Source organism: Ovis canadensis, chromosome 17 (genome assembly GCF_042477335.2).
Source record: "Ovis canadensis isolate MfBH-ARS-UI-01 breed Bighorn chromosome 17, ARS-UI_OviCan_v2, whole genome shotgun sequence".
NCBI lineage: Eukaryota > Metazoa > Chordata > Mammalia > Artiodactyla > Bovidae > Ovis > Ovis canadensis.
The window spans coordinates 14300514-14422409 of record NC_091261.1 but is presented as its reverse complement, the minus strand read 5'-3'; the positions used below and the strand labels follow the sequence as shown (position 1 = coordinate 14422409).

General features: G+C 43.4%; 2 protein-coding genes across 6 annotated transcripts; one reads left to right on the top strand and one right to left on the bottom strand.

Moving 5' to 3' along the window:
• Positions 1-2243: 2243 nt before the first annotated feature.
• Positions 2244-14721, top strand: TLR2 (toll like receptor 2). Of its 2 annotated transcripts, none has more exons than XM_069556653.1 (2): positions 2244-2871; positions 10903-14721. In XM_069556653.1, exon 2 carries the CDS (start codon positions 10919-10921, stop codon positions 13271-13273), a length of 2355 nt encoding a protein of 784 aa, XP_069412754.1. In that variant the 5' UTR covers positions 2244-2871; positions 10903-10918; the 3' UTR covers positions 13274-14721. The 2 variants fall into 2 exon arrangements, with proteins under 2 accessions (XP_069412754.1, XP_069412753.1); XM_069556652.1 differs by having other exon boundaries at positions 2870-3392.
• A 1967-nt stretch (positions 14722-16688) lies between these two features.
• On the bottom strand, positions 16689-81961 carry RNF175 (ring finger protein 175). 4 transcript variants are annotated; one of them, XR_011249758.1, is made up of 10 exons: positions 81416-81670; positions 72420-72457; positions 69136-69277; positions 46055-46209; positions 32579-32686; positions 29044-29164; positions 23899-24394; positions 21922-22131; positions 20468-20649; positions 17771-18267 (listed from the first exon to the last, which is right to left on the bottom strand). XR_011249758.1 is itself a non-coding variant. In XM_069556651.1 (9 exons), exons 3-9 carry the CDS (start codon positions 69250-69252, stop codon positions 18147-18149), a joined length of 858 nt encoding a protein of 285 aa, XP_069412752.1. In that variant the 5' UTR covers positions 69253-69277; positions 72420-72457; positions 81740-81961; the 3' UTR covers positions 16689-18146. The 4 variants fall into 4 exon arrangements, 3 of the variants coding, with proteins under 3 accessions (XP_069412752.1, XP_069412750.1, XP_069412751.1); XM_069556651.1 differs by lacking the exons at positions 21922-22131; positions 81416-81670 and adding an exon at positions 81740-81961 and having other exon boundaries at positions 16689-18267; positions 20468-20569; positions 24261-24394; XM_069556649.1 differs by lacking the exon at positions 21922-22131 and having other exon boundaries at positions 16689-18267; positions 20468-20569; positions 24261-24394; positions 81416-81711.
• Positions 81962-121896: the final 39935 nt, after the last annotated feature.

The window sequence follows — 121896 nt, the reverse complement described above, 5'->3', positions numbered from 1 at the left end:
TTTCTGTCCTTTTTGTGCCTATCTTTGCATGAAATGTTCCCTTGGTATCTCTAATTTTCTTAAAGAGATCTCTAGTCTTTCTCATTCTGTTGTTTTCCTCTATTTCTTTGCATTGTTCACTTAGGAAGGCTTTCTTATCTCTCCTTGCTATTCTTTGGAACTCTGCATTCAGTTGGATATAACTTTCCTTTTTTCCCCTTGCCTTTCCCTTCCCTTCTTTTCTCAGCTATCTGTAAGGCCTCGTCAGAGAATCATTTTGCCTTTTTGCATTTCTTTTTCTTGGGGATGGTTTTAATCACCGCCTCCTGTACAATGTCAGGAACCTCAATCCATAGCTCTTCAGGCACTCTGTTTATTAGATCTAATCCCTTAAATCTGCTTGTCACTTCCACTGTATACTCATAAGGGATTTTTAAGTCGTTCCCTGGTAGCTCAGTGGGTAAAGAAGCTGCCTGTAGTCAGGAGAACCAGGTTCGATCCCTGGGTCTGGAAGATCTCGTGGAGGAGGAATGGCTCCCCGCTCCAGCATTCTTGCCTGGAGAATCCCATGGACAGAGGAGCCTGCCGGCCGCGGTCTGTCGGGTTGCACAAGCCGGAGTGACTGATCCACTAGGACACATACCCGAATCGCCTAGTGGTTTTCCCTGCCTTCTTCAATTTGAGTCTGAATCCACAGTCAGCTCCCGGTCTTGTTTTTGCTGACTGTATAGAGCTTCTCCATCTTTAGCTGCAAAGAATGTAACCAATCTGAATATATTCATTTTACATAGGGACTATTAAATTCTATTCTTCAAAAATTACAGATGTTATTGACATTGTTCAATAGAAAAATTTTGAAGAATGATTGTTTGTGTACAAAGATCTGTATATTAATTAGTGCAAGGATTACAGCAGATTTTCATTAAGCAACTTTTGATGGATGTTATTTTTTTATTATTTTCTTTAACTAGTACAAAATAGTTTATGTGAATAAGACACAGACTGTGTTTTTTGATAACTTTGTTTTAGAATTTCAGTCAGATTCTCAAAAAATATGGATACCATGAAAGTTATATTTAAGTGAATACATTTTCATATTGTGTTCATTTTCTTTTTTAAAAAAATAAGTTTTGTGGTTAAATAAGTTTTGAGTTAGGGAAGGTCTGATATCCTACCAAAAAGAAGCTAAGGTATTTTGGACTCTAACCTGGGTTTTGCCACTTGGCTGTGAGCCATATGACTTGAGTCAAATTCTTTAATCACTTGAACTGAAAAGTGTTATAATATCAAAACTATTTATTTCACCTGCTATTGGGAGACTCAAGTGAAAAGATTCATATGAAAATGCTTTGAAAACGTGAAGAGCTGAACACGTATAAAGGTGTGCCAGAGTAGAAGGTGCGGAGTTTTGAGGAGACTGTAGGAGAAATCTTGCAAGGAGATGACACTGAAAATACGTTGTGGGTAAATACATGATTTTAACCTAATTTTGTCAGAATATTCTAATCGACTTTGGAATTACAAAGCAATAACATCAGTCAATCTAGGCAGCTCTACTAGAAAAGATTCACAGAGAAAGAACAGAGGTTTAATTTTAGGGCAAAAAAATTGGAAAGAAGTTTTCCCAAAGATCCACTTGAGAAATCATGAGGAAGGGGAGGTGGCCAGGGGCGCGGTGATTTTGAAGTAATAAGAAGGAAGCCTTTCCAACAACTGGAGAGCCAGGATGGTCAGGAATGCAGAGAAAAGTCCACAGGCAATCAGTAAACTGTACAGAAAACCAGATTCCACCCTCTCATGTTCACGTCCCTGCCTGTAGATTAAGTTAGCCTGAGATTGGAGCCTTTAAGGAGGTTGAGGCATATAGAATAGGGTAACAGAAAGAAACCTTGGTTTCGGGTAAAATTCTGGTTTCAAATCTCATTTCTGCCACTTAGAATTTGCATGGCATTTCCTCCTGTGTCAAAGAGGAACAAGAATGCTTCTTCAGCCTCTGATCTCAATTTAGGAAGGGCAAATGTAATTATGAAAATAAAATGTAGTTTATGACTATTAAGGCAGTTCGTTTCCCTTATAGACACGCTTTACTAGTTTCTGTGGCAAAGAAGAAAGCCAAACTAGGCTGTTTGTTTTGGGAATTACCCACTTTGAGAAACAAGGATGGAAATGCTTAGGTTCAAAATCGCAAACGCAAGTGGGAGTCCACATCTTTTCACAACAAGAGCAGGGGTGGCAGGTGGCAGGCGGCTGCGGACAGTCAGCGCGCCACAAAGGGACCATCGCAGGATGGAAATGTTTAAACCCTGTGTCGTCCTTATCTGCTCTTCAGGCAACATCTTGTTGCGCTGGTTTGGATAGTGATTGATGAGTTATTCTAATGCAGGAGAGCGTAAACTTGCGAGTGGAGATGTAGATATGCTGACGGGGAAATAGTGTTGAAAAGGGCCTAGGGGCAGGGGTGAGCCTGAATTTGGGCATCCAAGGGTGCAGAAGAATGGAGAGGTCGAGCTTAAAGACCGAGTGTTTCAGGGTGAGAAGAGGCTTTGTGTGCTTGAGGCTTCAGGAAAATACTGGTTGGGTAATAAGCCTTCTCGTTGGTTTCGAAATCTAAGTGTGTGGTGGGGGAATCCCACACGGAGGCTTGAAGCATCTCCCCGCAACCCGGGCCCCAGCGCCCTCCTCCGACCCGGGCAGCACCCGGCAGCTGTGCGGGCAGCACCTGGGTCACGGTCCCCGCTCGAGCCCGCGGGGAAGCGCGGCGGCGCGCTGGGCCGCAGGGGTCCCGCACCCGCGAGGAGGGGGCGCCGGCGGCGCGCACCGCCCCGCGCGCTCTTCCCGGGCCGCTCCCGGCCGGAGGCCGTGGAAGGCGCTGCAAGGCCGCGCAAGTCCCAGGTACGTCGGGCGGGAATTAGGATCCGCGGGCATCTCCGCTCCGCAGCCGTCTCCGGACCGGGCGGGTGGCCCGGCAGGCAGGGCCCAGGGTGGCATAGCACGGACGCGGGCGCTGGGCATCCCCGCTTCCCGGTCGGCGGCACCCGGGACCCCCGTCGGGCCGCGCGGGGCCCGGGGAGAGTGGGGCACTGCGCCCCGAGGCCGCGACGCTGCCGCCACCCCGCCCGCGCAGTCCCGGGGAGGAGCGGGGGCCGCCCGGAAAGGGACGGGGGCGCGGCCGGGGTTCGCCCAGCCCTCGGCGTCCGGGTGTCCGCGGGCCGCGGCGGAGCGCAGCGCCCTCCAGCCGCCTAGCGGGGCTCCGCGCTGCGGGCGGCCGCGTTCCCGGAGGCGAGGGGCGGGTGGCTACGGTGCCCCGAAGGGCCGCTCTCTCGCCGGCCGCTGCGCCTGCCCCGGCCGCTCCCGCCTCCTTCACTTGGAGCGGCTGTGGCGGGGCTCAGATGGAAGCTTTCCAGGGTGCACAGGTACGTCTGCGCTCACGGCTTACCGCAGGGACCCAGCTTCCACGGCTGGTATTTCCCACCAGGGCTCAGGAGTGGGACAGGGTCAGGACTTGGATCTGCCCAGGACTCTCGCTCCCCGCACCCCGAGCCTGGCCTCTGTCCCCGGGGCAGGCGTCACGCCCTTTCAACTTCTGTAAATGAGAACTTGTGTTTAGAACTTCGATGCCAGGCAGGAAAATATTTTTCCTGTTTGGCGGGGAAAAATCTGGGAGAAGAGAGAGAAATTGTTCCGGGTGTGAGCAGTTCAGGTGGGTGAGATGCGTGTCGTCTTGTAGAAGGTCTCGTCTGCACTGCCTGCAGTGTTGCTAACTCAGATCTTTGGCAAAAAGCGAGTAGGATGACCTGACTTGAAAGTACGAACCAAAAAAAAAAAAAAAGGCAAATTTCCTTATTCACCAGTATTTTGTTTCTTCTTGTTCTCAGCAGAAAACATTTGTATCTTTAAACTTTTTTGTAGTGCACGCATTTTACAAACATTGCCTAAAGTTGACAACTTGTTTTGGAAGTTTCTAAGCCGTCAGTTAATTTTTTTTTTTCATTGTGTTACTTAAGAATTTGACTTGATTGGCTAAATATCTTGTTTTGATTTTGGTGATTGAGCATAATTAATTATATGTGGCATCTTGGTGTAACCTCTTCATAAATATCTTTAAGTAAATTGCTTGTCAAAAAAATTTTTTTATCTCCACAATATCATTTAAAATTTACATCACTGTGTCCTCATACAGCAGAGACATGTCTGAGTTTCTGAGTGCCGTCTTCTTCCTTATCTATCGTTATGTTAAAAAAAATCCAGTTGTTGCTTCTTGTTGCCTATTACCAGGTTTATTTTCCATGTTGCTAAAGAACGTATGTATTTGGGTACTTCTTTCAACAACGGTCTATGCATAAAATTCTCTTTTAGGTCTTTAATGTCTGGAAATGTCTTAGTTTTACTCGGATGATTATTTAAATGGATATAAATGTCTAGACTAACACGTATGTTTTCTCACCCCTTTGGGGCTATTATTCCATTGTTTTGAGGTTAGATGAGAAATTTCTATTCTTTTTTTTGCTTGGGATTTAATATACATTTTTGATTTGTGAACTTATGTTTTTCTTTAGTTCTGAAAAATTCTTAGTTATTTGAAAAGACCCTGATGCTGGGAAAGATTGAAGGCAGGAGGAAAAGGGGACGACAGAGGATGAGATAGTTGGATGGCATCACCAACGCAATGGACAAAAGTTTGAGTAAACTCTGGGAGTTGGCGATGGACAGGGAGGCCTAGTGTGCTGCAGCCCATGGGGTCGCAAAGCGTCAGACACGACTGAGCGACTGAACTGAACTGATATCTTTTAATATTTGGATCCATACCAGCATTTGTGGCAGACCTTATGGGAGATTTCTAGGAGGCTAGCTTCTAGCCAGGTGGAGACCGAGGGTCAGAGGGCAGAGGTTTGTGAGGGCCCTGTTCACAGAAGGTGTAGCCTCTTCTCTGCGCCTGGCTTTATGGAGAGCCCGCTTGCACTTCTCTGGCCACGAGCCTGTCCCTCTCCAGTCTGGCTTCACCTCTGCATCCCAGCCCTTGCCCTGGAGCAGAAGTCGGGTCCTGCTTTCACTCTGAGCCACAGGGCTTCAGCTTCCTCTCAGCTAGGTTGCCTCTAACGCCAGGCTTACTCCTCAGACTCCTATCCTACCCTAAGTCTGGGACCAGTGATTCCTCACCACTCCGGCAACTTTCTGAATTCTTTAAGCACATGATTTTATACTTTGTGCTGATCCACAGCCTTCATTAGATGTGACTCCACTCCATCTAACTTGAGCATCCCTTCCCTTTCCTGGTGTCTTACACTGAAGAGTTCTCTGCCCACTGCTATAATGTCCTAAGGAAATGTGAGGAGAGACAAGTAATTCTGACCTTAAGTATTGAGTTGTTAACCATAGTTTTAGCATCATCAATAATTATTATTTGTTGAAAACCGGTCATGCAATTATGAAATAGCCCACGATCTCTACTCATATACATTTCACCTTTTAAAGAGAAAGAGCGGCTAGGAAAAATTTTAAAATGGGCGTATTTGACTTTAAATCTTAATATAATAATAAAAAAAATTGGTATAGATTCCTTAAGATTTGTGCACTGTCTTACAAAGCAGACAAAAATCAAGTAAATTTTGGTTGTTCAAATTATACCTAAAATTATACTAAGAGAATTTTTCTTCCAACAACTGATTAAGCAGGAAGACAATGGGATAGACATAGGCGCAAACAGTAATAGTCATCTCATCTTAACTCTGTTAGTTTTAGAGGTGGGGACGAGGCTGGATCCGTGGCCTCTGTGGGTTCGTGTCTGTTGTCTGCTGTTTCTGCTCTTCTTGTGCTTATTACCTTGCTTCCGTTAGTGCCTGGTTGTTTTCTGTTTTATACTGGACATTGTATCTGAAAAATTGTTTCAGATTTTCAGAACGACATCTGAGGCCTAGGATGAAGCTGTCTTCTTCTGAAGCAAATTTTCCTTCGCTACCTAGTGCTAGGTACCCATGAGCACTAGCATTCCAGAAATGATCTTGGTCCTTATTCAGAGACTGAGGCTGCCTGAGCCATCCGGATGAATCAGAGCTGTGATGGAACCTCTGTGAGGACTTATCTTGCTCTAATTTGGCCTTTTCTATCCAATCCATGACTGCCCCAGACCTTAACACTTAATTCTCTGTCTTCTAAGGCTGTCAAAAGTGCTCTGCAGCTTGTCAGACTGTGATACTGTGTTCAAAGTGATAAAAATCAAGGCTGAAAATTTTGGAAGAGAATTTGAAACTATGACAATGACATAGCAGATGTGAAAAGGAACCAAATAGAACTTATATAGCTTAAAACTGTAATAACAAAAAAAAAATTTAAAATCAGTGGATAGATTTAACAGTAAATTAAACATAGTTGAAGAAAGAAAAAATAAACTAGAAAATAGATCAGAAGAAAATGTTTAGACTGAAGCTTGAAGAGACCAAAGTATGGAAAGAACAGAGTGGAGAGAGACATGGCTGATACAGCTACGCTAGTGCCCAGAGGAAAATCTATGTTCTGAAGTGGGTATGTCAGCAGTGAAGAATGGCTGAAAATGAATGAGGAAACATCTGTCCAAGGAAACTCAAATGAGGACATTAAAATAAATCCAGAGAAAGCAGAAAGAGGAAATAGTAATATAAGAATAGAAATTAATGAAGTAGAAAATTGAGACTCTGTCAACTGAAAAGTTGGTTTTTTGAAAATGCTAGTAAAGATGATAAACCTCTGGCAAGACAATCGAGAGAGAAAGCAGGCATGAATAACTCATCTAAGGAATAGAATAGAGGTCCTGTAGACATTAAAATGGAGAAGGCAGTGGCAACCCACTCCAGTACTCTTGCCTGGAAAATCCCATGGATGGAGGAGCCTGGTAGGCTGCGGTCCATGGGGTCACTAAGAGTCGGACACGACTAAGCGACTTCACTTTCTTTTTTCACTTTCATGCACTGGAGAAGGCAATGGCGACCCACTCCAGTACTCTTGCCTGGAGAATCCCAGGGACGGCAGAGCCTGGTGGGCTGCCGTCTATGAGTTCGCACAGAGTCAGACACGACTGAAGTGACTTAGCAGCAGTAGCAGCAGACATTAAAATAATAAGAGGATGTAAGTAACTATGTCAGTAAGCTTGACAAATTAGGAGAAAATTTGATAAATTCCTTGAAAAACATAACTGACAAAAGAATAAAAAGAAAATCTGAATCATTTTGTAACTGGTAAATTAATGTATTTAATGTATTTAACAACACCAACAGCATTAGGAGGAAGGAAATTTAAAGGGCAATTTTATTTCTGAGTATAGACTCAGAAATTCTAAACAAAATATTATAAACAAAATCCAGCAATATATAAAAAGGATAATCAGTTCAGTTCGGTTGCTCAGTCATGTCCGACTCTGTGACCCCATGAACTCCAGCACGCCAGGCCTCCCTGTCCATCACCAACTCCCAGAGTTCACTCAGACTCACATCCATTGAGTCGATGATGACATCCAGCCATCTCATCCTCTGTTGTCCCCTTCTCCTCCTGCCCCCAATCCCTCCCAGCATCAGAGTCTTTTCCAATGAGTCAACTCTTTGCATGAGGTGGCCAAAGTACTGGAGTTTCAGCTTTAGCTTCATTCCTTCCAAAGAACACCCAGGACTGATCTCCTTTAGAATGGACTGGTTGGATCTCCTTGCAGTCCAAGGGACTCTCAAGAGTCTTCTCCAACACCACAGTTCAAAAGCATCAATTCTTTGGTGCTCAGCTTTCTTCACAGTCCAACTCTCACATCCATACATGACTACTGGAAAAACCATAGCCTGGGCTAGACGGACCTTAGTCGGCAAAGTAATGTCTCTGCTTTTGAATATGCTATCTAGGTTGGTCATAACTTTCCTTCCAAGGAGTAAGCGTCTTTTAATTTCATGGCTGCAGTCACCATCTGCAGTGATCTTGGAGCCCCCAAAATTAAGTCTGATACTGTTTCCACTGTTTCCCCATCTCTTTCCCATGAAGTGATGGGACTGGATGCCATGATCTTCGTTTTCTAATGTTGAGCTTTAAGCCAACTTTTTCACTCTCCTCTTTCACTTTCATCAAGAGGCTTTTTAGTTCCTCTTCACTTCTGCCATAAGGATGGTGTCATCTGCATGTCTGAGGTTATTGATGTTTCTCCTGGCAATCTTGATTCCAGCTTGTGCTTCATCCAGCCCAGCATTTCTCATGATGTTCTCTGCATACAAGTTAAATAAGCAGGGTGACAATATACAGCCTTGACGTACTCCTTTTCCTATTTGGAACCAGTCTGTTGTTCCATGTCCAGTTCTAACTGTTGCTTCCTGATCTGCATATAGGTTTCTCAAGAGGCAGGTCAAGTGGTCTGATATTCCCATCTCTTTCAGAATTTTCCACAGTTTATTGTGATCCACAGAGTCAAAGGCTTTGGCATAGTCAATAAAGCAGAAGTAGATGTTTTTCTGGAACTCTCTTGCTTTTTCCATGATCCAGCGGATGTTGGCAATTTGATCTCTGGTTCCTCTGTCTTTTCTAAAACTAGCTTGAACATCTGGAAGTTCATGGTTCACGTCCTGCTGAAGCCTGGCTTGGAGAATTTTGGGCATTACTTTACTAGTGTGTGAGATGAGTGCAATTGTGCGGTAGTTTGAGCATTCTTAAGGATAATACATCCATAGAAATGTGGGTTTATTTAAAAAATGCGAGGTTGTCTTACCACTAAAGTTTATCCGTGTAGTCACCAATATTTATTAACAAAGTAAAGAAGGAAATGTTATTATCTCAATAGTTATAGGAAGAAAAAAAGAATTTGATAAAATTCAGCGTTTACTAATAAACAGAATAAAGTATAAGGATTGAAAAAAGGAAATCAAATGATCATTATACCTGGATGATATGACTGTGTATGCAGCAAATAAACAGGAATTTATAAACTGTGTAGATTGCTGAATTAGTTTTGCAAGGTTGCTCAATGCATGGTAAATATGTAAAATTTAATTGAATTTCTCTATATATATCTATAGGCATATGCCACATGTAAGGAACACTATTTTCAAAACTTCAAAAGTATCAAATGCCTAGGAATGAATATCACAAAAATATGCTCACGACCTCCGTATGGAAAATCATAAGGTATTATTGCGATTAAGAAGACCAAAATAAATAGAAATATATCATGCTCATGAACTGAGAACTTCAATATTGTAACGATGTCAGTAATTCCCAAATTATCTATAGATTCATGGCATTGCCAATTAAAAATCAATGGATTTTGTTTTTGAAACTGCTAAGCTAATTCTGTAGTTTATAAGAATATACAGAGGGCCAAGACTAACCAAGGCTCACTTAAAGAAGAACAAGGAGGAAGGCCTTGCTCTTCTGGATGTGAAGATGCGTCATATATTTAATGTTACCAGAACAAAGACAGATGCGTAGACATCGTATCCCAAGAGAGAGCCCTGAGGAGGCCCACTCACCCTTAGATGGATGTGTGAGTATTGGCAATGGTAGTATTGTTGTTTCCCCAAAATGATCTTTTGAAAAAGGTACTGAGTCAAACAGCTTCCTCAGTGATTCAGCAGGTAAAGAATCCTCCCGCAGTGCAGGAGACATAGGAGACATGGGTTTGATCCCTGGGTCAGAAAGATCCCCTGGAGGAGGAAATGCCAACTCACTCCAGTATTCTTGCCTGGAGAATTTCGTGGACAGAGGAGCCTGGTGAACTACAGTCCATGGAGTTGCAAAGAGTCAGACATGACTGAACCACTGAGCGTGCGCTTGCACACACACACACACACACACACACGTGCAAAACAGATTGACAAGCAAGGAACCTTTCTCTTTTGGTTAAAGAGCACACTCTTCCTGGAGCTGCTTCTAGTGAAAGGTGGTCAGAGAGAGCTGTGGTTTGGCTTTGTGAGACCTCTAACTCTTGGGGGCATTAGGTCAGACAAGAGGTGTGTTCTAGTGGAAGATCTGAAGGGTACAAATAGGAGGTTGTAAATCCACTTGGTTAAGCTTAGCCCTTTTCTTAAACTGCTTGCTTTTTCATCCTCTATAATTCATTTACTCATTTTTCAATTCATGATTGGTCTTGCTCCATATTCCCAGGTGGTACTGTGCTTTTTATGTCATTGCTCATTGGTGGTCTATCTGTGTTAGTGTAGTTGGAGGTGTTAGGAAGTTCATTTTTTGTCCTATTCATACATTCCATTTCCCTCTTAGTTATTTGTTGGTATATGTGTGTGTGTGTGAAAAATTGATGCTTTTGAATGGTGGTGTTGGAGAAGACTCTTGAAAGTCCCTTGGACAGCAAGGAGATCCAACCAGTCCATCCTGAAGTAAATCAGTCCTGAATATTCCTTGGAGGACTGATGCTGAAGCTGAAACTCCAATACTTTGGCCACCTGATGCGAAGAACTGACTCGCTTGAAAAGACCCTGGTGCTGGGAAAGACTGACGGCAGGAGGAGAAGGGGACGACAGAGGATGAGATGGTTGGAATGCATCACTGACTCAGTGGACATGAGTTTGAGTAAACTCTGGGAGTTGGTGATGGACAGGGAGGCCTGGCGTGTTCCAGTCCATGGGGTCACAAAGAGTCGGACACGACTGAGCGACTGAACTGAGCTGATGTGTGTGCTACGTCGCATTCATTTACGGCTGGCTCGGTCTTTGTTGCTGCGTGCGGGCTTCTCATTGAGGTGGCTTCTCTTGTTGTGGAGCAAGATTCTAGGTGCATGGGCTTCAGTACTTGCAGCCCACGGGCTCAGTAGCTGTGCTGCAGCTGAGTCCCCTACGTTGGCAGGTGGCTTCTTAACCCCTGGACCTCAGGGAAGTCCCATGTTTTATATCTTACAGAACGTTTCTCAAGAACTGGAATTAAGCCATGATGTCAAACACAGTCATTCATTTGAACCTCTTTTCTTTGTAGGTCAAATCACTGGACAATGCCACGTGCTTTGTGGACAGCGTGGGTCTGGGCTGTAATCAGCGTGTTCACGGAAGGAGCCTCTGATCAGGCTTCTTCTCTGTCTTGTGACCCAACTGGTGTCTGCGATGGCCATTCCAGATCTTTAAACTCCATCCCCTCTGGTCTCACGGCAAGTGTGAAAAGCCTTGACCTGTCCGACAACGAGATCACCTATGTCGGCAACAGAGACCTGCAGAGGTGTGTGAACCTGAAGACTCTGAGGCTGGGGGCCAATGAAATTCACACGGTGGAGGAAGATTCTTTTTTTCACCTGAGGAATCTTGAATATTTGGACTTATCCTATAATCGCTTATCTAACTTATCATCTTCCTGGTTCAGGTCCCTTTATGTCTTGAAATTCTTAAACTTACTGGGAAATTTATACAAAACACTTGGGGAAACATCTCTTTTTTCTCATCTCCCAAATCTGCGGACCCTGAAAGTAGGAAATAGTAACAGCTTCACTCAGATTCATGAAAAGGATTTCACTGGACTGACTTTTCTTGAGGAGCTTGAGATCAGTGCTCAAAATCTGCAGTTATATGTGCCAAAGAGTTTAAAGTCGATCCAGAACATTAGCCATCTGATTCTTCATCTGAGGCAGCCTGTTTTACTCCTGGACATTCTTATAGATATTGTAAGTTCCTTAGCTTATTTAGAACTGAGAGATACTAATTTGCACACTTTCTATTTTTCAGAAGCATCCATCAGTGAAATTAATACATCAGTTAAAAAGCTTACATTTAGAAATGTGCAATTCACCGATGACAGTTTTGTTGAAGTTGTCAAACTGTTTAACTATGTTTCTGGGATCTTAGAAGTAGAGTTTGATGACTGTACCCATGATGGAATTGGCGATTTTACAGCACTGACTTTGAACAGAATTAGATACCTAGGTAACGTGGAGACGTTAACAATACGGAAGTTGCATATCCCACAGTTTTTCTTATTTTATGATCTGAGTAGTATATATCCACTCACAGGCAAAGTTAAAAGAGTCACAATAGAGAACAGTAAGGTTTTCCTGGTTCCTTGTTTACTTTCACAACATTTAAAATCGCTAGAATATTTGGATCTCAGTGAAAACTTAATGTCTGAAGAAACCTTGAAAAACTCAGCCTGTGAGCATGCCTGGCCCTTCCTTCAAACCCTGGTTTTAAGGCAGAATCGTTTGAAATCACTAGAAAAAACTGGAGAACTTTTGCTTACTCTGAAAAATCTGAATAACCTTGATATCAGTAAGAATAATTTTCTTTCAATGCCTGAAACTTGTCAGTGGCCAGGAAAAATGAAACAGTTGAACTTATCCAGCACGAGGATACACAGTTTAACCCAGTGCCTTCCCCAGACCCTGGAAATTTTAGATGTTAGCAATAATAATCTCGATTCATTTTCTTTGATTTTGCCGCAACTCAAAGAACTGTATATTTCCAGAAATAAGTTGAAGACTCTACCAGATGCCTCCTTCTTACCCGTGTTATCAGTTATGAGAATTAGCGGAAATATAATAAATACTTTCTCGAAGGAACAACTTGATTCTTTTCCACAACTGAAGGCTTTGGAGGCTGGTGGCAACAACTTCATTTGCTCCTGTGACTTCCTGTCCTTCGCACAGGGACAGCAGGCACTGGCCCGTGTCCTGGTCGATTGGCCAGATGGCTACCGCTGTGACGCTCCCTCGCACGTGCGGGGCCAGCGGGTGCAGGACGCCCGGCTCTCCCTTTCGGAATGCCACCGGGCGGCCGTGGTGTCCGCCGTGTGCTGTGCCCTCTTCCTGTTGCTCCTGCTCACGGGGGTGCTGTGTCACCGTTTCCACGGGCTGTGGTACATGAAGATGATGTGGGCCTGGCTCCAGGCCAAGAGGAAGCCCAGGAAGGCTCCCCGCAGGGACCTCTGCTACGACGCCTTTGTGTCCTACAGCGAGCAGGATTCCTACTGGGTGGAGAACCTCATGGTCCAGGAGCTGGAGCACTTCAACCCTCCCTTTAAGCTGTGTCTTCATAAGCGAGACTTCGTCCCTGGCAAATGGATTATCGACAACATCATCGACTCCATTGAAAAGAGCCGCAAAACCATCTTTGTGCTTTCGGAGAGCTTTGTGAGGAGCGAGTGGTGCAAGTATGAGCTGGACTTCTCCCACTTCCGTCTCTTTGATGAGAACAACGATGCTGCCATTCTGATTCTGCTGGAGCCCATTGACAAGAAGGCCGTTCCCCAGCGCTTCTGTAAGCTGCGGAAGATCATGAACACCAGGACCTACCTGGAGTGGCCCACGGATGAGACTCAGCAGGAAGCATTCTGGTTGAATTTGAGAGCTGCAATAAGGTCCTAGGATCCTTCATTAAGGGTCAGTCTTGGTCTGGTGGTGGTCCTTCTAGCACTAGTTGTAACTGAGTCCATTCTGACTCAGTTCCATCCAGTGAATATTCATCGGAAGAACTGATGCTGAAGCTGAAGCTCCAATACTTTGGCCACCTGGTGCGAAGAACTGACTCATTGGAAAAGACCCTGATGCTGGGAAAGATTGAGGGCAGGAGGAGAAGGGGATGACAGAGGATGAGATGGTTGGATGGCATCACTGACTCAGTGGACATGAATTTGAGCAAACTCCAGGAAACAGTGAAGGACAGGGAAGCCTAGTGTGCTGCAGTCCATGAGGTTGCAAAGAGTTAGACGGAATTTAGTGACAGAACAGCAACGACATATAAACTATATGAATGAGGACCTGCTTACTAAAATGACTAACACTGTTCAAATTTTGTCTAGAGTGCTGTTTTATAAAAACTGCTACCAAATTGGAAAAGCATGGTTCTAGGCTTTTATTTATCCTCTGAGACAGTCATGATCATAGGATAGATAAATGTGAATTATCTGTAGCAATTGGCTTAGGAAGCAGCAGAAATGAATAGATTTTAAGTGACTTTCCATCAGCTTTCTGCCAGGGGACTCATCCATGTCTGGAGAGGGTGTTCTTTGTCCCCCAGCTGTCCCTTCTGTGTGTGACTGCCCTCAGGAGCAACAAGACAAATGTTAAAGTCCTTCAGCCAAATATATTGTTCTCAGGAAAAAAAAAAGTGCTGTTTTGCGTCCCCCATTAAGCTTTACAGGATACTAAAATACCTAGAGGGTGTATTTTAAAATGAACTGTGTGTGTCTTTCTCAGTATTTGATAAGTTTCTCCAGCCATAGTTACTCGAGAGAGGGTATATAACCCAAGATGCAGTAAGTTATGTATTTCTATGGAAATGAAACTAATGAAATAAATACTCAGTTTTGAAGAATTTTAAAGCAGTCTCCTATATCCCTGATGCTGATCTTCAGCCTTTAGTTATGTGTGAAGTTCTCATTGCTGCTGCTGCTAAGTCGCTTCAGTCGTGTCCAACTCTATGCGACCCCATAGATGGCAGCCACCCGTCCCTGGGATTCTCCAGGCAAGAACACTGGAGGGGGTTGCCATTTCTTTCTCCAATGCATGAAAGTGAAAAGTGAACGTGAAGTCGCTCAGTCGTGTAGACTCTTAGCGACCCCATAGACTGCAGCCCACCAGGCTCCTCCACCCATGGGATTTTCCAGGCAAGAATACTGGAGTGGGGTGCCATTGCCTTCTCTGAAGTTCTTGTTAGTTCTCATTAGTGTCTGGTTACGCTGCTCCCTGAGTCATATTGCTTTTTCCTTCTTTTTAAGAGTCTTGTTTCTAATTCTAAAAAGGGCTCTCTTTTTCTCTTTCTGAAATGTTATAGAAGTATGTGTGAGCTAAATAAAATTTTAAGCAAGCATCAACCTAGAGGTTCCTCACAATGACTCAAAAATATTTGATATACAATGATTTAAAAGAAAGATACTACTTTCATATGATAATTTTTAGAATCTAGATAATAAGGCATTACATGAATGCATTAAATTTAAAAGCAAGGAGCTGTTTATGGATTCTGTGCAACTCTCTTGGTAAGCTGGGAACCATGTGTGAAGGAAGTGACCTTGCTTCGTCTTCAGCCAGAACTGGGTCGCTGTGGTTTACTGGGGTCTGAAGTCAGAAAGCCCTGGGTTAGGACAAGTGCATCTTTGGGTAAGTCAGTCTGACTGCAGCTATTTCCCTGTCACAAAGACAGGGTAGTAATGAATCCATCAGAGGGTCCTGTGTCGAGACGGATGTGCAGCAGAGTCAGCAAAGCAGTGGGTGTGTACCCCGGGGTGCTGTTCAGGCTGAGAAGGCAAGAGGACCACGCCCGCAAGAGTGGAGACCCGGATGCCCACACAGGCCGACAGGTGCCTGTGGCAGATGTTAGCGATTATTATTTTCCAAGGAGTGATTCATCTTGTTATATACTATGGTTTGTAAATGAACATTTTGGTGTTATGGGTCCTAGCAGGGATCTCGGGTATATTTTCTGTTGTTTGCAGAAAGTTATACCGAAGAAATAAGTTCATAAACTGCATAATAGGTTTTAGTCCTTGGGAAACCCACAGGGTGGGTTCTTCTCTCTTACAAACTCCTGGGAGCATGAAACGGAGGAGACAGTAGCCAGCCTAATAAAAAACAGACAAGTTCAGGAAGAGGAAACTAGAGATGCCACAGAAACCAAACACAAAATGGACTTTTTGCTTTACTTCTCTATTTCCTACCTAAGTATAACGTTGTCATGAGAACCAGACAAATTTAACATGGACATGATCTGTAGATTTAATTTCAATAATTTAAACAGCAACAGAAACAGCTTCATAGTTAATTGATAGATTTAAAATAATTTTTTGAAAAGAATCTTTACTTTTCTCATTACAAATGTTAAACTGTAGAAATTTAGGAAAAGAAACTACAGCATAAAAAAGAAAGAGTCAAAAAAAAAAAAAAAAGAAAGAGTCAGCTCTTATCCCTTCACCTTGAGCTAACCGCTGGTAACTGGATAGGTTAGTGCTCTCCATAATTTTTTCAATGTGTATATACATATTACTTCATAAAACTGAGATTAGATTTTACATGCTTAAACTGTATAAAGAAAATAGCACCTTTTTTTTTTTCTTGATATTGTTTGGTAATTATCTAACATTTCTAAGCTCTGAAGTTCAGTCACAATTCCATGCAGACATCTATTGGTTTGCTTGCTCAGAGTTCTAAAGGGTCATCATGCAGCGCTCCATAAAAAATAAGTGGCCAATACCCCAGAGGTCGAATACATCAGAGGTCAAATACAACAGAGGTCATTTAAGGACTCTTGTACAGAAGAGAAACTAAGTTTTCATTGGTGTTTATCCAACTGCAAGGTGGTTTGTCAATACCCAGTTCAAGAATCTTGTTTTATCTCTTTAACCTTGCACATGGCTGGTATGTAATATATATGGAATTGTTGAAATGTCTGCTGAGTAGGGAGATAAACTAGAGTTAAATCTTCTAATGATCTGGAAGATGAGCCGGTTGTGATACTGAAGCATTGAGTAGTTTCAAGAAGGAAAATTACCAACAGGTAGAAATCTTAATCTGCTAATCCCAGACTCCCAATCCAGCAGTTACCTGGTCCCCCTCCCCACTGGGAGGGGGGCTCCTGTGGTGTAGAATCCACCTTCCAACGCAAGGGATGTAGGTTTGATTCCTGGTGGGGGAATTAAAATCCCATATGCCTTGGAGCAACTAAGCTTCTGCCCTGCAACTAGAGAAAGCCTATGCATTGCAATGAAGACCTGGCACAGCCAAAAAACCATCTTAATGTGAGATCTCATCATTATAACTATGAAGGAATTTTGTATAAAGCACATTGCCAAAATTGTTTAAAATTTTATTAAGTATAATTGATTTACAGTGTTAATTTCTGCTGCACAGCAAAGTAATTCAGTTACACATATATGTATCTTTTTCATATTCTTTTCCATTATGGTTTATCACAGAATATTGAATATAGTTCCCTGTGCTATACAGTAGGACCTTGCTGTTTATCCTTTCTATATATAATAGTCTGCATCTGCTAATCCCAAACTCCCAATCCAACAGGTACCTGGCCCCCCTCCCCACTGGCAACTCCAAGTCTGTTCTCTGTGTCTGCGAGTCTGTTTCACAGATCAGTTCACTTGTGTCGTATTTTAGATTCCACATATCAGTGACATCATAGGATATTTGTCTTTCTGATTTCCTTCACTCAGTAGGATAACTCGGTCACCTATGTTGCAGCAATGTGTTGCCAGTGTTTTGGCAATAGCTGTGTTTCCTTTTTACTTCATTCTCGTGTAATATCTTCAACTGTTGCAGATGTCTGGTGTGACGTATAGTGGTGACTCTTTAGTAAATGACCAGTAATTTAAAATGAATTAATTTGACGGAGTTCAACATGGTAGTGCCGTTCTTAGGTTAGTTTGTTCTGACTTGTCTTCTCAGTTCTGTTAATTTTTTCTTTCTTGTTGGATTGGTTCATTTGTTCAGCAGGTATTTATTGGTGCCTCTTACGTGTCCGGTGCTGCCCAAGCACTGCAAAGATAGTAGGGAGCAAACATACAGTCCTCTGTCTTCATGGAGAGGAAGACAGACAGTAGACAAATGAGTCTAGGATGTGACTTCAGGTGTTGAAAAGGGCTAGGACGGAAACGGAAACAGCATGGCCATGGAAAGAGTGTGTGTGTGTGTAAGTGTGAACAGAGCGGCCCAGAAGGAGAGAGGGATGCGCTCCCCAGTCACCCGTGGGTGGGCTGAGTGCGCGGCAGCCCCAGGGGCCCCCGCGCGGCTCTGGCCCATCGTGTGGACAGCAGCAGCCGGCGCTAGAGGTTTTGAGAGTGATCGCTAATGGAAGGGCTCTGTGGTACCAAAGCTGCCGCGGGATAACGAGCACAGAGAACAGAAAAGACCGTGTCCTTAAACCATAGATTTAATGAGTCTACTTCTTTGAAGATGTTGAACTGATAAGACGGCATTTGTTATAACTCAGTAAAATTGTATGTGAGAAGCACTCTGCAGACCTCTGAAACCCATCCCAGGTGAGACCACTGTAAGCCAGACTCGGGATGGGATGTCCACGGTGAGTGGTACCAAATGTGCCACAAGCACGGATGAGAAAATGGTTGTAATCAGAAAGAGGCATTGCTCAGCTTCTGTTTAAATTCTTTCCACACAGACCCAGGGCCAGTTTTTATTCAGTTCTCTAAATTCTTGGGATCTCTAAAAATTAAAAGAGTATTAGAAAATATTTCAACATGCAGTACATTGCTTCTGGGGTAGGCGTGCCATGCTATTCCAGCCCTAGTGAATAGTTAATGCCTTGGACGATTCCGATTACCACAGGTTGCCAGGCCACCAGATAACGAAGCCAGTCCAGGATCTGTCCGTATAAAAAGTGTGTGCGCTCCCAGCTGAATCTCAGTTAAGGAGGTTGCTTTATATCTAGCCACGTAGCAGAAATAGTCATTGTTATTTATACCACATCTAATTTCTAAAAGTAAAATGGTCTGCAATAAAATCCCCAAATATAATCCCAAACAAGAATAAAAGGTAAGGGTCACATCCTGAAAGAAAGGAAGCGGAATGACGAACTTGGAAAACCAAGGACGATGAAAACTACCGCTAAGTTAAGCAAGCAAAAACAGCTCTGGGCTATTCTGCCGTAGTTCATCAGAGGGAACTCATTGCATGTTAAAAAGGAAGACATTAGTTCACTGATAATACATATCCTATCCTGGTCGCTCGGCTAGACTGTGCTGAGGGAACTTCATACGTAGTATCTCTATCAGCCGTGTTATACACGGAAAGGCAGGCCTTCATACGTATTGTTTATCTTACACTGAATCTCAGTGAGGAGCGCCTGTGTTTCTTTAGCTGCCTTAGAAGAATGATGCTTGTTGCTAGGATGTTCCATTCAGAAACACAGTGCTGTATTTCACAGAAAAAAAAAGTACATGTAATATTCAAAAGTTTACTCTCTCAAGACCATTTCGTTCTCTCAAAGAAACCAATTGTCTTTTATTATTTAAATGATCATTAAGGTGACATTTACGATCACATTATCACCCATTTTATAACAAAGACGCATATACTGAGGTTTCACAAGAGAGCTATTAAGCAAAAGCTGTTCCGGCCTCAGCCTAGTGAGGAGAGAAGGTGCATGACAGCCTTCTGCCGTGGCTATTCTTGGCTGGCTCCGGAGAGAAAGGCCAGCTGGGAGGGGAGCTGGCGGCCGGAGCGGGTTCTCTGTGCTGGGGTGTGGCTCTGAGACCCAGGGCCCACCTGCGCTGCCGCCCCTGCGGCTCTACTGGCAAGTCTTCCCTTGACTTGCAGTTCTCAGCCACGGGGGCGTTTCTGCAGATAGCCATTGGTGAACCTGCACAGTTAGGGTTGGTGAAGAGTCAAGGGGGCAGGGATGGGAGGATCTCCTTTAGCACTGTGAAATTCAGGTGACTGGAACTCAGAAGGAATACAGTAAGTCCCCTACGTATGAGTGAGTTCTGTTCAGAGAGGGCTTTCATAAGTCCAACAAAGTTATCTAGGTACCCAACTAACATCATTGTCTACATACTGTACTTTTCACGCAAATAACATAAAAATCAGGCAAACAAAACAATGACATGTTTTTAATCTTATAGTACAGTACCATGAAAAGTCTGTAGCACAGCACGGTAGCTGAACAGACACACGAGCTAACTTACATGACCGGACATGCGGATGCGTGTTCCCATCTCTGGAAGGTCACGACCTGGAGGTTCTTACGTAGGGGACTGACTGTAGGACGGCGGCTGCTGAGGAGCTAAGAGGGAGTTCCGGCAGACTGTGGCCATCCCCTCAGGGTCCTTCCACTTAAGGGGGATGTGTTTTAGATCTGTTTACCCCCCTGGGTGGGTTGGGTAGAGGGCCAAGGCTTGCAGTCAGCGCTGGAGGGGGACACTCCCTTCCTGTGACCTTAATGAGATGTGAGTTTATTTGGTCGGGGGTCCCTGCTGTCTATAAAAATCCTGTTGTTGCCATTCACTGACCAAATCTGTAATAGGTCTTCACTCCTTTCAATATTATTATTACTTCAGTTAGCCTAAGAAAAGATGAGATATAGCAAGGAATTAAAGAAGCCCAAATTCAGGGAGAAAAACCCTACTCATTTCTGGAAATAATAGTTTGGTACACCTTAAAAATACTTTTCTATATTCTAGTTCACAGTTGGGGCTTTTAAGTTTTCTATTCTATTTTCCTCCCCATCCACTCATCTTATCCACCTGTTATTTATCATCTGTCTGTCTGCCTATCTATCATCCATCTATCTGCCTACCTACTTATCTTATCCTTCCATATATTCACATTATCCATATTTGCAATGTCCCATCACATTTTCACTAAAGCCCTTATAGTGGAATAAGTAGAATACAAAGAGTAGAATGTATCTTTTTTGGCATTTAACTTAGCTAGAATAGTAACGTAGACATGGGCAAGGAAAGCGACAAGTCACTTTGAAATAGGTAGTTAGGGAAAACAGTGTTTTCTGCAGTACCTGTAGTGAGGATAAAGAAAGTTTAGATTAAAGAATGTATCGTCAGAAAATAATATTTCACAACTTCATAAAAAGGATACGGGTTATTGATCATCCTCTTCAAATCGACCTTCTCTTTGCAGTAAGGGCACGTCTGCTTTTTACCAACAATACACCAACCTCGGATGCAGAATTCATGAAAGCTTCGGGATCTTGTTAGGGAAGCTTCTGGATATTGAAGGGCAAGGTCTACTTCATGACGATGTGATGGAAGTGACCCCACCTGTTGGGTGGAGTGGTGGAGGCAGAAATGGCTCTCAGTCATGACTTGGGTGTGCCCATTGCTTTCCTAGAGCCTCTGCAGGACAATGGAGCCTCCAAGGACCGTGAGCTTGAAGTCAAAGCTTATGACCCTGAGGAGTTTACTGATCTTCTTAGCCTTACATGTTCTGACCTCAGATTCTGTGATTAAATTAGACAAAGAATGTGGATGTGCTTTTTTTACAGGATGTCTTATGTAAAATATCCTCACTTTTTGTGCATTTCTCATAGCAACTCCCCATTTGGCTTTTTGGGCACCTACCCATTACCATCTATGTAATGAGATTCCTCCTCCTAAGTCACTTCAGTCGTGTCCGATTCTGTGCAACCCTATAGACAGCAGCCCACCAGGCTCCCCCGTCCCTGGGATTCTCAAGGCAATCACACTGGAGTGGGTTGCCATTTCCTTCTCCAATGCATGAAAATGAAAAGTAAAAGTGAAATCGCTCAGTTGTGTCCAACCCTCAGCAACCCCATGGACTGCAGCCCACCAGGCTCCTCCATCCATGGGATTCTCCAGGCAAGAGTGCTGGAGTGGGGTTCCATTGCCTTCTCCAATGTAATGAGATTAGACAAGTTCAAATTATTTGTGGTCAAATATTTGTGCAGATATTTCTATTAGCTTCATAAGTTTTTTCTCAAGTTTTTATTACTGATAAGGAGCCAGTTATTTTGAAATAGAATATATAGAATCTAGGCACTTACAGATTCATTTGTATACAATCCCTTGTACAGAAAGATCGATGCTTTGTCCCCAAAGTTGACAATGAACCATATGTTTTCTCTCAGCACCAGGGACTGAATCCTACAGAGCCTGAGTCAAGTCAGTCTGTGGCACGACTTTCTGGGTACTTACATATCTCTCCTGGGCAGTGTGCTACCTGTGGGACAGTGACTCATTCGCCTCTGTGCTCAGCACCTTAAGCAGTGCCTAAGTGCCTGTCTGGGGGCTTCCCAGGGGGCACTAATGGCGAAGAATCCACCTGCCAGTGCAGGAGACGCAAGACTCAAGCTGGATCCCTGGGACAGGAGGACCCCCTGGAGGAGGAAATGTCAGCCCCCTCCAGTATTCTTGCCTGGAGAACTGCATGGACAGAGGAGCCACACTCCATGGGGCCTCAGACAGTTGGGCATGACTGAGCAACTAAGCACACACTCACACACACACACACGCCTCTTTATTGAATGAATATTTGAATGTATCATTCAAAACCAATTACTATTGCAAACTTACTTTCCTCAGGTTCCACAGCTTATAGATTTGAGTAGCGTCATTAACTGGGGCTTTCCTGGTGGCTCTGTGGTGAAGAATCTGCCTGCCAATGTAGGAGAGGCAGGTACAAACCCTGGGCTGGGAAGATCCCCTGGAGAAGGAAATGGCAACCCACTCCAGTATTCTTGCCAGGGAAATCCCATGGATGGAGGAGCCTGGCGGGCTACAGTCCTTGGGGTCACAAAAAGAGCTGCATGTGACTTAATGACTAAACAACAGACACCGTGATTAACTGTGAGATTCATCGTGTTGATTCATTTCTACAGTCATCGGTCCCAGCGTGGCTTTCCCTGATCTGCTTCAGCACCTTGTAGATGTTCCCTCACTAACGGAGGGCGTGGAGGTGGAGACAGTCAAGGCCACGCAGATGATTCCTCGGTGTTAGATAGGTGTGCGACCAAGAGTTCCCGTTCTTTTATGTTCTTGGAACTGGGGTCACTTTTGCATGTTTGGGTTAACATAAAGTGTATTATAACAAAGATATTGAGTCAAAACCTGTACAGTCCTCCATTCAAAAGAGCTGGAGTATAGCCCCATATCCCCCAGGTATGGCATTCAGGGCTCATTGAGCAAGCATTGAGATGTTCATCTCCTCTTTTATCTTCAAAATCTCATATGAAAAGCCTTCACCCCAGCAGAATTTCTGCAGAGCAGGACTCAGATTCCCACCCCTTGTTAATATGATTCATGTTTGCCCACTCCTTGCTCATATGACTCATGCTAAAATGGGCCATTAATAATACTCCCTGCAAAGCAAATTTGCAGGTGACTACATTTTCGATTACGTATGCACACATGTACAACAATCCCTAAGGGCTTTTAAAGGTGGAGAGAGAAAAGATTTCCACTTGCAAATGGCAGAAGGGGCTCTGTTCCAACATTTGAAAACTAAATCACATTTAAAACTAGGACCAGACTTGGAAAATTTCTACTAAGAATGATAGGTTTTTGGGAAATGTATCACACTGGAAAACCACATAGAATCCCACATGGGATATCTTTGTGTTTCTTACCTTAAAATGTTAAGACTTAAATGTTGGAGTAAAGGCTCCTATTACATTTCAGATGCATTTGGTCCAGTTTTTTACTCTCAGGATTGAATAAATGGAATCTGTCCAGATTAAACAGAATCAAATCATGAGTGCTGCATGTCTGTGGTATTACTGACTGGGTTCGGTGGGCTTCAGAGGCAAGAGGCAGATGGTTTGATCACCTTATAATGCCAGAGCTTTGAACTGAGTGTACAGCAATATTATAAAATTGATATTGTACTATAAAATAAAGATAAATGATGCCTTCTTTTCCCTGTATTAAGAGAAGAATTAAAATACTGATTGTTGGGCAATGCAAACACAACTGTGGTATCCAGAGTTACATGCTCAGGCAGTGCAGCCTGCTTGGCCCAGGGCTCTTGATGCCAGCATCTTTCAGCGCATGGAGCCCTTCCTCACTGTTGCTGGAGTCCCAGAGGGTGCTGGTTTCCAGGGCCAGGCTGGCCTGGCCCCTAAAGATCCCTCCGCTGGTGGATAGTGCTTTGGGGCACAACCCATAGGCCAGGGAATGAAATGGTCCAAGAACCATGTGCTCCTGTTTTGGTCTCTTCCTGTGTAATTTAAGGTGTCCTCTTTTCAAGGCCAAAGCTGATGCTTGGCTTTCCCCATCACCACTGTTGACACAAGCAGGTTCCTGAGAATTATTTCCAGGCAAAACACACCACCATTAATACCGCAGACGTGCAGCACTCATGATTGGATTCTGTTTAATCTGGACAGATTCCATCTATTCAACCCTAAGAGTGAAAAACTGGACATTGTCGTTCTTGTTCTTGTGAGATTCAGACGAGGGGTCCGCCAGGCAAGTCCTGAGCTCTGCCCGGCAGCTGAAACTACACTCTGTTCCTCGCTCCCCACCCTCTCTTCCCCGGTCCTCACTGGCTACCTGTGTGCTTAAGGCTTCACCGGCTCTCCCAGCCAGCCTCTGCTCCGGTGCTGCAGCCCTCCTGTCTGTGTGGCCTGAAGATTCCTTTTAAAAAAGAAATTACTGGGGGGAGGAGGCGGGAAAGAGGTTTACCGCCTACTAAGAGCAGTTCATTATTCATCAGGGATCGGAGAGAGTCTCAATAAGAAAATGGACAGGAGCATAAAGGCTTGGGTTTTGGGGAAGGGAGCTAAGCAAGGCAGAAGGAAGTGGGGAGAAGGAGGAGACAAAGGAGGAGGGGGGTGATGGGACAGTCTTCCCTGATTTTCCATCTCCCAGCACTGGCTTGAGGAAGGCCAAATGGCCTTCCATGAAAAGGATACACATGCTTGCATGAAAGCTGGTAGGTGTTTTCAATGAGCCCTTCTTCATCAAGTTCCACAATGATCTTCTGCCCACACACGGCGCAGATGTCGTCCGACAGACTCCTGGTGGGCATCCCACTGACGCTGTAGAACTATTGGGGGACAGGCCCAGAGCACACAACATTCTGTGAACACAGGGAAGCCACTGCCAGCTTGAAGACAGAGAGGCTTTACTGTTTCTCTGGTGGTTTAGAACTTGAAACGTTTTTTTCCCATAAGAACAATGCTACCGTGGGGTAGAGGTTTCCCAGGAAAAACCCCACTGAACCCCAAAGCACATTGCTAATTATAACCATCTAACTTCTCCACTAAGGAATCCTTTAAGAGGAACAATTTTATCAAGGGCTATAGTTCAGAATGACATGGCAAGCTTTTTAAATTCACCCAGAACCTGACCTTCCCCTTATTCTCCCGAGACTCTGATTCCCAGATCTCAAGTAACCCCAGACATCTATGTATCTTTTAATTAACTTTAATATAATTAAAATTTTAATCAATTTAAAAAAATCCCATCTGACTATAGGGAGTACAAAGACTGATCCCACTAGAAAGCAGTGCATTTAGAATTCTAACTTGGGACATTGCATCTCCCCAGGGGTGTGGATGAGGAGCAATTCTCAACATTGGCAGCACATTATAATGTCTAAGAAGCTTTTTAAAAGATAAAATATTTATTTTATTTTTTAAATGTAAAATAAAAAACGGTAGCATTGTATTTTAGATGTAAAAGATACAAATATAGAATAGAGTTCCCATACCAAGTTTCCCCTGTGATTAACACTTTACATTTAGGGTGGTACATTTGTTACAATTAATGAACCAACACTGATGCATTATTATGAAATAAAGTCTATACTTTGTTCAGATTGCTTGGTTTTTCTCAAATGTCCTTATTTTGTTCTAGAATCCCATCCAGGATACCATTAATTGTCTTATCTGTTTAGGCTTCTCTTTTTTAAAAAAATTTTTTAGGCTTCTCTTGGCTTTGGCAGTTTCTCAGACTTTGTTTTTTTTTCCCTATGATTGACAGTTTGGGGGTGGGGGCGGTGCTTGTAGAATGTCCTTCACTTGGGTTTTAGCTAATGATTTTTTCTCTTGATGATGCTGGGCTTATGAGTTTAGGGAAGAAGAGAACAGAGGTGAAATGCCACCCTTACCACATTGTGGCAAGGGTGCGTGCTGTCAACATGACTCATCATTGATGATGTTGACCTTGATCACTTAGTTTGAGATAGTGTTTGTCAAGTTTCTCCACTCTAAAACTACCTTTTACTTCTTTCTACACTGTACTCTTTGGAAGGAAATCACCATCACCACGAGCAGTTCACACTTAGGGAGTGGGGAGTTAGGAGTTATGGTCCACATCTGTATCAGTCAGGGTTCTCCAGGGAAATGGAACAGAGGATATGTATGCGTGTGGGTCGGGGGAGAGTGGGTGGAGAGGGAGAAAGGGGGAAGGGAGAGAGAGACTCATTTTCAAGACCTGAGGCTGGCAAGTCTGGAACCTGGAGGGCAGGCTAGCAGGCCAAACTCTGGAAAGAGTTTTCAGACTTGAGGCAGAACTTCTTCTCTGAAAAACTTCAGTTTTTGCCCTTAACGTCTTTGACTGATTAGCTAAGACCCATCTATATTTTCAAGGGTATTGGCTTTCCCTTAAAGTTAATGCTAAAGCTGAAACTCCAGTACTTTGGCCACCTCATGCGAAGAGTTGACTCATTGGAAAAGACTCTGATGCTGGGAGGGATTGGGGGCAGGAGGGGAAGGGGACGACAGAGGATGAGATGGCTGGATGGCATCACGGACTCAATGGACATGAGTCTAAGTGTACTCCGGGAGTTGGTGATGGACACGGAGGCCTGGCGTGCTACAATTCATGGGGTCACAAAGAGTCAGACACGACTGAGCGACTGAACTGAACTGAAAGTTAATTACAGCTACAAAGTACATTCAAAGCAACATGTAGACTCATCTTTGGTCAAACAGCTGGATACGAGAGCCTAATCAAGTTGACATATAAAAGCCAACCATGCAACCTTCTTAAAGGTGGAATATCTCCATAAATTATGTGGAATTTGTCTGAATAGGAGATCTGTCTATTCTCATTTATTTATATATCTATCTATTCAATCATTCACTTATTTCACTGTGGACTCAGGGATATTTATTCTATACTTCGAGTTATAACCCAGTACTATTTACTATGAATACTACTGCTACTACTGTGTTGCTCAAATTGTTTCAGCCTTGGCTACTGTGTCTCTTTGACATACCCTCATCACTGTGGGTTTTTTCTTGTGTGGGCTCTTTCTGAGAACTTCCTTACTTTCTGGCCCTACAAAATACTCTAGGGTCATATTATATGTTCCCTGCCAAGACCCAGAATCAGCCGTTTTCCCAAGGAACACTGTTTCCTTTTATTATAGACTGGTATTAGAAAACAAGTTCAGAGCACTTTGTGTGCTCACTGCTACTAAGCTGTCATTGCTTCTAGGCCTTCTTAGTTGACAAAGCAAGGAGATATGTCTGTATACTCTAACCCATGTGTATACACAAGGGTTATAAATATATAAAATATATAAAATATAAAATATTTCTATATATATCATCTACCTTAAGATACATATAATCTATGTTAAGCTAAACACGAGTTCGGACTGATGTCTTTGACTCTGATCCGCTCACAGATCATTCTAGCCTTCTCTCCTTGCTTATATGTAGCCTTCTGAGAGTAAGAAACATAGCTTCCATGACCAGTCTTCCATTCACTTGGAGTCCAGTTCCAGAATACATGCACAGTGGTATCAGGGTATCCCCATAGCCCTGAGGGAAACTTACTTAATGGAGTACAGTGCTTACATACAGTTCCTTTTGCTTTTAATCTTGGATCTCCACTCATTTCAAAGAGACTTAGGTCAGCACTTCCCCCCCACCCCCCCACTTCAGAGAGGTTATTTCACACATTTGTAGTACAGCTGAATTCTCTGGTCACAGTCCACGTTCTATCCTGGCATTCCCTGACATCCTACATGACTTGTTTTACATTTGCACACTTAAGGTTTAACCTTTCTGCTATAAAGTACTGTTGATTTTGACAGATAACTAATGTCATGCATTCACCATTAGAGTATCACACAGAATAATTTCACCACTCTAACAAATTCCCTGTGCTTCACACATTCAGCCCTGCTCCCTCCCTAACCCTCTTGGCAACCACTGCTTTCTCTAGCATCTCCATAGCTGTACCTTTTCCAAATTGTCATATAAGTGGAATCATATAGTACAGACTGGCTTCTTTCACTTAGCACTATATATTTACGATTCATCCAACTTTTTGCATGGCTTAATAGCTTATTCCTTTTCCTAGGGAGCTTTTAAAGCAGAGCAGATGCATTGGCTCCACTCCCAGAGTCTGACTTAATTAGTGTGGGGCGCAGGCACTGGTGTGGTGCTTCCTCTTTACCTCTGTCACAAGCACGTGAATAAGTGCATACACACACGTACACACACACACCATCAGCTGAAGTCACTGGTGGTTGTGCCAATGGCTTGAGACAGTACTTGGTGGCTGGAATGAGGATGGTAGGAGATGACAAGATGTCATAGACTGGTGGGATGGAATCAGGTGAGGAATTTCCATAAAGCTGGGGCTTAAAGACTTGGTTCTTTTGCCAGGTTAAATCTTTTCTTCCTGGTCCACTGGAGAACAGAGGACATTCAACTCTTCCTCTCCTGTCCACAAGCAGGCACAAGAGGCTTTGGGAATTTGTAGAAGGGGGATGGCTCTGGTTTCTGTTGGAGGAACTGGGAGTGAAAATGCTCCCTTCTGTGCTTGCCTTAGAGTTCACTAGAAAGGCAGCTGTCTTAGAGATGACACAAGGCTGGCCATTCCAGCATTCCACCACAGAAGCTGGACTCCAGGCTCTAGAGAAAGAGTAAGATGGAGTCTACAGAGATGGGGAAGGGGAGGTGGGGGATGAAACAAAGGCCTTGTCGACTCAGTCCTGTGCCGTAACCGGAGGGGAGAACAGCAGTCCAGAAGGCCAGTCTTTCCTCGCTGCTCACAGTGGTTTCTCCATTTCATATCTGGCTGTGTGCCAAGAGGCTGGTAGAGGACAGAGAAGTGGAATTTCTGAAACCACTGGGTCACACCTGGGACCTTTGGGATTAAGCTTTTAAGAGATGTGCGTATGTTAGACACAGATGGTTACTCCTAATATCTGCATCTGGAATCCATCTAGCCAGAAAGTGTGTCCATTCTGAGTTTTAATTTTAAGAGCGTTAAAAAGCTATTAGCGATTTTTTTAATTCCAGGGAACAACATACAGTCAGAATACATTTAGCACACTTTTAATCTCTTCTATTTCTTCAATTGCAATATAATGATAGCTGATCTTTATGATGATTATTACCCTGAGGTGTTGATTGATTCTAAAGTGCTTTATGTGCATCAAATATGACTTTTATTTGCATCAACAGATAAAGGGTTTTTGTTATTGCTGAATTTTTACTAATCCTTTATTTTTATTTTTTAGATTAATTTTTACTAAACCTTTAAATGTTGGCAATTCGAGTATGCTAGATATGGTTACTTCCAGATAATTTGACACCCGGAGAATCCAAGGAGCAGTTGGGGCTGACAGAACCAAAAAACCCCTATTTCTGAAAATGGGCACAAATGTGTAAGATGAGACCATTTTTCTACATACCAAAAATGATTTCAAAGAATGAAAGCAACGCTTACCCCTAGAGTAGAAGCCATGTAGTCCGAACAGATCTCTGCGAAGTCTCTCCCCATTACCCCATAGTAGAGGCCGTAAAACAAGGACACGATGCCCAAATCCATGGAATCTCTAGCTTTGATTCTATTGAAAACAACAGCCAAGGGAAGTAAGAGTGGGCATCTTGCGGGGTGGGGGGGTGGGGGCGGGGATGGTCTTGGGAAGGACTGCAGCTTGGAAAGTATTTCTTGCCATGGTATCTAACAGAACCTTGAGTGTATTTTCCCTCATTTATTTGTTTAGTGTTTCTTTTTTTTTAAAAGTGAATTTAAAATTCTCTCCATTCCTTTAAATTTTACCACTCAAGGCTAAGTGGACAAAATAATTCTTGAAAGAGTGTTTAACGTCTTCTTTGGACTGCAGTGCTGAGACAAGCCAAATCTAACCAGAGGTTCTCAAGCTTGGCTGTCGGTGGGAAAACCTGGGCATCTTGTAAAAAACCTCCATCTGCAGGCTACACCCTGGGCCAATTACATCAGCTCTCTGGAGGTGGGGCCCATGCAGCAATATTTTTGGAGGCTCTCCAGACAAGGATGATTGCAGTGGGGAGCTAACATTAGGAACCTCTTTAATAGTTCAATGGTTCTCAGCCCTAACTGTATGTTAGGATTACCTGGGGGAGATTTAAAGTATATACTAATACACAAGCATATCTTCTAGGGCTCTAATTTAAGTGGCTTGGGGTGGGGTCTGGACAGTATCTAGGGCTGAGAAGTTTGATCCCTGTGATCAAACTTAGATTTTATAGAATGCTTTCAAATACTTAATCTTACCTAAAAATATTGGAGATAGGTATCATTAGCCCTACTTTGGTTTGAAAAATGGAGACTTAGGAAAAATGATTGCTTAACCTGACAGTTGGTACCAGGAATCAAGCTCACATTTTGAGGTCATTTGTTACTATGCCATAGTTGCTATGTGTTAATAAAAAATTTTTTATTTTGCAAGTTGGATATTTCAAATACACTAGGATTCTCTACAACAACCCCTATTTCTTTATTTTTAAATTTATTTTTAATTGGAGGATAATTGCTTTACAATGTTGCGTTGGTTTCTGCCATATAACAAATGTGAATCAGCCCCTTCCCCACCCCCGCCCACCACCTTCTTTTCTTAAAGGTAAGTGACCAAGTGAAGTTGCTCAGTTGTGTCCGACTCTTTGTGACCCCATGGACTTTAGCCTTCCACACTCCTCCATCCATGGGATTTTCCAGGCAAGAGTACTGGAGTGGGTTGCCATTGCCTTCTCCAGAGGATCTTCCCAACCCAGGGATCGAACTCAGGTCTCCTGCATTGTAGGCAGATGCTTTGCCGTCTGAGCCACAAGGGAAATCCATAAGGTTTCTTTAAAAAGTGAATGATTAGCTCCTGATGTAGTAGCTGGATCTTAATGATCACACTTTCGATTTGCTCCCTCTGCAAGAGTCTCTAATACTAGCAATGAGAGTCGGTGGGTCTGCCAGAGGCAGGAAGGACATGGAAAGAGGAGGGGAGGTGGGAGTCCCTCTCTCCGGAACCCTCTACTGGCTGTTTCTGTGCTCTGTTCACTTGAGGAGGAAACGGTACAAGCTGTGCAGACCTGGAGGGCAGAGGTCTTTTGGTCTTGTGAACTGGGCGTTCCAACACAGTGGGCAGCTTCATCCTTCCAAGATCTGAAAACTGGGGCAGTGGCGAAGAATGAAGATGACCTTCCCTCTATGCCCAGGGGAGCATGGATTTATAATCTAATTGATAAAAAGTGTAGCAACGAACTTGTAGTTCCACAGAAAAGAATCTCAATACAATTGTGCTCAACGACAATTAGTAGTGAAAAAAATAGCTCCTTCCCATCTGAGGGCTTCCCTGGTGGTTCCGCTGGTAAAGAATTTGCCTGCAATGTGGGAGACCTGGGTTCCCTAATCCCTGGATTGGGAAGGTCCCCTGGAGAGGCTACCCACTCCAGTATTCTGGCCTGGAGAATTCCATGGATAGAGGAGTCTGGCAGGCTACATATAGTCCACGGGTTTGTAAAGTTAGACACGACTGAACGATTCTCACTTCATTTCCCATCTGAAGGGTTAGGTTCTTCATATACCTCATTATAAGAGAATTCCTGGATAAGGATCTTAAAATCATACAGATAATAATTTGGGGGTAACTACAGTCCCAAGTGACTTCATAAAAGTAAAATAATATTTTACATACATTAAAGTAATATAGGCAGTATGCTGAAAGAATAATTCAGTGTCTTTCTATGTGTAAACAAATAGTAATAGATCGGGACAGTTGTATTCTATCCCTTTCCTCCTAGGGAATGGTGGGAGTTCCCTCTCTGAAAATTGCATGAAATATTTATGAAATCAGATTGCTGTGTTGCCACAGGAAGAGCCCTTCCCCCCAGGGCTGGGTCTCCATCCAGTTTTCTTCCTTATTTTATGACTTATGGGTAGCTAACTTCTGCCTTTCAAATTTCTAAGGTTCCAGAGATTTAGATTAAGTTTTTTTGGTCACGTGGCCTGTGGGATCTTGGGTCACTGACCAGAGATCGAACCTGCACCCCCAGTTGGAGTTCCAACCACAGGACCACCGAGGAGGTTCCAGAGTTAGAGGAATTTTGACGTGAGAGATGTTCCAGGGATTTTGAGTGGTTTTCCACAGCTAGTATGTCCACCATCCACAGTGGTATGTCTCACACTTCCTTTCCAACACATAGCTCTGCCCCTGAGAACCTCACTCACAGCGCGTCTCAGCAGCCATCTTCCCAGTGGAAACAGGATTCTGAGTCATGGATATTATTATCCCAATTTCCTTTATTTCTCCCTAGACTTTGCTGCCCTGTCACCTCTTCACTTCTCTTTCGATGTCTAAGTACTCAGTTTCTTCTTTGACTAAATGCCTCCAGCAGAAGAGATTTAGAGCAGAAACAAAATTCTAGAGCAGTACATTGGACATAATTAAAAAAAATTCTTATAGCCACAAATAAAAGGTAAAAAGAAACAGATCAAATAATTTCACTAAAACATCCAGAGTACTGTCATCTCATGTAATCATAAAATGATTTTCTTATACGGTCTTTGAAACTCAATGTGTATTTTAGACTTACAGCACCTCTTACCTGATATTTTAAGTGCTCAGCAGTTACATGGGTTGGCAGCTACTGTATTGGATAGCATAGTTCTAGGGGCTTAAAGAAGAAAGGTCTATAGAGGGATATGACAGTTAAGAATTTTGTGGAAGGGAACTTCTTAGCTCAATAAGAATTGCTCCAACAAATATAGGCCAGCTCTGAATGATGATGTCTTTAAAGCTTATAATTTTTAAAACCTTTGAAATCTGAGTGTTCTCTTCCTTTTACTAGTTTCCCCCAGTGGCATCTATGATACCAATGATAGTACTATAAACAGTGTGTCCCTGGAAAATTGCAGGGCCAAATGTGGCTTCCAGACACTGAGAACTTGACCAGGTTAATGCTACAAGTAAGTGCTTAGAGACATCAGTATCTTAATTGGAGATACTTACCTGAAAAATAAATGGAATCCACACATTGTAAATATGATAGCCAAATAACCCACAACACCAAATGCATAGCTGAGTTTGTAGATTAGAAGAAACCATTTGTAAACCAATCTGTGGAGTGAAAAATGGGGAGATGCACCAAACATGATATATTAGAAAATATTTTCTCTTTTTCAAACATTGTTATAAGTCAGTTTTTAGTTTCTAAAATTCTGTTCAATTTACAATACACAGAACATGAATATATCATATCAGCTAAACTCCATGATAATCTAGAGTTTTAATATACTATCAACAAGCAATATATAGACAGTACTATCATGCACGTGTGTTTCTATGTATATATGCCTGGAGAATCCCAGGGATGGGGGAGCCTGGGTGGGCTGCCATCTACGGGGTCGCACAGAGTCGGACACGACTGAAGTGACTTAGCATAGCATAGCATGCGTATATAAATTCATTGCGACTTATGTCCTCATGGAAAGGTGACCTTCGGGACCAGTTATTCTACACGAGGCCCTGTCGACCTCCCTCTCTGATTGGCTTACAGTGGCTTTGGCAGGAGTCCTTGGAGGCGAGCGAGCGATGGGAGCTGTCCTCCCCGGAGCCTCTCGCTTCCCGCCCGCGCTGCCCCGGCCCTCGCGCGGCCTCACTCACGCGGCCCCGCAGCCCTGGAGCAGGAGCCGGCGCACTTGTTTCCTGCGCTGCGTGGCCGGGCCCTGTGTCTGCCCCACGCTCACCACGTGGCTTTCAGGGCTTCCGCCTTCCCGCAGGGTCCACATGGGGAAGTGAGAGGGTGGGGATGCAGGGCAAGGACGGAGCCCATGTGCAAGGAGCCGTGGGTCCTTTCTGCTCCCCTTGCTCCAGGCAGGAAAAGCTCTTAGGAAAACCGCCTGCTGCTTCCTGCCTGAGAGAGCCTGGGCTGGGGCTGCGGCGCGGCTCCATTCCTGGTTCCGAACACGCAGGGGCTGGAAGGAGGGGGTGCTGGGGGCCCGGAGGAGCGAAGGGGGTGCTGGCACACTGCACACGAGGGGAGGGCTCCCCGTTTGCCCTCAGCCCCTTCCCGCCTCCTTCTCTGGAACCCCTCTCCTGCATTTCTCCCCAAACTTCATTCAGAATCTCCCTCTGGAGACAGGGCCCCACGCTTTCGCCTCTGACCCCTGGAGCCCTGTCCCCAAATCTCACCTTCCCTGGCTTCCTCCCTGTTGGAGCCATCGCACCAAATGCTTATGTTCTATATTATTACTGATCCAATGTTTCAGCGTTATTTTATTTACGTATTAAAATTTTTATTAAAGTATAGTTGACTTATGACATTATATTACTTTCAGGTGTACAACATACTGATTTGATATTTCTATGTATTACAAAATCACCACCACTAGGAATCTAGTTACCATCTATTACCATAGTTATTATGATTTTACCAACTATACAGGCAGACCTAGCTTTATTACACTTTGCAAACACTGCATTATTATCATTAAACAGAAGGTCTGTGTTAACCCTTTGTTGAGGAGGTCTGTAGGGACCACTTTTCCAACAGCATTTCCTCACTTTGTGTCTCTGTGCCCCATTTTGCTAATTCTTACAAGATTCCAAACTTTTACATGATTATCATATTTGTTTTGGTGATCTGTGATCAGTGAGCTTTGGTGTTACTGTTATAATTGTTTTGGGGCACCACAAACCACGCACATGTAACATGGCAACCTCAACTGATAAAAATAGTGTGTTTTGACTTTACCACTGCTTGGCTTTTCCCCCACCTTTCTCCTTCTTCTCAGGCCTCCCTATTCCCTGGGACACAACAATATCGAAATTAGGCCAATTAATAATCCCACAGTGGCCCCATTGTTCAAGTGAAAGGAAGAGTTGCATATCTCTCACTTAAAATCAAAAGCTAGAAATGATTAAGTTTAGTGAGGAAGGCATGTCAAAAGTAGAAATTGGCTGAAAACTTAGGCCTCTTGCATCAGTGAGCCAAGTTATGTATGCAGAGGAAAATGCTTGAAGGAAATGAAAAGTGCTGCTCCAGAGAATATACAAACGAAAGTGAAACAGCTTTACTGCTGATATGGAGAAAGCGGCAGTGGTCTGGAAAGAAGGTCAAACCAGCCACAACATTGATTCTCTTAAGCCAAGGCCTAACCCAGAGCAAGGCCCTCACTCTCTTCAATCCCCTGAAGGCCGAGAGGTGAGGAAGCTGCAGAGGAAAAGTCTGAAGCCAGCAGAGGTTGGGTCATGAGACATGTCAGGAAAGAGCCTGTCTCCATAGCAGAGGCGCGAGGTGAGGCAGCCAGGGCTGGTGCAGCAGCAGAGAGTTTCCCAGAAGATGTAGCTAAGATAATTAACGATGGTGGCAACAGTAAATAGGGGCTTCTCTAGTGGCTCCGTGGCAAAGAGTCCACCTGCCAAGCAGGGGACATGGGTTCTGTCCCTGGGTTGGGAACATCCCCTGGAGAAGGAAATGGGATCCACTCCAGTATTCTTGTCTGGGAAATCCCATGGACAGAGGAGCCTGGTGGGCTATAGTCCATGGGGTCGCAAAAAGTCAGAAATGACTTAGTGACTTAACAACAGATTTTCATCACAGACAAAACAGCCTTCTATGGGAAGATGCCATCTAGGACTTTCGTACTTAGAGAGGAGAAGACAATGCCTGGTTTCAAAGCTTCGAATGACAGGCTGACTCTCTTGTTAGGGTCTTATGTAGCTGGTGACTCTCAGCAGAACCCTAAGATTGGTCCTGAAGAATTATGCTTGGTCTACTCTGCTTTGGGCTTCCCTTGTAGCTCAGTCGGTAAAGAATCTGCCTGCAGTGGAGGAGACCTGGGTTCGATCCCTGGGTTGGGAAGATGCCCTGGAGAAGGAAATGGCAACTCACTCTGGTATCCTTGCCTGGAAAATCTCATGGACAGAGGAGCCTGGTGGACTGCAGTCCATGGGGTCACAAAGAGTCAGGCACGACTGAGCGACTAACACACTACTCTGCTTTTGCTATATAAACGGAACAGCAAAGCCTCGATGGCAGCACATCTGTTTGCAACATGGTTTGCTGACTACTTACTAACCCCCAGGGGAAAAGATTCATAATATTCCTGCTCATTGACAATGCACCCGGTCATTCAAGAGCTCTGATTGAGATGTACAATGAGATTAATGCTTTTATGCCTGTAACACATCCATTCTTTGGCCCATGAATCAAGGACCGATTTTGAATTTCAATTCTTATTAGTTAAGAAGTACATTTCATAAGGCTACAGCTGTCATAAATAGTGATTCCTCTGATGGATCTGGGCAAAGTAAATAAAAAGCCTTCCGGGAAGGATTCACCATTCTAGATGCCATTAAGAACACTTGTGGTTCACGGGAAGAGGTCAGAATATCAACACTGACAGGAGTTTGGAAGAAGTTGATTCTATCCCTCACGAGTGACTTGGAGGAATTTAAGCCTTTAGTGGAGGAAGGAGCTGCAGATGTGGTGGAAATAGCAAGGCAGCTAGAATTCAAAGTGGAGCCTGAAGAACTGCTGCAGCCTCATGATGAAACAAATGAGGAGTTGCTTCTTATGGAGAAGTGAAGGAAGTCGTTTCTTGGGATGAAATCTACTCCTGGTGAAGATGCTGTGAAGACTGCTGAAATAACAAAGGGTTTAGAATATGACATAAACTTAGTTGCTAAAGAAGCAGCAGGGTGTGAGAAGACTGACTCCAGTTTTGAAAGGAGTTCTATGTGGGTAAAATGCTATCAAACAGCACCACATGCTACAGAGAAATCGTTCAGGAAAGAGTCAATCAATGCAGCAGATGTCACTGTCTTATTAGAAGAAATTGCCGCAGCTAACCCAACCTTCAGCGACCACCAATCCAGTCAGCAGCCGCCAACTTGGAGGCGAGACCTTCCGCTAGGAACAAGATTACAACTCCTTGAAGGCTCAGGTGATGGTTAGCATTTTTTAACAATAGAGATTTTAAAATAAAGAAATGTACATCATTTTTTTGGATATAATTCTGTCACACACTTAATAGGCTACAGTGTAGTATAAACATACATAATATAAACTTTTATATGTACAGGGAAACCAAAAAACTTGTGACTTGCTCGGGTGTGATAGCCACTTTATTGCAGTGCTCTGGAACCTGACCCAAAAGGTATGCCTATATATTACGTCCCTGAAACTTCCTTTTTTGGTAACTTGATGTTTGTGCTTCTTAATCCCTTTCACCCATTTCATTCCCCCACTCCCTTCCCCTGTAGCAACATCTATTTTGTTCTCTGTATCTATGACTGTTTCTGTTTTATGTTTGTTCATTTTTTTTAATATTCCACATGTAAGTGGTATATGATATTTGTCTTTGTCTGACTTCTAAACTTAGCACAGCTTTCTAGGTCCATCCATGTTCTCAAAATATGCAAACTTTGGTCTTTTTAATGGCTGAGTACTATTCCATTTTACGTGTACACTTCCTCTTCCTTATCTATTAATCTATCAAGGAACACCTAGGCTGCTTCCATATTTTGGCTATTGTAAATAATATTGCAATGAACAGGGGGGTGAGCACATGTTTTTAAGTTGGTGCTTTTACTCAAGCCATACTCCAGAGAAAAACTGCCAGATGGTAAGGTAATTGTTTTAAACATTGGTTTTGTTGTTGTTGTTGTTGCTGTTTTTTAGGAATCTCCATACTGTTTTCCAACAAACAGTGGAAAGCCACAAATAGTGGCTCCAACAATTTACAGTCCCGTCCAAAGGGCACAAGGGGCTCCCTTTTCTTCACAATCTTGCCAGCACTAATTATTTCTTGTCTTTTTGATAATCACGATTCTGACAGATGTGAGATAATATTTCATTGTGGTTTTGATTTCCACGTGATTTGATTTCCCCGGATGACTGATGAGCATCTTTTCATGTGCCTGTTGGCCACTTGTATGCCTTCTTTGGGAAAATGTCTATTCAGGTCCTTGGCCCATTTTTAAAATGAATTGTTTGGTTTTTTAATATAGAGTTGTATGAGTTCTTCATATATTTGGAGATAAACCCCTTATTGAACATATCATTTTCAAGTATCTTCTCCCATTCAGTCGGTTACCTTTTCATTTTTGTTGATGGCTTCTACTGCCACATAAAAACTTCTTAGCTTGATGTGGTCCCATTTGTTTACTTTTGCTTTCGTTGCCCTTGCCTGAGAAGACAGATCAAAAAATATTGCAAAGACCGAAGTGTGTCCTGACTATGTTTTCTTCTAGGATTTTTATGGTTTCAGGTCTTACACTTAAGCCTTCAATCCATTTTATTTTTGTATATAGTATAAGAAAATGGTGTCGTTTCTTTCTTTTACATGTAGCTGTCTGGTTTTCCCAACACCATTTACTAAAGAGACTGTCTTTTCTTCATTGTATTTTCTTGCCTCCTTTATTGTAGATTAATTGATCACATTAGTGTGGGTTTATTTCTGCACTCTCTACTCTATTTCATTGATCTAAATGTCTGTTTCTGCCAGTACCATACTGTTTTGATTACTATAGCTTTGTAGTTTGGTTTGAAATCAGAGAGTGTGATACCTCCAGCCCTGTTCTTCTTTCTCAAGATTGTTTTAGCTATCTGGAGTCTTTTGTGGTTCCATACAAATTTTAGGACTATTTGTGAAAAATGCCATTGGTATTTTAATAAGGATTGCATTGAATCTGTGGATTGCCTTGGGTAGTGTGGATTTTTAACAATATAAATTCTTCCAGTTCATAAGACCAGTATATCTTTCTATTTACTTGTGTCATCTTCAATTTATTTTATCATTGTCTTAGAATTTTCCAAGTACAGGTCTTTTACTTCCTTAGGTAGGTTATTCCTAGATATTTTATTCTTTTTGATGCTGTGATAAATGGGACTGTTTCCTTACTTTCTATGTTTCATAGTTCATTGTTAGTATATAGAAATGCAACACGTTTCTTTGTATTCATTTTATATCCTGCAACTTCACCAAATTCATTAATGAGTTCTAGCAGTTTTCCAGCGGCATCTTTAGGATTTTCTGTGTGTAGTACTATGTCATCTGCCAACAGTGGCAGTTTCACTTCTTCCTTTCCCATTTAGATTTCTTTTATTTCTTTTTCTTCTCTGATTGCTACGGCTAGGACTGCCAAAACTGAATTGAATAAAAGTGATGACAGTGTGTACCCTTGCTTTGTTCCTGATCTTAGAAGATCAGGTTTTCACTGTTTGAATATGAGGTTAACTGTGGGTTTGTCATAGTATTTATTATGTTGAGGCATGTTCCCCCTATACCCACTTTGTTGAGAATTTTTATAAATGGATGTTAAATTTTGTCAAGTGCTTTTTCTGAACCCATTGAGGTGACCATGTGATTTTTTATCATTTGTTTATTTAATGCTCTTTATTGTGTTGATTGATTTGTGGATGTTGAACTGTCCTTGCATCCTTGGAGTAAATCCCACTTGATCATGTTGTATGATTCTTTTCAATGTACTGTTGAATTTGAATTCCTAACATTTTTTGAGGATATTTGCATCTATGATTATCAGGGATACTGACCTGTAATTTTCTTTTTTGGTAGTGTTTTTGTTTGGTTTTGGTATCAGGGTAATACTAGCCTTATAGATTGAGTTTGAGAGTGTTCCCTTCTGTCTCTCTCTCTCTTTTTTTTTTTGAATAATTTGAGAAGTTTAGCTCTTCTTTAAATGTTTGGTAGAATTCCCTGTGAAACCATCTTGTCCTGGATTTTTGTTTGTTGGAAGCTTTTTGATTACTGATTCAATTTTATTACCAGTAATTGGTCTATTCAGATTCTCTATTTTATGTTGATTCAGTCTTGGAAGACTATATGTTTCTAGCTATTTATCCATTTCTTCTAGGTTGTCTAATTTGTTGGCATATGGTTGTTTGTAGTAGTCTCTTATGATTGTATGTTTATGGTTGTAATTTCTCCTGTTTCATTTCTGATTTTATTTGGGCCCTCTCTTTTTCTTGATGAGACTGGCTAAAGATTCATCAATTTCGTCTCTTTTCAAAGAAACATCTCTTGGTTTTGTTGATCTCTTTTATCTTTAAAAGTCCCTATTGCATTCATTTTCACTTTGCTTTTTATTATTTTCACTCTTTTACTAACTGTGGGCTTTGCCTGTTCTTCTTTTTTCTGGTTCCTTTAGACTTCAAGTTGTTTATTTGAGATTCTTCTTGTTTCTTGAGGTACACCTGTATTCTTATAAACTTTCCTCTTAAACCTGATTTGCTGCATCCCATAAGTTTTGGACCTTTGTGATTCCATTTTCATCCATTGGTTGTTTAGTAGCACATTGTTGAGTATCTATATGTTTGCATTTTTTTCCAGATTTCTTCCTGGAGTTGATTTCTATTTTTATATTATTATGATTAGAAAAGATACTTGATATGATGTTGATCTTCTTAATTTATTGACACTTGTTTGACATATGGCCTAGCACGTTATCTATCCTGGAGAATGTTCCATGTGCCCTTGAAAAGAATTTGTATTCTGCAGTTTTTGGATGCAATGTTGTATACACATCTATTAAGTTCATCTGATCTAATCCTTTAAGGCCCATATTTCCTGACTGATTTTCTATCTGGGTGATCTATTGATATAAATGAAATATTAAAGTCCTGCTAATACAGTATTGCTGTCAATCTCTCCCTTTATGTCTGTTAATATGTGCTATATGGATTTAGGTGCTCCTATCTTAGGTGCATGATGCTAAGTCACCTCAGTCGTGTCTGACTCTGTGCGACCCCATAGACAGCAGCCCACCAGGCTCCCCCATCCCTGGGACTCTCCAGGCAAGAACACTGGAGTGGATTGCCATTTCCTTCTCCAATGCACGAAAGTGAAAAGTAAAAGGGAAGTCACTCAGTCATGTCCGACTCTTAGCGACCCCATGGACCACAGCCCACCAGGCTCCTCTGTCCATGGGATTTTCCAGGCAAGAGTACTGGAGTGGGGTGCCATCGCCTTCTCCGAACTTAGGTGCATAAATATTCCCAAATGTTATATTTTTTTCTTGGACTGACCCCTTTATCATTTTGTAGTCTTTGTCTTTTGTTTTGGTCTTTGTTTTAAAGTCTATCATTTCTGATGTAAATATTGGTATCCTAGCTTTCTTTCACTTTCCATTTAGAAGGAATGCATTTTCCATCTTTTCACTCTCAGTCCCTGTGTGTTTTTAGATCTGATGTGTATCTCTTGAAGCTAGCATATAGATGGGTCTGAGTTTTTAATCCATTCAATCACCCTATGTCCTGTAATTGAGTATTTAGTCTATTTACATTTAAAGTTCTCATATATATATTTACTGCCATTTTGTGAATTGTTTTTTGGTCATTTTTATAGTTCCTTTCTCCTTCTTTTATTCTCTTCCCTTACAGTTTAGTGATTTTCTTTAGTGTTTGCTTAGAGTTCTTTTCACTTCATTTTTTTGGTATATCTATTGTGGGTTTTTGGTTTGTGGTTCATGAGCTTCATATATTATGGACCTGTGTATAAATATATATATAGGGATTTGTTTTGAACTGATGGTCACTTATTTGAATGCATTCTAAAAGTGTTACATTTCTACTCCTCTCCAGCCCATGTTTTATGGGTTTGACATCATATTTTATACCTTTTTGCTTTGTGTATCCCTTAACTACTCATTGTAGTTGTAATTTATTTTACAGATTTTGTCCTTTCATCTTCATATTGGTGCCTTCACCAGTGGATTTACCTTTATCAGTGAGTTTTTTCCTTCATATATTTTCTTACTTCTAGTTACGGCTAGTTGTTCTCCACTTAAAGAAAACCCTTCAACATTTCTTGTGAGGCTAGTTTAGTGGTGATGAACTCTTAGTTTTAGCTTATCTGGGAACCTCTTTATTTCTCCTTTGATTCTGAAGGAGAAATTACCTTGTTGGGAAGAGTATTCTTGTTTGCAACTAAAAAAAAAAATCCTTTTAGCCCTTTAAATATATCCTGATACTCTCTTTTGGCTTGTAAAGTTTCTGCTGAAAAATCAATTTATAGCTTTAGGAGGGTTCCAGGGATTGGGGGCAGGAGGAGAAGGGGACGACAGAGGATGAGATGGCTGGATGGCATCATGGATTCGATGGGCGTGAGTCTGAGTGAACTCTGGGAGCCGGTGATGGACAGGGAGGCCTGGCGTGCTGCGATTCATGGGGTCGCAAAGAGTCAGACACGACTGAGTGACCGAACTGAACTGCACTGGTATGTCACTCATTTTCCTTGTCTTCCAAATTTTCTCATTATCTTTAACTTTTGCCATTTTAATTGTGGTTTGTGTTGATGTGGATCACTTTGGGTTCATCACGCTTTGGATCCTCTGTGCTTCCTGGACCTGTATATGTTCCCTTTCCCTGGCTTAGGGAGTTTTTCTTCAAAGACGTTTTCTGTCATTTTCTTTCTTCTCCTTCTCAGACTCCCATAGTGTGAATGTTAGTATACTTGAGGTTGTCTCAGAGGCCCCTTAATGTATCCTCACTGTAAAAAATTCTTTTTGTTGTTGTCGTTCTGACTCAAGGACTTCTACTGTCTTCCAGTCACGGATCCATTCCGCTGCACCATCTAGTCTGCTATTGATGCCCTCTAGGGTACTTTTTGTTTCAGTTATTATATCCTTCAGCTCTGATTGGTGCTTTTATATTTTCTAACAATTTGTTGAAGTTCTCCCTGTGTTACTCCATTCTTCTGAGATTTGTGAGCATTTTTATGACCATCACTGAACTCTTTATCAGACAAATTGCTTATCTCTGTTTCATTATTTTTTTTTTCCTGGAGTTTTATCTTGTTTTGTTCTTTTGGAAAAAAAAAAAAATCCTTTGTCTCTATTTGACTTTTTGTGTTTGTTTCTATGAATTAGGAGGCATGGCTTTGGCGCCAGCATTGCTGTGGACTGTGTTTCCAGGCAGCTTGGTAAGCTGGTTTGGACTGGAGTGGGCGTGGGTTGGGAATTTCCCAGGGTGTGCCTGGAGCCAGTGTTATTTTAAAAAATGCTGTGCTTCACTGTGAGTCCCAGTTAAAAGGGATCTTATGAAACATTATGATTTAAATGAGGATTTGTGACCTTATCTGAGAAATGACTTGTCATTTACGTTATTTCTATGGTGAAATGCTTTCTCTGCTTCAAGCGATTGACATACCACCATTATCTAGACAGCATTTGCCTATAGGTGTAGTCCTGTCCCATCGAGGGGGTCAGCAATGGGGAGTTACCTGGAGCAGGAAACTCCCAGGGGCTGCAGAAGGTGTATCAAGCGACTGTGAGGTTGTGTCACCTATAAAAGGGGCCAGAGAGGACTTTGGGGGTCTTTCTGCCACAGTGGCTCCTTGGGCTACTGGCCCTTATTACTTGGTGCTGAGCACTGTGGAACACTGCTCAGTGCATGAGATAAAGGCAGAAGTTAATGCTGCCAAAAATGGTGATGTGGGAAAAGTGGCTGCTCTAAGAGGATCTTCCCTCCACCCTCACAACACCTGTTAGCACCAGAGTGGGTTTCCTTCAACTCCACACATATTCTCTGCCGTGAGGGTCCCTGCTCAAGGCTGTGCCAGCATTAGAGGTGTGTCTGCTTACTAATGGTTTGAACTACAGGGTTTCTCTATGCAAAGCAGCTGGTTTCCATAACTAAGCCGCAACATGCTCCTGGGGCAGGGGCTTTGCACTCCAGTGGTCTGTGGCTTCGGAGAAGGCAATGGCACCCCACTCCAGTACTCTTGCCTGGAAAATCCCATGGATGGAGGAGCCTGGTGGGCTGCAGTCCATGGGGTCACTAAGAGTCGGGCATGACTGAGTGACTTCACTTTGGCTTTTCATGCATTGGAGAAGGAAATGGCAACCCACTCCAGTATTCTTGCCTGGAGAATCCCAGGGACAGGGGAGCCTGGTGGGCTGCTGTCTATGGGGTCGCACAGAGTCGGACCCAACTGAAGCGACTTAGCAGCAGCAGCAGCAGCAGTCTGTGGCTTGATTCTGGGCTCCCTGACTTACTGCCTGTGGGACTGTGGCCCCCTGCTTAGCTTTTCTTCCTACAATTTCTTCATTTATGAAGTGGGGGAGGGGGGCAGGTAACACCAGCTCCTAAAGCTGTCCTAAAGATTATGTGAAAAAAATGTAGTCATATTTAAAAGAACTGACGTGTTAAATGTTCAGTATGTCATATCATTGTAATAGATGTGTTATGTTTTCCAAACCTACGCTTCCCTTCACCCACTCAAACCTTCCTGTTTATTGGCAGTATGAGTTTGTAGAGCCCAGAACTCCCTTGCTATTCAAATTACACTGGAAATAGATATGCCAGATTAGAAACTGCATTCGTGTCAGAGCAGCCTCCACAAAGGGAAGCTTGGCTGTGAGCTGGAATTGATGTGATCGGTCCCAGCTCTTTGTGGCTGGCCTGTGGCCTGTGTTTGAGCCTGAATGTTGCTTGACCGAAATCTGACTGTAGTAGAGAGGAAACCCACTTCCCTTCCTCTGTCCTCTCTCCCACAGCAGGGTCTTGGTATACTCTGGGAGAGGAATAACCAGTTTTTAAACTGCATTGGTACTAGAGATGCCTCCTGGGTTTGCCCTCTGCACCATGCGAATCTGCTCTGACCAGCTTTCCTCACTTGTCATGAAGTCCTCCACTTCCAAATGGAACACAGTGAGACTCACCTATCATGTGATGAGGAAGCAAGCATCATAAAGACCCTTAGGGCATATTATTTCTCATCACCCAGAGCTTCTTTATCCAGACTGCTTTTCTGGAAGGAATGGAGCCCTAATATGATACTCCCATTGTTAGTGGGAGCATCTTGGCTCTCAGACTGTGCCAAAGCTAGGAGCTGAGGGGCAGGAAGGAGCTGGAGGAGGAGCAGCGGAGGGCATGGGGCTCTGGCCATCTGAGATACAGGAGCAATGAAGCGTCAGGAGGTGTTTTAGGTATTGGAGTTCCTCTTCACGGGCAGAGAAATAGCTCAGTGTTTAGCCCAGGCAAGTCATTAAACAGTAGAAAAATGAAGCATTCTCACTGAAACAGAATGTTAATTGCATTCAGGAGATGAAAACAAGTACATTTCAATTCATTCAAAATGTAGATCTCTTTCACAAGTCTTAAACAATTTATAAAGTGTATAGCATTTTGTAAGAAGGAGAAAGGGTACTGTATGCTCATTTGCTGATGGGTAAGCCAGGCCCGACAAAGGCTGTGTAAAGCCCTAAACTGGCCAGCTTAGAAGATTTTTTAATGTCACCCTAAAGCTGTTCCCTAGGTGGGATTAAACTAAAACACTCATAAACCTGAAATTCATTTACTTGAACGTCAGCTTTCATCATTACATTTATTTATCTGGTTTCTTTCACTGAATATATTCTCCTTCTCTAAAGCAGAAGTAAAAGTTGATATCTGCCTCTCCCACTTCTCTAGAGGATTACAAACAAGCATGCAAATGGCTAAATAATCACAAAAATATTTCATGGACACTTCTGATTTATTCTCCAACACAGATCAAAACCTGACATTGTCTTATTACCACTGAACACCATACATTTTCTCTTTATCTCATCAGTTTTATCTGAATTGGATTCAGATCTTGTCTATAGAACACAGAGAGCAAGAACAAATTTGTGGACACATTATGAGATTATAAACCCTTTGTAAGATTAGTGAATGATCTGATGGAATTATATACATTTCAAGAGGTTGGCTGCTGCTGCTGCTGCTGCTAAGTCACTTCAGTCGTGTCCGACTCTGTGCGACCCCATAGACGGCAGCCCACCAGGCTCCCCTGTCCCTGGGATTCTCCAGGCAAGAACACTGGAGTGGGTTGCCATTTCCTTCTCCAAACCATGAAAGTGAAAAGTGAAAGTGAAGTCACTCAGTCGTGTCCAACTCTTAGCGACCTCATGGACTGTAGCCCACCAGGCTCCTCAATCCATGGGATTTTCCAGGCAAGAGTACTGGAGTGGGCACCACTGCCTTCTCCAAGAGGTTGGCAGTGGTAACTAAAGTGAGCGTTGGAATAGTAAAGCCTCATTTGTTATGTGAGTAATAGCTTGTCTGTTGCTTATGATTTGTCGATGTGAAATATGTACGTAGTTGTTAGAAGTAGAAACTTCTAACTCTTACTTTATGATAAAATGTCTGTGACCTGACTTAGCATAGAACCCTATAAAATGCTGAGCTAAAGATCAACATGCAAATAGTGCTCTAGAAAATTTAAACAACGGTTTCACTTCTCTTCCTCCTGGCCTTTACTAGCTATTGTCTAAAACTATAAAATTTACAGGCATGTCTGAATCCCCATTAAATATGAATGTGAATGCACAGCAGTAGAGCAAGTCTCCAAACAGTTTTGCAACAAAGGGTCAAAGAGGTGTAATATCCTACCCCCCATCAGGAAAAAGGAAATTAAATATACTTTCTAATGGTTGAAATGAAGGGTGTGCTGAGGAAGGAATGAATGAAATACATACCGTGGTGTTCTCCCTGAAAGGGGTTTTCGGGTAGCTCTGAAGAGGATGTAGCTGGTAATAACTGAGAACATCCCCCACATAGAGAGAAATCGCCACCAGTAAAGTTTTATCGTGAAATACAGAGGGACAACCCACATCTGCAACAGGGTCACCAGCTGTCAGAAAGATGAACAGAAAGTCTCCTTCAATAACTGAGGGCCAGACGGCATGTCTACTATTGATGATTTGGAAGCTACTCTGGGTTAGGGGGTCGGGGAGCCACCTTCACCACCCTGTCTGGCACATGGCGTCTGGTTCACCAGCCCACTGCAAGCTGTTCTGTGCATGCAAGGCTCTGAAGTGCCGGGAACAGCACGGGAGATCCCACCCATGACAAAGGTCATGAGGAAGAGGCCTGACAGGCAAAGGTGAGTCAGGTCTCAAGGGGTCCTCTGCCCGAGCATCTACCCTGAAACCAAAATCTGTTTACTGTCTGCTATACTACACTCTTCTGACATTAACAGGGGGCTATCCCCGACCACCTTTCTCTGGAAAAAGTTAACTTAGAGCTCCAGTTAGTCTCCTGCATATAAAAGGGGTGTCTCAGCTCAAACCCCTCTGATGGCTCTCTAACTTGCCTGACAGGTTTACCCAGACTTTTACAACTACGCATGTGATTGTTTACAGCCTCCCAACTGGGAGAGGCATGGGAAGCTTAAAACATCTTAAAGATAGAGAGTCTTTTAAAGAGCTAAGAATTATATTGGTGAAGAGTTTCATTGTTGAGTTAATGATTGCCACCAGACCTCCATATCCTTTACTTTTTAGGCACCTGGGAGGATATTAATCAATGTAATTGGGATGCAGAAATAGGAATATAGTAGTTTTGATGTTAGCAATACTAGACTTTTGAGTTAATGAATTTTCTCTTTGTTATAAATCACTGTACTCTTCTTTCTTTGTTATAAATTGTTGTGTCCTTGCTATGTAAGAATGTAACTTTATTTAGTGCTTTCTGAGAGTGGCACCAGACTTTGGAAAGAACAACACTTTTAGGGCAAATAAGTTTTCTGGTTGACGGACCCTTATCAGAAAAGGGTCATAAAATGCTAATAGGCCTCCTGGCCAGAAGATGATGTAAATCACCTAAGACCTGTGTATACAGATAGGTATGCAGAGAGAAAGCCTGGTCTCGATAAAGGTCAGGGCTGCTGACCCTGCACGACTTTGTATTTTCCATTATTCTCTATGTAGAGCTTAAGGTATATCAGCTCCCTGGAAAAATAAAGTTTTGGGCCTCGCCTCATCATTGCTTGGCTCCCCCGTGTCAATTCTCTCTTTCTTTCTCTCTTTTTCAGGCTGACCCCCTAGAGCGCAGGGGCTCGCTGTGTTCACTTCTCTGCCCGGGCTTCTAAGACCCACGTGAGAGGGAGCCCAAGGCGGGGCACCCTCCGCTATTCAAGTGGGCACCTGTGGCCTACATGAATGGTGTAAGTCCCTTGTCTTGGGACTTTATTGGCTTTCTGTGTAAACCAAGGAATATCAGCCTCTTTCTCTCCTCTGTTTTCTTAACTGCAACATTCTTTCCTTATCTCTCTCTATATTTCTAAATAAATAAATAAATCTCAGTTGCCAACGCTGTCTATGCTTCGGATACCCTGGATCCAACCGGGGCTGGACCCCAGTATTGAAGGGCACAGTTATTTGAACATTCAGATGGGAGATAATCCAAAATATCCATCTTCCATTACCTCCTGCAGATATTTCAGATGGAATGAACTTTAGGCCGCAACAGCTCTGTGCTGTTGGACAAAAGATTGCACTTTGGTTTTAAAGTTGGGGACCACAATGCCTGCTTCCCTGCTGATTCAAAGTCAAAGTGTTAGTCGCTTTGTAGTATCTGACTCTTCATGACTCCATAGACTGTAGTCCAGCAGGCTCCTCTGTCCATGGGGTTTTCCAAGCAAAAATACTGGAGTGGGCTGCCATTCCCTTCTCCAGGGGATCTCCCCGACCCAGGGATCGAACCTGGGGCTCCTGCATTGCAGGAAGATTCTCTACTTTCTGAGCCACCAGGTTGGGAAACAGATATCACAGCTGTAAGGGATCTGGAAGCATCCTGGGCTGCAGGGAGCAGGGCCTATAGTTACTCTCATAGCACATATACACACGCACAGCGATGGCCAAGGAGGAGGTGGTGTCAGGGCATGTCACGTCAGGGACCCTCCTGCCTTCTGTCCCAGCACACTGTGTGGGGCTAACCCTTGCATCCTGACTGTGGGGTGACGTTGCCCCGGATGACTGGATCTGTAAATCACCATTTGCTTCTTGTCTTTTCTCTTCAGTTACTGGTGCCCTTTGCAGGTGGTTCCAGATGGGAATCAAACTCTTTCCTGTCCCTTCTATGTGTCAGTGGCCTATGCCACTGACCTGAGTCCCAGCAGCCTTCAGAAGGTCCCTTAAGTTGGCTGGCTTCAGTTCTGCATGGCAGGAAACAGGACAGACTGAACTGATGGGCTGTGGGTCAATGACATGATACAGTTACCACAGTGATACTTTTACTCTACAGATCAGGCCTAATGCCAGCTACTCACCTCCTGGTAAAAATCAGATTGCTTGGAGAAGGGAAAGGCTACCCACTTCAGTATTCTGGCCTGGAGAATTCCATGGACGAAGTCCCTGGGGTTGCAAACAGTCAGACACAACTGAGTGACTTTCACTTTCACTTTTTTCACTGGAAGAGTAGCAAGAACCCTTGGTCTTTTATGTTGTAGAACATTCAACTAACTGCCTATATTTGCTCAGCATTAATATATAAGGTGGACGGCAAAGACGGTTGTCTCATGTGTGGAGTTAAATTGGTAATACTCTGTTCAGGAAGATTCTGAGCCTGGGTCCTGTCTGAGCAGTGAAGAGTATCATGATCAATTAATTATGTCTGCCAGTGATGTGGAAAGAGTTGTCAGAGCATGCATGTCACACGTCTACCATCTGAGTATAAAAAAGACTAATGTTGTTTGCTTAGTTTCTTCATCTTTGTGATTAAAAATAGGCAGCTTAGAAAAAAGTTTATGGGTATACTTTTGGGTCCTTTAATAAGAATTTTGTTACAGTAGTCTCAAGGTCAATAATCAGAATTATTTGATAGAACTTCAAGATGTAAATGAAATGCAGCCTTTGTCAAATAAGAAGACATTTTCCAGGCTTTTTATTCTTTTTAATTCTTCTTGAGTGGGCTGGATCTGAAGTCTTCTTAGAGTTGCTCTAAGTTTTCTTTCAAATTACATGCAAGATGGCGGAGTAGAAGGAAGGGCGTGTGCCCGTCTTCTCCTGTGAGAACTTGAAAATCGCAACTCGCTGCTAAACAGCCATTCACAGGAAAATTTTGGATCCTTTTTTTTGGATCCTACCAAAAAAAGATATACCACATCCAATGATAAAGAAGAAACCCCAGCAAGATGGTTAGGATTGGCAAAATCGTGTTTAGAATCAAAACCCCATACCTGCCAGAGATGCTCAGAGGGCCCAGACAAAACCTGCTGCACACCAGGACCCAGAGACCCCACAGAGACTGATCTGCTCAGCCTCTGGCTGAGGAGGCCTTACCAATAGCTGAGAAAAGAAGAGAAGCAAAAGGCAAAGGAGAAAAGGAAAGATATATCCATCTGAATGCAGAGTTCCGAAGAATAGAAAGGAGAGATAAGAAACCTTTCCTAAGTAATCAATGCAAAGAAATAGAGGAAAACAATAGGATGGGAAAGACTAGAGATCTCTTCAAGAAAATTAGAGATACCAAGGGAACATTTCATGCAAAGATGGGCTCAATAAAGGACAGAAATGGTATGGACCTAACAGAAGCAGAAGATATTAAGACGAGGTGGCAAGAATACACAGAAGATCTTCATGACCAGATACCCATGATGGTGCGATCACCCACCTAGAGCCAGACATCCTGGAGTGCAAAGTCAAGTGGGCCTTGGAAAGTATCACTACAAACAAAGCTAATGGAGGTGATAGAATTTCAGCATAACTATTTCAAATCCTAAAAGATGATGCTGTTAAAGTGCTGCACTCAATATGCCAGCAAATTTGGAAAACTCAGTAGTGGCCACAGGACTGGAAAATGTCAGTTTTCATTCCAATCTCAAAGAAAAGCAATACCAAAGAATGTTCAAACTACTGCACAATCGCACTCATTTCACATGCTAGTAAACTAATGCTCAAAATTCTCCAAGCTAGGCTTCAACAGTACAGGAACCAAGAACTTCCAGATGTTCAAGCTGGATTTAGAAAAAGCAGAGGAACCAGAGATCAAATTGCCAACATCTGTTGGCAATAGAAAAACCAAGAGAATTTCAGAGAAACATCTACTTCTGCTTTATTGACTATGCCAAAGCCTTTGACTGTGTGGATCACAGTAAACTGTGGAAAATTCTTCATGAGATGGGAATACCAGACTGCCTTACCTGCCTCCTGAGAAATGTGTATGCAGGTCAAGAAGCAACAGTTAGAACCAGAGATGGAACAACAGACCGGTTCCAAATTGGGAAGGGAGTACAACAGGAATGTATATTGTCACCCTGCTTATTTAACTTATATACAGAGTACATCATGCAAAACGCTGGGCTGGATGAAGCACAAGCTGGAGTCAAGATTCCTAGGAGAAATATCGATGACCTCAGATATGCAGATGACACCACCCCTGTGGCAGAAAGTGAAGAGGAACTCAAGAGCCTCTTGGTGACAGTGTAAGAGGAGAGTGAAAAAGCTGGCTTAAAATTCAACATTCAAAAAACTAAGATCATGGCATCCAGTCCCATCACTTCATAGCAAATAGATGGGGAAACAATGGAAACAGCGACAAACTTTATTTTCTTGGGCTCCAAAGTCACTGCAGATGGTGACTGCAGCCGTAAAATTAAAAGACGTTTGCTCATTGGAAGACAAGCACAGCATATTAAAAAGCAGAGACATTACTTTGCCAACAAAGGTCTGTCTAGTTAAAGCTATGTTTTTTCCAGTAGTCATGTATGGATGTGAGAGTTGGACCACAAAGAAAGCTTCAGTTCAGTTCAGTCGCTCAGTCATGTCCGACTCTTTGTGACCTCATGAACTGCAGCACGCCAGGCCTCCCTGTCCATCACCAACTCCCGTCCATTGAGTCGGTGATGCCATCCAACCATCTCATCCTCTGTCGTCCCCTTCACCTCCTGCCCTCAATCTTTCCCAGCATGAGGGTCTTTTCAAATGAGTCAGCTGTTTGCATCAGGTGGCCAAAGTATTGGAGTTTCAGCTTCAACATCAGTGTTTTCAATGAACACCCAGGACTGATCTCCTTTAGGATGGACAGGTTAGTGCTGAAGAATTGATGCTTTTGAACTGTGGTGTTGGAGAAAACTCTTGAGAGTCCCTTGGACTGCAAGGAGATCCATCCAGTCAATCCTAAAGGAAATCAGTCCTGAATATTCATTGGAAGGATTGATGCTGAAGCTGAAACTCCAATACTTTGGCCACCTGATGCGAAGACCTGATTCCTTAGAAAAGACCCTGATGCTAGGAAGGATTGAAGGTAGAAGGAGAAGGGAACAACAGAGGATGAGATGGTTGGATGGCATCACCAACTGGATGAGTTTGAGCAAGCTCTGGGAGTTAGGGATGGACAGGGTAGCCTGGTGGGCTGCAGTCCGTGGAGTTGCAAAGAATCAGACATGACTGAGCGACTGAACTGAACTGAAATCTTCTCTCAGAGAACACTACAATTGTTATCATATATATAAATTTGAGGGGAAGGAATGGCAATCCACTCCAGCATTCTTGCATGGAGAATCCCCATGGACAGCGGGAGCTCAGTGGGCTACAATCCATGGGATTGCAGGGTCAGACACAACTTCGTGAGTAAGCACAGCACAACATAGCATATGCATTTGAACAAAAATATACATGGTGAAGGGCTCTCCTGGTGGCTCAGATGGTAAAGCGTCTGCCTGTAACGCAGAAGACCTGGGTTTGATCCCTGGGTTGGGAAGATCCCCTGGAGAAGGAAGTGGCAACCCACTCTAGTACTCTTGTCTGGAAAATCCTATGGATGGAGGAGCCTGGTAGGCTACAGTCCATGGGGTCGCACAGAGTTGGACACGACTAGGCGACTTCACTTTACGTTGCTTTTTTTATATATGGAGAAAATCTGAAGTAACTGTTTGGAGAGTTCAGGAAAAGATACCTTACAACATCCTTTTTTTGTTTATAAATTTCAGGCAGTACTTTCAGGGAAGAGTAAATATTCAGTGCTTCGGCCTGAATTAATCAGATCATTGCTTTCATTTTCCATCCTATTTTGTAGGTATAGCCAAAGCTAATGAATGAGTTTGCACCTTTATTTCTGAAACTGAAATAAATATGTATATGTATATCCAAACAGGTAAACCAAGTTTTACTGAAGGAAGCAGAATAGTTTTCATGAGGGCCTCAAACCACATGCTAGGGAACCAGGACTGAAGAGATGTTTCCTTTGGCACACAGCAGCAACCACTTTTAAGATTTTTATGTGGACCATTTTAAAAGTCTTTCTTGTATTTGCTACAATATTGCTTCTGTTTTATATTTTGGGTTTTTTTTTTTTAGTGAGGCCTGTGGGATCTTAGCTTCCAACCAAGGATTGAACCCACACCTACTGCAAAGGGAACTCAGCCACTGGATTGCCAGGGAAGTCTGACTCTACTATTGATAATGACGGTGTGCAGTCCCTCAAAAAAGTCTCCTCAGTATTTAGGTCACTCATTTCTTAGAAGTGATTACCAAGATTGTTATCTATGATGAATTATAGATTTTGGCTTTTTAAAGTTTATTATTCTGGCATTAAAGAAGGAAATGGACATGAACCCCATCTTTCAAAATCTGATCATTGGTCATTTGCATTTTTCATCTTTTTTGCTTTAAGTTATGATTCACCTTTACATTTACCCTGTAAAATGCTGAATTTTTAAAAAAAGGAATAACTAAGATTCAGTTCATTTTAATTTAGAGAAACTATCATGTTCTATATTTTATACTTTAGATTATAAGTCAAAATTTATAAAACTAATCCATTTCCTCTAATCAGTGGTGCTATGCTCTAACTATAGTTTGAAGCAATGAGTGGATTATATTTTTATAAAGCTAATTCTTTCCCTGTAGAGCTGTAAGTCTGACCCATTTCTAGAAGATGCCAAACTTCTTTTACTTGATGCCTGGATTTAATTAACAATAAATAACAATGTTGAATTTATAGACATGCTACTTTTTAAAAATAGGCCTTGGAGATGAGAAATAAAAGGAAAGTAAAAAAATCATTATGATGTATTATGTATGCAAATATTAATTTCTTGACTATCTTTAAAGTGGAATACTCAGAGCCCTGTTTTCTCAACATGCAAGGGGAAAGGTCAGAAGTTTGCATTATGAATTCAATAACTGCATGTGAAGTCATTTTGAAATGATGGCCACATTTCAAAGCAATTTAAAAGATTCTTTATCAATTTCCAGAAGAATTAGAACTGCTCGTTTTTAATAGTAACTGCCACATGTGAAATGTAGGAATGTCGTGCCTCATAAGTAAGCACGTGACATACGTGAAACCGAGGCGCGTACATGCAGAGGAGGAAGCCTGGCAGCTGGGACGCATTAGTGACGCCAGAGGGGTCAGCATCTGGGCATGTGTGGATGGAGCACATCTGCATTCCTGGCGAAGGGCCGCCCGTGCCTCTGGCTCACATCACCCTGCCCTCCCCACCCACACGCCACGGCAGGAGGCACTTCCCGACTAAGACGCTGCTGAAAGGTACCATGTTTGTTACTGTAGCCAGGCACACAATGCTAATGAAAAGCGCTGCTAATTATGTCAAAACAAAGGAATCTCTTCATTCGTCTAGTTGTACAGAATGTTGACTGAGTCACACAGTATGAAAGGAGAGGAAAAAAGGAAAGAAAGTTGTGTGATGCTCTTTGCACTGCAAATCCCAAACTATTTGCAACCACTCGTGGGTGTGTCTGTATGTTTGTATGGGCGGGGCTGGCTGCGGAGCAGAGGTGTGCTCGGAGGGAAGCTGAAAATTATCATGAGAACACCTGGTGCCAGGAAATACTGCTGCTACCAGTTCAAACAAGTATGGAATCCTGGCATACGAAGGGCTCTCAGAAATTTACGCGGTCCATATTTCTATCTTCAAGTCAACTGACTTGATTTTGCTACTTAAATTCTTAAAGGGGATTCTGCAGATGCATATGTATATATATATATGTATATATAGTGCGCGTGTGCGCACACACACACACACACACACACACACACATATATATATATAGCACTAGTGGTAAAGAACTCGCCTGCCAGTGCAGGAAACAGAGGAGACACAGGTTCAATCCCTGGGTCGGGAAGATCCCCTGGAGGAGGGCACAGCACCCCACTTCAGTATTCTTGCCTGGAGAATCCCATGGACAGAGGAGCCTGGCTGGCTACAGTCCACGGGGTCTCAGAGAGTTGGACACGACTGAGTGAGTTAGCACACCTGCAAACGCAGCTATGGATATATTAGTGTCTTGTCTCATTTTCAAAAGATTGGAACAGATAATCCTTTATTGGTACAATAATATGTTCTAGTGTTTCACAGCTGTTATTAATAGGAGTAAGTCTGATTTAAATAGAGCAAATTTTCAGACTGTGGCAAAGTATTTGCCTGTGTATTGTGTATTGCCTGTAAGTTAACAGCGGGATGAGATGGCTGGATGGCATCACCGACTCGATGGACATGAGTTTGGGTAAACTTTGGGAGTTGGTGATGGACAGGGAGGCTTGGCGTGGTGCGATTCACGGGGTCGCAAAGAGTTGGACACGACTGAAGTGAACTGAACTGAACAGTATGTTTGAAGACAAAATTCTGTGTATTTCGTCATCAGGCTTTCTACTGATTTGAAGAGCGTAGAAAAATTCTTTTTTGGTGCCCCACCCCCATTTCTTACAAATATGAAAAATAGGATACATAAAAGAAGGTAGGGAGGGTGCTATTGAATGAAAGTTTGTTTTTAATTAAATGCTGCTAAAAGCATTTGGAAGTAATTTAATGTTGAGGCTTTGCCTATGTTCTACCATATCAACACTAGCAGCTGCAAAGAGAAAAATTCAAATATCCAGATGCTTAGTCGACACTATGCTAAAATGTGTCTGAAACTTTCAGATATTAAGCAGTATCTCAAACAAAACATCAAACCTTTCCTACTTCCTACTCACATATTTTGGCATCACCTAGGAGCAGTTAATGGCATATTTTCTTTTTTAAAAATTTATTTGTTTTAGTTGGAGGACAACTACTTTACAGTATTGTGGTGGTTTCTGCCACACCTCAGTATGGATTGGCCGTAGGCATACCTGTCCCCCTATCCTGAGCACCCCCGCCTCCCTTCCCGCCGCAACCCTCCAGGTCGTCACAGAGCACCAGCTCTGGGTGCCCTGAGTCACACACCAAACCCACACTGCTTCCTGTTTTATACATGGGAATGCATATGTTTCAATGCTATTCTTTCAGATCAACCCACTCTCTCCCTCTCCCACTGAGTCCAAAAGAGTGTTCTGTACATCTGTGTCTCCTTTGGCTGCCTTGCAGGTAGGATCGTTGGCACCATCTTTCTAGATTCTGTATATATGCATTAATATATGGTGTTTGTCCTTCTCTTTCTGCGGATAGACATAACCTATTCACTCTGTGTAACAGGCTCAAGGTTCATTCACCTTATTAGAACTGACCCAGACGTGTTCCCTTTTATGGCTGAGCAATATTCCATTGTGTATATGTACCACAACTTCCGTATCCATTCCATCTGTCAAGGTTGCTGCCATGTCCTGGCTGTTGTAAATAGTATTGCAATGAATATTGGGGTACATGTGTCTTTTTCAATTCTGGATTCCTCAGGGCATATGCCCAGTAGTGGGATTGCTGGGTCATATGGTAGTTTTATTTCTAATTTTTAAAGGACTCTCCACACTGTTCTCTATAGTGGCTGTATCAATTTGTGTTCCTACTAACAGTGTAAGAGGGTTCCCTTTTCTCCACACTCTCTCCAGCATTTATTGTTTGTAGACTTTTTGATGGTCAGCTAAAGAATGAAAGTAGAACACTTTCTAACACCATACACAAAAATAAACTCAAATGGATTAAAGACTTAGATCTCAGACCAAAAACTGTAAAACTCTTAGAGGAAAACATCAGCAGGACACTCTCTGACATAAATCACAGCAAGATCCTCTGTGACCTACCTCCTAGAGTAATGGAAATAAAAACAAAAATAAACAAATGGGACCTAATTAAACTTAAAAGCTTTTGCACAATAAAGGAAACTATAAGCAAGGTGAAAATACAAACCCCAGAATGGGAGAAAATAATAGCAAACAAACAACTGATGAAGAATGAATCTCTAAAAGATACAAGCAGCTCATACAACTCAATACCAGAAAAATGAACAATCCAATCAAAAAGTGGGCAGACGACCTAAACAGACATTTCTGCAAAGAAGACATACAGATGGGTAATCAACTTTATTTTCTTAATAACCTATTTCCTTTGCTTTAGGTATTTATGATAAGCTGCTCTGATGTACACAGCTCCTACAGAAATACAACTGAACCAGTCTAGAGAAATTAAAGCAGCATTTCAGAAGACAGACAAATTTGTTAAAAACTGTATCTGAAAAAGTTCTGAGCTTTTGGATTTATCTCTTGCTGCTGAAGAACACGGTTCAAATTATGCAGGAAATATGTGAAAGTAATAATACTTTATGCATAACAAATAATACTGTCAGGGCATAAGTTTATGTACAATAATAATACCTTCTGGGTACAAAGGTGTTTACACATATTGTGTGTACTTCCTACTTTTTTCCTAGCTTCCTCTGCTTTAAAAAAAAAATCTGTAAACTCCCACCCCTGCCATTTTTCATTTACAGAGTTGTCCATCCCAGTACCATCAGAATAGGACCATCAGAATTTTTTAGCCCATAGTCCATGGGAAACAACCTTGTCAACAAGTGATCCTGTGCAGTTCCTATCGCCTTCATCTTATGGACTCCTCTAGTTTCCAAAGGTAGGGTGGTCTCAGTTTCTTTCCAAGACAAACCATTCAGCATCACAGTGGTCCAAGTCCATGCCCCAGCCACGGATGCCGAAGAAGCTGACGAGAATGATGCTGTGAAGACCTACAAGACCTTCTAGAACTCACACACACACACACACACACACACACGCACGCGCGCACACACACAAAGATGCCCTTTCATCACAGGTTATTGGAATACAAAAGTGGGAAGTCAGGAGATACCTGGAGTAACAGGCAAGTTTGGCCTTGGAATACAGAATGAAGCAGGGCAAAGGCTAACAGAGTTTTGCCAAGAGAACATGCTGGTCATAACAAACACCCTCTTCCAACAACACAAGAGAAGCCTCTACACATGGACATCACCAGATGGTCAATACTGAATTCAGATTGATTATATTCTTTGCAGCCAAAGATAGAGAAGCTCCACAGTCAGCAAAACAAGACCTGGAGCTGACTGTGGCTCACATCATCAGCTCCTTATTGCAAAATTTAAGCATAAATTGAAAAAAGCAGGGAAAAACACTAGACAATTCAGGTATGACCAAAATAAAATCACTTATGATCACACATTGCAAGTAACAAGTCAATTCAAAGCATTAAATCTGGTAGACAGAATGCCTGAAGAACTATGGATGGAGGTTTGTCACACTGTACAGGAGGTGGTGACCAAACCCATTCCCAAGAAAACGAAATGCAAGAAGGCAAAGTGATTGTCCAAGGAGGCCTAACAAATAACTGAGAAAAGAAGAGGAGCAAGAGTCAAAGGAGAATGGAGAGTTCAAGAGAACAGCAAGAAGATATTAGAAAGCCTTCTTAAGTGAACAATGCAAAGAAATAGAGGAAAACAATAGAATGGGAAAGACTAGAGATCTCTTCAAGAAAATTAGAGATACAAGGGAACATTTCGTACAAAGATTGGACAATAAAGGACAGAAATGGTATGGACCTAACAGAAGCAGAAGATATTAAGAAGAGGTAGTAAGAATACACAGAAGAACTGTACAAAAAAGATCTCCATGACCCAGATAAGCATGATGGTATGGTCAGCTCACCTAGGGACAGACATCCTGGAGTGTGAAGTCAAGTGGGCCTTAGGAGGCATTATTAAGAACAAAACTAGTGGAGGTGATGGAATTTCAGCTGAGCTATTTCAAATCCTAAAAGATGATGCTGTTGAATTGCAGCACTTAATATGCCAGCAAATTTGGAAAACTCAGCAGTGGCTACAGGACTGGAAAGGGTCAGTTTTCATTCCAATCTCAGAAAGGCAATACCAAAGAATGTTCAAATTACTGCACAATCGCACTCATTTCACATGCTAGCAAACTAATGCTCAAAATTCTCCAAGCCCGGCTTCAACAGTATGTGAACTGAGAACTTCCAGATGTATACAAGACGGTATCTGGTAAGCTGACTTTAGAAAAGGCAAATAAACCAGAGATCAAATTGCCAGCATCCGATGGATCATAGAAAAGGCAAGGGGATTCCAGAAAAATATCTACTTCAGCTTCATTGACTATGCTAAAGCCTTTGATTGTGTGGATCACTACAAACTATGGAAAATTCTTCAAGAGATGGGAATACCAGACCACCTTACTTGCCTACTGAGAAACCTGTATGCAGGTCAAGAAGCAACAGTTAAGAACTGGAACAATGGACTGGTTCAAAAGTGGGAAATGAGTACATCAAGGCTGTCACCCTGCTCATTTTACTTATATGCAGAGAACATCATGAGAAACGCTGGGCTGGGATGCATCACAAGCTGGAATCAAGATTGCTGGGAGAAATATCATCAAACTCTGATATGCAGATGATACCACTTTAATGGCAGAAAGTGAAGAGGAACTAAAAAGCCTCTTGATGAGGGTGTAGGAGGACAGTGAAAAAGCTGGCTTAAAATTTAACATTCAAAAAACTAAGATCATGGCATCCACTCCCATCACTTCATGGCTAATACTTGGGTAAAAAAGTAGAAAGAGTGGCAGATTTTGTCTTTGGTGGTCCAAAATCACTGTGGACAGTGATTGCAGGAATGAAATTAAGATGCTTGTTCCTTGGAAGGAAAGCTATAACAAAACTAGACAGTATATTAAAAAGCAGAGACATTACTTTACTAACAAAGTTCAGTATAGTCAAAGCTATGGTTTTTTCAGTAGTCATGTATGGATGTGAGAGATGGACCAAATGTGAGAGCTGGATCATAAAGAAGGCTGAGCACCAAAGAATTGATGCTTTTGAAATTTGGTGCTGGAGAAGGCTCTTGAGAGTCCCTTGCACAACAAGGAGATCAAACCTGTCAATCCTAAAGGAAATCAACCCTGAATATTCATTGGAAGGACTGATGCTAAAGCTGAAGCTCTAATACTTTGGCCACCTGATGGGAAGAGCCAACTCATTGGAAAAGACTCTGATCCAGGAGAAGGGGGTGACAGAGGATGGGATGGTTGGATGGCATCACCAACTCAATGGACATGAGTTTGAGCTAATTCTGGGAGATAGTGAAGGACAGGGAAGCCTGGCACGCTACAGTCCATGGGGTCACAAAGAATCTGACATGACTTAGAGACTGAACAAACAAGCAAATGTTTCCAAAGGTACCTAGAGCAGCACATTTTCCCCTAATTTCCTTCAATGAGGTTGTTTCATAAACTTGTGATGCACTTTCTCTTCACCATCTGCATTTCTCCCTGGGATTCCCCAACCTCCAAAATGATTTTTTAAAATTTGCATACTTTTAGGTCTGCTTTTTGTGTTACACAGTTGAATGCTGCTGCTGCTGCTGCTAAGTCACTTCAGTCGTGTCCGACTCTGTGTGACCCCATAGATGACAGCCCACCAGGCTCCCCTGTCCCTGGGATTCTCCAGGCAAGAATACTGGAGTGGGTTGCCATTGCCTTCTCCAAAGCATGAAAGTGAAAAGTCAAAGCGAAGTTGTTCAGTCGTGTCAGAGTCTTAGCGACCCCATGGACTGCAGCCCACCAGGTTCTTCCGTCCATGGGATTTTCCAGGCAAGAGTACTGGAGTGGGGTGCCATTGCCTTCTCTGGACACAGCTGAATAGGATTTGACAAAAGCATAATGTCTTGAATCCAAAATTACAGTACCACACAGATCAATTCTATGGCCTTAAAATTCCCATTTCATTTGCTTAGACTTATTCTTTTCCTTCCCTGAGCAGCTTATTTTCTTTGCTTTTGCATTTGGATGTCATGTAACTGGAATCAGTATGTAGCCTTTTCATATTGGCTTGTTCCTCAGTGTCTTTCTGGGACTTGATAGCTTAAATCTTTTTCTGCTGACCAACATTCCCTTGTACGGAGGTGCCACAGTTGGCTCATTTAGCCATATTTTAAAGCAGCAGTACCCAGGATTTTTGGTACCAGGGACTGGTTTTGTGTAAGACAGTTTTTCCATGGACAGAAGGTGGGATGGGGTGGGGATGGTCTCAGGATGATTCAAGCGCATTCCATTTATTGTGCACTTTCTTCCACCTCAGATCTTCAGACACTAGATTGTGGGAGTTGAGGATCCCTGTTTTAAAGGACATCTGGATTGTTTCCAGTTTGGGGTGATTATGAATAAAGGTGCTGTAAATATTTTCATGCAGCTTTTTGTGTGAGGGTAGGTTTTCAGTTCAATCGGGTAAATACCTAGTAGTTCGGTCACTGAGTAATACTACATTTTGGAAGTAATACTTTGTGGAAGACTGCCCAACTGCTTTCCACAGTGGTTTTATCATTTTGCATTCCCATTCAGCAGGAGTTCCTGCTGCTTCACATCCTTGTCAGCATTTGGTATTGTTAGATTTGAGCCATTATAATACCCTTATATTGGTAACTAATTGCAAGTTATTATTTTAACTTGTAATTCCCTAATGACAAATGATGAGCTTCTTTTCATATGCTTATTTGCCAACTGTATATCTTTCCTTGATGAGCTTTTTAGATATTTTGCCATTTAACTGAGTTGCTTTCTTATGATTGAGCTCTAAGTAGATTTTGGATAGCAGTCCTTTATTAAGCATGTATTTTATAATTACTTTCTCCCAGTTTGTAGCTTGTCTTTTCATTCTCTTAACAGTATCTTTCGCAGAGCACTTTTTACTTTAAATAAAATCCAACTTATCAATATTTTCTTTCCTGGATCTTGATTTTGGTGTTATATCTAAACTCATCAATTTTTCCATTTTATCTTCTGAAAGTTTCACATTAGGTCCATAATCCACTTTGGGTTTATTTTTGTGAAATATGTAAGTTCTATGTCTAGATTATTATTATTTTTTGCACATGAATGATCAATTTTTTCAGTACCATTTAAAGTAAAACTATCCTTGTACCAAGTAAAAATATCCTTGCTCCACTGAATTGCCTTCGCTCCTTTATCATGGATCAGTTGACTATCTCTATGGGGATCTATTTATGGGCTCTCTACTTTTTCCCATTGATCTACGTGTTCTTCCTTTCACCAAAACCACACTGTATTCATTACTACAGTTTTATAGTAAGTCTTGAAGTAGGGTAGTGTCAGTCCTCCAACACTGTTCTTCACTGATGTGCTGTCTATCCTAGGTCATTTGCCTTTCCACATAAAGTGTAGAATCAGTTGGTCAATGTTCACAAAACAGTTTGCTGGGATTTTGAATGGGATTATAGAACCTATAGATCAAGTTGGAAGGAATCAACACCTTGAAAGTGTTAAACTTTCTAATCCAGGAATACTGATTATATTTGCATTTACTTGAGACCTTCTCAGTTTTTGCATATAGCTCTTGTAAATATTTTGCTGGATTTATACATAGTATTTCCTTCTTTGGGTGCTATTGCAAATGATATTGTGTTTTAATTTCAAATTCCAATTATTCATTGCTAGCATATAAGAAAGTAATTGACTGTTGTATATTGACCTTGTATCCTGCAACCTTGCTATAATCACTTATTAGTTCCAGGAAATTTGTTGATTTTTTGGGAGTTTTCCATATAGACAGTCATGTCATCCACAGACAGAGATGGTTTTATTTCTTCCTTTCCAATCTATATACCTTTTATTTCCTCTTTTTTTTTTTTTTGTTTTATTGCACTAAAGCTAGGACTTCCAGTACAATGTCGAACTGGGGTGGTAAGAGGAGACATTCTCGCCTTCTTCCATATCTTAAGAGGAAATTACCCAGTTTCTCACCATTACGTATAATGTTAGGACAGGTTTTTGTAGATATTCTTATCAAGTTGAGAAAGCTCCCCTCTATTCTTAGTCTGCTGAGAGTCTTTATATGAACGAGTGTTTACGTTGCCAGATGCTTCTTCTGCATCTATTGGTATAATCGTGTAAATTTTTTTCCTTACCCTCTTGATGTGGTTGCTTACATAAATCAATTTTTGATTGTTGAACCAGCCTTACCTACCTGGGACAAATTCTACTTGGTCGTGGTGTATAATTCTTTTCATGCATGGTTTAATTCAAGTTGCTAATATTTTGTTTAGGATTTTTATATTTGTGTTCATGAGAGATGCTGGTCTAGAGTTTCTTTTTCTCATATTATCTTTCTCTGGTTGAAGTATTAGGTTGAAGTGCTGGCCTCCAAGAATGAATTCTGATGTATTCCCTCTGCTTCTGATCTCTGGAGAGATTGTAGAGAATTGGTATCATTTCTTCCTACATAGTTGGTAGAATTCATAGTTGGTGAAACCATCTGGACTTGGTGCTTTTTGTTTTAGAAGGTTATTAATTGCTGATTCACTTTTTAAAAACAGACATTATTCAGAAGACTTATTTCTCCTTGTGTGAGTTCTGGTATAGTTTGAGTCTTTCAAGGAATTAGTCTATATGTGGGCATAGGGTTTTTCATAATATTATTTTCTTTTTATGTCCATGAGATCAGTAATAATGATCCTTTCTTCTGTTCTGATATTAGTAATATATATTCTCTCTCTTACTTTTCTTGGTTAACTGGATAGAGGTTTATTAAATTTATTGATCTCCTCAAAGAACTAGCTTTTGAACCAGTCTTGAACTCTTCTCCTCTCAGCATGACTTGTAAGTTTTCATTGAGAAGTTCTTATTCAGGCTCTTATTTGGGTATTAAGAACCTTTAGTGTGGGGTTCTGTGTTAATCTGGCTGGACTAGCCCATAGGAGTTGGACTATGTTTGATATTTGCTCTGTGTCAGAGTCTTCAATTTCCGTTAGTACACTTGCTTGTGTCTCTCTTTTTGTCTTTGGTTTCTTAAAAACTCATTGTAATTTGTGTAGCTTGCAGCCCTTTTAGCCATAATCCACTGTTATACTGGACACCAGATGATGGGGTGGTCTGACAGGAGGCAGTGGAAGCATTCTATCATTCTGTGTTATCTTTCAGTGAGCTCTATCCCTGGAATATGACCTTCACAGGTGTTTCTGAGCTTTTTGTTTTCCCATTAGGTGAGACAGGAAGGCAGGAAGGGCCTGGGGTTGGTCATTTCCCTTTTGCTCCATCAGCTAAGGCTCTGATAAATTCTTTTCCTTTGTCATGTAGGTCTTTGTGGTGGCGAACACTTATTCAAAATGATTAATTTTCCCCTGCAAGCCTGTTGGAAGCACAAAAATTTTCCTCAGCTTTTTACCATGAGAAGAGCTGTTGGGGTTCCAGGAGGTAAAATCTACAAAAATACGAGGGGTCCTTAAGGCTGTGGCCCTTGGAGGTTCTTGCTTTCACATTGGCCAAAACTCTGCTCCCGGCAATTCTTCCAAGTTACCCATTGAGCATTTCCTCCAGTCTGTGGCTCTGGCAGCTTCTGTTCCCAATAAGCAGATCTTGGTTATGATTCCCTACATGCATCTGTTTTTCCAGATTTAGGAGTGATGACTTTTCCTGGGAAACAATTCAAACAGGGACAGATTTTGTTTTGGGGGGCTCCATAATCACTGCGGATGGTGACTGCATCCATGAAATTAAAAGATGCTTGCCCCTTGGAAGAAAAGTTATGACAGACCTAGATAGCATATTAAAAAGAAGAGACATTACTTTGCCAACAAAGGTCTATATAATCATAGTCAAAGCTATGATTTTTTCAGTAGTCATGTACAGATATGAGTTGCACATCAGACTGTGCACAGAAGAACTGATGCTTTTGAACTGTGGTGCTGGAGAAGATCTTGAGAGTTCCTTGGACTGCAAGGAGATCCAACCAGTCAATCCTAAAGGAAATCAACCCTGAATATTCATTGGAAGGACTGATGCTGAAGCTGAAGCTTCAATCATTTGGCCACCTGATGTGAAGAACTGACTCACTGGAAAAGACCCTGATGCTGGGAAAGATTGAGGGCAGGAGGAGAAGGGGACAACAGAAGAAGAAATAGTTGGATGGCATCACCGACTCCATGGACATGAGTTTGAGCAAGTTTCGAGAGATGGTGAAGGACAGGGAAGCCTGGCATGCTGCAGTCCATGGGGTCACAAAGAGTCAGACATGCGCGAGCGACTGAACAACAACAATTTTTCCTATGACCTCAGTTCCCTGATAAGTCCAGGAAAAGTCACTGACACTCAGCTTGTTCAGCTTTTCCCCTTGTAGCAAGTGATGACTTTCAAGCTTTTTATGTATCAGAGCTGAAACCAGAAGGCCTTCCTATTTTTAAAAATGCCATCTTTTTAAAGATCAGAAAACTGAGGCTCACTGTGGTAAGCTGAGCAACTAGAGTTGTCTGACTTCTAAGCCGGGGCTCTTCTCTTCACAGTCTGCCCCTCATTCCCGGAAATACACCTCATAGAACCAGCCCAGGGAACAGTCCCAGACAAAGCAGATGGCAGAGTAGGGGGGTGTGGCAAGGCAGGATACACAGGTGTGACATCTGAAAAAAACAATACATTCAAGTCTCCTGATGGAGAATGTAGATTAACGGGGGAGGGGTGGTATTCACTTTAGCTTTACAAAAGCATTCAGAAAAGCATTCTTTTATTAGTAAACTGCTTTTACAGTGTATGGTTAAATTTATACAAATGTTATTTACAAGTCGTATCCCTTGAATGCATTCAGAGTCAACTGACGGTGCTGAACATTCACTGTGTGTCTAGAAATTCTCACAGGGAAGTGTTTTGAGTCTCAAGTCTGGAAGTTGGGCTCTTATCTGCATGCATGGGTGCTAAGTTGCTTCAGTCGGGTCTGACTCTTTGAAACCCCAGGGACCGTAGCCTGCCAGGCTTCTCTGTCCATGGGATTTTCTAAACAAGAATACTGGAGTGGGTTGCTGTGCCCTCCTCCAGGGAATCTTCCTGACCCAGGGATCCGATTTGTGTCTCTTTTGCCTCCTGCATTGGCAGACGTGGCTTTATCCCTAGTGTCACCTGGGAAGCTCCTCTTATTTGCAGTGTTTATATTTTGCAGATAAGGAAAGCGTGATTCAGAGATATTGAAGGAATATCAATAGCCTTGATGTAAGAGAAAACAACTAATGAGGTTGGATTTTTGTTTCCTCTCTGCAGCTAATGAGTTATGTGACCTTGACCAAGTTATTTTATTTCTCTGAACTATATTTCACAAAGGGAGTAAAAAAATTACTACCTCCCAGGGTAAGTTAGATAATGTACAAAAAGCACTTAATCACAACTGTAATAATATATAATAGTTACATATAAATTTATATATGGTATTTCATATATATTTTATAGTAATATAATAATTATTATGGAGTAACTATTATATTATAGTATATTATTATACTATATCATAGTAATTATAGTTAATATGTTATATATAGTGATATATTATTAATGTATTGGTGAAGGTTACAGCATTAATTCACGAAGTTTCATCAAAAACTTCACTATATGGTCCCTTGTAAAAAGAGCCAGGAGCTTCCTGAACCTTATAAACATGTTAAAAGCTCTAGTTCTGGTAGGTCCTACATAATCTTAAATGCCAAAAGAAACAAGTTAAAAGTGCTGTGCTGTGCTTAGTCACTCAGCTATGTCTGACTCATCATGACCCCATGGACTGCAGACCGCCAGGCTCCTCTGTCCATGGGGATTCTCCAGGCAAGAATACTGGAGCGGGTTGCCATGCCCTCCTCCAGGGAATCTTCCCAACTCAGGGATCGAACCCAGGTCTCCCGCATTGCAGGTAGATTCTTTACCATTTGAGCCACCGCAAATGGTAAAGGGAGGGAAGCCCAAGTTAAAAGTTAGGTTATATGTTAAAAACAAGTTGGGTTATTTTTGGATGACAAGGCTGTTTAGGTCAGCTTTTATGGAAACATGTCCATCAAATTTCATGCCAAAGATGTTAACCTGATGGTTTTTGGATACAGTTCATGCAAACCACAGTGAAAGAGCTGGCAACCAGTGCTGGAGTCAGCTACAGGTACTCTGGGAACTATTTCCAGCCCCAATGTTTGCGGATGTCACCCAGGGCTCCTGAGATGGCCAAGTTCTGATGATGCTCTGGCAGTGAACCTCCAAGAAGGTACACAGAGCAAGGGTAAAGCCAAAGCATCGGCATGGGAACGGTCAGCCTCACCCGCTGGATCTTACCTGAGCCAAAGACTGTCATCAGAGACACACAGGGTCTCTCCACCTGCTCCTTTGGGGCCATGCAATAACAGTAGATGGACTATGATGGGCAAAGAAGTAGAGAATATTCTAGAGGCCAGGTGCATCTTTGTGCTAACCCAGAAGAGTTCCTTTGGGAACCCAAATCTGTGCTTGACCACTGAAGGCATCCTTAGGCTCCCGGCTTTGTCACAATGGGCCACCCTAAGGGATGCAACACTCACAGTCACCTGGTTACCTCCAAGGTATCCTCAGGACCACAGAGCGCATCTGAGTAGACATTAAGCAGTGCAGCTGTGTGGCAGGACACAGTACCAGCGCCTCAGGGAGAAGGGGAGTGACTGCGGGAGCCCAGTTCTGGGGTGGGGGGAGAGCACAGTCAAAAGCAAGGTCCCTGGAGAGGTGTCCTGGGCAGTACAGCTTGTGCAGTGAGCATCGGGGAACACCTGGGAAGGCCACTCCCCCCGGCCAACAGCTGTAGCCAGCCATCAGGCTCAGAACCGCCAGCGGCAGCAAGCCCTCCAAGGGGGCCCTGAGTGCTCATGGCTGGTGCAGCCAGTGCCTGAAGCTCCACAGTGATGGAGGCAGCGGCAGCTTCAGCTTCCATATGAGCAACTTCGTCAGACACGAGGACAGGTCCTTTCTAGCATGAGGGACCTCAAAAATCACCAAATAAAAATGGCAGAGGAGTGGTGGGATACCGTTCAAGTCAGTTGGCTGATGTGGTGTTTCCTTTCAAAGGGGATTTCTTTCTAAGTAAATCCACATCTGTGTCTTTGTGGAAACTGAACTCATACAACCTCAGAGGTAATTATCAGTTATAAAGGAAGGATGGAACAGGGCTACAAACCCTTTCCTTAAGAATCCACGTTTCTCATGTGCAATATCATATATGAAACGAGACGCCAGTCCAGGTCTGATGCATGATACTGGATGCTTGGGGCTGGTGCATCCCAGAGGGATGGTACGGGGAGGGAGGAGGGAGGGGAGTTCAGGATGGGGAACACGTGTATACCTGTGGCGGATACATGTTGGTGTATGGCAAAACCAATACAATATTGTAAAGTAATTAACCTCCTATTAAAAACAAATGAATTTATATTTAAAAAAATCCAGGTTTCTTTTTAAGGACTCTAGAAATTCTATGCTAGCTATTTCCATTTTGAAGATAAGGAAACCATATATTTAAGGGGCTTTTTCTTTGATATGAGAGAGAATAACTAATGAGGTTTGAGCCTACTCTCCTTCATTGAAGAAAATTCGTCCAAGTGGAATACAGAGGGTGTTCATTTTAATTTACAAGATAGCGGTGACATGACAGCCCATGGATGCATTTGCTTAAAAAACAAACGAAAATCTCCCAAGATTCCCCTTTCTAAATAAAATGGTCAAAATTAACTTAGATTTACATATTAGAGGAAACTTAGAAGAGTTCATTTCAGTCCCATGCTATGTAGGAAAGAATTTTTACGATGGGTGGAAAGAAAATAAAATACTTGTCTAAGCCAGCACTTCATTTGTCACAGGCAAGTTTTCTGATACAATGACCAGTCTGAGACCCCGGGCCGTGGAGAGCGTGAACTGTGGGCCCTTTTCCTCTCCAGCATCTCCCCACCCAGCCCATTCTCAGGCCTGCATCGCTGGTTCTCAGAGTACCATCCCTGGACCAGTAATGTCTGAACCACTTGGGAACTCGTTCCATGTGCAAGTTATTTGGCCTACATGGAGTGAAAAAACTCTGGGGGTGGGACCTGGGCGTCTCGCTTAGCTCTGAGGGTGGGACCTGGGCGTCTCACTTAACGACTCCCCCAGCTGATTCTGCGGCGCCCGGGCTGTGAGCAGCTCTGCTCTCAGCACGGCAGCGCCTGTCTCAGGTCCAACAAGCCCAGGCCATGACTGAGGCCATGAGATGGGGGGCTTCCAGTGGGCGTGCTAGGTGGGAGGGGTCTGTGACAACAGGATCCTGCTCCGCGTGGAAAAGGTCAGCTCAGGGTCTGCGTTACCACGCCCCCCCGTCCCCCCTGGGGACAGAAACCATCCATGCCAAGAGAGTTTAATGCCGATGAAGCCAAGTCAGACAGCCTCAGCCTTTCGTTTCTGCCGTTCCTAATCCTCCTGTCCTGGGCCATTGGCAGAAAATAGTTCATGCCCCAAAGGAAAGTAGGCTCACTTAAGCCTGGGTTTCTCAGCCTTGGCACCACTGGTGTTTCTGTCATGAGGAGCTATTCTTGCGTGTGGAGTGGCATCCCTCGCCTCTACCGCCACATGCCAGTAGCCGCTTCCCTCCTGCTAAGGCGTGACAATCACAAATGTTTCCAGATGTTGCTCAGAGTCTCCCGGGGGCAAAACTGCACGGGGCTGAGAGCCACTGACTTAAACCAAACCATTTCCTTCAAAGTGGTAACAGAAGAGGGATGTGTGGGGAAGAGGAGCAGGCTTCCAGCGGCCCCCGGGGGCGACTCACGTTGTAGGAGCGGCCGTGCCTCTGTCTCCACTGCACCAGCACTATCTGGGCAACGACCAGGGCGCAGAGGAAGATCAAGATCATCTCCACGTGCATGGCCTCGTGTCCCCGGTGCATCTCGTACGTCCTCTCCTGCTGCAGGCTGCAACCGGCAAAGGAAGTCAGCTGCATAAGCCCTCAGCTCTTGGACAGTTAGCAAAACAAGAAAAGTAGGCAGGACTCATGAGAAGCAATTGGGAATTTCAAACTGGGGGTTTTCTAAGCTTTGATTACAAAGCTTTCCTAAGTTCTCAGTTCCCCCCTTTCCTCCGGGCTTGGGGGAAGGGACAGCAGGGAAGAGGAGCCTGAGTCTGTCAGTGAAACCAGTTCCTCTCTGCCCTTAGCTTGCCCACGGGCTTTTGGCCTCAGCCTTGTCCTTTCAAGGTGATCAGTGGGGACGAAAGCTCACTGGTGGGCTCTGAAGACCTGGGTTCCAACTTCCCCTCTGCCGCATCATCCCCTTGGGAAAGTCAGTTATTCTCTCTGCACCTCAGTTTCCTCATTTTCAAATCTAAAATAGTGATCTCTCTGTACCTCACAAGACAGGTGCTCTGTAACTGTATGATAATTTATTTGTATCTGTATCAACAATAGTCTTCCCTGGTGGCTCAGATGGTAAAGAATCTGCCTGCAATGTGAGAGACCCAGGTTTGATACCTGGGTTGGGAAGATCCTCTGGAGAAAGAAATGGTAACCCACTCCAGTATTCTTGTCTGGAAAATCCCATGGACAGAGGAGTCTGGCGGGCTACAGTCCATGGGGTTGCAAAGAGTCAGACACAACTGAGCAACTAACACTTTCACTTTCATATGAAGAATAATACTCACTATTAGGTTGTATCATATGAAATTGACATTTTTGAAAGAAAAAAAAGCCTCCAATCAAATATTGGCAATTTCAAGTAATTTCTAACATTCTTAAGTAAAAGGATATCTGGCAGACGGTACCTAGAGAATACTATTTGTGGGGCTACGGAAAACCTCGGAGTTGTAGAAATTATTTTCATCATAAGGAGAAAGAAGAGGCCTAAGTATTATCTTAGGCACAAACATTCAGAGGGTGACTAAACGCTTCCGTGTTTAGTTGGACTTTTAATTTTATACCGTGGTAGACAAAACCACTGAAGTAGTATGTCACCTGGTTTAACCTCCTGTAGAAGAAGTGGCCTCCAAGAAAATCTAGAGCAGAGCTGCTTGACCTGGACTGTGACCTGGAAATCACTGAGGAGCTTTTGAAAATCACAGTGTCCAGGCTGGACCCCAGATCAGTGAAGTGACCATTGCTTGGTGTTCTAGGCTGAACTGGGTTCCCTCAAAATTCATAATTCATAAGCTGAAGTGCTAAGCCCCAGGACCTCAGAATGTGACTGTGTTTGCAGAAAGGGTCTTTAAAGAGGTAATTAAGGTAAATGGGGTCATTAGGACGGGTCCTAACCAACATGACTGGTGTCCTTATGAGAAGAGGAGGTGAGGACACGGGAAGACCATCTGGATACACAGGCAGAAGCCAAGGAGAGAGGCTTCAGGAAAAACCGAAGCCTGTGGCCCCTGGGTCTTGGACTTGCAGCCTCTAGATCTGTGAGAAAATAGATTTTTGTTGTTTTAGCACCCCGTCTGGGTGATCTGCTATGGCAGCCCCAGCAAATGCATAGAGACTTCCAGGATGCGATCGAGGCATCAGTAATTTTTACAGTCCCTCTTATGATTCTAAAGTGCAGCCTAAATTGGGATCTGCTGGCCCAGAGGAAGAGAGAATGGTTCAGGAATTAGGTAAAAGTGGAATAGTATTTAATATGAACCTTGACAATTACTTTATAAATATTGGTTAGCATTAGCTTCTACCCCGAGTGAGGCACTATCAGTCACAAAATCTCTTAGTTTGCTTTTAGTTAGGGCACTGATCGGAAAGCACTCCAAGGGCACCATCCTGTGACCTTTTAAAGCCACTTAAGGGTACCTGGTTTGGGTCTCTCTCTACCAACATTTCTACAGAGCTACCTGAGCAAGGGCTCCATCCAAATCCCAGGGGTGCCCCCTGCTGGAAAATGCACAGAAATGAGCCCACAGAGCCTCCTAAATATTTCTGCGGCTGCTACTGCTGCTGCTGCTGCTAAGTCGCTGCACTCGTGTCCGACTCTGTGTGACCCCATAGACGGCAGCCCCCCAGGCTCCTCTGTCCCTGGGATTTCCCAGGCAAGAGTACTGGAGTGGGGTGCCATTTCCCTTCTCCGTTAACTTACTAACATACGTTGTTAAAGCACTGCACTGGTTGAATCTCCTGTGCTCCTAGCATTTCCATGAATAATTAATAATTTCTCAACTATTCTCGAACTTCTCAGAAATCTATCTTCTCAGATCGAATCTGAGACTGTTAGTGCTGGAAGGTACCATAGATGTGCTGAGACCCCTTCATTGATCAAATGGAGAAGCTGAAGTCCATATCAGGTAAACAATTCAATAAAATTATGTGGCTATTGGTCTCTGTATTGGAAGCTGAGCTTAGGAGCCAAGAATGATTTCTAGAAGCTCTTTAAAAAATATATTCATTCTTCTGAAGAAATGGGAAGGGAAAAAAATAGAAGGATACAAGCACTTAGTTATAGTTTTCACATTCCAGGTCCAAAATAACTATTTAACACCCTGTGTAATACATAGATAGAAGAGTGGGTTTGTCATCAGTCTAAAATAGGACTTGCATAGATATCAAAAAAATATACTTTATAACATTAGCGATTTTGTGACTATATGGTGAAAATGCATCTCAGATGGTTAACCTACGTGGAAGTACTTTGGAAAGTATAAACTATTGTAGAATGTAACAGACGTCATCTGTTTTGATGAGGAATACATTCATAATTGGTGACCATAATGCAAAAAAAGGAGAAACCGTTTTATTTCAATCGGTGCCCATAGGAGTCCAATGGCCCCAGAGTAGGTACCGTAACACAGAAGAAATAGCCTAAAAGGAAAACCAGGCGTATCTTGTGCCTAAAAGAACAAGGACATATAAGGACACACACTGAGGGACATATGCATTCGTGGAGCAGCACGGAGCCCGTTGCAGAAGGCAGATGAACCCCTGCAGTGTGGGTCTATACAATCATTGTGCATACATGGCTTTGCTAACCCACCTTCTCTCCTGGGGAATTTATAAGTAGAACGATGGCTGCATTTAATTTCTCAAACTATTACAATGGAAATCTAATTTTTAGTATATCAGCGATTAAAAAAATACAAATCACTTACTTCCACTCATCATCCTCAGAAAGCTTTGTGTGGGAGATCTGAAAAACATAAAAAGATCCATTCTCAAAATTTTCTTGTTTCCTTAGCTTCCATTTTACAGTATTACATGAGAAACTCAAACCATGAAAAATATTGATGTTCCCTAGGACTGTAATAGTTTAGAATGAAAACTCTAACAAAACACTTAATTATGGAACTAAATACACACACACACATACACCCAAACAAAACAGTAATCAGGTCACTATTAATAAATACTTGATTCTGCTCTCTAAGGTCAGGAAACCACATGAGGCTCCTCTCCTGTGGTTTTGTTTGGCAATTCAGTCCAAGTTGTAGAAGTGGCCTCCCAACAGGCAGTGCCCCCTGGCTCCTGATGTAATCTATGAACTGGAGAACCTGTGAAAACATTTGTCTTGCTGGAGTCTTAAGTGATGCCAGTGAGGACTTGGAGATGACAGTCTCCAGGTTCAAGGATTTAGAGTCAGAGCTGCCCAGCTTCTGGTTTGGAGCATTGTTGTGCCCTCCTGTTTGTCTAACTTAAACGCTGATCACGGAGAAGGGGGTAATCTGGCCCAGCCCGTGGGCTGGATGGGAGGGCATTCCCAGCAAAGTGCTTGAGACTGACCGTTCCAGCAAAGCGCTTGAGGCTGACCTACAGGGTACCCATGTGCTGCTGATCCACTACATTGGGTCATTCGAAACTTCTAAGGCTAATTTTTGGAAAGACATCATTGTATAACTTTCATGGAGAATACAGACAGCTTAACCTCTAGTCCAGTAGCATCAAAAGCTAAAATCCCCAATGATGGCAAAGAAGAAAAGGCCAATAAAGCTTTTATTACACAAATCAGACATTAAACAAGTTTTTTTTCCCCTTTGTTTTCTTGAAATCAGTTCAGTTCAGTTCAGTTGCTCAGTCCTGTCCGACTCTTACACGCCAGGCCTCCTTGTCCATCACCAACTCCCAGAGTCCTCCCAAAGTCATGTCCATTGAGTTGGTGATGCCATCCAACCGTCTCATCCTCTGTTGTCCCCTTCTCCTCCTGCCCGCAATCTTTCCCAGCATCAGGGTCTTTTCTAATGAGTCAGCTCTTCACATCAGGTGGCCAAAGTACTGGAGTTTCATCTTCAACATCAGTCCTTCCAATGAACACCCAGGACTGATCTCCTTTAGGATGGACTGGTTGGATCCCCTTGTAGTCCAAGGGAATCTCAAGAGTCTTCTCCAACACCACAATTCAAAAGCATCAATTTTTCTGCGCTCAGCTTTCTTTATAGTCCAGCTCTCACATCCATACATGTCGCTCCATTGTGTCCGACTCCTTGCGACCCCATGGACTGCAGCACACCAGGCTTCCCTGTCCATCGCCAGCTCCCGGAGCCTACTCAAACTCATGCCCATGGTGTCTTGAGACAGCAGAATCAATTCCTCTGTGTGTGTGTGTGTGTGTGTGTGTGTGTGTGTGTGTGTGAAGCAATTCTGACAAATGGAAAGAAACAACACTATCCATAGTTCAGGCTAGGAGTCCTCTGACTCAGTTTCCATAAGACATGTGTGCCTTGGTCAGAGACTGGAGCGGTTCTTTACAAGGGGGATGAAAGCTAAGGGAGACACAGCTTAGCTGAGGTTTAGGCAGGTTCAGGACTTGCTGGGTGATGGTGGAGAGGAGGTGGGTGGGGCAGCAACTGCTGCCTGCGGCTTCCCTGGGGCTCTCTGCCGCTGGCTGATCCTACCAGGCGGTCCCTGATATCCAAATGAAGGTAAGGCTGCCTTCTAGTGGCAGCCCTCAGGGAAGAGCAGGGCCAAGTCCCCTCCTTAGTGGGATATGGCCGACTTGACTGGCTTCTGCTTTGGGAATGAGACTTGTAGCCACACAGACGCATCCAGTACCAAACACTGAGCTGACTGGAGCTCCGGGTAACCCAGGCGCATCACCGACCTGCACTTGTCTCCATTTCCTTCTCAGAGGCTGGAGACTGACGTAAAAACTGCTCTTATCTACTTCACTGCAATACTGTGAATATAAATAAGACACTAGAGGAGAGTTTTCCAAGAAGGTGCTTCATCCAAGGGCCAGTCATCTCAGTAAAAGTTGCAACCATGACTTCATGGGTCCCCTTTTTGCTGTTCAAGATCTTTGGCTTCACAGTGCTTTTTGTTCAAATTAGCTTAAAACAGGGCACTGGGTTTTTAGTTGAGAAGATACCCTTCCTTTGACTTTTACAGGTAATGTAGCTTTGGGTATAAATGTGTAACTACCCACCAGATTCCAAGTCTTGTTTCTTTTTTTTTTTTAATTGAAGTATAGTTGATTTACCATATTATATTAGTTTCAGGTATACAGCATAGTGATTCAGTATTTTACAGATGATCCTCCATAAAAGTTATTACAAGATAATAGCTGTAATTCCCTGTGCTATACAACATGTCCTTGTTGCTTATCTATTTCATACATAGCAGTTTCTCTCTCTTAATCCACACCCCACATCCCTACAGCCACCAGTATGTTTCCTGTATCTGTGAGTCTGGTTCTGAAGTCATTTTAAATGACGAGGAAAGCTTAGGGAGTGGAAATTGCAGCTGAAACGATTTCTGCTAAATACAATAAAGAACTTCCTTAGCTCAAGTGATATTGAAACAATATTCTTATTCTTAGGGAAAAAGCAAACTACGATGGTGGTACAATTAGAGACATCTCTTTCCTAGTAATGGTTTCCTATAGTACAATTTTTTTTTCCCCTAGCATGGAATCTATTTTTTGAAAGTTTTTTTTTGTGGTATGTTATTATGTAAGCCCATCCAGGGGCTTAAGAGGACTTATTTTGGAAACTGAAATGACACTAAAATTCATCTGAAGGATAAGCATAAGGATATCCAGGAAAATCAGAAGCTGAGTGAAGACTAGGGGTGTGGTCTGTCAGCCACTGAAACCCACAGTACAGCCACAGAAATTACCTGACGGCCTGCGGGCCCAGGAACAGGAAGACAGTGAGTGGGCAGAAGAAGAGCCCAGGAACAGACCTAGCCGCAGATGATGAGCGAGCTACTTCAGAGCAGTGAGAAAGAAACGGATTGTTCAGTAAATGGTGCTGAGACATGGAACTCTACTCAGGGTTATGTGCCAGCCTGGATGGGAGGGGGCTGGGGGGAGAGTGACATACATATGTATGGCTGAACTCCTTCCCTGTTCACCTGAAATTACCACACCATTGTTAATTGGCTCTACCCCAATACAAAATAATGGGAAAAAAAAAATGGTGCTGAGACCATTAGCTAGTCCTTTGAGAAAAATGTAAAGTTGGATCCATACCCAGCTTCAAAATAGATTCCAAAAGGATCAAATATTTAAATGAGAAAGGAAAACCTGAAAAGTGCTAGAAGAAATACAGGTAAGCACTTTAATAAAACCTCAGTGAAGAAGGCATTTCTAAGTATGACATGGAACTCAGAAACTGTAAAAAATCGATGAATTTTGAGGACAAAAAACAGATTAAAATCACCTGTATTTGAAAGATAAACTGGAGAAAATATAACATATGTGAAGGCAAGAAGTGGCTAAACTGAATAGAAAAAGAGCTTTTACAATTTAATCCAAAAGAGATAAAGCATTTGTAAAGGGCAAAGCACATGAACAAGACATTCATAAAAGAGGAAATACAAATGGCTCATTTATGCAAAGATGGTTCAACCCACTAGTGATAACTCTAGAAAAGCCTTCCCGAAAGCAAACGTTCTATGCTGAAGACCCTCGGGAGGGCTGAGGGGTGGAGGGAGCCTAGCCCTTCTAGAAGTGTGGCTGCAGCTGCGTTGAAAATAGAAGGTTCAGTCAGTGTGAGACTTAGTGTCATTCTCCACCCCACCCCAGCCTGGGGGGATTCGATGGGGCTCAGAGACCCAAGCTCTGGCAGGGAGGGCAGAAGCATTTAAAGTCCTCGTCTGGAGGGGAGATTCCAGCCTGGTCTTCCATCAGGCCCCATGGGCACTGCTCTGCTCTAGAAGCCTCCCCTCTACCCCCATGCATCTCAAATTTGGAAACACAGAGGATTTTTTCCCTCTTTTCTAACTCAAGAATGTCTTTTGAGGGAATTCCCTGGTGGCCCAGTGGTTAGGACTCTGTGCTTTCAGTTTGGAGGGTGCCGGTTCAATCCCTGGTTGGGGAACTAAGGTCCTGAAAAAGAAAGAGGGCCAAAAAAAGAGGAAGTATTTTGAAAGCTTGAGTAAAAATTGACTGAAGATGGCTGGTATAGGGCTGATGTTCTCAGGTGGACTGGAGAAGAAGGGGAGAAATAAAGGACAGTCCAAGCCCCGGAAAATCCAAGATAGAGATTTTTTTTTTCTTTTTAAATTTAAATTTATTCATTTTAATTGGAGGCTAATTACTTTACAATATTGTATTGGTTTTGCCGAGATAGAGATTTTAATTTGCACCCTCCTCTCCACCCCAGGCCATCCAAAGCTGGTGTCTCAGTGGACCAGGCCCCCATCATAACCACACTGCCTCTCTCCCTCCATCCAGTGGGTAGTTTGGAAGCAGATATGAACTGCCTGGAAATCCTGAGTCTGAGAAGTGAGGAGGTGAGCTGTGCAGTGGGTTGCTTCCTATCAAGAGTCCTTGAGGCATCTGATGGGACCAGTCCTAGCATTGGTTTCTGTTCTGCAGGGGGATGAACCTGTCCCTCCCTACCCAACCCCCAAATATATGGCCTATTTCTGACCTCTGGTCCCTACGACTGTGATCTCATCTGGAAAAAGAAAGAATCTTTATAGGTGTGATTAAGTTAAGGATTTGGGGATGGGATCATCCAGGATTTAGGGTGGGCCCTGAACCCTGGAGTCGATATAAGAGAAAGTCGAAGGGCCATCTGACACCTGGAGACACACAGGCGTGGAGAAGGAAGCCATGCTGAGACGGAGGCAGTGACTGGAGAGAAGCGGCTACAAGCCCAAGACACCTGGAGTCCCCTGAAGTTGCAAGAGGCAAGGAAGGTTCACCCTAGAGTCTCTGAAGGAACCATAGCCCTGCCTACACACAGGTTTTAGACTCCCGGCTCCCAGAACTGTGAAAGAGTAAGGTTCTATTTTTCTTTTTTTTGGTAAAGATTGATTGCTTTAATTTTGGCCGTGCTTAGTGCTCACTGCTGAGCGTGAGCCTCCTGTGCTCGTGGTGAGCAGGGGCTGCTCTTCCTGCTGCGCACGGGTGTCTCATCACACTGGCTTCTCGGAGCACGGGCTCTAGGCATCCTGGTTTCAGCAGTTGTGGCTAGAAGGCTGAGTTGCTCCTTGGCACGCAGAATCTTCCCAGATCGGGGATGGAACCCGTGTCCCCTGCATTGGCAGGCGGATTCTCAGCCACTAGACTGCCAGGGAAGCCCTATTTTTTTCTATTTCTATTTTTTCCCTTTCTATCAATATTTTTAAAGTTTTCTCTATTTAAAAATATTACTTTTTATTGGACTATAGTTGATTTACAATGTGTTAGTTTCAGGTGTAAGCAAAGCGAATCAGTTATACATATACATCTTCTTTTGTAGATTATTTTTTTAAGATTCATTCTTTTTTAGATTCTTTTATCATATAGGTTATCCCAGAATGTGGGTTTTCCTGGTGGCCCAGATGGTAAAGAATCTGCCTGCAATGCAGGAGACCTGGTTCGATCTCTGGGCTGGGAAGATCTCTTGGAGAAGAAAACAGCAACCCACTCCAGTATTCTTGCCTGGAGAGTCCCATGGAAAGAGGAGCCTAGAGGGCTACAATCCATGGGGTTGCAGAGTCAGACACGACTGAGTGACTAACATTTCATTTTCATTTTTTTTTTTTCAGAATGTGGACTTCCCTATGCTATACAGTAGGTCCTTATTAGTTATTGATTTTGCATATAGCGCTGTGTATATGTCAATCCCAATCTGCCAATTTATCCCTTCAGTAAACTCTTGTTACGGCAGCTCCAGGAAATGGATACCTGCACATCCAGCCCCAGCAGGTAGCCACTACACTCGGGTGAGCAAACCGCCTGTGGGCGGGGAGGGTGTGCCTCCTGTAAGCCAGGGAGGCAGCAGAGGTCCTGGTGGACCTGCAGGCAGGCCTGTGAGAGCAGCTTGGCTTATAATCTTTAGACACAAGGCATGTGGGCCTTTACCTGTACTCTTGCTCTAGGCCTGCCACCTAGCTGGGGATGCTGGCTGCCAGGCAGCATGTGGAAGAGGATTTCTCTGCGATACTGTCCAGGCCAAGAGAAAAGACTTACAGATACGGACCGGCATCATCCTTCCTATGAAAAGGCCCAGCTAGGTCCTCCTCCAGTGCAGCCTACCCTTCCACAAGCTCTCCCTGCTTAAAGAGCTTCCAAACAGTGTTTTACTCTCTCCCCTTTAACACAGGCAGACAGCCAAAGATGACCAAGTGCTGGAGACAGGAGAGGGCTCTGCACCCATGAGGACAAGGACCCTAGGCTTTAGAAATGGAAACAGACAAAAATCTTAGAAAAGAAAAATTTGAGAGCTGAAAATAAAAAATCTAATGGAAATGTTGAAGATAAATAATGAAACTCCCTCAGAAAGAATGAAAAAAAAAAAAAACCAAAAGAAGTGGAAAAGAAGAAAGAAAATATAAGAAAATTAGAGAATCTGTCCAGGAAATCTCATATCCAAAAAGAGGATTTCCAGAATTAGAGAGCAGAGATGGCTAAAGTCAAGAAATTAACAGAAATTATACAGGAAAATTCCCACGGCTTGAAAGACACCTGTTTCGAAGGAAAGGACTCACCAGGTGCCCAGCAGAGCTGATGAAAAAAGAGCCACATCAAATTACATCAGTAGGAAGTCTGAACATTGTGGTTCAAAAGGAAGAGCCTATACACAGAGAAGACACGGGTCAAACGCAAAGGCTCCAAACCCAGGAGTTATAAGAGAGATCCGCTGACATGTTCCAGCATGTTGAGAAGAGCCTGGCAAGGGAGTTTGGGGGTGAGTCCAAGTCTGGCAGTGAGCTTGGTGAGGAATGGGTGAATGGTGCGCAGAAAATGAAGGAACCAGAACTGAAGGGAGTGCAGAGTAGTTCAGAGTGTACATGGAGTGACCCGCTGGGAGTGACGAGGATTTGCTTAGAGCCCCTGACATAGACAGTGAGTGAAGACTTAGCCAACATGTGATGCAACGAACGTGAGAGGCTGGAAGAAAGCAAGTCATGGGCATGGGGTGGGGTGAGAGTGGACAGGTTGGTGGGAGAGAGTGTAGTTCTTATCCTCCATAGCAGGGACTCGACCCAACAGCACTAGTGACTGAAAATCAAGAAGTGTTGTATGACCGCATTGTTGAAAATATGGAGCATAGACCAGAAAAAATGACTGAAAAAGTTGAAAATCATTGCCTCTGGGGAGTGGAAATCAGAAATGGGGAAGGGTGAGTGGAGTGGAGCTGCTGGTTTTGTGTTTTAAGTCTACAGAATTCTACAGAATTATTTGACTCTTTAAATTCTGGATGTACAAAACATTGATAATAATGATAAAGCCTACTGACCATTTAGAAATGGTCACCCCCTGGCCACCACTGTTAATGTCCCTCCTGAGGTCCCATGTCCCTTTTCAGCCTCACTCCCTCCATTGCCTCAGCACACTCTCTGTGCCATCCAAGCAGAACTTTCTGTCCCCCAGTGCTTTTCCTGCACCCCCAGCCTCCCTTCTGGGCTGCCCGGGGCCCACCTCCTGCAGGGCGCCCTGCAGGACAGGCCCCTCCACTGGAGGAAGTTGAGACACTGGACATCTTGAGGGACATGCAGTTTCCTTAGAGCCTCTTCATTTTGGAAACTCCCAAATGCATACCTAGCTCTTTCCCTTAACTTTCCCCCTTCTTTAAGACAAGCCTTCTGAATTTCTACCAGGGTCACAGAAAAGGGCTCCCTCTGCCCTTTTCCCATGCTCACCACTCCCCAACAATTTTCTTCACCTCCAAAAAGGTGGTACTGCTGCTCCCTCCATCCAGAATTTCTAGCCTCCCTAGTCATCACAAGGTCAGCTCGTACCCACTCTCCAAGGCCAAGCTCAATGCCATGCCCCTCACTAGCCTTGCCCATCTCCACTGCCAATTGCAATCCCTTGCTTCTTAGAAATCTTACAAAGCTTCACTTGCACCTGTTTTGGGGACAGTAATTTTTTCCTACTCTCAGTGAGTTCTTTTTGTCCTCCTTTTACTGCTCTTCCAGAAGGTGAACTCCCAGAGGAAAGGCCCACCTCTAATTGCACGGTTACTCCCTCCCCTATCCCAGTCCCCAGTACCTGGTCATGGCCTAAGAACTGTCAGATGAATGAAAAATAAATGGACAGGGTTTGAAACCACCACCAGGAGAAGGAAGATTGTGACAGCCCAGTGATTCTCAGAGCTCAAGCAGCAGCACCCCCTGGGAACTGGTTAGATTGCAAATGATCAGGGTCTACCCCAGAAGTGAGGCTTGGAGACCCTGGAGGTAGAAATCTACATCTGTGGGCACAGCCCTCCAGGTGGCTGTGCCCCAGCCTCCTGAGTGAGAACCACAGAGTCAGCCTGATGTACCCCCAGCATCTCTCAGCCGTCTGCCTCAAGGCCCCGGCCTTCACCCGGGCCCTGGGGGCTTCTGCCAGGGAGCGGGGAGCAGGTGGGCGGCCAGTGCGCAGGGCGGGGGGCGGACAGGGCCGAGCAGGGTAAGGTTCACCCCGGAAAAGACAGAGTGGGTTGGGGGGAGGGAAAGGAAGGAGCGGGGGAGGACGAGAGGGGGAAAGGAGGGGAAAGAGAAGGGGAAGGGGAGAGGAAGAGGAGAGACAGAGGGAGACGGAGAGGAGCTCTGCCTCCCGGAGTGGGGAGGAGTGAGGACAAGCCACAGCATCTTCCAGAAGGTCATTCGCCCCTCCATCCCGGCGGCCCGGTGCGCGCGCGGGAGGGGGCCTTGGAAACCGACCTGTGCAGCGGGCAGTGCCTGCTCGGGCCTCGGGACCGCGACCCGGCGACCCCGCCCGCGCCCGTACCTGCTCGTGCCGCGGGGGCCCCTCGAGGCCCGGGGCCGCTCTCGCGGCCATGCCGCCGGCGCTCAGGGCCCGCTGCCCGGGGCTCCGCGTCCGCGGGTCCCCGCCGCCCCGCCCCGGGCCGTGCGGGCCAGATCGCCGCGCGGGACCCTCCTGCGGGGCAGGGGCGCCCATGCGGGTCAGCGTCGCCGCCGAGGGGGCCCTCCGGGGCTCGGGGCCCTCTGCAGGGAAGCCATTCCGCCGGCCACTGCGGCCGGGAAGCCCGTGCGCTTCCCCGCACCCCGCGCCCCATCAGCCATGCGCGGGGCTGGACCCAGCGGCTGTTACCGGGAGACCAGGCGGGAGGAGATGGGAGTCTGAGAGTGAGGAACGGGCGTGAGAGACGGGCGAGGAGGAGAGGGGGCCCTTGCGTTCTCTTCCGTTCTCTCCCTCAGCGGAAGACAAGAGGTCAGGCGCCGGTCCCCATGTGGGGACGCCGACCCTGCGCGGCCGCCCAGTGCTGAGCCTTTCCCCGGCCGGGCCGCTTCTTGCTCGGTTCTCTGCAGCCTCAGTCATGGGGACAGCTCCTGGGCGGAGCCCCATCGGCCCCTCCAGTCTCTCCGAAGGAAAAGACTTCCCTGTGGGAGAAGTACACCCGCTTAGCCCCATGCTGCTGCAGGCCCCGGGCCTTCCCCTGAGGGAGCACCCTCCTTGTCTTTGTCCCCTTCACCTTCTAAGAGACCCTCCTTTCCCCTCAGCGTGAGACCTCGCAGCCTGGACTTACACAGAGACAGCTGGAGTACTTCCACAAGCCTTTAGGAACACGTGGGTGTCCATTCAGGGCACTCGACAAAGAGAGGACGCCGAGGGGATAGTGTGGCTTACAAAATGTGACTTAATTCCAGCTGGTGGCTCCCGTTTTTTGTGATGGCATGTACAAGGAGCTACCAGGGACCCTGACCACAAGATATGGACCCGTCCTGGCCACTGGGGACCTACAGCCTGCAGGGGGGAGAGACAAAGATGCAGTACAATTTACCAGGAGAAGTGCGTCAGCGTTCCAGCCTTGGTGCCTCAGAACTCTGGAGGGGTTGTTAAAACTCTGTGGCAGGGCTGGACCCTTTTCTGGTGGGTCTGGGCTGGGGCCTAAGAATCTTCCTTCTTCACAAGTTTCTTGTGGTGGCTGCCCAACACCTGCAGGCTGCTTTGTAGTGTGATCAGGGTGATGCAAAGGCCTGGAGGCTGGAGAAAACTTTGTGAACTGGAGAATCTGAAATAAAAGTAACAGCTGACATGGGCGTAAGGCTTACTAGGTACCAGGCCCTCTTCCGAGGACTTTACTGTGTTCAATCCTCACAACCACCACCTGAGGGAGGCAATACTATCTGCAAATGGATAAAACAACCTCTAAAATGATAGGTGAGAACACTCACACACAGAGAGGGGCAGGTGCTTGCTCAGCTTTCAAAGCTGGCAGGCAGTGTGGAGGGGAGTTGAACCCAGAGAAGCCATGACTCCATGGCTTGGGCCCATAACCACTCAGGGAAGGTCCTGGGGGAGCAGACCAAAGTCTCTGTAATTCCTGTTAAACGGTTTGAACTGTAGCCTAAGGAGCATGGGAAACCATTTCAGAGGAGTAAGAACATGACATTTCTAGATCAGCCTTTTGGCTTCGAGCCTGCGGAAGGGAGCTTAGCTAGGACCCATTGCAGGACAAGCCGGGAGCCTGTTGCTGAAGTTCTAGCTAGAGGTGGCATATGGGAGTCTGTGCAGGGCCTGGGTGAGGGGAGATAGAGGCCTGTGGATAGAGCTGAATGACTTAGGCGATCAGTTCTCTAGGGCTTAAGTGATCTTCAAGGACGGTGCCCAGGCGAGCGGTTTGAGCAGCAGGGTACTTGGGGAGACAGGGCTGCCATCTCTGACAGTGGAAACGTGGAGAGTGCAGCAGGTTTGGGGGAGCAAAGATAATGAGCTCATTTGCACGTGTTCTCTCCCTACCTGGCTCCTGGCCTCTCTTCAAGTGGCAAAGGCCACTTTTTCTCTCTAGCCCAGCAGGTCCTCAAATTCTAGATTCTTCTAAGTCTGCTCCCCTCTCACCTCCAAAAAAGACCAGAATTTCCTGTCCCTATAGAATTCTGGCCCATTATCATAAGTCCTGTCTCTCTGCTGTGAGACTCTCTTCCCTGGTTGATTGACACCAGAAATACCCACCTATTTCACTGGTGACACAGGTAAACACAAAGGCAGTCATCTTCTTTCTGGCTTCAGCTCCACCATCACAAAGTCTTGTTGCTCGCCCTCTGGTAGGTAGTGGTCGGTTGGCCACAGAAGAATAGGTTCTTCTGTCATTGGGGCCTCCTGGTGGCTCAGAGAGTAAAGAATCTGCCTGCAATGCAGGAGGCCTGGGTTTGATCCCTGGGTGGGGAAGATGCCTTGGAGAAGGAACGGCTACCCACTCCAGTACTCTTGCCTGGAAAATCCCATGGACGGAGGAGCCTGGCAGGCTACAGTCCACGGGGTCGCAAAGAGTTGGACACGACTGAGCGACTAACACCTTGGCTCTTCTTCATTCTCCCGTCGTACTGGGTTCCCTCTGTGGCCAAATTCCTGGTGGCCAGGACCAATCTCTTATTTCTCAATCAGTTAACCACTCTGGAGGAGTTCACCTGATCGAATTATGTAATTTGCAACTTTGTTTCCCAGATCAAATGGTTGGCAGCTGACTCTGTCATCACTGAGGAAAAGAGGATGATCTGTTGTTCAGCTGTAATCTCTCCAGCATGTTAGCCCTAGTCGGCCATTGCCTGTCATCTTCTGGTCTAGGATGCGGCTGCTGCTGCTGCTGAGTCGCTTCAGTCATGTCCGACTCTGTGCAACCCCATAGACGGCAGCCCACCGGGCTCCCCCATCCTTGGGATTCTCCAGGCAAGCATACTGGAGTGGGTTGCCATTTCCTTCTCCAATGCATGAAAGTGAAAAGTCAAAGTGAAGTTGCTCAGTCGTGTGTGACTCATAGCGACCCCATGGACTGCAGCCCACCAGGCTCCTCCGTCCGTGGGATTTTCCAGGCAAGAGTACTGGAGTGGGGTGCCTTTGTGTAATGATGTAGAAGAAGTGAGCTAATATCATAAAGGTGATTGAAAAACAAAGTGGAGTCAAGACTAGCTAAACAAATATGGTATATGGTATAGAAAGAGACAAACAGACCCATGGAACAGAGTAGAAAAACTCCAAGTCGACGCACGCACTGGAATGATGAATCAGCAGGGAAAGGATAGACTAGTTAGTAATTAGCTTATCCATCTGAGAAGAAGTGACCACATATCAAGACAAAGCAGATAGTTTAAAAAGCAAAACTTTAAGATGATTTCAGAAATTATCTTTGTCACCTCAGTGTAGTAAAGATATATTAAAACTAGACTCAAAGGAACAAACCATAAAGGAAAAAATTCACAAATTAGCCTATGCTAAAATGTAAGATTTCCACATGTGTATTTATCTAGCTGCTAAAGATTAGTGCACAGAACAACACTGTTAGAAATAAATTTTTAAAAATATCTTAATCAATAGAAAATGGTCACAGGATGAAAACCAATTGGAAGAGATAAAGTTATGAGATGTTTCTGTAATTTAAAGAAAATTATCGCATTTATGTATATGAGCTAAACTAGAGTATGGTTCACAGGAATGCCTTGTATAGGTTAAATTACCAAATGCAATGTGTGTCCCTCCAGCTTTTTACCGGCTCTGTGTGTGTGTGGTCAGTCCTGTCTGACTCTTTGTGAACCCATAGACTGTGTTTCCCCAGGCCGTTCTTCCGTGGAATTTTCCAGGCACGATTACTGGAGTGGGTTGTCATTTCCTCCTCCCGGGGGTCTTCCCCACCCAGGGGTGGAAACTGCATTTCCTGGGTCTCCTGCATTGGCAGGCGGATTCTTTACCACTGAGCCACGGAAGTCCTCCACCCACTCTGTGTGCGGGCAGTCGTGTCTAACTCTTTTCGACCCCATAGGCTGTAGCCCACCAGGCTCCTCCGTCCATAGTATTTTTCACTGACCAACTGTTCATTTTCCCCCTTTCTCAACTGAGACCAACCAAACTGCCTTAGGCTGATGGTGCCACCTAGTGGTATGATCTTAAAAAAAGACCTCTAGTTGCTTTATAAATGACCTTTTTCAAGTAAGTTTCTTTTCCCCCTGCGCTCCTTTCCTCTTTCTCACATTGTTGTAGCCACACATTCTGGGAAACAAACTCACTCAGAAGGACAGTGCAGATAGCAGAGTGCAGTTTATTACACCGGCGGGCCCAAGACAGAGTCTCCTCTTAGCCAAGGACCCTGACCAGTTTTTCTGAAAACCTTAAATACCCTAAGTGTATGTGCCAAACCCACCTTCCCAAATTCCCTGAAACTAATCTGAACAAAGGAAAAGAAAGACACAATCAAAGTTAACCTGTGACTCATATGCCTTAAGCCTAGGCAGTTAACACTGGACAATTATCAATAGGCCTGTGGTCATACCCCAATAAGCCTAATAGAATGTATGATTCTATTGGGTTACACAGATAATAAGGGTATTCTTTTAGGCAACAGAAAGTCTCAGTACGAGCCCTGGGGCTCTTCCATCCAGGGGGCCTGCTTTTCCAGTTGGTATGTCGTTTCCATAGATACTGGGCATCTAGCTCAAAGTCCACAATCTGGCCCAAGATGGAGTCCTGCTTTCAACATGGAGACTGTTCTGTCTGTTTCCTCCTTCATTCCCCCCTCTTGATGCTCTTCACTCATAGTATGAGCATCATTCATAGGGATATATTACACCCTGCTCTCCGACCTCTCATTTGGGAGAATGACATCAACCTTTGGGTTACAAAGTTCATAATACATTGTAAAATAAAGGGTTCACAAAGCAGAACTATCAAGGCAACTATAACAATGGTAAATATAGTTTGCCACCAATCACCCTTCACCCAAGATAGGACCGAAGTCCGAAAAGGAAGATTATCATCAGACGTAACTTTTACCTGACCTTTCATGTCATCCTGGGTGGCTGATATATAGCGAGATAAATCAGGAATATATACACAACTTTCAACTTTGATTATAGCGCAGGTCCCTCTTTGTACTGAAACTGTGGTTAGTCTCAAGATGACACCAGCAAGTCCTTGTAGCAGCAGTTGATTGTAGAGCTTCATCTCTGTTTCTTCTTTAAGATGACCTTGGTTTCATGGGGATCAGTGGGGTCCTGTTTCGTAGTCCACCTGGCGTCCTCCGGGTCTGTGGGGTATGCCCTCTTCACCCTCATGTGCTGGATCCAGGGAGTGACACCCGCAACTTTAACTGCAGCAGGGCTGGTTAGAACAACAGTATATGGACCCTTCCAATGTGGGGCCAAGGAGTCATGTTTCCAGTCCTTGACCACACCTGATCCCTGGGCACAAATTCGTGAATCTGTTCCCCAAGGGGGGATAGCACCCTTTCTTGTACAAACTCAGTTACCTGATTTATTACCTTACCCAGTTGTTCCACCTGCTGTGAAATCTCATCTCCCCTTACCTGAGGCAAATTTGTTGACACCTGTTTTATTATGGGAGGGGGCCTCCCATGCACAGTTTTGTATGGAGAGGAGCCGTGGGACTGTGGGGTCATCCTGAGTCTGAGCAGAGCCGTCAGAAACAAGTCCATCCAGGAACAGTCAGTCTCTAAGATCCACTTGGAGAGTGTCTCCTTAAGTGTCTGGTTAGTTCCTTCCACCATCTCAGAACTCTGGGGCCTGTATGTTGTATGTAATTTCCACTTGATGTTTAAAGTTTTGCTTACTTGTTATACTAAATCAGCTATGAAAGCAGGGTCTGATCCAGTGCTGGTAGGAAATCCAAATCTTGGAACTGTCTCCCTAAGCAGGCACAGGCTATTTCTGATGCTCTCTCAGTCTGGGTAGGAAAAGCTTCCACCCATCCTGAGAATGTGCATATGATGACCAGCAGGTAATGGTAGCATCGTTGAGGTTTCATTTCAGTGAAGTCCACTTCCAGGTGTTCAAAGGGCAGCGTGCCTTTTACCTGAATCCCTGGAGGTTTCTGTCTGTGCCGAGAGGCAGCATTGACCCGTGAGCAGGCAGTGCAGTTCTGAGATTTTGTCCTGCATAAGGAAGAGAGGCGGGGAACCAAGAAATATTTTCAAATTAGCTCTTCCAGTTTATCATGGCCTAGATGGGTCGCTTGGTGTGTTTGGCTTGCCAGAGTGGGTGCCAGCTCCTCTGGTACCAATAATTTGCCACTTGGCAATTCCCACCATCCCTTTTCAGTCTTGATGGCCCCTTCTGCTTTGGCTAGTTGGTTTTGGGCTTCAGTGTATTTTGGAGAGTCTAGCGTTAGCTCAGGTAGCTCCGCCAATATGAGAGCTTTAATAGGGGCTTCACTTGTCACCCCCCAAGCCCTCGGCTGCTTGTTTACCGGTCTTATCTGTCAGTCTGTTCCCTGAGCCTGGGGGGGTATCCTCTTTTTGACGTCCTCAGCAGTGTATGACTGTAACCCTTTCTGGTTCCTAGGCAGCATCTAATAGGGTCTTAATTTCTTTCTTATTTTTAATATCCTTTTTACCAGCTGTCAAAGGCCTCCTCCTTATACAGAGCCCTGTAGTGTAGCAAAAGCATACCTGGAGTCTGTGGAAATGTTTGTCTTCTTAGCCTTTGAAAGCTGGAGGGCCTGGATTAGCGCATATAGTTCGGCCCATTGAGCAGACCAGTGTGATGGCAGAGAGCCAGCCTCGACGATGGCTTCTTCCGTGATTACTGCATAGCCCAACAGTCATTGTCCTTGTTTCACCAGGCTGGTGCCATTGGTGTACAGGACCAAATCTGGGTCCGGGATTGGCTGCTCTCTTGAGTCAGGTCTGCTGGAGTATTTCCTTGCAATCATGTGAGGACCCACCTTCTCCCACAGGAAAGAGAGTGGCCAGATTCAGGGCCTGACAAGGCTCAGTAGTAACATGGGGTTCTCACATAACAATCCCTGGTATTGAGTAATCTGGGATGGGGGATTTTATGGGGGTCCGCTCGCAGAAGAGTGTTGACTTTATGCGGGACTTGTACGAACAAATCTTGGCCCAAAGTCAGCTTGGTTGCCTCCCGGACCAGTAAGGCAACTGCAGCAACTGCTTGCAAGCATCCCAGCCACCCAGTGGCAACACTGTCCAGCTGATTAGAGATAAGTCGCTGGTCTGTCCCATGTCCCCATAGTCTGGGACAACACTCCCGTAGCCACCTTGTCCTTTTCAGCCATGTGAAGAGTGAACGGCTTAGCAAGGTCTGCCAGGCCCAAGGTGGGTGCTGACGTCATTGTACCGGGTTGGAGTTCTATTACCAGTGGGACTTGTTTTGCAAGCCTCGGGTGGGTTCTGGTCCGCCCAGACCTCAGGGAATTATTGAGTTAACTTTCTCTCTCAACTGTTTAGCCCATCCGGTTTCCCTTCTGGGAGATCTTGCAACCTCCATTCATCTTGAGGGGTTACTGAGAGGAAGAGTAAATAGGTGATTGAGCCCATTCGAACAGTGGGTCTTTCGTGGGGGGAAAGGTCACTTGTGTTCCTAGTTTAGATAGCAAGTCTCTTCCTAACAAAGGTACTGGGCATTCAGGGATGTATAAAAATTCATGAGTCATTTGGTGTCCCCTCATCTGACATTTTCAGGGTAGGCTAGAGGCACAAAAGCTGCATTTATCACCATCTGAGACCCAGCGGCCTCTGGCTGGGTCTATTGGCGTATAAAGTCTATAGGTCTCGCACAGTCTTTTGCAGAACTCAGAGGGTGATTTGCTTTCCCTGTGAATCACTTCGGAGGGTTTTGTGATACTCATAGCTTTTCGGGCCCCCCTCTTGAGACCTTGTAAAATAGTCACCCGCTATCTCTCCAGGTGGCCCCTCCCTTCCTCTGTGTTACAGTCCCAGTTGGGCCTCTCATCGGGGGTGGCTGGTTCTCCCCACCGCTGCGGGTTTGCAGTATCCCCAGGTGCCATTACTCTTAACCATTTTTTGGCCTCAGTTAGGATCCTGTGTCTGTCCTCAGTGCTGAAGAGGGAGACTAGTAGTTGGATTATGTCATCCTATGCAGGGCGGTGGGTTCAAAAAATAGTCTCCATTAGCCTAATCATGGCTTGTGGCTCCCCGGAGTATGGTGGAGCGTGTCTTTGCCAGTTTAATATATCCGTAGAGGAAAATGGCTGGTAATAGCAGGCTACAGGGGGCTGATGGTAGTGCCCCATGCGTCCTGAACTGGAGGCTGTCATAGCTTTCTGAGGGGCATCTATAGTGGGATTCTTTCCCCCTGTTCCTTGGCGGAGCGCAGCCTCTGTCTAATTACTGCGTTTTCTTCCCCCTTCCCATCAGTACTCACCGGGGGAGGTGGATACAATCTAGGAGGTCCGGCTGAGGCGGAATTCTGGGGGCATTGACCAGAGGTCTCCATTGCTGGGATTGGAGTCTGCCGAGACGGCGGCTCTATGAACTCTGGGAGAGCTGGTGGAAGAGCAGAGGCTGCTGCAGGAACTTTACCTGGCCCTGAGTTAGGCCGTAAGGCGGCCTCCAGTCCTGGTGGAGCACTGGGAGGCAGGTGCATCATTATCCAGGATGGGGGAGGGGTCAGGTCATCCCCGTCCAAATCCTGTAGAATTTCCTTTTTCATCATCAGTCAATTTTTGTGCCATTAATCATTCTCCCTTTCCCTTCTGGATACAGAACCTTGTCCAAGAAGGAGGGTCTTGAGCTAGCCCTAGCCGTGAGTCAATATATGGATACTGACCAGCTGTCCTGGCTCTCTCTGACTGTTGTATAGACTGCTCCCACTATTTTTAAGCTCATGGTGTTCTCTGGTGGCCACCCTACTCCCATAGGGGGCCATTCGACCTCACAGAGTATGTGGAGGCGGTTAGGCTTCATCTCCCCATGTGTGTGTTAGTCGCTCAGTCATGCCTGACTCTTTGCGACCCCATGGACTGCAATCCACCAGGTTCCTCTGTCCATGGGATTTTCCAGGCAAGGATACTGGAGTGGGTTGCCATTTCCTTCTCCAGGGGATCTTCCCAACCCAGGGATCGAACCCAGGTCTCCTGCACTGCAGGCAGATTCTTTACCGACTGAGCTACATAGTCTCCTCCAAAAATCCCTTCTTTAAGTTTGTAATCATGCACTCTAATACAGTTGCCTTAGATTCACTTCCCCCCGTCTTGTTTACCTTCTCAGACCTTCTTCTACTTTTCCGTTTTGTTCTGTCTACGAAGTTCTCAGTACCCTATGGACTTCTGATATTTCTACTCAACGACACTTAAACTGCCATTCTGCCTCCTTCTTAAGTGGGGTGAGAAGAGACTTACCTGCCAGATCCCAGAGGGAGAAGGGGGGTCAGCATGTCTTCACCTGCTGGTCAGCACAGCCGAACCAGAACACCACGTGATCCAAGACTGTTTCTCCCTTAACTTTTGAAGTCCATTCTGTCTTGGTGGGCTTGATCAGGAGCAGATGAAAATACAGATGGGTTAAATATCCCGTGTCCCAGGCTGTCTCTGGAAAAGCCATTTCATACTCACTTATGTATCCCCCTCCTTCTAGCCTGACAATTCCGAGGGGGTCAAGAATTTCACAGCAGATGGGACACCTCCTTTGGGAGGGCAGAATACGAGCACACAGAAACCAAGTTTCTTCTCCTGAAAATCCCCTGGCAATTGCTTGGCAATAATTTTCCCCAAGACGGCGTGGACACCACCTCCTAAATGACCTTCACAAACTTCCTTCCTAAGCCCTAACATGCTCGTCAACCTGTGTACAAAGCAATCGTTGCCACTTGCCTATTCCAGGCTCCTGTGGGTCTGCGCCCCTTCTAATCCCTCCCAGGGGGGTGATCAGGCCCCCTTTTCCACCCTGTTGGGTGGGTTCCTCCTCACCTGAGCGCTTAGTTCCCCTGCTGCCATCCACTACCTGCTAGCATGAAAGGTCCGGGCATTGAGAAGCAGAATCCTTCCAGAAGGGTAGGCGCCGTCCCCCCTCTAGAAGATTTGAGCCGCAAGGCCTCGGAGTAGTCCCAAATGGGACTTGTCTCCTCAACGTGAGGAGTTTCCCGGCCAATGCACCAAATGTTGTAGCCACTCGTTCTGGGAAACAAACTCACCCAGAAGGACAATGCAGATAGCGGAGTGCAGTTTATTACACTGGCGGGCCCAAGGCAGTCTCCTCTTAGCCAAGGACCCTGACCAGTTTTTCTGAAAACCTTATATACCCTAAGTGTACATGCCAAACCCACCTCCCCAAATTCCCTGAAACTAGTCTGAACAAAGGAAAAGAAAGATACAATCAAAGTTAACCTGTGATTCATATGCCTTAAGCCTAGGCAGTTAACAGTGGACAATTATCAATAGGCCTGTGGTGATACCCCAATAAGCATAATAGAATTTATGATTCTATTGGGTTACACAGATAATAAGGGTATTCTTTTAGGCAACAGAAAGTCTAGGTACAAGCCCTGGGGCTCTTCCATACGGGGGGCTGCTTTTCCAGTTGGTATGTCGTTTCCATAGATACTGGGCATCTAGCTCAAAGTCCACAGTCTGGCCCAAGATGGAGTCCTGCTTTCAACATGGAGCCTGTTCTGTCTGTTTCCTCCTTCAATATCCTTTTCATATTGATAGATAAAATCCATATCTCACCCTTAGTATTACAGTTAAAATGGATCATTCAGGATGTCTTTAACTTGATGCAGTGTGGCCATGTGGAGGAGGGAAATGGAGGGACGGAGCCTAGGCATTTGGTTTGGGCTGTCCTCTGTGCCAGGTTGGTAATAGCGGATTACGTCTAAATGGGGGCAATGGGGGCAGGTTCAAAACTATCTGGGCATTGTGAGTAATCAGCAGCTTACCTGGTCTCAAAAATCAGTATTAAAAGGGGCACCAAAAGTTCTGCCTTTCAGCGATTCTTGGGGTCAGAGGTAGCCTGAGGCATTGATGGGGGCGATCATTCCTTAAAGGGCAGGGACCCCAACACGAGGTTCTACCTTGGAAGACAGAGCGGCTCAGTTCAGTTCAGTTTAGTTCAGTCGCTCAGTCGTGTCTGACTTTTTGCCACCCCATGAATTGCAGCACGCCAGGCCTCCCTGTCCGTCACAAACTCCCAGAGTTCACCCAAACTCATGTCCATTGAGTCGGTGATGCTATCCGGCCATCTCATCCTTGGTTGTCCCCTTCTCCTCCTGCCTCCAATCCCTCCCAGCATCAGAGTCTTTTCCAATGAGTCAACATGAGGTGGCCAAAGGATTGGAGTTTCAGCTTTAGAATCAGTCCTTCCAAGGAACACCCAGGACTGATCTCCTTTAGAATGGACTGGTTGGATCTCCTTGCAGTCCAAGGGACTCTCAAGAGTCTTCTCCAACACACAGTTCAAACGTATCAATTCTTCAGCGCTCAGCTTTCTTCACAGTCCAACTCTCACATCCATACATGACCACTGGAAAAACCATAGCCTTGGCTAGACAGACTTTGTTGTTGGAGTGGCTACCTAGAGATAATTAAGCTGACTCTCCAACCCAGCACTTCAGCCTGCGCTTCCCCAGCTCCCTCTGGATGATAGTTTAGTCTTCAGGTGTCGACACTGGCCCCTTAGAATTGGCAGAAATCATGCAATTTCATCTGATTGCCGGCTGCCTGTATTCCTAACTCTAGTCAGTGTTTCCTAGTCCCTCACAGGGTAACCTTTACATTCTCCTGGAATTAAATCTGCTTTTCTTTAATCATTGTCCTCAAGGCAAATAAAAGATACTCAACTTTATTCTTTAACTCATTCTTTAATTATTAGTATTGTAACATTACTGACTTCTACTTTTTTTTTTTTTTGGCTAAAATGTGGAGTATTTAGCTATATTATGGTTAAATGGAGTTTTGTGAGCTGGCCTATGGCCCCAATCACCATTTATAACATCTTTTCTTTGGGAAAGTGTATTCTGCCTTTCAAACCACAGCCTTCCAAATGCACTTTTGGAACACAATCCATTTGTGAGTTGGGAACTTTGTATTGATGTCTCTTGGCCCAGGGCAGCCCCACCACCAAACGACATGTGGTTTAAAGTTCATGTAACAGCTGGTTCATTTAAATAATGTTAGCTGGAGCTCAGTTTTCAGGTTCTCAGGTTTCTGGTTAATTTAAAATCGAGGAGGCAGCAGAGTGGCAGTGCTCAGAGACAGCATGTATGGGCCTCCTGCTCCCCGTAGAGAGATGTCACATCCCCCCTTTTCATGGTTTTCCCTGCAGGCTTTAGGACTCAGCCTCTTCTGAGGGTAAGCTTTTCAGTTCTGCTGAACAATTGATCCTGAAATAGAAGAACTCCTTTTAAAAACCAACTATACTTCCAAGCTTGGGAGTTCAGCTAGGGTCATTCTGGTTTATTGAGTGCAGGGGCCCTCTCAGCAGGAGGAAAAACCACATTTAAATCCTTGATGGTGATCCTCCCCCACCCCTCCTTGTTTTCATTTCCCGGTGCCTCTGCTACGAAGTCTCATCTTTACTAATTTAGAAGCCAGATAGCCTGCCCCAGGCAAGCCAGCCACTTCACTGTTCTACGAAAAGAGTTAATATTTATCACACACGTCCAGGCACAGGGCTAAGCAGGCCACTTGCCTAATATCATTTAATCCCCAAAGTGACCTCCAAAGGAGGCCATCACGTCTCTTTTGCCAATGAACCCGTTTATAGTAGAAAAGGGTAATTGTTTTATCTAAGAATGCAGAGCTGTTGACATTGCGCCACCAGTGCTCTCATCCTTGGGTGGGGTGGGAGGCCCCCACTTCATGGGGGTACCTCCAGGAAACCCCATCCTGGGGTAGAAATTGTCATTTTTAGTTAAAATCCACGTATTGCCATCATAATTCCTCTGTGTATGTGTGTTAGTCGCTCAGTCATGTCCAACTCATTGCAACCCCATGGACTGTAGCCAGGCTCCTCTGTCCATGGAACTCTCCAGGTAAGAATACTGGAGTGGGTAGCCATTCCCTTCTCCAGGGGATCTTTCCGACCCAGAGATCGAACCTGGGTCCTTTGGATTGCAGGCAGATTCTTTACCATCTGAGCCACCAGGGAAGCTTCATAATTCCTCTACTTCAGGTTAATTGCCAAGATCGTGTTGCACCTTTGTTACACAGAAGTCACATTCCCGTGAGAGAAAAGCAGTAACATTCCTACTTCTTCTTGACTTCAGATATTTGTCCTATTTGGAAGTTTGGAGCAAGATCAGTTATAGAAGCAATGCCAAGTGAACACAGTTATTATTTTCTGGAAAACAAAACTTCCAGTGTGCCTTTCTGGCCTTATGCCCTTTGCTCTCTACCTGCCATAATAGCTAAGACTTATTCTAGTGCTTACTAGTGCAAGGAACTTTACATATATTTAATCCTCAAAACCACCCTGTGAGATAGGTGTCCTATTCTTTACTGTCACTTGCAATGAAGGACAAATAAGGGCTTTGGGGAAGATCCCCTGGAGAAGGAAAGCCTCACTCCAGTACTCTGGCCTGGAGAATTCCATGGACTACAGTCCACGGGGTTGCAAAGAGTTGGACACACCTGAGCGACTTTCACTTTTCAAGGGCTTCTGGGTCATCCCTTCTGTTTACAATGCCTGTACCTTTCTTCATTTGGGTCTGCCCAAGTCCCACCCCTCATCCAAGGGCCTGGACAAAGTTATTCTCTCATCAGGCTTGCCTAGACCCTGAGGCGGGGGGTGGGGGGAGCACAGCTTTCTCAACCCAGTGCTCTCAGGGCGATTTTGCATCTGCCTCTGTTCCAGACAGCTTTGTTTTCAAGGTGCTGTCTTGAATGTCTCAGTCAGCTACCGACTGCAAACGCTGGAAGAGTAGAGACCCATTCTCGTCATCTTTATTCCACCTTTGCATCTAGCACCGTGCCTGCCCTGGAGCCTCGTGGAATTAGTGGCTTGGTCAAGTTCCCGGGACAGATGTTTTCCCTTAGCCTGCTGCCTACAGGGGTTCCTTCAGGAAGGGGAGGGAGATGTTCACATTGTGGCCACAGGCTTTGGCTATCTCCCCATTATAGGACATTGACATGGATATAAAATAAAAGGCTTAGATTGTGCCCTTTTCATAGCTCCGTGCAGTTCAGAATGTGTCTGCTATCTCTTGTTTAATAATGAGGCATTTCTCTCCAGATGGGGACACACTTCTGCCATCACTTAGATATGCTACATGAGACTGGGAGAAGGAAAGTTGTGTCAAGGTTAGGGCTTGAGTCTTTTCCATCCTGCCTGTTATTGTATTTTATGCTTGTCTTGAAGGAATGTGAGTTTTGGTGTTTAGCCATGTAACTGCTGAAAATATGTGGTATGCGAGTGTTGGTGATATAGTTGCTTTTCTAATTTATTCCATAAATGCAGTAATCCTAGCACATCACATAATAGCTGGAATAGGGCATAAATGAAAATAAAACACATATTTACAATATTTTAGAGTATCAGAGAAATGGAATATCAGTAGTTTTGGTTGGTTGTTGTTGATTTCACCTTTCTTTTGGTTGGAGGAGGAAGGATTTCAATTATACCAAGTAACTAGATGGTTATAAACAAACATTAGGGGCTGGGCATGTTGTCCAGTTATGGCTATTTTAAAATTTTAATATCTTGGCATGAAATTACTTATGTATGTTTAATTTTTATGGCAAACACATTTTGCTGGGTTCTCAAAAAAAAAAAAGGAAAATTTTAGAAGCTGCCCTAGGTACAATATTTAGTGGGTTACTTTGAGTATAGTTAAACTTTCCCAGTTTAGGATTTTCCTGAAGATATTGACCAGAATGGCTGTTGTCGTGGGTCATAGTCTTCAAAGGCAGCTTCGTGTGGAGAAGGCATGTGTGAGCTCACTGCACACCAAGACTTGAGTCCAGGTCCGGCTGCCGCTACTACTCGAGAAATGTTTGGAGACAGGGTCTTTCTCATTGCCCCTTAGCTGCTGTTGTGTCCTTATCCTGAGTAAATTTTCAAGGCATTATTAGTGTGAAATGGGGATGAAAAATCTCTTGGGAAGATGTTATCTAAGGGAAGAGTCAGAAAAGAGAATGGTCAGAACTGGTCACCCGAGCCTGAAAAACTTAATCATTTACTGGGTTTGGGGAGTTTAATGATCCCTGTTTTCCAAATAGCCTGAGGAATGGAAAGGACAGCAGCCAACCGGGAACAACTCCCAGGGAGAGCTGTTCATAAAAGGAAGATCACGTTGTGGAAGGTGTTCAATTGGTTTAACACATGCTGATTCTGAGGCCTTGCTAAACCGTGCAGGCAGGATTGTCCACAGTGAGAGACAGGCTGACTCAGGAGGAGAGTTAGGGTTAGAGACAGAGAGCTGGTGTTTGGCCAAGGTCACTCTGTAGAGTAAATGGCATGTCTAGAAAGTCTGTAATGTGAACAAAGAAGGTGGCCTGGGAGTTTAGTGGATAGTTAAGACAATGAGATTTAGAATAAAAAATGCTTCAAGTGTTGTTTATAGCATACTTGCTGTTATCACCTTAAGTCTTGAGATATCTGACTTTTTAAAAAATAATAGATTTGAGGTATAATTCACATACTATACAATTTACCCTTTTGTTGTCTTTGGTTTTGGTATCAGGGTGATGGTGGCCTTGTAGAATGAATTTGGGAGTGTTCCTTCCTCTGCAAGTTTTTGAAAGAGTTTTAGAAGGATAGGCATTAGCTCTTCTCTAAATGTTTGATAGAATTCTCCTGTGAAGCCATCTGGTCCTGGGCTTTTGTTTTTTGGGAGATTTTTGACCACAACTTCAATTTCAGTGCTTGTAATTGGGTTGTTCATAATTTCTATTTCTTCCTTGTTCAGTCATGGAAGATTGAACTATTCTAAGAATCAGTCCATTTATCCACTTTATTGCCATATACTTGTTCATAAGAGTCTCTTATCATCCTTAGTATTTCAGCATTGTCTGTTGTAACCTCTCCTTTTTCATTTCTAATTTTGTTAATTTGATTCATCTCTCTTTTTTGTCTTGATGAGCCTGGCTAAAGGTTTGTCAGTTTTGTCCATATTCTCAAAGAACCAGCCTTTAGTTTTATTAATCTTTCCTATTCTTTCTTTCATTTCTTTTTCATTTATTTCTGCTCTGATCTTTATGATTTTTTTTCCCTTCTACTAAATTTTGGGTTTTTTTTTTGTTCTTCTTTTTCCAGTTGTTTTGGGTGTAAAGTTAGGTTGTCTATTTGATGTTTTTCTTGTTTCTTGAGGTGGGGTTGTATTGCTATAAACTTCCCTCTTAGAACTGCTTTTGCTGCATCCCAAAGGTTTTGAGCTGTTGTGTTTTCATTGTCATTTGTTTCTAGAAATTTTTTTATTTCCCTTTTGACTTCTTCAGTAACCTATTGGTTATTTAGAAATGTATTGTTTAATCTCCATGTGTTTGTGTTTTTTACAGTTTTTTTCTTGTAATTGACATCTGTCTTATAGTGTTGTAGTTGGAGAAGATGCTTGATATGATTTCAATTTTCTTAAATTTACTGATGTTTGATTTGTGACCCAAGATGTGGTCTATCCCGGAGAATGTTCCATGTGCACTTGAGAAGAAGGTGTATTCTTCTGCATTTGGATACAATGTCTTGAAGATATCAATGAGATCCATCTCATCTAATGTATCATTTAAGACTTGTGTTTCCTTATTGATTTTCTGTTTTAATGATCTGTCCATTGGTGTGAGTGGGGCGTTAAAGTCTCCTACTATTATTGTGTTACTGTCAATTTCTCCTTTTATATATGTTAATGTTTGTCTTATGTATTGAGGTGCTTCTGTGTTGGGTGCATAGATATTTATGTATGTCTTCCTCTTGGATTGATCCCTTGATCAATTATGTAGTATCCTTCCTTATCTCTTGTAATGTTCTTTATTTAAGGTCTATTTTGTCTATATGAGGATTGCTACTCCAGCTTTCTTTTCTTCTCATTTGCATGGAATATATTTTTCCATCCTCTCACTTTCAGTCTTTATTTATCTTGAGCTCTGAAGTGGGTTTCTTGTAGACAGCCTATATATGGGTCTTGTTTTTGTATCCATTCAGCCAGTCTGTGTCTTTTGGTTGGAACATTTAATCCATTTACATTTAAAATAATTGTTGGTATATACGTTCCTATTGCCATTTTCTTAATTGTTTGGGGTTGATTTTGTAGACATTCTTCTTCTCTTGTATTTCTTGACTATATAAGTCCCTCCAACACTTATTGTAAAACTTATAGTACCTGATTGGTACTACTGAATTCTCTTGATTTTTGCTTGTCTGAAAAGCTCTTTATTTCTCCATCAATTTTGAACGAGATTCTTGTTGGGTACAGTAATCTTGGTTGTAGATTTTCCCCTTTCAGTGCTTTAAACATATCCTGCCATTCCCTCTGGCCTGCAGAGTTTCTGCTGAAAGATCAGCCGTTAAACGTATGGGGTTTCCCTTGTATGTTATGTGTTGCTTTTCCCTTGCTTCTTTTAATAGTCTTTCTTTGTGTTTAGTCTTTGTTAGTTTGATTAGTATGTGTCTTGGCATGTTTCTCCTTAGGTTTATCCTGTATGGAACTCTTTGAGCCTCTTGGACTTGATTGACTATTTCCTTTTCCATGTTGGGGAAATTTTCAGCTATAATCTCTTCAAAAATTTTCTCATACCCTTTCTTTTTCTCTTCTTCTTCTGGGACCCCTATAGTCCGACTGTTGGTGTGTTTGATATGTTCCGAGAGGTCTCTGAGGCTATCCTCAGTTCTTCTCATTCTTTTTATTTTAGGCTGCTCTTCAGAAGTTATTTCCACCACTTAATCTTCCAGCTAACTGATTCATTCTTCTGCTTCAGATATTCTGTTATTGATTCCTTCTAGAGTATTTTTATTTTCAGTAATTGTGTTGTTTGTCTCTGTATGTTTATTCTTTAATTCTTCTAGGTCTTTGTTAATTGATTCTTGCATTTTCTCCATTCTGTTTTCAAGGTTTTTGATCATCTTTACTATTCTTTTTCAGGTAGTTTGCCTATTTCTTCTTCCTTTATTTGGACTTCTGTGTTTCTAGTTTGTTCCTTCATTTGTGCAGTATTTCTCTGCCTTTTCTTTCTTTCTTTTTTTTTTTTTTAAGTTATTGTGTTTGAGGTGTCCATTTCTCAGGCTTCAAGGAAAGTTGGGTTCTTTCCTTGAAGAAGGTTGAATTCTTTCTTCCTTCTGCCCTCCTAAGGTTGGTCCAGTGGTTTGTGTGAGCTTTGTATAGGGTGAGATTTGTGCTGAGGTTTTGTTTGTATGTTTTTGCTCTGATGGGCAAGGCTGAGTGAGGTGGTAAGCATGTCTGCTGATGATTGGGTTTGTATTTTTGCTTTGTTTGTTGTTTAGATGAGGCGTCCTGCACAGGGTGCTGCTGGTGGTTGGGTGATGCTGGGTCTTGTATTCCAGCGGTTCCCTTTGTGTGAGTCCTCACTATCTGACGCTCCCTGGGGTCAGTTCTCTGGTAGCCTAGGCTCTTGGACTCAGTGCTCCCACTCGAAAGGCTCAGGGCTTGATCTCTGGTCAGGAACAAAGATTCCACAAGTGGTTTGTGATGGCATTTAGTGAGATTAAAACAGATACCCAAAAACAAAAAACCAAAGATGAACCTCAGACAGATGGCAGTCACAAAATCAGGCACATAATAATTAAAATAATGGAATATACACATATACATATACACACGTAAGCAAAATCAAAACAGTCCAACAAAAATAAAGTACAATAGATTGACCTGGCAAACAAAGGAAACCAAAAGTTATACCTACCAGTTAAGGACAAAACTAAAGCACAAACTGGAAAACAAAACTAAAGCAAGGTGCCAAGTGGGGAATAAAGCAATGAAAATAAAACTAACATATATGTTGAGAGGAAAGGAAAGAAAGAATAGATGTGCAAAGTTAAATGGAGGTAGATGAAGAAGATTTATATACATTAAAGATTAACTGCAAGGGGGAAAGAGCAGTAGGAAAAGTAAACAAAGGAATAAGTGTAGAAAAAAAATAATATGTTTTAAAAAATTAAAAACTAAAAGAAAAAAAGAAAAGAAAAAATAAAGCAAGAAGAAAGAAAGAAAGAAAAAAAGGAAAACTCCACAGAACTGCAAAAGCCCTGTGTAGAGGCAGAGGTTTATAACAACAATAAAAAATGTGACTGAGGGAAAAAAAAAAACAAACCAAGCTCAAAAGTTTAATTTCATAGTGCCAATAAAATTGACTACTACAATGGGTAATAAGGGGGGGAGGGGAGAAAAAAATCCAAAAGAATCTACAGAACAAGTCAAAACATAAGAATAATACATGTATGTTTTGAGTCTCTGCTGTCAGCGTCCTTTCCCTCGCTGGGAGTCACAGTCCACCTTACCTCCCTAGGATGCCCTCCAACACTGTACTGCTCTCTGGACGTGCTGTGGGGGCAGCTTAGATTCTAATCTGGTCCTACTCCTGGGCGTTCTTGCCTCCAATGTCCACAGCTATCAGAACAAGTGCATTTTCTTTTGTGGGAACTCTCAATGTCCTTTTATATATTCCATAGACACAGGCTGCCTAGTTGATTGTGTGGATTTAAGTTGCAGCTTGTACAGCTGGTGGGAAGGTTTTGGGTCTTCTTCCTTAGCCACACTCCCCCTGGGTTTCAATTGTGGTTTTATTTCCACCTATACATGTGGGTCCTCCACTGGGGTTTGCTCCCGAGGCTGCCCTGGAGGACTTGGGTCTGCCCCAGTGAGAGCCAGGTTTGGAGGTGGTGCACCTACTTGGGTCACAGAGGTTCTGGTAGCACCAGGTACTCAGGGGGGTTGGCGGCTAGGGCAGCAAGAAATACAGTGCTCTAGAAGGGTATGGCAACCAGTATTGGCCAATACGCTCCAGTGTTCTTGCCTGGAGAACACCCCTGACAGAGAAGCCTGGCAGGCCGCAGTCCACAGCATCGCAAAAAGTTGGACATGGCCGAAGCGATCCTGTGTGCGTAGATGCAAACTTTTTTTTGCCTGTGGCAGCTCTGCCCCAGTGAGGGTTGAGCGTGAAGGAGGCACAGCTGCTTGGCTCCAAGTATGCAGGGACACGGAGTGACACCACTGTAGGAGTTATGGTCCTATCAGAGTCTTTTTCTTGAGCCTCTTGTAGCTGGTGATCAGACGACGTAGTTGCCCAGTCTTTCTCCATAGCTCCACATGTTTAGGCATTTAGAGGGCTCCCTTGCTTGGTGTCTTTGTCTGTTGTTCTGCGTGTCAGGCACATAGAGGGACCCCCCCTTGACTGGGGTTCTACTCTGTAGACTGGCATGTCAGGCACTTAAAGGGGCACCCTGGGTGGGGTCCTACTCTGTAGTTCACTGCATCAGGCGTTTGATGGGCCAGGCTCTCTATTGTTCAGCTGCCCATGCTGGGGTGTGGGGAGAGAAAGGCTATGGCGATGGCTCCACCCCCTATGCATGACTCAACAGTATTGCCTTGCTTCCATGGCTGCCTGGCTTTCCTCCACAGGCATTTCCCACCGCAATCTCCTCCCTCACGTCCCCTCCATCTGTCTCTCCACCATCAACAGGAGCCCTCACCCTGGAATTGCTCCACAGTCCCTAAACTCCAGCTGTGCTGCTGAGCATTCTAGGGGACCTGCATCCCTGTCCAGGGTATGTATGGCTGCGGCAAGGACTGTCTGACTCTCATTCCATTTAGGCTGTCACAGATCAGCTGTTTCACTCTCAGCCTTAAATGTTTCTCCTCTGACTTAGACAATTCCCCTGATGTGGGGATCGGACCCCTGCTTCAGTTCCCCCAACTGCCGAGAGCAGTCCCAGTCCTGCTAACACTCCTGTTTTCCCCCTTAGTTCCTTCATCCTACTGAGTTTTGCATGGGTCTATATATTCTTTTCCACTGGTCAGGTACTCCTGTCTGCTTTCAGCTGGTGTTCTGCATGCACTTCTGTGTCTGAAGGTGTGTTCCTGATGTATCCGTAGAGAGAGATGTACTCCATGTCCACCTACTCCTCTGCCATCTTGTTCCTCTCTCTGTATTAAGTTTTGAGATTGAGTTCTCCAAATTTGTACTTCTTTTCCAAGATTCTGTCAGCTATTCTTGGTCCCTTGCATTTTCATAAGAATTTTAGAGTCAGCTTGTCATTTTCCACAAAATAGTGGCTGGAATATTGATAGAGGTTTTACTGAATAGCAAGAAGAGATAAGAAAGCCTTCTTCAGCGATCAATGCAAAGAAATAGAGGAAAACAACAGAATGGGAAAGACTAGAGATCTCTTCAAGAAAATTAGAGATACCAAGGGAACATTTCATGCAAAGATGGGCTCGATAAAGGACAGAAATGGTATGGACCTAACAGAAGCAGAAGATATTAGGAAGAGGTGGCAAGAATACACAGAAGACCTGTACAAAAAAGATCTTCATGATCCAGATAATCACGATGGTAAGATCACTCATCTAGAGCCAGACATCCTGGAATGTGAAGTCAAGTGGGCCTTAGAAAGCATCACGATGAACAAAGCTAGTGGAGGTGATGGAATTCAGAGTTGACCTCTTTCAAATCCTGAAAGATGATGCTGTGAAAGTGCTGCATTGAATATGCCAGCAAGTTTGGAAAACTCAGCAGTGGCCACAGGACTGGAAAAGGTCAGTTTTCATTCCAATCCCAAAGAAAGGCAATGCCAAAGAATGCTCAAACTACCGCACAATTGCACTCATCTCACACGCTAGTAAAGTAATGCCCAAAATTCTCCAAGCCAGGCTTCAGCAATACGTGAACCGTGAAATTCCTGACGTTCAAGCTGGTTTTAGAAAAGGCAGAGGAACCAGAGATCAAATTACCAACTACTGCTGGATCATGGAAAAAGCAAGAGAGTTCCAGAAAAACATCTATTTCTGCTTTATTGACTATGCCAAAGACTTTAACTGTGTGGATCACAATAAACTGTGGAAAATTCTGAAAGAGATGGGAATATCAGACCACTTGACCTGCCTCTTGAGAAATCTGTGTGCAGGTCAGGAAGCAACAGTTAGAACTGGACATGGAACAACAGACTTGTTCCAAATAGGAAAAGGAGCACGTCAAGGCTGTATATTGTCACCCTGCTTATTTAACTTATATGCAGAGTACATCATGAAAAACGCTGTACTGGAAGAAGCACAAGCTGGAATCAAGATTGCCAGGAGAAATATCAATAACCTCAGATATGCAGATGACACCACCCTTATGGCAGAAAGTGAAGAGGAACTAAAAAGCCTGTTGATGAAAGTGAAAGTAGAGAGTGAAAAAGTTGGCTTAAAGCTCAACATTCAGAAAACGAAGATCGTGGCATCTGGTCCCATCACTTCATGGGAAATAGATGGGGAAACAGTGGAAGCAGTGTCAGACTTTATTTTTTGGGGCTCCAAAATCACTGCAGATGGTGATTGTAGCCATGAAATTAAAAGACACTTACTCCTTGGAAGGAAAGTTATGACCAACCTAGATAGCATATTCAAAAGCAGAGATAGTACTTTGCCGACTAAGTTCCGTCTAGTCAAGGCTATGGTTTTTCCAGCAGTCATGTATGGATGTGAGAGTTGGACTGTGAAGAAGGCTGAGTGCCAAAGAATTGATGCGTTTGAACTGTGGTGTTGGAGAAGACTCTTGAGACTCGCTTGGACTACAAGGAGATCCAACTAATCCATTCTAAAGGAGATCAGCCCTGGAATTTCTTTGGAAGGAATGATGCTGAAGCTGAAACTCCAGTACTTTGGCCACCTCATGTGAAGAGTTGACTCATTGGAAAAGACTCTGATGCTGGGAGGGATTGGGGGCAGGAGGAGACGGGGTTGACAGAGGATGAGATGGCTGGATGGCATCACTGACTCGATGGACGTGAGTCTGAGTGAACTCTGGGAGTTGGTGATGGACAGAGAGGCCTGGCGTGCTGCGATTCATGGGGTCACAAAGAGTTGGACACGACTGAGAGACTGAACTGGACTGAGTAGACCAGTTTGGGGAAGTATTGCCATCCAAGCAATATTATGTCTCCCTATTCATGAACATGGATGTCTTTTCATGTATTTAGTCCTTTCATTTCTTTCAATGATTTTGAAAATCATTTTCAGTGTAGAAATCTTGCCCTTCATTTATTAAATTTATCCTAAATATTTTATTTTAAAAATTCTTTGGTAAATGGAATTGTTTTCTTAATGTCATTTTTGGATTGTTTAATGCTAAAGTATAGAATTACAGCAATGAAATTAAAAGATGCTTGCTCCTTGGGAGAAAAGCTATGACCAACCTAGAAAGCATATTAAAAAGCACAGACATTACTTTGCCAACAAAGGTCTGTCTAGTCAAGGCTATGCTTTTTCCAGTAGTCATGTATAGATGTGAGAGTTGGACTATAGAGAAAGCTAAGAGTCAAAGAATTGATGCTTTTGAACTGTGGTGTTGAAGAAGACTGTTGGGAGTCCCTTGGACTGCAAGGAGATCCAACCAGTCCATCCTAAAGAAGATCAGTCCTGAGTGTTTATTGGAAGGACTGATGTTGAAGCTGAAACTCCAATACTCTGGCTACCTGATGCGAAGAGCTGTCTCATTGGAAAAGACCCTGATGTTGGAAAAGATTGAGGGCAGGAGGAGAAGGGGACGACAGAGGATGAGATGGTTGGATGGCATCACCGACTCAGTGGAGATGAGTTTGGGTGAACTGTAGGAGTTGGCTATGGACAGGGAGGCCTGGCATGCTGTAGTTCATGGGATAGCAAAGAGTTGGACACGACTGAGCAACTGAACTGAACTATAGAACTACAATAGATTTTTGAATGTTGATCTTGTATTTTGCAGTCTTATTGCACTCACTTGCTAGTTCCAATAGTTTTTAGTGGATTTCTTAGGATTTTCTGTATACAGGGTCATGTAATCTGCTAATAGAGGTAGTTGTTTTACTTCTTCCCTTCTGACCTGGATTGTTATGCTCTTGCAGTCTCTTCTTTTCCCCTCCCTCCACTCCACCTTTTTTCCTTCCTGCCCCACTTCTCCCCCCTCCCCCCGGCCCTTTTTACCTTGTTATGCTACCTAGAATTTTCAGTAATATGTTGAATAAGAGTGCTTAGGGTGTATATTATTTTTTTTCCTGATCCTAAAGAGAAAGCATTCATTTTCCCCCCTATTAAGTATGAGGTTAACTGTGGTGTATGTAGCTGATTTTACAAGGTTGAGGAAGTTCCCTTCTGCACCTAGTTTATTGAGTGTTTTTATCCAAAAAGGTGTTGAATTTTGTCAAGTACCTGCCTGCATTTATTGATAATATCATGTGGGTTTTTTTCCTTCAGCCTGTTAATAGAGTGTATTACATTAATTGATCTTTGTTAAACTAAGCTAGCATTCCTGGGATGAGTCCCGCTTGATCACAGTGTATAATCTGTTCAGTATACTGCTAGATTGTTGAGATTTTTTTGCATCTATATTCATATAGAACATTGTTTGGTAACATTTTTTACTGAGATTTCTTTGGTTGTGGTATCAGGGTAATACTGGCATCATAGTATGAGTTGAGAAGTATCCCCTTACTCTTCTATTCTTTTGGATGAATTTGTAAATGACGGACATTAGTTTTTCTTTAACAGTGTTAGCATTATCTAATTTATTGGCATAAAATTGTTCATAATATTCCCACATAATCACTTTTACTTTTGAAAGGTTGGTGATAATGGCTATTTCATTCCTGGTTTTAGTAATGTGAGTCTCTCTCTTTTTGTTGGCTTTCCTGGTGGCTCAGATGGTAAAGAATCTGTCTGCAATGCAGGAGGTCTGGGTTCGATCCCTGAGCTGGGAATATACCCTGGAGAAGGGAATGGTTACCTACTCCAGTATTCTTGTCTGAGAATTCCATGGACAGAGGAGCCTGGCAGGCTACAGTCCATGGGTTTGCAAAGAGTTGGATGTGACTGAGCGACTAACACACAGACACACACACACACACAGAGCTAAAGTTTTGTCAATTTTGCTGATTTCTTTAAACAATAACTTTATTTTCATTCATTTTCTGTTCTCTATATTATTGATTTCTCCTCTTATCTATTTCCCGCTGAATATTTCTTTAACTGCATCTTATTGGCTCAGACAGTAAAGCGTAGACGCCTGCAATGCAGGAGACCTGGGTTCGATTCCTGGGTCAGGAAGATCCCCTGGAGAAGGAAATGGCAATACACTGCAGCACACTTGCCTGGAAAATCCCATGGACAGAGAAGCCTGATAGGCTACAGTCCATGGGGTCGCAAAGAGTCAGACACGACTGAGCGGCTTCACTTTCACTATACATTTTGGTATGCTGAGCGTTCACTTTCATTCACCTAAATTTCAAACACACTTAGAAATGTGGTGTTTAGTTTTCAACATATTTGTGAATTTCCCAAATTTCTTTCTGCCATTTATTTCTAACTTCATTCCTTTGTGGCAGGAGAACATACTTGGCATGATTTTGGCCCTTTCAAATGTACTGAGGCTTATTATATGGCCTAACATATGGTCTGTCCCGGAGAACGTCCCATGTGCATTTGTATTTTGAGTTTGAGGATTTGGGGGCTGATCAAGGAAGGATGAATCATGGTGGTGAGATGGCCATGGTGTAGAGTGAGCATTTTGGGCAGTATTTGGACATGGTTCCATGAGAGGGGAAGAGCCTCGGAGCAGAAGGCCTTCCAGAGACAAGGGCCGCCATCCAAAAGGGGAAGAGAGGAAGTGAATTCCCAGGGAAGAGGGAAATGGAGAGAGGGCTTATGTGTCAAGATGATGTCCCTCAGCAGCAATGGCGGGTGCAGATTCAGAGAGCTCTGAGGGGCAGCAGTAGTTTGAAATCTTTTATACTCAGTGTCTGTCTTCTCTATGGCTTGCAGATATTGGGCGCAATTTTGTAGGGTATGCAAAGCAGACAGGCCCTAAATAGCTAAATATACACTTACTTTAGACATATTTTAAGTAATTGGATATGTAAGAATTTGAGTTTGCCATTGAGTTGATGGTGCCAACCTCTTGTGAAAAAGTAAATAATGTAAGGGCCAGTACACAGCAGCCATCTTTGGGCCACTTACAGAATAATTTGAGAAAAATGTGTGTTCTGCTATTGTTTGATGGAAAGTCCTATAGATGTTTGTTTGTCCAGTTGGCTTATAGTGTATTGGAATCTTCTATTTGCTTTCAATCTTCTAGCTCTTTGTTCACCCCCTTGCTGAAAGTGGGTTTTGCAGCTTTTAATATTTTTGAGTTGTCCATCCACTTATCCCCTCCCCCTTTCCCCATTGCCTAGATAACTCCTTCCTATACCATAAACAGTTGTTCAGGATTCATATCGATGGTCTGATCTGCTAAGCAGGGGTCACTTTACTGGTTTCAGTTGGTAATTTTAGTTCAAATTTTACTTCTAGTCTCTCATCATAGACCAGTGCACATATTCTAATCCTCTGAAGGACAAGAATTTAAAGGAATGAGGCCAGGAAATATGAAGGGAGCATGCTCTACTCAGAACCTGTCTACTTTCTATATCAGCAGTGGGTGTTCAGATTGTTAGAAGTCCAAGACACTAAAAATATTGTTAATGGTTTCCCCACATCACCCCCCAGTTCTTATTCTGAAAACAAGCAGTTACTAACTATTTATTTTATTGGAGTATAGTTGCTTTACAATGTTATGTTAGTTTATGCTGTATAACAAAGCGAATCAGCTATATGTATAGGTATGTGCCTTCTTTTTTGGATTTCCTTCCCATTTAGGTCACCACAGAGCACTGATTAGAGTTCCCTGTACTGTATGGTAGGTTCTCATTTGTTATCTGTTTTATACACAGTAAGACACTAACATATTTAAAAAGGCGTAAGTAAGCACACAGTGGTTTGGTTTTCTTCTCTGCTGACTATTTTAATGCCTTATTAAAAAATAAAAAGCAAAATCAAAAGCTTTCCCTTGCATTGTCCCACTTTTGCAACCCTTGCTTGTTTAGTACCCTAAACACAACGTGTTGCCTATCATAGAATTAAGCACTAACAGTGCCCTTTGCCCCTAGGACCTGAGTCGCAACAAGCATCTTAGGCATGGCTACTGCTCTGTCCTCCCACACCCAGAGCAGATACTGTCAAGACCACGTGTATATCCTCTTCTGCCAAATGGCTGTTAATGTCTTTCACCCATTTTCTAAATTTCTTGTTTGATTCTTTTTTTTTACTGTTGAGTTTTGAAAGTTCTTTCTTTTGGGGGTTGGGGGCAGGCCACGAGGCATGCAAAATCTTCCCCAACCACCTCATGCATTGGGAGTGGGATCTTAATCACTGGACAGATATGTGGTTTGCAATTATTTAATCTGGAATTTATCTTTTCATTCTCTTAACAGGGTCTCCCATCACCCCTGTGTTGAGGTATGATTGACAATATAATTGTATAATATTGAAACTGTATAATGTGATGATTTGATATATATTTAACAGGGTTTTTTCTTCAGGAAGATAATTTTATTCATTTATTTTTTAATATAAATTTATTTATTTTAATTGGAGGCTAATTACTTTACAATATTGTATTGGTTTTGCCACACATCAACATGAATCCACCATGGGTGTACATGTGTTCCCTATCCTGAACCCCCCCCCCCACCTCCCTCCCCATACCATCCCTCTGGGTCATCCCAGTGCACCAGCCCCGAGCATCCGGGATCATACATTGAAACTGGCCTGGCAATTCGTTTCACATATGATATTATACATGTTTCAATGTCATTCTCCTAAATCATTCCACCTTTGCCCTCTCCCACGAAGTCCAAAAGACTGTTCTTTACATCTGTGTCTCTTTTGCTGTCTCACGTGCAGGGTTATCGTTACCATCTTTCTAAATTCCATATATATGCGTTAGTATGCTGTATTGGTGTTTTCCTTTCTGGCTTACTTCACTCTGTATAATCGGCTCCAGTTTCATCCACCTCATTAGAACTGATTCAAATGTATTCTTTTAACGGCTGAGTAATACTCCATTGTGTATATATACCACAGCTTTCTTATCCATTCATCTGCTGATGGACATCTAGGTTGCTTCCATGTCCTGGCTATTATAAACAGTGCTGCGATGAACATTGGGGTACACATGTCTCTTTCAGTTCTGGTTTCCTTGGTGTGTATGCTCAGCAGTGGGATTGCTGGGTTGTATGGCAGTTCTATTTTCAGTATTTTAAGGAATGTCCACACTGTTCTCCATAGTGGCTGTACTAGTTCGCGTTCCCACCAACAGTGTAAGAGGGTTCCCTTTTCTCCACACCCTCTCCAGCGTTTATTGCTTGCAGACTTTTGGATTGCAGCCATTCTGACTGGCGTGAAATGGTACCTCATTGTGGTTTTGATTTGCATTTCTCTGATAATGAGTGATGTTGAGATCTTTTCATGTGTTTGTTAGCCACCTGTATGTCTTCTTTGGAGAAATGTATGTTTAGTTATTTGGCCCATTTTTTGATTGGGTCATTTATTTTTCTAGAGTTGAGCTGCAGGAGTTGCTTGTATATTTTTGAGAATAGTTGTTTGTCAGTTGCTTCATTTGCTATTATTTTCTCCCATTCAGAAGGCTGTCTTTTCACCTTCTTATATTTTCCTTTGTTGTGCAGAAGCTTTTAATTTTAACTAGGTCCCATTTGTTTATTTTTGCTTTTATTTCCAATATTCTGGGAGGTGGGTCAAAGAGGATCCTGCTGTGATGTATGTCAGAGAGTGTTTTGCCTAGGTTCTCCTCTAGGAGTTTTATAGTTTCTGGTCTTACATTTAGATCTTTAATCCATTTTGAGTTTATTTTTGTGTACAGTGTTAGAAAGTGATCTAGTTTCATTCTTTTACAAGTGGTTGACCGGTTTTCGCAGCACCACTTGTTAAAGAGATTGTCTTTACTCCATTGTATATTCTTGCCTCCTTTGTCAAAGATAAGGTGTCCATAGGTGTGTGGATTTATCTCTGGGCTTTCTCTTTTGTTCCATTGGTCTATATTTCTGTCTTTGTGCCAGTACCATACTGTCTTGATGACTGTGGCTTTGTAGTAGAGCCTGAAGTCAGGCAGGTTGATTCCTCCAGTTCCATTCTTCTTTCTCAAGATTTCTTTGGCTATTTGAGGGTTTTTTTTGTATTTCCATACAAATTGTGAAATTATTTGTTCTAGCTCTGTGAAAAATACCGTTGGTAGCTTGATAGGGATTGCATTGAATCTATAGATTGCTTTGGGTAGAATACTCATTTTCACTGTATTGATTCTTGCGATCCATAAACATGGTATATTTCTCCATCTATTAGTGTCCTCTTTGATTTCTTTCACCAGTGTTTTATAGTTTTCTATATATAGGTCTCTTGTCTCTCTAGGTAGATATATTCCTAAGTATTTTATTCTTTTCGTTGCAATGGTGAATGGAATTGTTTCCTTAATTTCTCTGTCTATTTTCTCATTATTAGTGTATAGGAATGCAAGGGATTTCTGTGTGTTGATTTTATATCCTGCAACTTTACTATATTCATTGATTAGCTCTAGTGATTTTCTGGTGGAGTCTTTAGGGTTTTCTATGTAGAGGATCATGTCATCTGCAAACAGTGAGAGTTTTACTTCTTCTTTTCCAATTTGGATTCCTTTTATTTCTTTTTCTGCTCTGATTGCTGTGGCCAAAACTTCCAAAACTATGTTGAATAGTAGTGATGAAAGTGGGCACCTTTGTCTTGTTCCTGACTTTAGGGAAAATGCTTTCAATTTTTCACCATTGAGGATAATGTTTGTTGTGGGTTTGTCATATATAGCTTTTATTATGTTGAGGTATTTTCCTTCTATTCCTGCTTTCTGGAGAGTTTTTATCATAAATGGATGTTGAATTTTGTCAAAGGCTTTCTCTGCATCTATTGAGATAATCATATGGCTTTTATTTTTCAATTTGTTAATGTGGTGAATTACGTTGATTGATTTGCAGATATTGAAGAATCCTTGCATCCCTGGGATAAAGCCCACTTGGTCATGATGTATGATCTTTTTAATGTGTTGTTGGATTCTGATTGCTAGAATTTTGTTAAGGATTTTTCCATCTATGTTCATCAGTGATATTGGCCTGTAGTTTTCTTTTTTTGTGGCATCTTTGTCAGATTTTGGTATTAGGGTGATGGTGGCCTCATAGAATGAGTTTGGAAGTTTACCTTCCTCTGCAACTTTCTGGAAGAGTTTAAGTAGGATAGGTGGTAGCTTTTCTCTAAATTTTTGGTAGAATTCAGCTGTGAAGCCCTCTGGGCTTTTGTTTGCTGGAAGATTTCTGATTATAGTTTCAATTTCCATGCTGGTGATGGGTCTGTTAAGATTTTCTATTTTTTCCTGGTTCAGTTTTGAAAAGTTGTAGTTTTCTAAGAATTTGTCCATTTCTTCCAAGTTGTCCATTTTATTGGCATATAATTGCTTCCTGGTAAGCTGCAGTCCATGGGGTCGCTGAGAGTCGGACACGACTGAGTGGCTTCACTTTCACTCTTCACTTTCATGCATTGGAGAAGGAAATGGCAACCCACTCCAGTGTTCTTGCCTGGAGAATCCCAGGGACGGGGGAGCCTGGTGGGCTGCCGTCTGTGGGGTCGCACAGAGTCGGACACGACTGAAGCGACTTAGCAGCAGCAGCAGCAGCAGCAGCAGCAGCAGCAGCAGCAGTAGCAGTCTCTTATGATCCGTTGTATTTCTATGTTGTCTGTTGTGATCTCTCCATTTTCATTTCTAATTTTATTGATTTGATTTTTCTCCATTTGTTTCTTGATGAGTCTGGCTAATGGTTTGTCAATTTTATTTATTCTTTCAAAGAACCAGCTTTGGGCTTTGTTGATTTTTGCTATGGTCTCTTTTGTTTCTTTTGCATTTATTTCTGCCCTAATTTTTAAGATTTCTTTCCTTCTACTAACCCTGGGGTTCTTCATTTCTTCCTTTTCTAGTTGCTTTAGGTGTAGAGTTGGGTTATTTATTTGACTTTTTTTTTTTGTTTCTTGAGGTATGCCTGTATTGTTATGAACTTTCCCCTTAGCACTGCTTTTACAGTGTCCCACAGGTTTGGGGTTGTTGTGTTTTCATTTTCATTCATTTCTATGCATATTTTGATTTCTTTTTTGATTTCTTCTGTGATTGGTTGGTTATTCAGCAGTGTGTTGTTCAGCCTCCATATGTTGGAATTTTAAATAGTTTTTCTCCTGTAATTGAGGTCTAATCTTACTACATTGTGGTCAGAAAATATGCTTGGAATGATTTCAATATTTTTGAATTTACCAAGGCTAGATTTATGGCCCAGGATGTGATCTATCCTGGAGAAGATTCCATGTGCACTTGAGAAAAAGGTGAAATTCATTGTTTTGGGGTGAAATGTCCTATAGATATCAATTAGGTTTAACTAGTCTATTGTATCATTTAAAGTTTGTGTTTCCTTGTTAATTTTCTGTTTAGTTGATCTATCCATAGGTGTGAGTGGGGTATTAAAGTCTCCCACTATTATTGTGTTATTGTTGATTTCCCCTTTCATACTTGTTAGCATTTGTCTTACATATTGCAGTGCTCCTATGTTGGGTGCATATATATTGATAATTGTTATATCTTCTTGGATTGATCCTTTGATCATTATGTAGTGTCCTTCTTTGTCTCTTTCACAGCCTTTGTTTTAAAGTCTATTTTATCTGATGTGAGTATTGCTACCCCTGCTTTCTTTTGGTCTCTATTTGCATGGAATATCTTTTTCCAGCCCTTCACTTTCAGTCTGTATGTGTCCCTTGTTTTGAGGTGGGTCTCTTGTAGACAACATATATAGGGATCTTGTTTTTGTATCCATTCAGCCAGTCTTTGTCTTTTGGTTGGGTCATTCAACCCATTTACGTTTAAGGTAATTATTGATAAGTATGATCCTGTTGCCATTTGCTTTATTGTCTTGGAATCAAGTTTATATACCTTTTTTGTGTTTCCTGTCTAGAGAAGATCCTTTAGCATTTGGAGAGCTGGTTTGGTGGTGCTGAATTCTCTCAGCTTTTGCTTGTCTGGAAAGCTTTTGATTTCTCCTTCATATTTGAATGAGATCCTTGCTGGGTACAGTAATCTGGGCTGTAGGTTATTTTCTTTCATCACTTTAAGTATGTCTTGCCATTCCCTTCTAGCCTGAAGGGTTTCTATTGAAAGATCAGCTGTTATCCTTATGGGAATCCCCTTGTGTGTTATTTGTTGGTTTTCCTTGCTGCTTTTAATATTTGTTCCTTGTGTTTGATCTTTGTTAATTTGATTAATATGTGTCTTGGGGTGTTTCGCCTTGGGTTTATCCTGTTTGGGACTCCCTGGATTTCTTGGACTTGGGTGATTATTTCCTTCCCCATTTTTATTTCTTCTACGTCCTTGTTAAACCTTTCTTGCATCTTCTGAGTCCTTGTCTCTAGGCTATTTATCTGTGATTCCATTTTGTTTTCAAGATTTTGGATCATTTTCATTATCATTATTCAGAATTCTTTATCAGGTACATTCCCTATCTCTTTCTCTTTTGTTTGGTTTGATGGGCATTTATCCTGTTCCTTTACCTGCTGGGTATTCCTCTGTCTCTTCATCTTGTTAACACTGCTGCGTTTGGGCTGGCCCTTCTGTATTCTGGCAGTTTGTGGAGTTCTCTTTATTGTGGAGTTTCCTCACTGTGGGTGGGGTTGTATGGGTGACTTGTCAAGGTTTCCTGGTTAGGAAAGCTCGTGTCGGTGTGTCTGGTGGGTGGAGCTGGATTTCTTCTCTCTGGAGTGCAATGAAGTCTCCAGTAATGAGTTATGAGATGTCAGTGGGTTTGGAGTGACTTTGGGCAGCTTATATGTTGAGGCTCAGGGCTGTGTTCCTGTGTTGCTGGAGAATTTGTGTGGTATGTCTTGCTCTGGAACTTGTTGGCCCTTGGGTGGTGCTTGGTTTCAGTGTAGGTATGGAGGCATTTGATGAGTTTCTGTCGATTAATGTTCCCTGGAGTCAGGAGTTCTCTGGTGTTTTCAGGATTTGGACTTAAGCCTCCTGCTTCTGGTTTTCAGTCTTATTTTTACAGTAGCCTCAAGACTTCTCCATCTATTCAGCACCATTGATAAAACACCTAGGTTAAAGATGAAAAGTTTATCCACAGTGAGGGACACCCAGAGAGGTTCACAGAGTTACATGGGGAAGAGAAGAGGGAGGAGGGAGATAGAGGTGACCTGAATGAGATGAGGTGGAATCAGAAGAGGAGAGAGCAAGCTAGCCAGTAATCACTTCCTTATGTGTGCTCCACAGTCTGGACCACTCAGAGATGTTCACGGAGTTATACAAAGAAGAGAAGAGGGAGGAAGGAGACACAGGTGGCCAGGAGGATAAAAGGAGGAATCAAAAGGAGAGAGACAGATCTAGCCCGTAATCAGTTCCCTAAGTGTTCTCCACTGTCTGGAACATACAAAGAGATTCACAGAGTTGGGTAGAGAAGAGAAGGGGGAGGGAGGAGATAGAGGTGACCTGGTGGAGAAAAAGGAGTGTCCAAAGGGGGAGAGAGCAGTCAAGCCAGTAATCTCGCTCCCAAGTAAAAATGGGTACTGAAGATTTTGTTCTTAAAAGTACAAAATTGCTAACAAATACCAAAAAGCAAAGATTAAAAATCTAGAGTAGAGGTTGGATTTTCAAACACAAAATATTAAAGAAAAAAAACACACAAAGTCACAAAAATTATATATATATGAAGTTTGCTTTAAAAAATAGGGTCTTTTTTTTTTGCAAAATAACAGTAGGTTATAAAAATGAAAATAAAGGAGTAATAGAGCACTTAAAAATAAAAAGTAAATAAGAAAATAAAGACTGATAGTAAAATAGTAAAATATATCTGGTGTTTCTCTGGTGTTGTTGTGGGCAGTGTGGGGTCAGTTTGTTTTCGGATAGTTCCTTGATCTGGCTTATATTTCTCAAGATCTATAGGCCCCTTCCTATGTCGTTAGTACTAACTACAGTGTTTTAATCTATTGCACCTGTCACTTCCAAGAAGGTTCCCTCTGTTTTAGCTTCTTCTGTTTGCTTGTCTCTTCAGTGTCTGATTTCTGCCCTGACACAAGAGGGTGGTGGTGGACACTTTTTTAGGCTCACTTGTTCAGTCATGCTGGGCGGTGGGGGGGGTGGCTGGGCGGGACGCTGCAAACAAATAACACTGGTGCGTGTTTGCAGTGTCTCGGCCACACTGGTTTACCCCCGCTCACGGTGCGTGTGCCCTCCCTGCCCACACTGCTCAGGCTCTAGGTTGCTCTGCCAGGAACCGTCTGAGGCTGGCCCTGGGCTGCATACACCTCCCAGATCTAAGCTGCTCAGGTTCAGGCACTCGGGTAGTCCTCAGAGGTGCAGACTCGGTTGGACCTGTGTTTTGTGCCCTTCCTAGGTCCGAGCAGCTCAGGTGACCAGGTGTTTGGTGAGCGCGGTCGCTGTGACATATCACCTCCCCTGTCCCTGCCGCTCGGTTTTCTGGGTGTACAACTGGCGCACCTTATAAGGCGGATGTTGACCCTCCAGAACCCCAAGAAGTCTTAGTTAGCAACAAAGCCTACTTGCAGTTTGATAGATAATGCCTCTCTGGGGCCGTGATTGCCTCCTTCAGGCTCTGGCTGCCTGTCACTGGAGGGGGATGGTCTGCAGCCAGCTAGTTCTGCTCAGTCCTTTGTTCTGTGAGCGGGCCTGATGGTGTCTTAGGTTAGGGCTTTTCACATAGCTCTATTCAGTCCTTTGTCCTGTGAGCGGGCCTGGTGGTGTCCTAGGTTAGGGCTTTTCGCCTGGTAGCTATTCCACAGTCCGTTTGCTAGCCTTGCCCTTGGGGCATTCAGGCCCAGTCCTTACTCTAAGCAATGCAGTCCACGCCTCCCTGCCCAGCCCCCGCTTGCTAGTGGCGGGTGCAGGTGTCTGCGCTGCTTCTCTGCTGGGGGAGTTACCGTTGGGCACGTAATCTATGGGTTTAAATTATTTATTTAATTTTCCTTCCGGTTATGTTGCCATCTGTGGTTCCAAGGCTCGCCACAGACTCGGCAGTGAAAGTGTTTCCTAGTGTTTGGAAACCTTTCTTTTTTAAGACTCCCTTCCCCTACTCCAGTACTCTTGCCTTGAAAATCCCATGGGCGGAGGAGCCTGGTAGGCTACAGACCACGGTGTCACAAAGAGTCAGACACGACTGAGTGACTTCATGTTCACTTCCATGTTCCTGGGACGAAGCTCCGTCCCTACTGCTTTTGTCTCTCTTTTTGTCTTTTATATTTTTTCCTACCTCCTTTTGAAGACAATGGGCTGCTTTTCTGGGTGCCTGACGTCCTCTGCCGGCATTCAGGAGTTGTTTTGCGGAATTTACTCAGCGTTACAATGTTCTTTGGATGAATTTGTGGAGGAGAAAGTGATCTCCCCGTCCTATTCCTCTGCCATCTTAGGACTGCCTCTCTAACAGGGTCTTTTGAATAGCAAAAGTTTTACATTTTGAAGAGGTTTCATTTATGTTTTTCCTTTTATGGACTGTGCATTGGGTATCAAATTTAAGAACTCTTTGCCAAATCCTAGGTCTTTACATAATAAATTTTCTATTTAGTCAAAAACTTCAGTGGTTTCACATTTACGTTCATGATTCACTTTGAGTTAGTTTTTGTACTCCATGGGAGGTTTAGATTCTTTCTGTTTTGCCCATGGAATATTCAGTTTCTCCAGCACCATTTACTGAAAAGGCCATTCCTACTCCATTGAGCTGCTCTTACATCTTTGTAAAAAAAAAAAAGTCCCCTCCCCACCCCTGCCCCCGACCAGTACCATACTGTGTTGATTACTGAAGCTCTATAGTAAGTCTTGGGGCTTCCCTGGTAGCTCAGCTGGTAAAGAATCTGCCTGCAATGCAGGAGACTCTGGTTCAATTCCTGGGTTGGGAAGAGCCCCTGTAGAAGGGATAGGGTACCCACTCCAGTATTCTTGGGATTCTCTGGTGGCTCAGATGATAAAGAATCTGCCTGCAATCCAGGAGACCTGGGTTCCATCCCTGGGTTGGGAAGATCCCCTAGAGGAGGGCATGGCAACCTATTCCAGTATTTTTGCCTGGAGAATCCCCATGGACACAGGAGCCTGGCAGGCTACAGTCCATGGAACTGCAAATGGCCAGACACAACTGAGCAACTAAGCACAGCACAGCATAGTAAGGCTTAATGATTTTTCTTGCTTTATTCTTTTTCATAATCATTCTGGATACTCTACAGTCTTTGCCTTTCGTTACCAATTTTAGAATAATGTTCATATTTACAAAAAAACTTGTTGAGATCTTGATAGAAATTGTATTAAATTAAACATATAGATCGGTTTGAAGAGAGCTGACATCTTCACCATGAAGAATCATTCAATTAATGAACATGGTATGTCTCTCCAATTATTTAGGTCTTTTTTGATGTCATTCATCAGCATTTTGTAATTTTCAGCATACAGAATATTTATACCTAAATATTTTATTTTCTTTGGAGCAGTTGTAAATGGTATTGTGATTTTGTTTTGATTTCTGCTTGTTTTTTCTTAGTATATATAGTATAGTTGATTTTGTATGTCAGTCTTATATTCCAGGGCTTCCCACGTGGTGCAGTGGTAAAGAATCTGCCTGCTAATGCAGGAGATGCAAGAGACACAGGTTCAGTCCCCAGGTGGGAATGATCTCCTGGAGAAGGAAATGGCAACCCACTCCAGTATTCTTGCCTGGAAAATTCCATGGACAGAGAAGCCTGGTGGGCTACATTCCAGGGGGTCGCACAGAGTTGGACATGACTGATCACAGGTGCATGCATGCACACACATACGTGTATCCTAGCTCCTATCCATTCTTAGTTTGCCAGTAGATTTTACCATGAATAGGTATTGAGTTTTGTCAAATGCTCTTTTTTTGGCATCAGCTGACATGACTATATGATTTTTTCTTTCACCTGTTAATATGGTAGATTACATTGATTGATTTTTGAATATTGAAACAGTCTTGCATAACTTAGATAAAGCCAGTGTGGTTGTAACATGTTATTCTTTTCACACACTGCTGGATTTAATTTGCTAATATTTTGTAGAGGAATTTTGTGTCTAAATTCATGGGAGATATTGGTCTATAGTTTTCTTTGTCCTTTATTTGGTTTTGGTATTTAGGGCAATGTTAACCTCATAAAATGAGTTGAGAAACACCCCCTCCTCTTCTATTTTCTGGAAGAGATTGTGCAAAACGGGTGTCAGTTATTCTTTAAATGTTTGGTGAAATTCTCTAGTGACACTTCCTGGCTCTAGAGATTTTGATTCTTAGTGTTATTTCAACGTGAATTTATCTGTGCCCATAAGAACAAGTGAGAGGTCTGGAGAGTTTGGGGTCTTAGTTCACATTACATTCGCCTATGTGTTTCACACTAGACTGTGATCACATGAGAGAAGCCACTGTGTGCTGGTCATTTAGAAGGCTTTGAGCAAATACTGAAAATGCATTTGCTCCGCTCAGGACAAAGGTTGGAAGCTGGAACGAGCATAACAAAGGGTTATGAGCGTTCACCGAGTGCCTGAGGCTGGGAACAGATAACGAAGGGTTATACGCCCGGACTTGAGGCGTTCAAAGGCTTCCTTCTGACCACCTGTTTCTGGGAGCAAGGACTATTGTTTCATGATAAGACTCCCTTTAGAGTTTCTCCAAAGCTATGTTATGTCTTGGGCGGTGGGAACTGTATTTTATGCTTGAATGCTTTGATGTTTATTGAGAAAGGCTACGTGCAAGTCTGCTTTATGCTCTGTTCCCTGAGACCATAAAACTGCGCAGCTGGATAGTAAACTTTGTCAGTCCACTAGAGGGTGTCCCTGAGAGTTCCTTTCAGAGTGCGGTTCTCTGAGCCTTACAGTCATTGTTGGGACCTCAGCACTGACGACAGCACCTGGCACACAGTGGGTGTTCAAGGTGAGCTTGCGGAATAACTGAGTCGACTCAGACTCTGCTTCAGACTGGAAGCCCGATGCTATTAGAGGGTGGCATGGAGGCACCTGAATCCTTTGTGCGAGGTGGAAAAACCTTTTGGGAAGAGTGGAAGAGTACCTAGTACTTATAGTTCCACTTATCCCTCTTTGCTTAAACTACTTCTAATGGGGCAGTGGTTGGCTCTACCACCTGGAGCAACCCATTGTGCTCCAGAATTTGAGGAGCATGGGGAGCTGGTGAGACAGAGGGGTGTGTTGGGGTAAGACTGGTTGCTGCAGGCTGCGGCAGACTGATGCTCCTTCCTAATCTGGGTGCCTCTCACACAGAAACAAGCTCTGAGAATCACACTTTAAAACAGAGGATACACAGGAAATGAGAATGGATTGAGCTTAAGCGTAATTTATAGAGTAATAATTCTTAATTACCCATAAGTAGTGTCAGGCTTGCAGAAACTATTGACTTCTTAGGTGTCTCTGAATTTCAAAAGCTGCACCAAGATACTTGCCACTAGGACTGTAGTTTCTAGTCGGCTGAGTGGTTTGTTTTAGACTAGGAGATTATCTGTCAGGGCTACATTTGTGTGTGGTGCGCAGGAAAGCATGTGCATGCGTGAGAGGGTGCACCGGTTTTTAGGTGAATTTCTCCTGGGAAGCCAGTTAGTGCTGCTAAGTTCTCATGCCTTGCTCATTTCATAGCGTAACAGACTATCTGGGTTGTTAAATTAGTGACTATTATAACTGTATTCTGGGACATCTTGTGACAGCTGAACTCTTCGATTTGTTCTTCTAACACTATTTTAATTGCTATCTGTATCAATAAGAGCTTTTTTTAAAAGCAGCTTTTTATCTGCATTATTCTCTAGACAATTGTGAACAGCTTCAAAAATATTTTATTATGCTGAAAGCTATTTATTTCTGAGCCAAATGTGAATTCATTTGTTTGTAATTTGAGACTATGGGGCATTTATTGATTATAAAGGCAATAGGCCTTATGCTAAGCTTATTTGTAGTGTCTGGCAATCACCATCAGCATGGTAGTTGTGCCCTGCTGATTGGCCAACACGTCAAACTGATGATAAACACTCTCTCCTTTATGCCATCCCTGGGCTTGTCTATACTCTCTTTTAACACAGCATGTCGGGATGATTTGTCTGCATGTCTCTCTCGCTCCCTGGATTCAGAGTTCCTTTGGGGAATAAACCATCTCTCTCTCTAGAGTGCCAAGCACAATTCCTGACTCTAGACTAGAAGCTGAAGGAGGGCAGATTGCTGTGCATCCACCACCTGGAACAATACCTGGGCATGCACGTGAGCACTCAACACCTATCAAATGCATCAACAGTGAGAGCTGGTGTGCAGAAAAATCCTTGCTGAGTTAATAAATTAATTTGTATCTGTGCAATGAGTTTCAGGGGCAGAAATCACATTGTTTCATAACCCACAGGCAGTGATTGCACCCTGAATTACATATGCCTTGATTGCTTTCCAAGGTGATCCCTCCCCCCTCAAGAACATTGAAAACCTAGTAAGCAAGATTTGAAAGGCAAAAAATCAAATTATCATTTGATAAGAGAATAGAGAATGAAGACTGGAGGGTACTGTTAGATGAAATGGACCCCTTTATCCTTTTTAACCCTATGAATTTCACCGTACATAGACAGGAACTTCAAGCACGTAGGAAATGTTGCCCCACAGCTCTTATAAATGTGTTCCTGTAGAACAGCTCATTCCTCAAATTATGTAGGAAAGGGAGGAGGAATTACATGTGTGGTAGATATGTAGCTTTTATATCTTTAAACTTTTCTGATCTCCTATGTGGGATACCTTGGCAGCTTATTAACAGGTCATGAATCATCTTAGGAAACTCAAAAATCCAGTGTCTTCTGATTCCTTGCTTTTTTTCCCAATAATGGATGAACATTCATGTTTTCACCTGTCTACAAAAGAAATCTGATAGTTGAAAAACTAAGAAAGAATACAACAGTCATGATTGTTTAAAAAAGAAGTGAGCCATATCTATATTCGAATCATCGTGCAAAAGAAAACAGTGAAACAAAATGAAAGATGAACCAAAAATCTACGTGCTCTTCCAAACATGTCTTGTTGGCTCATAGCCTTGACAAAGATGGGAACAAGCGGTGTGGGGGTGGGGGGATTGGAAAATCCACAGAGGGGTGTGTAAGGCAGCAGGCAGGCACCGGAGTGCCTACTACCTCCTCACATCATGACCGAAGGAGGCAATGTCTGGCAACAACTAGCTCTCCGGAGCCCCAGGGTCCGCATCCTTTAACATGGGCAGGTAACGTCTGTTTTGATCGGAAAGGGAACATTCAGATAGGTCAGCATCTTCCAATTGTTTCTTTCCACTGTTTTGGATGTGTTATCCTTATTTCCACTTTCTAATTCCTCAAGCGTCTGTCTACTGTTATTTTGTCTGTTATCTTCCTTTTCTCTCTCTCTTGCCTTTTCCCGGGTCCCAAGTTTCCGGTTTTAGATGTTTACAATGAGTCCTGGCCTTAATCATGAGTGTCCCT

Excerpts from the sequence above, each read along its gene's own strand:
- TLR2 (XM_069556653.1), top strand. The coding sequence starts at position 10,919 with ATGCCACGTGCTTTGTGGACAGCGTGGGTCTGGGCTGTAATCAGCGTG.
- RNF175 (XM_069556649.1), bottom strand. The coding sequence starts at position 81,586 with ATGGGCGCCCCTGCCCCGCAGGAGGGTCCCGCGCGGCGATCTGGCCCG. Across the intron at positions 20,570-24,260 it reads CAGCTTTCATGCAAGCATGT|CTTTCATGAATTCTGCATCC; the intron begins GTATCCTTTTCA and ends AAGATCCCGAAG. Across the intron at positions 18,268-20,467 it reads AAGAGGATGATCAATAACCC|CTGGGAGCGCACACACTTTT; the intron begins GTATCCTTTTTA and ends ACTGAGATTCAG.